The 144179-nt window shown below is 39.3% G+C and overlaps 1 protein-coding gene across 2 annotated transcripts; it reads left to right on the top strand.

Moving 5' to 3' along the window:
• Positions 1-4511: 4511 nt before the first annotated feature.
• On the top strand, positions 4512-108815 carry LOC127633151 (ras-related protein Rab-26-like). Of its 2 annotated transcripts, none has more exons than XM_052112034.1 (9): positions 4512-5136; positions 7614-7724; positions 45118-45159; positions 47726-47792; positions 68690-68742; positions 102338-102403; positions 102604-102663; positions 103083-103156; positions 107009-108815. In XM_052112034.1, exons 1-9 carry the CDS (start codon positions 4972-4974, stop codon positions 107109-107111), a joined length of 741 nt encoding a protein of 246 aa, XP_051967994.1. In that variant the 5' UTR covers positions 4512-4971; the 3' UTR covers positions 107112-108815. The 2 variants fall into 2 exon arrangements, with proteins under 2 accessions (XP_051967994.1, XP_051967993.1); XM_052112033.1 differs by having other exon boundaries at positions 102604-102659; positions 103080-103156.
• Positions 108816-144179: the final 35364 nt, after the last annotated feature.

Below are 144179 nucleotides of genomic sequence, written 5' to 3' on the forward strand. Positions count from 1 at the left end.
GGTTCATGTTCTCACTGCGAGAACATGACCATGACAACGTTGCGGTCGCGACTTGTTTTCAACCGAGAACAAGCCACTCCAGCCGGCCCTCGCATTGCTCCTTCTTCCCACGGGATTGAAGACGGTGCGAGTGGCGCTAGAGGCGATTTGGGGGCGGCAGCGGGTGCGGCTCCGTCGGGTACCAGAGACCCGCGGACCACCCGTTCCCCAGCACGATCGTTGACTCCCGTCCGTGCTCGAGGCAACAGCGGCTCGCCTCACAGCCAGCCTGCCTATCCTCTAGAGCTCGAAGCGGATGAGCTCGCTGCTGCATTGGAGAGCGCGGCGTCTGACGCGGATGACTCCCCTGGGCTTCCGCCTTCGGGCCAGCACCCCCAGGCTGAGGCTGACGCTCAGATGTCCGACATGCTTTCCCGGGCCGCCGCCAGCGTGGGCTTGGACTGGAACCCTCCATCCTCCCCACAGCCATCGCGGTTGGATGACTGGTTCCTGGGGTCTGGGCGCCGCCCACGGCCACGCCCCCCCAGTCCCGTTTTTCCCGGAAGTGCATGATGAGCTGACGTTGCTGTGGAGAGCGCCTTTCACCTCTCGCAAAGCCACTCGCTCATCCGCTCTCGCTACCCTCGACGGCGGAGCGGTCCACGGATACACGACGATTCCCCCGGTGGATAGGGCTGTTGCGCTTCACCTATGCCCCGGAAACCCTACCACCTGGCGGGGTCGCCCTGTACTCCCCTCCAAGGCCTGTAGGACAACATCCTCGTGGAAACTCCATGTCTGGTCCCTGGACGGGACGCGGAAGATCTAGCTGGTCTACCACCTACTGTCGTAGACACGATCAACCAAGCCAGAGCCCCTTCCACCAGGCAGCTCTACACCCTGAAGTGGCGCTTGTTCGCAAATTGGTGTTCTTCCCGGGCTGAAGACCCACAGAGGTGCGCAGTTAGGTCAGTGCTCCTATTCCTGCAGGAGAGGTTGGAGGGGAGGCTGTCCCCGTCCACCTTGAGGGTGTATGTTGCTGCTATCGCGGCCCACCACGACGCAGTAGATGGCAAGTCCCTTGGTAAGCACGACTTAATCTTCAGGTTCCTAAGAGGCGCCCGGAGGTTAAATCCCTCCCGGCCAAGCCTGTTCCCCTCCTGGGACCTCTCGGTAGTCCTCGCGGGTCTCCAGAGCCTCCCTTTGAGCCGCTAGAATCAGTTGGACTCAGGGCCCTTTCTCTTAAGACTGCCCTGCTGATCGCGCTCGCCTCCATCAAGAGGGTCAGGGACCTGCAAGCGTTCTCTGTCAGCGACACTTGCCTGGAGTTTGGTCCGGCAGACACTCATGTGATCCTAAGACCGCGACTGGGCTACGTGCCCAAGGTTCCTACCACGCCCTTCAGAGACCAGGTAGTGAACCTGCAAGCGCTGCCCCGGGAGGAGGCAGACCCAGCCCCGTCGTTGCTGTGTCCGGTACGTGCTTTGCGTACCTATCTGGACCGCACGCAGAGCTTTAGACACTCTGAGCAGCTATTTGTATGCTTTGGGGACAGCGGAAAGGAAAAGCTGTCTCCAAACAGAGGCTTTCCCACTGGGTAGTAGATGCCATTTCACTGGCTTATCACACTCAGGCCGTACCCCCCCCCTTTGCGGGTCCGAGCTCACTCGACAAGGAGTGTTGCGTCCTCGTGGGCGCTGGCCAGGGGTACCTCCCTGGCAGACATTTGTAGAGCAGCGGGATGGGTGACACCCAACACCTTTACGAGATACTATAATCTCAGGGTTGAGTCAGTTTCATCCCGTGTTTTCTCAGGTCCGAGCCAGTAGAACTCGGTAACACGCTGATGAGGCCCAACTAGGCTTGGCCCGTTCCCAGGTTGGCAAGCGTCACCTTGTTCCCCTGTCAGGGTAACCAAAAGGATTCCGACGACTTTTGTGGGGCATTGGGGAAGGGTACGTGTAGTCTGATACAGCTGGTCGTCTGGCACATAAAAAACACCTGCCCGCTCCTGTGTCAGACCACGTACACGGCTCAGCGCATGGCGTAATTTAAATTGGACCCCTAGTGTCGGTTTTCCGACACAACGTGGAGAGAGCGACAGAAGGGGAACGTCTAGGTTACGAATGTAACCTCCGTTCCCCGATGGAGGGAACGAGACGTTGTGTCCTTCCCGGCCACGTCGCTGAGCCGAGCCGCTGTAGTGGCCAGACCATTTCTGGCTCCTCAGAAAAATCCTGAATGAACTCTAGTATTTGCCTCGCCTTTGTACCCGTATGTCCGGGGGCGGGGTATGCAAATACTAGCTGCCAACTTCTCATTGGCCTTTTTTCATAGATCAGAGGTATATTCAGTGGCTCAAGAGAGACCCCTAGTGTCCCTTCTCCGACACAACGTCTCGTTCCCTCCATTGTGGAACGGAGGTTACATTCATAACCTAGAGGTTTTCCCCTAAGGAATAATTTAATATACAATCTTGTTAAGATTAAGACAAATAAGAGCTTTTTTAGACACTTTACTCATCATTATGAGTCACCCTTAGCTGTACATACACTGAAACTTAAAGGTCTGTTATAAAAATGAAACACTGGTCTTACTTTGTCCACACTTGGTATATGACTAATATATACCCTAGTCTTGCATAGTAAGACTAAAATAAAAATGTCTGGTTCACTTTGCAGCATATTCTGGCCAAGAACTGTCCACATAGACAGGAAAGATATGTCTGACCAATATGAAAAGCGACCAATGATAGTTGATATTGTGCTCAGCAGTGTCGGTCGAAATCTGGCTGTACAGAAAACACCAAAGACATTCCTGCAGATGTGTGTAGACTTTATAATCAGAATTTCTGTTCATCCAATGTAATTTTCACAAAGATAACTCAGGAACAAAGTGAAATGTTTAATTCTACTTGTGGATGTCTAGGTTACTTGCTGCTAAGCACCTCAGCAAGAAAAAACAAAACGAGTTTCTTTCAAAGATGTCATTAAAGTATATTATATACACACAGGCACACACACACACGCACGCACGCAGGCACGCACACACACACACACACACACACACAAATAACTTTTAAAATTGTCAGTTTTTACTGGATCCTCACTTGTTTATATTACTCAAATTATTCATGTAACAAGTGCTTTTAAATTAACTGAGTTTTTTTTAATGCTTTCAGCTTTACTTAAGGTATTTGCATTGGGACAATAATGCAATTTTTTAAACATTTTTTGTTAACTGGGCAGGGGATTTCTAATTCCTAGCACACTTTGCTTGGCACCCAATTGTGAGAACGAATGTTAAAATTAAGCGTTATATGTGTATTTTTGCAAGATTAATGTAATGTTTTTGAGTGTGTTGAGATTTAGAAGAGTTTCTGTTATGTTGGAGTATTGGGGGTTACTATCATGGTGAAGACTGGAGCTTGAGTTTAGCTTGAGGACAGGCACATGAGAATTCTGTATTTTGCTTTACTCATTGAGCAATTGCTATGCCACTCATAATATATAGTTTCTCTTCGGCATGGATTTAGCATGCTTGCATTAACTGCAGTAGCTTAATCATGGAGAGAGATTCATTTAAGTTAATTTAACATGTGTAATTTAGTTGGGTTTACTCAATTAAATTACATTCTCTCTACTGGAAGTATTTAAGTTAAGATTACATGGTAGTGTTAATTTAAGAAAAATATTTTCAAACACGTGGAACCACTGTCCATGGTTGAAACTTTCATGAAATGTACAGGCCTACTGCAGAGACTATTTAATTATATTTCTATTTAAATGAATGGGAGAGATTGGAACACCCAACCAAGTACCCAACAATGGATGTAGAAAGGAAGTCCCGCCTTTAAGATAAAAGAGCCAATCACCTTTTAGATACAGACATCACCTGTCAATGAACGTTAGAATGTGCATGCGCATTAGCATTATAAGCTGGGAAAATTGCGTGTTTTAGCGTAATATGAGGTAAAGAAGCACAATGTATGCTTCCAATATTATCAAATTGTATTGCTGATTTGAAATATGTTCTTTGCTCGTAATCTTGACCAACTGTTTTTGAGATTTCGGTGTTCCCCCATTCAAGTAGATAGGAGGTGCACTGGCATGACTGGAAATAGCCTCCTTAGAGCGTTCCAAAGATGGCCGACAGTGAACTGACTTACTAGAAAGACTTTGGTATACTGCAGTGTACTCAAAATAACATTGAATATTGTATACTGTGGAAAAAAAAATAAATGTATCCACTTTTGTGTAAATAATTTCTAAACGTTTGGCCGTACAACAAAATAATTAGTAGGCCAAGAAATAAAGTGGAGTCAGTTACAGTTGAAAAATGTGGTCTTGCTTTAGGAGGTTTGAAGAAAAAAACAAAAAACAACACCCAACATTTTTAATAAAACCGTATGTGGTTTTGACTAAAAAAACACACTAATCCTGATCGTATTCCCAGTTTAAAAATAAGACTACGTCTTTAAGAGGGCTTGTGTTGCAACAAGTGGAGCCGCCAATAAACCAACAGAAGAAGAACGAGTGGAGACTGAGCGTTCGCGCGCTGTTGGGATGCCTTGTAAAGATGCGCTCTGAGTGCGCGTGGCCAGCACTTTCACTGATTGTTGACAACGCGCCCTGCGCGCGTGCACTACTACGGTGCAAAGAGGAGTAAGCGAAACGCTGAATATTCTCTTGCATACTAACGGGGAAAGGTGTACTTAGGAGCCAGGCATTAGATAGGATCTAAAAACAACAAAAACAGCAACAACAAATTCTTGATTCAGTTAATGCATTAAACGGACCAACATCGCGAACCTCAGTTAAGCAGGTGCACCACTTGCACGCTTTATTTGACGGAGCCATAAAGTCATGCGCGCGCATATTACTGAAACACAACAACCAGGGAAAGTGATCTAAAATTGGCTTAGTGCGTATTACATGCGCTCATTATAAATTACGCTCACGCGCAGCACATTGAAACGAGGAATAAACAACAATGTCGAGGAAAAAAGCAACCAAAGGAAAATGCAGTTCAAATACACCGAACTCATCTTCTTGCAGCGAGAAAGGAAAGAAAGTCCTGACCCAATCCAACGGAGTGGTCCATCCCAGCCGACCCCCTCTCAGCAACAGCGGGGAATTCTACGACATAGCCTTCAAGGTACGCACAGCTTTCCAATAACTAAACCTGCATGCTTATGCATTAAACGTATAAAGGTTGCAATATTTTGCTGACTGAACAGCATGAGCACGTCATACATGATTAGTTATGTAATTGTACTCTTCTTTTTTAAATTAGGATGTGCAGTTTCACCATGCATATAAAGGATTAGCTGTTATTTATGTAGGAGCAATTATTTGAAACAATGAAATATTATCCCGCTGTCCCATATGGATGAGTATTACGCGCTCCATTTGACTCAAGTTAAGCGCAGCTTCTAATTGAGCATCTGGGTCAATAAAGATAAGCAAGAGCACAGCAACTGTTTTATCCAACCGGACACAATTACGCATTGTGACAAGCATTCACACAGATACACACCAATCACATACTGCCGAATAAGTTGTTTTGAGCAATGCTAATATGACATGTTAAGATAACTGATGTGGTTGACAGATATGATCTGGTGAATAATGCATTTATATAATCCACGGCCGATTATTTTGATTCACACGAAAAACCCTAGTTAACTCTAACCGTCTTGTTCTTTTGAACATAGGACATTCTATAGCTTCCATGGAAAACAAACAGAGACTTTAGGCAGAATGAGGCACCATACTCTCTAGATATCAGTAGTATCAACATAAAAAAACCTATGAGTCAACCTCTATTGGTGGAGCAGAATTGGACAGTGCAAAAAGAACAAAATAACAACTGATCATTTCAATCTACAGCAGTGCTTCCCTTTCCCAAACTGATCTTTTTTGTTCTTCAGCCTTATTAAAGAGACAGTTCACCCAAAAATGAAAATTCTCTCATCATTTACTCACCCTCAAGCCATCCCAGATGTGTATGACTTTATTTCTTCTGCATATCACAAATTGAGTTTTTTTTTTTTTTTTTAGAAGAATATCTCAGCTCTGTTGCAAGTGAATGGTGGCCAGAAAAGGCAGCATACAAGTTATCCCTAAGACCCCAGCAGTTTAATCCATGTCTTCTGAAGTGATAGGCTTGTGTGAGAAACAGATCAGTATTTATGTTCTTTTTACTATAAATCTACACTTTCACTTCCATATTCTTCTTCTGTTTTTTTGCAATTCACATTCTTCGCTTAAATCACCACCTACTGGTCGGGGCTGGTCAAAGGTGGAGATTTATTGTAAAAAAAGACTTCAAGGAATTGTTCACCCAAAATGAAAATTATCTCATTATTCACTTACCCTGATGCCATCCCAGTTGTGTATGACTGTCTTTCTTCAGAAGAACACAAATTAAGAGTTTTGGGAAAATGTTGAAGCTCTGTAGGTCCTTATAATGTAAGTAAATGGGTGCCATCAGGCTGCTGGCTTTTTGATGGTCTAAAAGGCATATTTAGGCAGCATAAAAGTAATCCACATGACTCCATTCTAAGATTGATGTCAAAGTAAATTGATAGGCTGGTGTAAGAAACAAATTGACAATTCAAACTTTATTAACAAAAAAAAATAAAAATTCTGCAGTTGATTCATCAGTGATGTAAGCGCTATAGCGTGTTCACGTGAGAAGTCAGAAGCGCGCATCTAGTACACAACAGAGGAACGAATGACACGTGAGAGTTAGGTAATTTCAAACAGCATCCCAGAGCTGACCGGAAGCAACAATGTAAAGTTAAAAACGGTTCAATTATCAATTTGTTTCTTACACCAACCTATTGATTTGCTTCAAAAGTCATTCATTGGTTCACTGTCCAATCAGTCGTGTGGAATACTTCTATGCTGCCTAAATATGGAACTTTTGGACCATCAAATTGCCAGCAGCCTGCACCCATTTACTTACATTATCAGGACCTACAGAGCTTCAACATAAATTTGTGTTCTGCTGAGGAAAGACAGTCATATGCATCTGGGATGGCATCAGGGTAAGTGAATAATGAGAGAATTTTCATTTTTGAGTGAACTATTCCTTTAAATATTGATCTGTTTCTCACCCAGACCTATCATATTCTTCAGAAGACATGGATTAAACCACTGGAGTCTTATGAATCTCTTTAATGCTGCCTTTAAGTGATCTTTGGAGATTCAAAGCCTACAGAGCTGAGATTTTCTTCTTAAAATCGTCATTTTTGTTCTGTAAAAGAAAGAAAGTCATACACATCTGATATAAATTACTCATGAAGGTGAGTAAATAATGAGAGAATTTTCATTTTTGGGTGAACTATCCCTTTAATTTTTAACATGGGAAAATAGAGTTTTGGTCTCTGCAGCTCTACAACTAAACCCCTCCTTCCCACTAAGGCAAGCATTCCTGCCTTAAATCTTTTCCATTAGTGCTTAGTCTTTCTAAGCACTAGATGAGAAGAGACATAGTTTGATTGACGCACTAATGGAAAGATGAGAGGTTGTTTGTTTCTTAATAGAGTGAATGAGAGACAGAGGAGACGAGAGATAATGGAAAAGACCATGTGCCTTGCTCCATATATAATCTCTCTCTGCTTCCAGGTAATGCTGGTTGGTGACTCTGGGGTGGGGAAAACCTGTCTTCTGGTTCGTTTTAAAGATGGAGCATTTCTGGCTGGAAGTTTCATCTCAACAGTCGGTATAGACTTCAGGGTGAGTAGAGATGCATAGATAAACACATTGTTTACATCAGTGCAATAAACTTTAGAGTAAGACGTTGTTTATCATTCTAATGTATTCCTCAGTCGAATAGAATAGGACTCATTAAAGTAAAAATCAATTGGTTCATAGAAAAAAAAAATTAATGCAGACATTGCCGCCTTTATTTTCTTTGGCCTTGAGAATACTGAATGGTTTTGCTAAGCTACTACAATCTAACAAAGCCATAAATAGTTAAATCTGGCAATAAAATACTGCATTTCTGTCTGTCTTTTTTTTTCAATGAGAAGACCCCATCAGGATGTATAGAGAGTCTTCAGGGCTTTTTATATCAGAACATTCATTTAAAGCATCAAAGATTGATGACATATATGCACTGATGAACAATTGGTGTGAGCAGAGATTAGGTATCCTAGGACAGTTGTGCATCATTTCAGCCCTTCCATTACTTTACAGCCAAGGGCTATAAAAACTCATTGTATGTCCACACAAACCCAGTACTTGGATTTATCTTTCATGTGAACTGAACTGAACTTAAGGACAGGACACAAAGTGGACAGAAATGTGAACTGAGGACTTCTTTACATGACTGCTATTCTTGTCCGAGCATGGCTTAGTGGTTATACCATTTGCTTTAGACATGTTCAGCCTTTTTGCTTAAATGGGTGACACAGGTTTGAGTCTGACCTGCGTTTTGTCCCATTCACCCCATCTCTCCCCAAATAATTTCCTATCTCCTTTGTTCTTTAGCCATCAATAAACATGGCAAAAAGTTCTGTGCCTTTAGAGACACCAAACAGAATTAGAAATGTAATGACGTTCCTAAAACAAAGTTCTCATACACTCCCGTCCCAAACTTATGCCATTGTTTGAGGCAGAAATTGACATTTCTTATACCATTCAAACAAACAGAGCAATGTTTTGAAAGCTCCACTTTTTGGGGATAGTTGTCTTTGCACATATAACTTGGATAGGAGACATGTTATCACATAACATTTACATACAATAAAATAATCTTTAATTTTATACAGTGCATTGATACTTTCAGTTAAGCCTAATTCCATTATCTTGAATTCTTCTCTTTGCACATTGAAACCTGTAACAGGTTATTCAGAAGCAGCTGTATTTATAGATGCATGTGGTGACACACTGTTGCTCCCATTCTCTGTTCACTAAGCTCTGCATATGAGAAATATCCCAAAGTTACTTTTTTTTATTTTTTATAAATTTCCATTAAAGAAACCAACATATACGTGAGGGTATGCTCTGGCAACATTCATACAGAACAGAGACTTTGTGCTGTAAGTGATCTATTTCATCTGTAATCCCTGTCATCCTTACACAGGGGTTTATATTTCCTCATGTATGCATCCTCTGTCTGACTGCAGGATGTGGTGGTGATGCATTGATCTATCTTAATGTATTTTTAAAGATCTAAATATTAGCATATGTTTGGAAATTGCGCAAAAAGGGTGCCAGTATCCTGAGTGTATCAATTCAGGAACTGATGTACTGATCAATGAGTTAATCATTCACGTGTGTGACCTTTGTTTTCAAATGCATTGGTGGCACTCTTTGAAGGTAATATTACAATTGCTGAATGATAAATGATAAGTTGAAAAAAAAAAGCTGTTCATACATCCACTTGTCTTACTGTCCTCGGAGCTAATAGTAAATAGATTTTTAGTAATGACTCAACTCATGTAATGACTATTCGCATGTACTCTAAAGCTGGTGAACTTGGTAACTTTCACTCAATAGTTGAGCGATATGGGGTGCAAAAGTCTGAGACCACATTGAAAATCTGGGATTCAGTATCTAATTTATACCTGCAATTTAATAAAGTTTTAGGATTGTGAAACTTTTAATCAAGGCAATGTTATGACATAAAAAAATATATCTGGATTCTGCACTATTTCTAGGTCACTAATAGGGCTGGGCGATAAAACGATATCGATATATATCGCGATAAAGAAAATCCACGATAAGCTTTTGAGGAATTTTCGGTATTAACTGCGTGTCGCTAAAACACAAGCAGTTCGGCTTTCTCAGGCTGTGTTTCCACTGGGGCGGATGAAATCCTCTCAAAGGCGCTCACATCGCTAGGAGAGAGCTAGCTCCGCACCACTGCCAATCCTACGATCCACCTTGCGAGCATGACACTCGGCTTTCAGAGGAATTAATTGAAAGTGCTCTCAGCTTCGCTCTCAACGCTCCAGTTGTAACGTAAGGTCAGACTGGATGAACTTGCTAATGCTAGCTGCCTTGCTAACGAATAGGCTATGTCGGACACCGGATTGAATCCATCCACACTGCAATACTTCATGACAACGGTTGCACCCTCTCATCTTCTCTAATGAAGAGGGCGACAGAACAACAATGATGTGGACAATAACTCTGATCTTTCTGTACTGTAATCTTGAATATTGTTCTCTAGCAACAAACGTGCATAATTTATGCCCTGTCCCGCACCGCACGCATTGCCTCTTTTCCCTGCATGTGTGTAGACATGAAACGCCACATGAGTTAACGTGGCTTCAAAGCATCTTTTAGACCATAAAGTCTTTCCCTTCTAAATGTATCTTTATTAATCAGCATGTTACGAGCCTTTAATAATAAACAAATTGATTTCTGTTCTAATTTTGTGAATATTAATTAGATGTCTGGAATGGATAAGGAAAGACTAAATTTACTAGTTGGTAGACTAGTCTCTCACTTTAATGAAATTATACAGGGGGTCCGTCTCTGGACCCCCTGTGCATTTTTTTAGAGACGATTTTGACTGTTTAGAATTAATTTTTTCTTCTTTTCTTCCATCAACTTTGAAATAAAAAAAAAAAGAATGTGCAATGTGTAAATGTATATCATGATAAATATCGATATCGAACAATTTGAAAAAATAAGCAATCAAATAAGCAATCAAATTAAGTAATCAAATAAGCAAATTTGTGACATTGCCCATGTTCACTTCTTTGTACAAAAGGTCAGATTTCCTTGCAAGATGCTGTTTGCAACACTCTCAATACCTGGACAACATGTCAGATTTTCACATGAGGATCATGAGGTTTTGCACAATCTTGTGGTCCCATTGGCAGCTTGATTTCATTCTGGCAATAAAGCACAATAGTGATATTCCAAATACTAATACATTCTAAAATTCACATACATTTGTTAATCCAGCTTTTCACTCAAGTTGTTATGTTTATTTATTTTTTCATGAAAATTGTATTAAAACAAAAAATACAAAATAGAAGCATTTTCACTTGTTATCTCAGACTTTTGCACTCAACTGTGTGTTTTAGGCACTGCATCTAGTTTTTTTTTCTATTGGAAGAAGTTTTGTTTAAATGTTTCATCTCACAATGTGTGCAGCTATTTTCTGGCAGTATTATAAATTCATGGTTCCTCATGTTCATAACCTTCTGTCCTGGTGGACTGATAGTCCTTTCTATTTAGTTCATACAAATATGAATCCTCATGAACTGCAGCGAGCACATGTAATCTCCAGCTGAATGTATACACATTTTAACATATAGCATAGCTAAAAGGTGTGGGATGCTTTCAAGCAGAACATCTGCTGAAATGCCAGTGCACTGCCACTTTGAGGACTGATTTGCATCTCAATCTGGTTGGGCAAAATGGGTTCACACCACTCAATGCATTCTTTTTTTCTTCAGTATTCAAGAATCCTGAGTCACAGCTTATTTCATATGGCTTGCTATACTCATCATGACAGTTGCTGAACTGATATTTTTCTTGCTTTTTGAAAGCCAACAGCACTGGCATAAAAACTGAGTCTATTTATTCCTCTCTGTCTAGCTGTACAAAGGACGCACCATTTACATACTAAACCCTTCATCCTCACTCCGATCAAAATTAACTTTGCACCAATCACTCTTAAGAATACAGAATACAAAATGGACTGATCATGCAAATGATTGTCCTACACACACCCACACATTAAATTAACTAAATGTCATTGTGCATTGGTGATATTTTTTTGTCTGTTTTATCTAGTTGTTTTTGAAGATGAAAAACAAGCCTTTGTCCGTATAGTTCGTAGTACCATATACTGAATACTGGCGGATGTACCCATAGGACTATCAGATGCATATTGCACACAATAATGACTTGATTTTTTTTTTTACACTAGATTTTTTATATAATCCACTTCTTACGTTGAACTTTTTGCAGAGCAAATACATTTTGAGATATACTGTAAACTGATTTACTAAAATTGTATGGATTATTTGTTTTGAATTTATTTTGGGGCCATTTTTATCAAACACAGATATGTGCGATTAATTAATTAATTAAGTGTCATGCAGTTAACTCGATACATTTGTTTTATTGATTGACAGCCATAGTTTTCAGCTTTATTGCCTGGCCCTAGCCATGTTGTTCAGCATGCATGGGTTTTTTATCAGATCACATTTAGCGATATTAAGAGGTTACCAAGGCTGCAACTAATGAGCACTTTTGAATTGGTCAAAGTTAATTCTTTAAATTCTTAAACAAAATATAACATTTACATTAGGCAGATGCTTTTATCCAAAGCGACTGACAGTGCAATTATTACAGGAACAATCCCCCCTGGAGCAACCTGGAGTTAAGTGTCTTGCTCAAGGACACAATGGTGGTGGCTGTGGGATTGAACTAGTGACCTTCTGATTAACAGTTATGTGCTTTAGCCCACTACACCGCCACAACTCCAAGAAGAAACATTGATGGCATAAGGAACATTGATTTCAATTAGTATATCTTAATTATGTACATTTATATATTTATTTCAGATTGAACCACCTCGAAACACCATGTAGTAAAACAAACAGTGGTTGGTTGGTTGGTCACTTTACTTTATGGTTAGATTGCCACTTCCTTATGCCATTTGAATTCTAGTTATTTTAAGCTATAGTCTTTTGGAACATGGGAGAGCCTACACATATGTCAACTGGCCACATGTGCATGGTTATCAACAGAATGTGAAATATTAGTCAATATACTGGTTGACCACTACAAAGTATATTTAAATTTTTTACATGTGCTTTCACGAGTGCCCTGCATCTCTGACCCCCCATTTTGGCAGCTTCTTCATTCTCTGACTGGCTGTTGACTGTCCTTTTCTTCCCCCGCTGGGACTGAGAATGGATGTTCTCGTCATGGCTGTATGAATACATCTCTAGACTCCTGTAAGAGCAGCTTTCACTGGCTATTGATCCAGTGCTGAAGCACACTGCCGCTGGACACATGCAATCATGCATGGACACACACACACACACACACACACACACACACACACACACACACACACACACACACACATACACACAATAACTCATTCACTGCTTCCTCACAGAAAAACCTGAGCATTGAAACACTTGCACGTGAGAGAGAATACTCATCAAAATACATATAAAAATGACCTGATGTGCTTTGTTTATTTTGCACTTTACGGATCAAGGCCTTCCACAGAATCATTTTGTACATTTAGCTCAAGTATTTTTTTTTATACAGGGTTAAGATTAGCTAGAAATTGTCCTGAGTGCAGTCTCTATAAAATTATTTTCTAAAATCTTTATCCAGTAATCATGAAAACCTGGAAAAGTCATGGAAATGTTTTGGTCAAAAGGTGTGGAAATACTGTTTATAGCAGGATCTGTCAAAATGTTTTTAAGAGTTTATTGCAAAACATGATGTAACACTATGGTCTGTATACTATAGTGCAATTATGGTCTCGATAAGAGTCTGACTGCTGCAGCAAAGCAAAAAAGGTTTGAGCTGCTGTAGTTTCTTTTGGATTCTCTAGTTCAAGGAACAACCAAAAAGCAATTTTAGCTTTTTGCAAATGAGCTGTGATAATTATTTAAAATCACAGAATGAAAATAAAAGCTCTGGAAATTGTAATGTCCCAGACTTTGTTTGCTACACATTTTCTCCTTGTAAGGTTTGGAAGATTGAGAATGTGGAAATGGTCTCACTTGTTGATGCTCACACAAACATGTCAGTGGGTATACACTTGGTCACTTCATGCATTTTTACTGATCGGATTGATATCTGATTGAAGGAGCACATTCCATTTACACTTGGCCAAATTACTGTGTCTTCACCAAAAGGATATAAATCTGATCTTCAATTCTCAAGCTAAAACCATTCACTTTTATGATTATGCTAAGGCCAGGCACATTTTCGCATTTTCCCTATATGCTGACAAATCGCTTTTTGGGCAGAATAAAGTTTACACGTGTTGCTTGAATAGCCAAGTTCAATTACATTTGACCGAGTCTCATCTGGAATGTGTCTTAAACCACCTCCAGAGTTAAAACTATCTGCTAAGTTAAAACCCATAAGGTGACCATGTGTGAAAACCCCCTCAGTTAGACTAGGTTCCAATTTTCTCATTGCAGATTGGTTTTTAAAACAAAATGCCAACCATAATTACAAAAAGCAACATAAAAAGCATCAATCATGTCCCATTTTCATGCTTTAAAATCACCAAACAGTTGGTGTTTATAAATGTGACAAGCTGTTCTCATATGTTGTTTTTGTCAACAGAGGGTCATTGATTTAGAGGGGCTTTTCATTTGATGTAAATCAATCTAGATGCCAATTACATACAAACGTGCCCTTCATTCTTCATGCTTGCCAGATTTCCGAACTGCCCTGAACTGTGATCATGCTGGAATTAATATATCAATGACATATCTATTGTTGTATAACTATATCGATATCTTAACAGGTTTTATTTATGAGTTATTATACTATATTTATGAGGGTTAACCATGATATATTTATTTAATTAAATTCAGTGGTATATGTTTTGTGGAACATTTTGTTCTTCTGTAGAAACTCAATGCATTTAGCCAGCAGCCATATCACTCTGTAGCTCAAGACTGGTTGCCTACTGAAGTTAAGCAGGGCTAAGCCTGTTATGTACCTGGATGGAGACCTCCTGGGAAAACTAAGGTTGCTGCTGGAAGAGGTATTAGGGATACCTGTGTGTGGTTCCTACTGCCCAAATATAGTAATGAGCACATTATAGTGTAAAGAAGCACTGTCCTTTGGATGAGATGTTAAACTGAGTTCCTGACTGTCTGTGGTCATTAAAAATCCCAGGACACTTTTTGAAAGGAGGCAGGGTGTAACCCTGGTGTCCTGGCCAAATTCCCCCATTGGCCCTTCTTCCTAATAATCCCCATCAATGAACTGGCTCTGTAACTCTCCTCTCTCCTCTCCACCAATAGCTGGTGTGTGGTGAGCTTACTGGGGCACTATGGCTACCGTCGCTTCATCCATGTGGATGCTGCACACTGGTGGTAGTTGAGGAGAGTCCGCTGTTCACTGTGTAAAGCTCTTTGTGTGTAGTGTCAGAAATGTGCTATATACATATTGTATTACATAGTATTACACAGAGTAAATCAATTTTTTAAAGTCAATTTTGGGACATGCATTCACAATGGAAAATACCAATGAACAGACTATTTTCTGACTTCTCAGCTAAATTTATACAGTAAATGTGTGTGAAATTACAATATGTGTAATACAAATTACAATAAAAATATAACAACTGCCCTGATCTGTTATTTTGGGGTGATTCTCAATAAATTTGTCAAGAAAATATCCTGGTCCTTTTTTACAAAAGAAACAAATATGAAAATATATTTTGAATATAGAAAATGAAAGGGAAAGTTCACCCAAAAATGAAAATTCTCATAATTTACTCGCCCTCATGCCATCCCAGCTATGTATGACTTTCTTTGTTCAGTAAACAAAGGCTTTTAGAAGAATATCTCAGCTCTGTAGGTCCATACAACGCAATTGAATGGATAGCAAAATTTTGAAGCTCCAAAAATCTCACAAAGTCATCATAAAATGAATCCCCTCCCTGCCCAGTAGTTAGCAATATGCGCAAAGTTTCTCACCCACAACTATCACATCGGTTCTGAAGACGTGGATTTAACCACTGGAGTCATATGGATTAATTTTATAGGAGAAACTGCTATCTACCATTTAAAACATTTTGTGTGAACGTTGAAGTATTATGCTAAATAAAAGTGAGTACATTTTAAGCCAATTTCTCTGTGTAATTTATATTCAATTTGGTTATTTATTGGCATTAGATAAGCCTATTGGCCACCCTTTCGGCATCGAACATTAAAGGTGCTGTATGTAACAATTTTCATGCAATTTTCACCCTTTTTTTTGCCAATGTGTGTGGCTTGTGACGGAACTTTAAAAATTTGCCTTTCCCGGACTTCCTAGGTTGCCTATTAAAGCCTGTAGTCTGATTTTCATGCAAAGGCAGCGGGTCGCTTTTGCCGGGAAAATCCAAAGGATGCGACGTTTATGTGCGCTCTCGAGAGCCTTGCCTCAGTGCTTCTCTTCCGCTATTCAACAGCATCAACCGACAGTCTGCAACACTAGCTAATGTTATCTTAGAGATAACAGCACAACACCGACTCCTACACTAAGTTTTAAATTAAAACGTATCTACTGAATCCCGTCTGGCTAAGCGGGAACGTGATCATGGCCGAGCGAAAACTAGAGTGAACTTCGACAGGGCATTTGATTCCTGGAGGGACCTTCGTTTGGTTTTGGGGATCAAAACCAACCCTGAATTGGTCTTCTTATTGGACCAGTAAGCATACATAACTGCAAAATATAGTATATAGTATATTGTGAAATATAGTGGCATAAAGATTGGTCTGTGTAATTTTAGCAAACTTGATCTTGCCTGCTAATGCTGACGAATTGCAAGCTACCTTGCTTCGTAACTTTCAAATAATATTAACAATCTTCTCTTTATTCTAAAAGTCAGGTATACAGGATAAATGTAAAAGTAATAAGCATTTATTAGATACCATTTGACATACAAAACATACAATAGTGCAACATAACAGTGCAGTGCAACAGTAAACTGTCTGGAAATTGTTCGGTAGTATGCAGCTGTATGTGTGTATCAGTACGCTATGTTAGCTGATAAGTAGTTTTAGTTTAGTCTCAAAGTTTGTAGTAAAACAATCATAACTGTGTAATTTTAATTATGCCACCTCATCCGTCAGCATGACTCCAGTGGATCACCTTCAGTCTCTTTGTACCTTATGTCATTGTTTTGGCCGGTGCTTGCTCGCGTCCCTATGGAGACTGTGCATGAGCGTGAGCACAATGGCCACAGGTGTCATTAATAACAAATCTGAATCTTACATACTGCACCTTTAAAAAACACATCAGTCAACATCTACATTTTACCCCCCAACTATCATGATCACAACACGAAAAGAAATGGTCATTATAATTTTCTAATTAACGCAATGTGAAAAAATATATATTATTTCAGTTGTAAAGTATATGTCATATTCATACTCCAGTGGCACTGCTTTTGTCATTTTCCCTGCTTTTCATTTAAAATACTTTACAAGAGCGTCTTTAAAAAAAAAAAAAAAAAAATGAAATGCTTAATTTTCTTTATGCAGAAAAGAATTCCATATTTATATAATATTGATATGGGGTATGACCAGGATGTGTTCTAGACTTATGACTCAAATCCTTATAGTTACTGAGATACAGGCTATCCCTTGTGACAACTTCCCCATGTTACAACTAGCCCCGATCTCCCCTACATCATCTCTGGCTATATCTCGCTCACTCATTCTTTAGGTGTTCTGCATGTAATTGGCATTGTTTTGTTTGGCAGTCAGTGTTGAGTAAGTTATACACTACAAATTACTAACTACTTGTCTAAAATTAGAATCATTAATTTACGGATTACTTAATTAAAAGTAATCACATTAATAATTACTTTACTTTTAAGTTACCTTTTTAAACACTTTTTTTTAGTACATTTTTTTTCACATCAAAATGTCTATTTTCTCCTAGTTCATTGTCGCAAACCCTTCAGCTGTCACAAAAATGCAAACAGATGTACATATGAATATATGAATTCACATTTTAATTTTATTAAACATAAATAATATTTTTTTAGAAATATTTGTAACCAAGTGTACTTAAAAGTAATAACTTTCATTGAAAGTCAGTCAATGTAATCAGATTACAAGAAAAATGTAATGTTACACTAATTTTGTGCCTAAAAGTAATTTGATTACAGTAACAGATTACTTTGTAATCCAATTACACCCAACACTGGTGCCCTTCTCTTTGTAAAGCAGAATGCATCAGAGTGGGCAGATGTGAACGCTTACACTGCAGCCATGTAAGATCAAACACAGTACTGGCACTTTATGTGTGTGGAAATTAGTTTAGACTACATTGTCTAACTTTTCTAACTCTGTACAACCAGACAGACTGCATTACATAATATTTTACCACTGTTATAAATGTTTTCCCTGGCCAGAATGTTTCCATCAGTGAAACATAATAGAATCTTTGAAGGTTTTCCAGCAGACACATTGAGAGTATACTTCTGCATTGTGTGATAACAGCCCAGTTGATCTTTATTGAAGCTAATGAGGGCTAGTCATAGGATCTCTCTGAGGGACTAGCCCAGATGGCGTGTGTGTGTGTGTGTGTGTGTGTGCGTGCGTGCGCTCGCGCGCAAGTCTGTTTTTATCAGCACCTATGCAGACATCTTATAAAGCTTGTGCTTTTTTTTTTCTCTGTAAACTTCATAAAAATTTCAGCTATTGAAAATGGAGTTTGGAGGCACAACTCCCTCGGACCGCCGGACTGGGCCTACACCAAAGAGAGAGACATTACTTCCTGTTTTACATTTATCAAATAAATGGCATCTTAAACTTCACTCAAGCCTGCGTGTCTTCCCGATAGAAATTACATTTCCTGTACTTTGTGTATAGGGCTTGGTATTGCCAAGCATCTCAGAATGAGATACGTGTCGCTATACACATGTCACGATTCAATATGTCACGATACATCACAATATCATACAGAAATGTTGGTCTTATTCATTGAAAAATATTGGTCTTACAGTTTGCACTTATTCAGCGAACTGTATGACGTGATATGAATACACAAACAGATCGGTAAAAATAAATAGAGGGATCTAAAGTATCAATATGATAATGTGAGAAAAAGAATCGCTTTAGCGAAAATATTGCTTTTCTTTAGTTTTGTTAACCATTTTGAAAGAATTCATTCTTGGATTTGAGAAATTTGTGTAACGTTTAAAAAAAAAATATGTATGCAATTTTGTATTAAATCGATAAAAACGTTCAAGCATTTTTTAAATTGTTTTTAGAGCATTGCCTTTAGTTTGAAGAATAAGAAATGTGTACAATCAGTTAAGAAAAAAAGGAACATATAGCAAACAGGATAAAATGTTCTATTTACAATATAGGCATACTCACAACCTTGTGCATAAGCATTGTGTAAGCGAAGCACCTGCGTAACTGCAAAAGCTGGCTTGCTAGCTTTCACAGTGATTTCTGGGTTCACTAAGTATTTCCTTAAAAGGGATATTTCACTCAAAAATTACAACTGTCTCATCATTTAATCAACCTCATGCCATCCCAGATATGTCAGCTCTGTATGTCCATAAAATGCAAGTGGATGGTGATCAGCACTTTAAAGCACAAACATTCATAATAAAAGGAATCCATTTGACTCCAGTTGTTAAATTAATGTCTTCTAAAGTGATACGATCGCTTTGGGTGAGAAACAGATCAATACTTAAGTCCCGGAAGTAAAAATCCCATTAATTTTTTTCCATAGACTAATTTCTTTTCACTGATAACTTTAAAAAATTTTAAGACAGACAGAATACTGTGAGCTCTGAAGTTGTTCATCGATGGTATGTGCTTCTTATGAAGCTATCAGTCTGTATTATTTAAACTTCATTGTTAAATTGTGTTTAATAGTGAAGTTCTTAGTGAACGACTACACTACCCATGGTCCAGCTGAAAAAGATTAGAGATGTATGCAGTATGTTTGCCCACAAGGCTGAGAGGAAGCTAACATTAAAGCTAACCTCAAGCGTTTAGAACAATGTGACAAAAATACATGCAAGTCCTACCCAAATGTTTAAATGTCACGATTGTTACCATCTATTACCATATATTTGCATTAGTTTATATCCAGATGGTCATGTTTATGCATTTTTAAGCAAGCTAAGTGGCATATTTAACGCTAGTGGTGTGAGAAAGCAAATTAATATCTTCATGCAGCCGAGAGAATTGTATAAACAGAAAAGAAACGCATCTGATTTCAATAAAACATTTTTATACTCACTGTAATACTATGACTTCAGATCACTCACATTCTTGTGCTTAAAAAACGCTAGACGCAGGTGTCTCAATATGCTTTTAATGTTATTTTTAATTAGAAATATCTAAAAAAAAAACACACTCCTGCACGAGATGCTGAATAAACAAAAACAAAGGGAAACAATAGGGCTGGGCGATATGGCCAAAATTGTTATCACGATAATCTTTGTCATATTGTTCGATATCGGTATTTATCACGATATACATTTACACATTGCACTTTCTGTTTTTTATTTCAAAGGTGACTTAAGAAAAGAAGAAAAAATATTCTAAACAGACAAAATAGTCTCTACCAAACTGCACAGGGGGTCCAGAGTTGGCCAAAGCAGTGGGGTCTGCGAGATCTTTTACCAATTTTACCGTGTTTTACCGTTTATCAATTGAAAATAAATGTTAAAAGTTCATCTGTTTGTTCAGAAGCATAGTGACAGCAGTCCAGTATTTGTTGGAATACATTTAAATGAAATATTTTTTATATTTCTTTAGATTCAGATGCCCAAGTATGTGGCATAGAAGCCCTTGTGACTGTGGAATGATGATGAATGTGGGTTCAGGGGTGTCCCGAGAGAAAACTTTGAAAATGTTTTTTTTAAGAAATGTAAAAATAACATTTGTATAATTTCATTAAAGTGAGAGACTATAGTCTACCAACTAGTAATTTTAGTCTTTCCTTATCCATTCCAGACATCTAATTAAATCGATTTGTTTATTCGATGTGTTTATTATTAAAGGCTCGTAACATGCTGATTAATAAAGATACATTTTGAAGGGAAAAACGTTATGTCTATAAGGTGCTTTGAAACCACGTTAACTCATACTGCGCTTCACGTCTACACACATGCAGGGAAAAGAGGCAATGCGTGCGGTGCGGGACAGGGCAGAAATTATGCATGTTTGTTGCTAGAGAACAATATTCAAGATTACAGTGCAGAAAGATCAGAGTTGTTGTCCACATCACTGTTGTTCTGTCACTCTCTTCACTAGAGAAGATGAGAGGGTGCAACCGTTGTCATGAAGTATTGCGGTGTGGATAGAATCAATCCGGTGTCCGACGTAACCTAATTGTTTGCAAGGCAGCTAGCATTAGCAAGTTCATCCAGTCTGACCTTATGTTACAACTGGTGCGTTGTGAGCAAAGCTGAGAGCGTTTTCAATTCATTCCTATGAAAGCTGAGCGTCATGCTCGCAAGGTGGATCGTAGGATAGGTTGCGGTGCAGAGCTAGCTCTCTTCTAGCGATGTGAGCGCCTTTGAGCAGATTTCATATGCCTCAGTGGAAACGCAGCCTGAGAAAGTTGAACTGCTTGTGTTTTAGCGACATGCAGTAAATATCGAAAATTCCACAAAAGCTTATTGTGGATTTTCTTTATCGTGATATATATCGATATCTTTTTATCGCCCAGCCCTAGGAAACAAAGACATTCATCTAGCATGTGTTTACATAGAAAAACAAATGGATGGTTGCAAAAGCATTCGGTGTGGACAGCCCCTTACTGTTCATGGTCTTTGGCCTTTGCGTCTTGCTCTCTCATAGCATTTCTCAGATTAAGCAATGCATTGTTTAAATGCTTTGTCAGGGAAGAAGTTCAACTTGGAAATGTGTGTCTCGAGATCCACGCGTTCTGTTGCAGTCTGTTGTGTTCCGTCTGTTTGAACAGCCACTGGCTTGGGCTCCTAGTCTTAGTTCACTGAGTTCAGCCGAATACCTTTGCTTTTTTTACTCTACATACAACTGTACTGAATAAAAATAATGTGGTATTTTTCTGTTGCTATGAAGCTTAAGTCTGGAGTAGTAAGAATCAGTGCAAGTGTAACACATGTGAACTGTCTGAAGCGTTTTCCCCCTCATTTTACATTTGACAACATTTGAGAACATGGACCGACTTTAAAATGGGTGTGTAAGATGGCCTCTGTAGAACCCCCATTTTGACCTACAGTCACCAAAATTGGTACATATATTGTTCACATCAAGCTGAACAACTTTCATAATTATAGTTATTAGCTCCGCCCAACAGGAAGTTGGCCATTTTGGATTTTTTGAATATTGCATTCTCTGAACTTTTAAATACTCCTCCTAGGGGATCCACGAGACTGTCACCACATTTAGACATCATTATGCCAAGACATTGAAGATGCTAAATTGTGAACAGATTTTTGATATATCGAACAGTGTTGCCATGGTGAGGCAGTAAATTAATGGTGAAAAATGGGAAATAGGAAATTGTCTTATATCTTGTGTGCAATGTGTGATTTAGGGATCACTTCAAGGAAAAATTAAATGCAAAAAAAAAGTGTATAATATGGCCCATTTAAGACAAATAGATTCAGTACAGGTATTGCAAATCAGAGCATGTAGTTTTCTAGCGGTCTATGTTCATGTCCATTATGTGATAATCTATTACCTTCTTGCAGGAATTAATGGACTTTATCAGCACAGAGCCTGATGGAAGTTTAATGTGTGCTGAAGGAACTTGCTATACTTAAATACTTTAAGATTTTAAGCAGTCGAGCGCACATGCCTTCAGGCCGGTCATGTGTGTCTGTATGCTTTCGATGGTCTGGGCATCTGTTTAAGCATATGTGTGCCTCACTGCATGCTTTACTGGCAAACCCAAATGCTTCCACTCACATATGATGTGTCATTTCTGGATCCCTGTTCTGCAGATGGAAATAATCCTATTGCAAGTTTCATTTGTCAGTGAGACAGTGTTTTCAAAACTGACATTCTCTCAGAGCCAAAGATTAAGGAGCTATCTCGTTTTAAATCCTGTGCGTTGAAGCAGACTGTGACTTACTAGTTTGGCAAATTTCACAGTAACAGCAAGGCACTACAATGGAAGAGAATGGGGCCAGTTCATAAGCATTAAAATATACACGGTTTCAAAAGTATAGCCACATGTCATAAACATTATATGTGTTAACATGATTTGAGTATGATTTAAATCTGAATTTCCAGTATTATGTCATTTACCACAGTTATGTCATCATGAGATTGAAATAGTAATATTGGTTAGAACTTTAGCCTACATAGATAAGATTAGTAAATGCTTGGGGTGTAATGGTTCTTGGTAAAAAAAACGAACCTTTCAGTTTGCCACCCATGGTTTGGTAAGCATTGGCACCGCAGTTCACCTCAAGTTTAATGACGCATCTGGTGCACAAGGTTTGGCGATGAAAACAAAGCATCAAACAGGCAGAGTTACAACCCAAATTACAACCTACAGTTGAAATGCCATTATAGAAATATCATCGATAATTAATCATTTACACTGACATCACCCAAGGAAATATATTACGCGCCACACACAGAGCTGCAGTTGAGCGAAACTGGCATTAAGTGCTAGTTCGGATAGACATGAAACAATAACTAAAGTACTTGGGGTGTTCATGTGGGATTTCCATGTATGATTATAATCACGGTCATAATCGCAAAATATATTGAGGGGGACAAGTACCCCCAATAATCAGATATGGCCAAATTGCCAATAATTCATAACCTTGTTGCTGTTCTGCTGCAGTCCATTATGTGCTGTTGTATAATTGTTATTAAGTTATTGCAGGAATAACATAATGGTTTAAAAAGTGTAATGTTTTGTGTGCAAAGTAGTCTAACACAGCTCGTAATGTCATTTGAGATCAAATCAACGAAGGCGGACTCAAGTTTAAAAAACTGATCGGGAACCTTGTGGATTATTCCAGCGCCGTGCATCAGCAAGCAGTTCAGGTTAAGAGTGTTTGTGTCATGTGAGATATGCTAAATTTGACCACTATTTTATGATTAAAATGTTGTACCAACCATAAGTATTTTGCAAGGGTGCAAACTATTCTCCATTTTGCGAAATTCTTATTTTTGTTTTTATTTTTTATTTTAAAATTTTTTTTTTTAATTGAAGTTTAACAAAACAAATAATAAGAACATACAAAAACGTCATTAATACAGAATACAGCATATTAAACAAACAAAGAGCCAGGGGGAGAATCAAATAAATACATTAAAGATAGAAAATAACAGAATGGTTTTAGCAGCCTTCTTATTATTTGAGTCATAGATGGATTTAAGGTACTGTTGTGTCTCTTTACCAAAAGCAACAAAGGAAGGTTTAGAATTACTAAATTTGGCTTTATGAATATGATATTTCCCCAAAATGATCAATAAGTTATCTTCCTGAGTTTTACCTTTGTTAGCATGGAGACCAAACAGCACATCCCTCCATAACAGAGAGAAATTAGCGAAAAGCTTACCAGCAATGTATCGGGACAAATCTTTCCAAAAAGTGCTGGTGTAGGGACATTGCCAGAACAGGTGTGCCGTTGTTTCTGGGCATACACCACATAAAGAGCAGTTAACACATATGTCAAGTTTAAACCTAAGGAGATATTGCTTAGCAGGATAATATCTATGTAAAATTATAAAGGAGATTTCTATTACTTTATTCGTAAGCAGGTATTTGTACGGTAAATTCCATATATATCCCCAATTCAAGTTGTCAAAAAAATTAGACCAATAGGGAACAACATTGGGGGGAGCTGATGACATCTCTCTGGAATAAAGAACGAATATTACGATTGTTATTCCTTGAAGTTGTTCCGAAACAAATATCACCAACCGAGGTCAATCTAGGATCCAAAATAGGTAGGCAATCTGGTTTTCCAGTCCCTTTTAAGAGAGTTAAAATACCAGATGGGATGGCATCCATGACAATTGCAAATTCTCTTGGGGTGATTGGAATGCCAAAAGTGTGAAGGAATTCAGAATAATTTAATAATGAACCGTTATCGTTCAACAGATGAGATACAAGGAGTATGTTATTATTAAACCTTGTGTTATAAAATAAGGATTTATTTTTGAATTTAATAAGCCGATTATTCCAGATGTAGCACCTATGTGGGGAGAAATTATGTTTGTAGATTAAAGACCATGCTAAGAGCATTTGTTTGTGGAATTCAGATAAAATGAACGGAATCTTTTCTATTTTATAATCACATAAAAGTAAAAATTCTAGACCACCAACCTTAGAGAAAATATACTTGGGTATAAAATTCCAAGTCGATGAGGGTTTTTTTTAGAAAATGTTTAATCCAGTTTATCTTAAAAGTGCGAAATTCTTATTTTGAATTGAAAATGTCAAGTACAGTGATGTCATTCATAATTGTCAATGTGAAAACAATAACTGAGCCATTTTCAGCATATCAGGCTTAAAATAAAATGTGAAAGTGTGTATATTGTAAAGGAATTGAATTAATGTGGTTATCTGGAAAGCATTTGGAGGAAATGTTCAGAAAATTCACATTGTCTGAGAAATTGATTGATAAAACACAAAGTATAGAGCATCATCACCCTTAGATTAGAACTAGAACATTAGACCTGTGATTTGAGGCTTCCAATTCTTGAAGAAAAGATTGTTTTAAGGTTCTATGGGGGAAAAAACAATGAGGTACAACTTGAGGACAGTAAATCATTTTGTGTATTTTCTTTTTGCAAGCCAGCTGATGTCATGCCATTTTACCGAGACTTCAGTGATTAAAAGAAATTCTAATTAAATTTGCCTTTTCTTTACAGCTGTCATGGTTTTATGTGTTTTTGTTCATGTCTTTATTTTGGTAAAATAGTTCATGCCATGTTTGTTCCAGTTTCATTGTCATGTGATCTTGTCATGTGTTTCCCATGTTCTTGTGTCTAGTCCACATTGGGTTATTGTTTCATTAGCTTGTTAGCAGTCTCATAACTTGTTTAGAGTTCTGTGTTCATTGGTTATCATTGTCATGTGTTCTCCCAAGTCTAATATTTAGCCCTCATGTTTGCCATTGTCCATTGTTGAGTATTGTGAATGTGTCATTGTTGGTGTGCAGAGCTCAATGTCAAGTTTATTGTCAAGCCAAGCCAATTCATTTCATATAATTTCAAGTCAAGTTTAGTCAAGTCATTCATGTTTATATTTTTTCTCACGTTTGGATTTATGTTTGGGATAATCATCATGTAAATAAACATGCACTTGGGTTTTTAGCTCGTCAGCGTCTCTTCGTCTACCTGTTGCCAGCCTCGCTACAACAGCACAAAACAGAACGAAAAGATGACTGAAATAGGCAAATAGCTAGCAATGCAGACATAGTGTTTGTCTTGCACTGTGAGAACTTAAAAAAAACCCCATTTATTTTAAAACCAAAAATGATAACATTTTGGTCACATTTAAAGTACTTTAACACATTAGCCTTTATTCAGACAATTATTGCATTTTCTGCATTTATTATTTTAAAGGACCAAGGACACCCATAACCATGGTAACCATGACTGCTGTTACCATAGTTTTCTTAGCAAAAATCATGGTTCTGATACAATTAACCATGGTTTATAACAGTAATACTGTAGTTTCCATATAGTAACCATGACAGTAACCATGTTGATTTTGTGGTTACTATGAGCTTACTACAAATACCATGGTAAAACTAAGGTTGCTGTTGTGAAACCATCATTTTTATTAAGGGAAATCCTTTTGAAGTGTTTACCAAATAGAGTATTCTTTGGATTTGGAAGTAATATATTTATTTTTTTCTGAAAAAAGCAAATACCGAACCGTACCGAAACGTTACGCTAAAATCGTGATACAAAGTGAACCATGAGGAATTTGAACCGTTACACCCCTAGTAAATGCTACAATCATGTTAACACATTTAATGTTAATGTGACTATACTTTTGAATCTGTGTGCATTTTAATGTGATTTGTTGTAATTCTTATTCCATTATATTTGTTTTCAAGGAATAGGCTACAATGCAGTTTGACATACTGTAAACTGTTTCTGCAGTAAGACACCATTGAAAATACAGCAGTAATACTGTGAAAACAAAAAATATAATAATAGTGTATGTTTCAGATATAAGTTTTATGGCTGTTTTATATTAAGGCCCTTTTGCTGAAAGATACTGTTGTATAATAAGTCCATTTAAAATAGTGGTCCATTCTGAGAGACCTCTTTTGTGACTTGTCTGTTATATAAAAGTTTTCCTGTCTTTGGGTAATTTTTCTGAGTTCTCAGTGCTTCAACACACAGAATATTGTGTAATACCAAGAACCCATGAGATGAACAAGCTTCAAGCTTAAAGCTAAAAGATAGTCCTGCAAAGATTTTCTATTCATATTAACTCAAAAGACATTTTGAGAAAGAATTTCTCCATGATTTTATGCCACAGTGCTCTCTGAAAACAGTAGTCACAGTGTGACAAAGGCGATTCACTTTCAGCAGCTTTGGAAGTTTTTGGCATGAAAAGAAGCTCTTTTATCTGCTATCACTGAGTGCCAAGGAGTCACACTGCTCCACCCTTGTATTGAAACGAAACCGAATGAAGAAAGTTTCAGCTTTGAAACGCTTTATGTTGGCATCTTTTGAAAATGACAGCTTGGTACACTATGTCTTTGTAGTAGATCTGGTATGGTTCACACCCTTAGGCTTCCATGTTTTGACAAGCTCATTAACTCAGCAACGTCTTGATAGTGTTACACACACTGTTCTGTCCAACTATTCCGTAACATCCTCCAACGCACGTGTAATCAATGCTATATGATATAATTGAAACTGAAAGCAGTGATGCATGGGCATGCATAAATAACAGAACAAAGTGTTTCAGCCTACTTCGGATAATTTCATTTAAACAGCTTTTAGGACAAAAGGGGGAGGGGGCGAGAGAAGGAGAGTTCCTCAGCGCCTTGCGACAGGCCCAGCAATTGGTTGATCTCATAATGATCTGATGGTGTTGATTCATTTGGCTGTGGATTGAGGTAGAACAGACTCTTCTTAAGAGAGTGTACATTTAAATCAATTACCTTCCCTGCTTTTTCTAGTGACATAAAACAGGGTGCACACACACAAATTGTGGACTTTTTCACTTCAACCATCTTGACTGATCGGATTGCTATCCGATTCCACATTTACATTTGGCTGCATAAATGTGTCCTTGCAAAATGGATACAAATTTTAACTCTTTGTGAATTCCCTTTGGTCTTTTCTTGATCGGATAGTTATGCTATCAGTAAAAATGAATGTCGCAACCAAGTGGAAGTACCTGCAAAAAAGTTTCAGCAAAAATACCATAATTATCATTGTTTTTTTATTACAATGCAACTGCCAAAGCAACCACTGTCAAAGAAATGTAACAAAATGTCAGATTCTGAAAGCCTCTTACACTGTTTGAAGTAGATCCCATGTTTATGTGTTTTATCAACATGCCGTAACAAACCGACATAGTGTGATGTATGCAGATATTACGGCAGTTGCATTGTCAGAGAGACCCTCCCCTCAACAAAATTCAGTCACAAGTCGGTCACAGGTGGTGCATCTGAAATACAGAAATAGTACCAGGTGTGAACAATTATGTGTCTTTATGACCATTTATGATCAGATCACCCCCTGGTTGCATATACCTGGTGTAAACTGTGCTGTATTTAATTCTGTTGATGTTGTCTGGTTGGAATCTTTTTCCCAGTTGTGGGAGGGAGTCTGTATAAATGGATGAATCCTTGAGCGCACTGACTCTCTGCAGATCTCTGTTTGTTTTCACAGAGTTATGAGAGTGATTGCAGAGACATATACGTGAGACACACTGTAAATGTTCATGGAGATGTAGCCTACCCCCGCTTTAATCAAGGACTCTCATTCAGCAGGCATTGAGGACAGCTGCCATGGTCTCCCATTCGAGAGAGAGAGAGAGAGAGAGAGAGAGAGAGAGAGAGAGAGAGAGAGAGAGAGAGAGAGAGAGATATGACGGATTAGTCAGCCTGTAGCCATACAAAAACAGCTAGTTTTAATGTCAAGGTCTAGATGATAACATCTTCCACTCTCCAGCGACCTCACTCACAGAGATTGGTAATTGGAAAATGGAAACTCTGAATAAAAGAAAAATACATGTTTCATTTGCTAGACTCTCTTGCTCTTCCTAATATGGATATCTATTCAATATTGACTTGTTCACTCTGTGTGCATTAGTTCAATATAAGTCCATTGTAGGCTGATGGAAGTAGGTCAGTTTGCCATTTGTGTTAGAGATGGGTGAATTGATCTTGAAGTCTTGACACTTTTAATACTCGATCCTCATAAAAATATCGATCCCAGAGTGTGATTTGATTTGACGTTATGTAGGAAAATGAATGCTTAACACTTCGAGGTAAAGAAGAAGAAAAAAATGGCGTAGCAAATAGAATGGTCTTATAATTGTGCATATACCTTTACTTGTAGAAATGCTAAAAGCAGTCACAAAATGTGTCAACAAACATGATGACTCATTCTACATTACACATATCCAATCAGATCCTTTGCAGGGCACCAGCAAGTTCCTCTATTAACACAAAAGGGCAGAGCTCTTTGAAATGTCCTGCCTGATCTCATAAAAATTATGTGACAGTGTCTACATTTTTAATAAATGATATTCTATCGGGAAGACACGCAGGCTTGAGTGAGGTTTAAGATGACATTTATTTGGTGAATGTAAAACAGAAAAGTAATGTCTCTCTTTGGCATAGGCCCCATCTGGCGGTCCAAGGGAGTTGTACTCGGAACCGTCATATCCTGCCAGAGATAGGAGAAAGGGGCGAGGAGCCTACCCCCATGCGGGACGGGGCTCAACTAGTGGTGGTGGAGTTTGCCGTGTTAGCACACTGAAACAGCAATGTGAAAAATTGTGAGCAGACTTATGAAGCAATGGCTTACATGCGATTGGCTAGGGGTTACCCAGCTAATGATGTGATGATGTACAGCTGCTAGTCTTCCCGCTAGAACTACGCTGCGCTTACAATTACACAGTTCATTATATGTAGTCTATTGCGGCAGTTCCAATGTGAAATGTCCACTATGTGGCGCTAAATGCAAGTAAATGTCCTCCGAAACAGATCAAGTTTTTAAGGGTACTGCTCTATCGAGTTTTAAATCAACATAACCTACCTCCCCACCCTAAACTTGGAATCATAAAAAGCAAATGTGAGATGGAAAAAGAAACATTGATAAACAACATTGACAGTTTGTTATATTAAGCAATACTGCCATTGAAAGTACTTGGTATTGAATAATAAAAAAAAAAAATAGTGGTATAGCCCATCGCTCATTTAATGAGTGTGCTACTTTGCAGGCTTGTTTTGCTGTTGCTAAAGCAAGATGGCTGTCTTTCCTTTCTCAGACTGGCTTCTGTGATATCCACAGTTTTCCTGAGCAACCACTGGCTGGCGCCATGATGAATCGAATTGCCTGTTTTGTATATCTGGTCTCGAGACACCAAGTAACAACCGACAAAACGAGCGATCCAGAGGAGAACAACAACTGTTTAAGTGCTGCTTGGTGTAAAAAATGATTTCAGGCTCAACTTGAGCCATTGTTGACTGTCATAAATCAGAATAATTAATGATATCAATGTAACTAACCCCAGACCACAGCTTCATGTCATCTACACACTCAGTGAATATTTACCTTGATACACATAATTACCTCTGCACTGGAAAAGGTTAATTACTCAGAGGTGTGACTAACCTAACGACCAAATCTAATGGCTATGTGAAACGCAAAGGTAATTTTCTATCCCCTTGACAAGAAATGCTTCCAGTACTATTGAGGGAAGAGCTAATGAGAAAGTGTAATTAACGGATGGTTCGGCATGGCGCTCTGTGTGCTGTAAAATCCAGCATTATATATTGGACTGAATATAGGTTTAAAATGAAAGTACAAAGATGGAGTCCTGTTTTAGTCCATGACATAGCTTTAAATTACCAGCAGTAATATTAAGCAGTCTACGCAGGCTTTAGTTGACCATTAACTTTTACGTTTTAAACTGGGAGTGGTCTGATAATTAGAGTGTAGAATGTCATATTATTGTCATATCCAAAAAGTGTGGGGGACAAATTACAAATCTCATCAGCCTCTCTTCACAATAATGCCATGGTTATAATTGTGACAAAAGCTTTAAAAAGGAAATTACCAGAAACATCAAGCATTTTTGTAACGAAAGTTTGATAATTAGGCCTAAAATATTTTTGCGACAACTATAACAAAGTATAAAAAATTTTTCCAACATAATCTCATAGAATGAACATTACTATAACTTCACTTTTACGTGCCAAATTCTACATTTCATTCCGCAATTTCCTGGTGAAATGAACACTACAGACGCTACAACAACAGAGTTTTATTCACTTTCACACAAGTCACAACTGCAGCGACTGATTATTACTTTTATAAACACTTACTTTTCACACTATTACTCAAACAGCTATGATAGGATATCAAAACACTTTTACTCTAATATATAATTTGACAACCACTTTACACAACCACCTACATATACACACCTACTCTAGCATGAATAGCTTCCAGGATAGCTCACCTGAAAGTGTTGGAATTTCGACTAGTCAGGCAGCGGTTTGAGCACAGCCTCATGAGACAAAAATGTCATAAAAGCGACACAAAATGACATGGTTCCTTCAGAAATGTTGCTTTTGATGTCGCATTTGCTTTTTCCACACTAAGAGTTAGGTTTAGATGATGATTTAGGGTAAGGATGTCTGTTTTGTTTACCTTTCATTAGCATGTACCACACTATTAATTAGATTTAGATGTTGATTTAGGGTAAGGATGTCTGTTTTGCTCACTTCTCATTTGCTTTTAAAACACGATTGCTCAGATTTAGTGTAAAGTTTTAGGTTAGGGAGGTTCATTTTACTCATTAAAACCTCCATCTAATATTCACCTTACAAGCCTTGTCTGATTCACCATTTCTCTCGCTTTTGGTGCCCCTGCTGGACATTTCACTTGGAAACTGCAGCCATGTAATGTTCATGAGGTCAGTATTTATTTATTTATTTGTTAAAGATGTCTTTTCTACTCAGGATAGTTTGCTTGATACGTTATGTAAAATTTGCCCCAACTAATTTGCTGAAAGGGGAACATTGGTGGCCATTGTGGGACTGTCGTTTCCTGCTTGCATGGCTTTTATGGTTTTATTTCTGAACAGCATCAAATGGAAATAAAATAAAACAAATAAGATATTTGTTTCTGCAGATTTAAACATTTACATGTGAATTTACAGGGTAAATTGGGACATTCTGGTCACTGTGTGATGATTTTTTTTTTTTTTTATCATATTAGATATGTACTGTATACTGGAAATTATATTTTGCTTGTTTTCTTATACTCATGGAATATGGAAATGTAAATCAATGGTTAGGCCACACACTGCATCTCTATGTCACTATGTTAGTGTTCTCCACGCTTGTTTATGGACAAAGTGTCAAAGACACGTCATCAATCATTTTAGCTGAATGATTAGCTGGTCAGCTGAAAAGGTCAATTACAACATTTTGCACATGATTAAGCAAATAGCACAAGCCACAACTATGTCCTCAGATTCACATTGCATCCTGAATACATTCAGAGACTAAATGAGTTATCAGCCCTTTTATTTGCACTTAAAGCATTTACAGGAGATCAGAATCTGGAAAATATGTGGTCTCAATAAATATTCATGAGACATTGCTTTGTCAGGTCCTGAGAGTTTGAGTGACAGCTGGCCCAGCCCAGTAGCTTTTGTTTTTTTGCATTGGCTTGTCATGAATATTACACCTGACGGTGTTATGAACACAGCAGGTCATTATGGTTGATTATGAGAGTGTCCATCCACACACCACTTAGCTACTCTATGACCTACATCACTGGCCTCAAAGAGTTCAGAAGTAGGGTGCTAAATAGGACCTGAAATGGGACATCTGTTAATCTTCTCTGGCTGGGCTTTGAAGTATCTTGGGTGATGCATAGACCAACACTGACCAATAGTCTCGTTTAGACCAGATGACCAGAATATGCAAACACTCTCAACTCACTGAAGCCCCATTTTCAGTGTTAAAGTACTTTCTGCTATCACAGCTTATTACGCAGAGACAGCTGTACACTGTGTTCCAAATGGGATAAATCTGCCTCACTTCAAAGGAAGAACGATCGTTGCCGCCATTGAAGGGTTGTTCAAAACAGAAGGGCTCATAAATAGCTACCGGAACTGGACCATACTACTTATTCATGTATTTATCTAATCAGTCAATCATGTGACAGCAGTAAGGTCCATAACATCTTGCAGAAATGGATTAGGAGCTTCAGATAATGTTCACATCAACCATCAGAATAAGGAAAAATGTGATCTCTGTGATTTCGATCATGGTATGATTGTTGGTGCCAGACGGGCTGGTTTGAGTATTTCTGTAACTGCTGATCTCCTGGGATTTTCACACACAACAGTCTCTAGAGTTTACTCAGAATGGTGCCAAAAACAAAAAACATCCAGTGAGCCTTGTTGATGAGAGAGGTCAACAGAGAATGCCCAGACTGGTTCAAGATGACAGAAAGGCTATGGTAACTCAGATAACACCTCTGTACAATTGTAGTGAGCAGAATAGCATCTCAGAATACACAACACATCAAACCTTAAGGCGGATATGGCTACAACAGCAGAAGACCATGTTGGGCACTTTATTAGGACCATAGTGTTCCTAATAAAGTGCTCGGTGAGTGTAAGTAAAACTTGCAAAACATTGCTCTGTTTGTTGGAGCTTCCTAACCAGTGCAACACAGCAACATATGCCAATAGTGTGATTTTGGAATGGGACAGTATGTTTATCTGGCCAAAGACAAACGAGGGGAGTGTTTGGAAACCCTGCTAAAAACTTTATTATTTTTTGTGATTTAATTTGGATGATGTGAGTGGAGTAGAAATTACACACTTCAGTTTTAAACGCTGAGCTAATAATGAAACAAGAAAAAACCTGTCAAGGATAAAAGAAGGGAAGAAAGAGCCAAAAACTTGGAGAGCTCAAGAAGTAATGCGATTTGTTGTGTGAAAGAAGGAAGTGAAATTGCAGCTCAGGCTTTCTGAAGTTTATGGCCCTCTCATTACCAGCTCCTTCAAAGGCCTCTCTAGGAGCTGCCTTCAAACCCACTCAATTCTTGAGAGAGAGAGACAACTAGAGCCAGAAAAAGAAAGAGGGTGGGGGGGAAAAGAGACAAGGAGGGAGGTCTTCTACTGTACACCTATATTAATATGGTCAGTGATTCTTATCTGGTTTTGCTTCAGGACTCCGATTTAGATGTGGCGACCCAACACAATGGCAAGTCCCTAATCTGTATTTAAAGGGATAGTACACCCCAAAAATAAAACTTTTGTCATGATTCACTCACCCAATTCTTTCCAAACTCTTATGACTTTCTTTCTTCTGTGGCAGACAAAATTGGATGTTGGCCAGAATGTTAGCCTCTGTCAACTTTCACTTTCATTTAATCTTTTACCTTATGATGAAACTGAATTGTCGGTTGCTGAGTCTAATCTTTCGCCTAACATCTCATTTTGTGTTCCACAGAATAAAGTAAGTCATAAAAGTTTGGAACAACATGAATGTGAGTAAATGATGACACTTTTCATTTGAAGGTGAACTTACCATTTAATAATCTTGCATAGATTTGTTTATGGTGTTCGAGGATAAGTAGCATGTAACGCAACCTGTCCAAAATGGCCTTGTTTAACTACCTAACATGAGCTATCAGAATAGAAGTTTTTTTTATACAATGCATAGATCCATAGTAAATTCTGATTGGATGAGCTGTGTTTGAAGCCGTTTTAAACAACAAACCAATATATGCAAAAAAACATACTCCTGTGACTGCACATTCTGTTAATTCTTATGTAGGCTGACATGTAATGTAGCAACTACAGCATTCTGAGCATCCTCCTTTAAACAAGCATCGTTTAAACAAGCCTCGTTCGTTGGACACATGTAACATGGTTGCTATGACAGCATGCCACTCTTTCATACCTGTCAACACTCCCGTTTTTCCCGGGTTTCTCCCGTTTTTTAGCCCTATCTCCCGGACCCCTCCCGGTTTGTTATTTCTCCCGGGAAACTCCCGTAATTTGCATGGCCCAAACTCCTTTATGAATAATCGCCGATTATTATTATTAATCGGACCAATATGTTTGTCTAATGTTGATCAGTTGCCAGATTGTATTAAATGCATTATATTCACACAATCCACACACCATTTACAATTTCAACCCATTTGTCACCTCAACCTGGCAACCTAGTATAACCCAGTTGTGCAGTCGCGGAAAGTTTAACCCAAAGCGAGCCGATAGACATGATGGCAGGTGAAGGCGGTGTCCCCACAAAGAAACTGAAGTACAATTGTAAATTTCAACAATGTTGGACGCTAACAATGTACGTGCATCTTACCCAGTCATATAGACAACCTCCACGCTTTTTGTAAGGTATGTCGCATTGATTTTAATGTAGGCCACGGCGGGAAAAATGACATTAGCCAGCACATTAAAACACAGCGGCATCATCGCGCAGAAGAGGCAAGTAAGGGCACACAGGCGATCTCATCCTTCCATCACGAAAGGACAGACAGAGAGTTACAGAAAATCGCATGAGCATGAATAACAGCACTCTTTGCTCTCTCCTATCCTGCAAAATAAACCACACCGGTTTGGTTTCAAAATACACTCCGTCCAAGAGGGCACTGAGAGCAGCAAAATCTGCCACATACAATTACAACACTTCAAAAAAAAAAGTGAGCACAATATTCATGTTTACAAAACATACTGTACTTATGTTTACAAAAGAGAGACAGTTATTGATGCTCAAGGAATGAACTGTAAATAAATGTGTTAAATTAGTTTGTACCACAGTGTTATGTGTTTGTACCAGTGTTAAAAACTGTGATGTTTTGTTGTAATAAAATGACAAATAAAAAAATTAAGAAATATTAATAAATTAAGTTATGTTTTCATTTATGGGTATTGCAATGTAAATAATACACTTAACACGTGCAGTACACTTAACAGCAGTACCCCCCCCAAAAAAAATCTCCGGATTTTGAAAACCAAATGTTGACAGGTATGCACTCTTTAACAAGCACAAGCACTTTGAGTGAGTAGGAAACAAAGTCCCTTTAGAAGGGAATGTATGAGGTAAATTTTAGGAGAGTTATAATGATGTAAAGAGAAAAGAAAATAGTGTATTTTAGTCTAATACTTTATTTTACTTATATATTAATCTAATTATACATATTATATACTCTGCACACATTTACTGAGGTACTTCAACTTGGGAATTAACAGTCCTTGCTTTTGAACATCATATTTATGGGCAAATTAGCATAATTAGTTTAGACATTTCCATTGAAGCAAAGAATTGTGGGTTGTGAGTTCCTACGAAGAATACACCTCATGCATCCTCCGAATTCCCATGAAAGATGGTTCTATGCCAAAGTGTCCTACGCGCTTTTCTGAAACAAGACAGCCTCGATGACGAACGTATGACCTCCGGAGGACACGTCCTTCCAAACGAGACACAGCCTTTGCCACCTGCAGCCATAATGTCAGTATGACGATACAGCTGTGAGGTGTTGGGTGGAGTTAATGTTTGAACTGATGAAGAGAAGATCTGATCCTGACTGTGATCTTTGCAGATTTTTTGACTCTCACTGAGCAAGGAATACTTTCTTGTTATAGGCTATAACTGCATTTCAATTTTAAAGTTATAGTGCTGTTTATGTATTTTTATACTGTGCATTTGACATATTTCATTACATTCATTTTAAGTTAACATCGCATGACAAAAGTCATTATTACAGCTGAGTGAATAAGAACCTCTGATTCAGTCAGTGAGTTGTTAGATGATTCAAACTGATACTATCTGCGTGATTAATCAGAATCTCTCTGTCTCAATCTCTCTTTAAATGAGTCCTTTAACCTTACCAGACTCATTATCCTATTATCCTATTATCATTATATGCGGTACATTCATCTTCTTCATTTAATGGATTTAAGCACCTTTCTTCAAAAGATGAAATACAGGTCCTTCTCAAAAAATTAGCATATTGTGATAAAGTTCATTATTTTCCATAATGTAATGATAAAAATTAAACTTTCATATATTTTAGATTCATTGCACACCAACTGAAATATTTCAGGTCTTTTATTGTTTTAATACTGATGATTTTGGCATACAGCTCATGAAAACCCAAAAATCTCAAAAAATTAGCATATCATGAAAAGGGTCTCTAAACGAGCTATTAACCGAATCAACTAATTAATTCTAAACACCTGCAAAAGATTCCTGAGGCTTTTAAAAACTCCCAGCCTGTTTCATTACTCAAAACCGCAATCATGGGTAAGACTGCCGACCTGACTGCTGTCCAGAAGGCCATCATTGACACCCTCAAGCAAGAGGGTAAGACACAGAAAGAAATTTCTGAACAAATAGGCTGTTCCCAGAGTGCTGTATCAAGGCACCTCAGTGGGAAGTCTGTGGGAAGGAAAAAGTGTGGCAAAAAACGCTGCACAACGAGAAGACGTGACCGGACCCTGAGGAAGATTGTGGAGAAGGACCGATTCCAGACCTTGGGGACCTAGTGGAAGCAGTGGACTGAGTCTGGAGTAGAAACATCCAGAGCCACCGTGCACAGGCGTGTGCAGGAAATGGGCTACAGAGAAGCAGCACTGGACTGTTGCTCAGCGGTCCAAAGTACTTTTTCGGATGAAAGCAAATTTTGCATGTCATTCGAAATCAAGGTGCCAGAGTCTGGAGGAAGACTGGGGAGAAGGAAATGCCAAAATGCCTGAAGTCCAGTGTCAAGTACCCACAGTCAGTGATGGTCTGGGGTGCCATGTCAGCTGCTGGTGTTGGTCCACTGTGTTTTATCAAGGGCAGGGTCAATGCAGCTAGCTATCAGGAGATTTTGGAGCACTTCATGCTTCCATCTGCTGAAAAGCTTTATGGAGATGAAGATTTAATTTTTCAGCACGACCTGGCACCTGCTCACAGTGCCAAAACCACTGGTAAATGGTTTACTGACCATGGTATTACTGTGCTCAATTGGCCTGCCAACTCTCCTGACCTGAACCCCATAGAGACTTTGTGGGATATTGTGAAGAGAAAGTTGAGAGACGCAAGACCCAACACTCTGGATGAGCTTAAGGCCGCTATCGAAGCATCCTGGGCCTCCACAACACCTCAGCAGTGCCACAGGCTGATTGCCTCCATGCCACGCCGCATTGAAGCAGTCATTTCTGCAAAAGGATTCCCGACCAAGTATTGAGTGCATAACTGAACATAATTATTTGAAGGTTGACTTTTTTTGTATTAAAAACACTTCTTTTATTGGTCGGATGAAATATGCTAATTTTTTGAGATAGGAATTTTGGGTTTTCATGAGCTGTATGCCAAAATCATCAGTATTAAAACAATAAAAGACCTGAAATATTTCAGTTGGTGTGCAATGAATCTAAAATATATGAAAGTTTAATTTGTATCATTACATTATGGAAAATAATGAACTTTATCACAATATGCTAATTTTTTGAGAAGGACCTGTATATTATACTGGCTATGGATAATAGACTATTGAATATTATTCAGTGGCATTAATCATTTATGTAAGGGTAAGTTTCACAGCCAGACTTTTGACTTGCGACCCAACATGTCCACCCTGAGGGTGGAAAATGGTCATGTAACCATTAAAAAAACACTGCTACAATTGTTTTTTTTTTTAAATAATGCCCCTTTAATCATGTAGCTAGCCCATAAATGTAGCACAACATAATTTTGTCAGTTTGGTCACAGTGTAATGTTCTGATGTATTAGTTCTCATTTCACCTGTCAATAAACTTATGTTGTGACAGTGAGAAGCACTGATACTGAAAACTTGAATTAAAATAATGAAATATTTCTTTGGCTGTTGATGGCAGTATTTATATAGAGTCACCTGCAGCAGAGCCGGAAGTTCTGACAGCATTAACAGAACACCACATTTCAACACCAAGGGATTTTCAGGCTTGTGATTGACTAAAACATCCCCTAAAGACATTGACTGACAGCATTGACTGGGGCCAAACCAACACAGAGGAACAAAACAAAGCATTCGTTTGTGATTTTAATTAGGCTCATTAAGCTAGATTTTTCTCAATGAAAAAGTGTAGTTGACATGAAAAACTTTGAAGTGAAATTTATGGACATGCATTAGCTACTTAAAAGCATTTTTTGGGTTATGATAAACATGGATTCTTGTTAAAGCCGAAGGATCATCTTATGCCTTGTGTTGTGTGTAATATTATTTACTGAGTTTATCAACAGAAGTTCATGTGCTTAATTTAAAATGAGTGGAAAATAAAACCAGTTCTTGGTTCTGTTGTAACTTTCACTCGAGACTGTTTATAATGTGGACTTGATATCGTTTCACCCAATTTATCCACTTTAGGCCTAAAAATGACTCATTTACAACTTTGTTCTCAGAAGTGTTTGTCTTTTGAAGGCTTTGGCCGCATCTCTATGCAAATTTGATGACAAAATGAGTTCAGGATTTGGTCGTTACATAAGCTGCTCCTCTAACAGTAACTAATTGGCTTGTCAGAGTCAGAGAGGAGGAAGTGTAGGTGTTTGCTCTGAGTCACTTGATGTCTCCACTGTCCTACCCATTTATGACCCAAACTAACAAGTGCCAAGGGACCTCTTCCTTAACCGGCTGTTTTAACAATATACAACTTGAGCTGAAGGTATCACCACCTTCACTGAGACAGAAGTGTGTCCTGACAACACACACCTATAATTGGTTGTACTGTACCATCATCTTTTCTGAAAAAAATATAAAGTGCCATGTCAATTTAGTATTATCTATGATTGCCATTACACTCGGTAAAATATTTTAGCCTATTATTGAAGGTGCTATATGTAAAACTGACAAGCTTTTGAAATGGGTACTGCAGTCCAAATTCAAAATATTGGAGTTGTCTGCCCCACCCCAGACTCGAAGCTCATGCGGGTTGCCAGAATGAGGACGCGCAACAAGAAACTGTATTTAAATTGCATTATATCAACTTCCTTAGTTTCAGCTACATACTTATGTATTCATACTAGGAAATACACTTCACAATGGGGGTTGAAAACTAATATTGATTCAGATATTGACCATTCTGAAAGTGTTCCACATGATAGACATCCAATACTGGACAGTGGCGGGGCCATCAAGTGATGCTTCTTCCAGTCCCTCTTTCTAGGAGTGGAGGTGCTTAGACCCTCATAGCTAAAAAATATACCTACCAATCTAACGCGAGCAACATTTCACAACATTCATTGATTCAGTCACAAAAAACAATGATCTCTTCTAAAAAGGATGTAAGGTTTACATTAGATTAGACAGATAATAACTATAGCAAGTAGCTAGGGATGGGCATTAGTAATGTTACTCGATTTGGACATTAGTTTTTATTAAACGTATAAAGTAATCGGATTTGTAAAAAAGTCAATTTTAGTCAAGCTTGTGGTTTCTGTCCTATTTTTCTGTCACGCTGGTTGTTGCCGAGGTAGTAAACAGCCGTGGCCCGTCCGCTCTGCCACATTAGTCGGGATCAATTCACCAGCTGCCTTGAAACCAGGTTGCACATGAAACGCAGAGTATGAATGCAAGTACTCAAATGTAGAATTTACGCAAAATGTCCATTCACATTAGTAGCCGAGATAAATTAGATAGCTAATTTTAGGTGACACTCAATGCTTTCCTGTTAAGGAGAAAATTAGCCTACTCAGCATCTGTTTTAAAGGATTTCTGGGCTTTAAGCTGTCTCCATCTTCCAAAGACATCTCCAATATTTATCCTTGTTTTATTATGCCTCTGGTCAAGGTGGTTTTTAAACAGATGGTGAGGATTTTTTGGTTGGGTGGAATCTGTAATCTCTGATCCAGTTAGTTTGGTGGATTCCATGGCTGCAGCATGTTCAAATCTGGCAACCCGGCGGTGTCGAAATACTATTGGTGAGTGGGCAGAGGGCGGGATCACACAGCCCTATATATATATATATATATATATATATATATATATATATATATATATATATATATATATATATAGGAAAAGTAGGAAAAAAAAACATTAAATTAACATTTACTACTGTATGAATGCGTCCTGTGTGAACGTTCCCTTTCACTACATCACACGATCTCATATGAAAGAAAAAATAGGATGGAAGTCATCCATCAATGAGGGTTGAAATAGTTATTTTAAAACCACAGTTCAGCTGTTCTCAGCAACCCCATTTTTATTTACTCTGAGGGTTTTGATTGTCCCTTTCTTGGCTTTCTTTCGTAAACCTTTTACCATGTCCTACTGTATCTCGCTCACTCTTTGTAAATCTCAATATTTGCACTGAAAACTGCAGAGGAACCTGACTCTGTAAAAGATTATATAATCTTCAAGAGTGACTCCCTTATGACTGATTATTAGAATAGAGGTTTCCAAGGTTTGCTTTAATAAATTCAATTGGTTTTGTTTATTGCAATGCCTTCTGAAAACACCTTGGAATTATCAACAAATATAACGTGGAATAATAAAAATTATTCAGTCGAACATGTAACAGGTTGATTAATAGATGTACAAACAAGTTTAACACACTTCTTAAGCCAGGGAAATGTGGCATAAAAATATCAAAAAGTACCATCAGACATGCAATATGAATATTTACTGCTTAAATTAATAGTCACACACACAGTAAATAATCATATTTTACTTATTCAATATTCAAACATAAAAGTTTTGATTGAACAAGTAACTTTTTGCATTAAAAATACATGCAAAGACATGTTTTAGAAGCATCACATAATTTTTTTATTCGCAAACAGCCAGTATGCATTGGTCATGACATGGGGTCCCATTCATACAGTTGTTGATTAATTATCATTGTTAGATCATGTTTGGCCTCAAATCTGTCATATCTGCTCTCAGGAAATGAAAGCCTAAGTGATTATTCTTGCAGAGGAGTAACAGTACGTCATTCATTCATTTACATTTACACATTTGGCAGACACTTTTATCCAAAGCAACTTACAGTGCACTTATTACAGGGACAATCCCCCCGGAGCAACCTGGAGTAAAGAGCCTTGCTCAAGGGCCCAACAGTGGCATCTTGGTGGTGCTGGGGCTTGAACCCCCAACCTTCTGGTCAGTAACCCTGAGCCTCAACCACTAAGCCACCACTGCCACGACATTCATTCATTCATTCAATTTTGGCATCTCATCCAGTCTTGATCTAGACAATGGCCACCGATAAGGGGGGACAACTGGACCTTTTTTCCAGGGCTTGAAGTTGTGCCCGGACGAACTGGAGGGGGGAGCCCTGAGAAAGACTGTTCCATATTGTAGAGCGCATCCAAACGCAGTCAATGGGAGATAAGGTTCTAAACAGTGCACAATAGCAAAAGCAAAAGCTGCTGAGGTAGTGCACATTGCGGGAATAACTGAATGGAGGGGTGTCAGCTGAATACATTTTGTACTGGGCCTAAGAATTTCTAACTGCAGCCCTGATCTAGACATCAGCCTAAACTACATACCCCATAATGTCAAAGTATTCAGACCCTTTGCTATGACACTTGAAATTTAGCTCAGGTACATCTCAATTCTATGGATCATCTTTTAGATGTTTCTACACTTTGATTGGAGTCTACCTGTGGCAAATTCAATTGACTGGACCTGATTTGGAAAGGCACACACCTGTCTATATAATTTCAGCTGTGTGTGTCTCACAGCTGAAAGTGCATATCAGAGCAAAAACCAAGCCATGAGTTCAAAGGAACTGCCTGCAGAGCTCAGAGACAGGAATGTGTCAAGGCACAGATCTGGGGAAGGCTACATTGAAGGTACCCAAAGCACAGTAGCCTCCATAATATTTAAATGGGAGAAGTTTGGAACAACCAGGACTACCAGAGCTGGGTGCCTGGCCAAACTGAGCAGTTGGGGGAGAAGGGCCTTGGTAAGAGATGTGACCAATAACCTGATGGTCACTCTGGTTTAGCTCAAGAGATCATGTGTGGAGATCACTGCAACACTTTACCAATCTGAGCTTTTTGGCAGAGTGGCCAGACAGAAGCCTCTCCTCAGTGCAAGACACCTGAAAGCCTGCTTGAATTTAGCAAAAATCACCTTAAGGACTCTCAGACAGTGAGAAACAAGATTCTCTGGTCTGATGAAACGATTATTGAAATGTTTGGCCTCAATTCCAAGCATCAAGTCTGGAGGAAACCAGGCACCTCTTAATCGCCTGCACAATACCATCCCAACGGTGAAGCATGGTGGTGGAAGAATCATGCTTTGGGATTGTTTTTCAGCTGCAGGGACTGGGGTACAGGTCAGGGTTAATGGAAAGTTGAACGCAGCAAAATACAGAGATATCCTTAATGAAAACCTGGTCCAGAGCACTCACGACCTCAGACTGGACCGAAGGTTCACCTTTCAACAGGACAGTGACCCTAAGCACACAGGCAAGACAATGTAAGTGTTACTTAGGGACAACTCTGTGAATGTCCCCTGAGTGGCCCAGCCAGAGCCCGGACTTGAACTCAATCAAACATCTCTGGAGAGACCTGAAAATAGCTGTTCACTGATGGTCCCCATCCAGCCTGATAGAGCTTGAGACGATCTGCAGAGATTAATGGCAGAAAATCCCCTAAACCAGGTGTGCAAAGCTTGTCGCATCATACTCAAACAGACTTGGTGCTGTAATCGCTGCCAAAGGTGCTTCAACAAAGTACTAAGTTAAGGGTCTGAATACTTATGTCATTGTGATATTTCAGTTTATTTCCCCTCCCCTTTTCTCCCCAATTTGGAATGCCCAATTGCCAATGCGCTCTAAGTCCTTGTCGTGGCATATCGACTCGCCTCAGTCCGGGTGGCGGAGGACGAATCTCAGTTGGCTCCGCATGTGAGACTGTCAACCCGCATATCTTATCACATGTCTTGTTGAGTGCATTAGCGCAGAGATTATAACGCGCGTGGAGGCTCTATTCTCTACGGCATCCATGCAGAACTCACCATGAGCCCCACCAAGAGTGAGAACCACATTATAGTGACCACAAGGAGGTTACCCCATGTGACTCTTCCCTCCCTAGCAATGTGTTTGATGTTGCCATTGTATTATAAAAGCATGCTTCGCTTCATGCTGAAGAACAGCCCTTACCTACCGAAAAACCTCTATAATCCACAGCATCTCACAGCATATTGATGTACTGTATCTTCTGAGATGTTGGTGTTATTGTTTAGTTGGTTCCTGAATGAAACTTTCTTGTTGTGTCAGTTTCTTGTTACTTAGACATCTCAGTTTGACGGCAGGTTTATTATGATGAATTGCCACAAGTATCGTAATATTATGATGCAATGACAGCTGTACTGACCCAAGTCCTGAGAGCTCAGCTGTCCCGCTGTTTAGCAGAGTAAGCCGAAAATATGCACTTATTTATTTATTTATTTTTAGGAAAAGTGTCAACCTTCCAATTTGGTGTGTGCTTCAGCTCTATAACAATATGGCAGCTTGATGCAAGACTTGGCATGAGTTCACACTGAAGATGACAGCACAATTGTTAGCTTTTTTATTTTTTGGACAAATAATCAAGCTGTTTTAAGAAAAACCTGTCACCTGTCCCCAACTCCAATGATGTAAAGCAAAAGAAGATGCAATAAAAAAAATTATACAAAATATATACAAAAAAATAAATGATTTTGCGATGTCTTGATAGCCTTGATCTCAACATGTCAACAAACTGCAGATGTTAAAGGAGATTTATCTGCATGCGTATGTGTTTGTAAGTTGCTTTGTGTTAAATCAGTTTTCTCACTCATCATTAGGTGTAATGGTGATAATATAATGAGAATGTACGATCTCTACACTGATTAGAAAGTGTGGAACTGGTTTTCTGGTTGGATCAAGAATTAGCCCCCAAAGTGCCTCAATTAATGCGTGACAAAAGAAAATTGTCTGCCATGGTGCTTTGAGCATTGCCATATTGCCATTCTGACCTCATAAAACCAAAACATTTGTACTGCTTTCTGGACATTTGAATTGAAACAGAACAGATCAGTGTAATATATGGGGGTAATAGTTCTGGAGATTTAATAAAGCTCAAAGTAAAAATAAATCACACACACAAACAATCTGCTGACAACCTTTAAACGCACGATGAATCTGCAATACTTGCCAAGCAAACCAAATCACCTTGGTACTCAGTGACCCAGAGTAAATGATAATGAGACATCCCAGTGAACTTAAAAAAAAAAGCCATGACTTGCTAAACTGATTTTTCGTTTCTCTTTTATTGCAGAATAAGGTGTTGAATATTGATGGCGTGAGGGTAAAACTACAGGTGAGCATAATTTATTTCATGCATCTTTTTAATCATATTTTTATTTTTGGGGTAAAATATTCCTTTAAACATGTTTAAAGGAATATTTTACCCCAAAAATAAAAACTCTTCATAATTTACTAACCCTCATGTTGTTTCAAACCCAAATGCGATTCTTCCAAATGAGACATTTTGAAGAATGTACCGTTCTGTCTTTTCCATGCATTTACAGTTAAGGGTTAAATGGGGGCAGAGCGGTCCAAAATGGCATTCCGGCACATCTGATTAAAAAAATAACAAAATATTGGCACTTTGTTTATCGCTTCATTTTAGTTTCTGTAGGCAGGCTCCAGTTCAGTTTTTTTAATGCATTCTGTCTTCATTTAGAGAGTGTGCTTACTCGAAAACACCTTTTAAAGCTATTTAATTAAATAAGTTAAGCTCTTTAATTAAATAAGCATCATGTTTACGTTTAGTCTGTGTTGAAACCTGTTCAGCTGTATTCATCTAGAGCGGCGCACACACGCTCCACCTCACTCCGCTTCCCCCTTCTGTTCCAGTTAGATGACAAATGAATATGCAACCAGTGCTCAGAGTAACATGTGCTGTAATCAATCAGCTTGCTTTGTTGAGAAGATCTGCCTAAACAAAACAAAACAATTTGTTTTTTTGTGAATTCACTACTTTTCACTGTTCAGTCTGATCCTCACAAAAAGCTCATACAACTTCAGAAAACATAATTGATCCAGAATGACCTTGATGATCCAGCTTCACCAATCCTTGAACATAATATATCACACAAACACAATATTGTACCATTTTGTACTCTTTGTGAAGAACTGGGACTATTAAGAGTGATAAACCTACAGTAGTATCAGTTACTAAAGTGGATTCTTTCAGTCCAACAGTGTTTTAGGTGAGGATCCCTTCTATAATAATTTTTTATGATCATAAAATACCCTTGATTAATTGTGTAATTGAATTACTTCTTTTCAAAGCAACTCCAATTATCATTGCTATTTTAAGTACCAAGGTAAAATATTTGGATGTTCCCATGTTGCTTTATTCCCGCTGGCTAATATTGACAAAGTAAACAATGGATGTGGTTTGCAAGGATCAGCTCTAATGAGAGTTTAAAGAGGCTGTCATTAATTTTTAATGCTCCATTAGCCACATGACTCGCACTAGTCGAGGGATAAACAGAGACGCCACCACATATTTTATTTAACCACACATGCAGCATAATAACCCTAGTCACCTGTACGTGTACTACGAATGGCTTTAAATGGTTTTAAAATGGGTGGACTTTTTCTAGAATTATTTAACAGTGTTTCCGAGAGAGCGGTCAAGGAGGGAATACATGTTAATTTGGTGTCTGTTGTTCCTGAATCTTATTCTTAAAGGAATAGTTCACCTATATATGAAGATTCTGGCATCATTTTCTCAGCCCCACTTTTTTCTAAACCCTAAGGAGTTTCTTTCCTCTGTGGAACCAAAAATGAATTGTTACACAAAATATTCGTGCAGCTCTTTTCCATACAATGAAAGTAAATGGGTACTAATGCAGTCAAACACCAAAAATGATAAATAGGCATCATATATAATGGTATATAAATCCATATATGTAATTGGTATATAAATCCATATATTCTTATATATTCCAAGTATTCTGAGCTATACGCTAGTTTTGTGTGATTTTATGCACACTTTCGCATATTTAAACTTGCCATTATAAGACTTGTCATTATCGGCCATGTTACATATGAAAACCGTTGCGTTTGGCATCTTTGAGGTTAAACCAGATGCAACACAATATATTTTAATATATGCACAAATGAGATTTGAGAGTTGGGACGGAGAGGAAGATTTTCATTGTACAGTATAACGACTTTGATATCAGTCTTTTCCACACACAAAGCTATCGTATGACTTCAGAAGACTTACAATATATATAGCACAAGTTGGATGGGCTACTTTTGTAGTGATTATTTGTCATTTTTGGAGCTTGACAGCATTAGTCCCATTCACATTTATTGTGTGGAAAAGAGTTGCATGAATGTTCTGAATAACATCTCCTTTTGTCAGGAGTTGGTCATTCATGTTTGAAATGACATGAGGGTGAGGATGATCAAATTTCATTTTTGCTGAACTACCCCTTTATTGACTGAAATCACCCCAAAACTGCTGCTTTATCTTTTGAGTGTGTGTGTGTGTGTGTGTGTGTGTGTGTGTGTGTGTGTGTGATATTTCACTGTCTTTGGAATGTCAGGCTGCCCTGTGCATCAGCATGCGTCCCTGCACGCTCACTTTCATCCGTGTGAAACATGACCCTGTCCGACAGATCTCTGTGTGTTTTGACTGGGGGCTCTTATCAGGACGTGGACTGTGTGATATGGCTTGAATTCACCATAAATCTGCATTCTTGTTTCTGGCACACACCATAATAACATAATTAAAGCCTTTACACCTCAATTCCATTTACAGTGTTATGAATATGATGAATAGTCAAAACAGATATACTATAAGAAGACTGAATGAGGCAGGTAAAAGGACGAGGCCTAGTTTATTTTCTTCTCATCCTCTGTAGATTTGGGACACGGCAGGACAGGAGCGATTCAGGAGCGTGACACATGCATACTACCGTGATGCCCATGGTGAGTTGCATTCTATTATAAGAAGACTTTTGAAGTACTGGGTTGGAATTGATGAAGGATTTTAAATCTCTAAAGCACAAAATAGTTTGCCAGTGTTTCTTAGTGCAGTACAATCAAAACCTCTGCCAAGACATATCTGATGTCTTAAAAGACAGATCTGTTATTATTAGAATTCTAAAAGTGGTACATCTAAGCCGTTTGCCACCACACTCTTTTGCTTTCTCTGTTTGTCTTTCTCTCTGTTACTCTCTGTTTAACCTTTTGCGACACTGTATACACGCGTGAAGGTTGTATTTTGACTTTGCTCTACGCAACACATAATTACAATTCATTTAAACTGACTGATCTCAGTTCAGAACACATTGCGGAGTTTGTCTTTGGAAGAAGCGGCAACAAAACTACATCCGTTACGAAACCAAATGACATTTTTACATTGAAACCTGTTTGAGTCAAAAGATATAAGTCTCTAGTTTCATCTGATAGATGCTAAACACAATGTACACTAATATGTTCTTGCTATTTTTCCTTAGAAATCCTCTATTTACTGGGCATTATCACATTGAGAATCAATGGGTTCATCTAAAAGCTAGAAAATGTTGCTTTCAGAGGCTTTATATGGAATTAGGATGAAAGTAAGAACTGTTTCGAACTGTTCTGATACCAGTGCAGACATACAGCACACTGGTGGTTATTCATTCACTAAATAAGGAGCAAACGTCAGACCAAACGTTCAGTTTCAGGCTTCAGTTCATGTTTTGCACCACTCCAAATGTTTGGCAGACATGGACCAATGGTAATCATTACTTAGATTCAGAATTTATAATGCATAATTTTATTTAAACATGGTTGGCAGTGATTGGACGATGCTGGCCTTTACTTTGAATCCAAATTTTTATGCTAACTTCTGATTGGTAAAATGCTTCAGCACTGGCTATCACTTGTTTGTTTGACAGTGCAAAGAGAGAATATTGAGATTTCGTTGCCAAAGTAGGAAAAAAAAACATTTTTAACATTAAAGTAAAATCAAGTCAAATAATTGTATATGTATCCACAATATTCCTGAGTCCCATGATGCTTTGTCCATCAAGCGCTGGAATGCCCAATTACCAATTTGCTCAAAGACCTCATGGTGGTGTAGTGACTCGCCTCAATCTGAGTGGCGGAGGACGAATCTCAGCTGCCTCCACGTCTGAGACCATCAACATCTTGTCACGTGGCTCATTGAGCACCTTACCATGGAGACATAGCGCGCGTGGAGGCCCAAGCAATCCACAGAGCCATCTACACGCGAACCACATTATAGCAATCACGAGTAGGTTAACCCGTGTGACTCTACACTCCCTAGAAACCGGGCCAATTTGGTGGCTTAGGAGACCTGGCTGGAGTCACTCAGCATGCCTTGGGATTCAAACTTGCGAACTCCAGAGGTGGTAGCCAGCGTCTTTACCACTGAGCTACTCAGGCTAACCTGAAAAGCTATGTAGACTAATAGTGCCTTCACCGCTGTAAAGTTGGACATAATTATGGTTATTTTAAAGCATATATTGAGTCTAGTTAGAACCTGAAGACCTTGTTGTACTGAGATTATGAACTTACTGCAGATACAGGGGAGGTCCAGACAGCAGAATTCTCGTGTATTACAGGGCTCAGAGATGATACTGTCATGATGCCGTTTTTCAGATAAAATACCATTATTTTGAGATGACTTTGTAGTAAACTCAATCTAGCTTTATAATTGTTAGTTTACATACATGATATCCGTATCTAAATGCTATAACCTACATTAAATATTTTAGTATTGACAGAACAACTGATCCTGTTGATAGATTGAATTTATTGTTCTTGTGTAAGAAATAACTATGTATTAGCGGCCACACAATAAACTGTACTGTACAAAAAGAACTACATGCAATACAAATAAGCATTTATTTGCACATACATTATACACATTGCACAGAAAAGTTCAATGTGCTCTGTAAAGCAACTATAAAACAGTATGTATTATTAAAAGCACAATAAATGCACAAATTCTGTAGTAACACCACAAACACACCAAACCAGGGCATGTTTTTGACTTGAATGAATCTCTCTCTCTCTTTCAACCATACAAATGTACCTTGAACACAGAGCCACTTAGTGCTGCAGTGAAATGCAATTGACTTACTTGAGAAGTACCCAACATCTAAAGCAAAAGGACAAATACTAATAACAATATCTGTGTTCTTGTAGCAGAGGAACCTTTCTGTATTCCTATAGTAGCTTGTAAACATAGTCTATTTTCTTTCGTGCTGTTCTTAGCACAGGACAGTGTTATGTTTTCAGATTTTAAGATATTTAAAGATGCTCAGTGATATTTAAGCAAACACTTTCGAAGTGCAAGTGCGCCAGACCCACCCACACACTAACACTTACAAACAAGACTGATAGGATCATAATGAGCAGCTACTGCAACTACTTTAAATGAGGTTCTCTTTCTTCTTTAGCATTCACACACTTGACACCGTTTCACTCTGCCTGAAGCGGTTCTTGAGCGATATGTACAATGCTCCGAGTGATTGATGGTTAAATTGATGCAAAGTGATTAAATAATCTAAAAATGCACACATTTTGTGGGCAGACATTTTCCACATACAAACCTGTCAAATGTCACTTTCAAACTGTTAGAACCACATGCACAGTGTTGATGCAGATCAAACTACTACATCCCTAAGAAGTCACCTTAGACTTTAGGCATGACGAAGCTCATATTGTTCTACATTAATTATGTGCATGTGGGACTGAGTAAAGCAATGTGTGAAGAGAGACTCTACTCATGACACCAACAGACTGCCTCTCCCATCTGTGCCATGCCTTTGTGCCATCCAGCTCACAGAGAGGCATGGCACTGCACCACAACATACTGTACCTCTTGTTATAAACATGCTGTTACAAGTGGAATTAATAAGAGAACTGGGTGGTGCATTTAAAATATTTGTATTTTATATAGTGGGAAAGATGCAACAGCAGGCATACAACAGCTCACAACACTATCGCCAAAACTCTGTGATATTAATCATTCAAATCATTAGATAAAACAAATACAAAGTAGAAGGGACAGGACATTTTTCTCTGCCATCTTCAGATAAGCTTTGCAAGAGTTACAAATCCTTATGCAAATGATTTGATATCAATGATTTACGAGGAGTATTTTTTTTACTGTAAGCATACTTTAATTTCAAGGTTGTGTTGGTTGAAAGCTCTGTCTTATTGACCTAATTTGATAGATTTTCAACCACCTAATAATCAAATAGAATATTGATATCTATAATTAAAAGGGATTCTGAGTTTGGGCATTAAGATCACTGTGGGGTGTAATATGTAGGTAATTTTGATTGAGTGTGTGAGCTGTTTTCTGTGGGCCATCTCACTGTCTTTCTCACTTTTCTACCTTCAACTCCCTTTTATCTACTTTCTCTCCCACCTTTCTAGGTTAGTAATAAATGTTAGTTTTTCAGGAAGGGTTTTGAGAACAACATAATAATGGGCCTCAGAAATGGTTTTGACATAATGATTGTTAATTGTAGTCATTATTGAACTGCCACTAGCATGTGTCACTCTAGCTCTGCTCTAAAAAGGCACTTTGTGATGAGTCTTTGTTCATCTGCTCCATTTTTGTTGTTTATCCAGGCCATTATGCTTGCATTTGATGCAGCATATTACTGCTTTTGCTCCATCTGGAGAAGATGCCATACTGATGTATTGGGTGACATTACTTCTTACATAGAGACATTACCGCCTACTTAATTAGTGACATTTATTAGTGACAAATACGAATGATAGAACTTTAAAACTTCTTAAGTGCAGCATTATGTCTGTGTTTCAAAACCTAGTGAGCTGCCTGCCTAGATAGCATTTCTGAGCATTATTTTGGTTTGTTCCAAAGGGCACAGTAAACATGAAATAACATGACACAAAATACAATATATACACATACAATTTACAATATACGTTGGGCCCAAAAATTATTTGGACACTTCAACCACACTTAAAAATTTATGAATTTCAATATATTAGATAAAAAATATCAAGTGGTAGGGGTGTGCTATATGACTATATGAATCAATAAAAATGGCTTTATACAGTATAGGCCAATTAAATAACTATAATTGTAATGTCTGTTTTGGGGTAATCCAGTCAAACTTAAATAAATAAATAAAAAATACAATCAACCATACTACATTTTGCATTATACCACATTTCAGTTTATGTTGTTGACCAATATTATAATTATTACAAACTTTCCACAAGAAACTCATTATATTCTCAAAGCAATGCAACAAAAGAAAATAATACACAAGTAAAAAAATATCCAATGAAAATCAACACAATGATTTAAGTAATCTCAAAAGAGAATATAAGAATATCTGATGGCAAACATAGCCATTTTGTTCCCTAATATCTAATATAATTCTAACAGAATTATAGAGATAATGCTTAGTTTAAAAACCCTATATTCTGTCAGTGGTAGTTAGACTGTTGGGCTTCCTAGCTGTTTGATTTCCTTCATAGTGTTTTAAGGTAAAAACCAAACAAAAAACAAAAACAATAGAATTAAAATGGGTAACGTAAATTTTGTGGTCTTCGCCGCAACTTAACCGCTCTGTGTTCTCCTGTGTCTGGAGCACAAATACCTAGAAGCCTGCTGCACTCGCATGCATTTGTGTGCGCCAGAGAGAGTGCACATGACACTCACATGAAACACAGATGCGTGTGTCAGATGAGAAGCAAATTTAGAGCTTATGAAATGGAGGATAATTTTCTCCCCTTATTCTCCCCAATTTGGAATGCCCAATTCCTAATGCCCTCTAAGTCCTGGTGGTGGCATAGCTACTCGCCTCATTCGGTGTGGCAGAGGATGAATCTCAGTTGCCTCTGCCTCTGAGACTATCAATCCGCACATCTTATCACGTGGCTTGTAGAGCGCGTTACCGCAGAGACATATCGCGTGTGGAAGCTTCACGCCATCCACCGCGACATCCACGCATAACTCACCACACGCCCCACCGACAGCAAACCACATTATAGCGACCACGCGGAGGTTACCCCATGGGAGTCTACCCTCCCTAGCAACCAGGCCAATTTGGTTGCTTTGGAGACCTGGCTGGAGTCAAAAGTGGACCTTTTCTCATAACTAATTTTTCTGTAAATTCTATATTTTTTTTTTACCTCGTGTGACCCGTCTCCTCTCGCGTGGTCTGTGTGTTATGTCTTCGCTATAAGCTGTGCATATTTTTTTTTTCATTTAAAGCTGCACTCAGTAATTCTAATCTAATACACTTTTTGTGAAATTCTAAAAATATCTCCTCACAGTCTGCTAGCTGTATGTCAGTACAAATCTTGCATTTGTACACAGCCCTGGCTCTGTAAATGGGACAAAAACAAAGTGGATCGGACACACAATCAACACAACACTAATCCAGCCAAACAGCAACGGGGGGTGGTTCTTGCATGTGCAAAGGTTGGGGGGTGGGGGCAGAGCGAGAAGGAAATTCATTAGTTGACCGATGGCAAATCTGGCTGATGTGAACTTTCTAAACTCCAAGGAGGATAATTGGATGAGAAACAGGCCAAGAGAAAAATGTCAGAGGAATATAAACTAAAAAAGAAGGATTATGATAAGTCGAGGGCTAGGAGCCGTTTCAACATCGGCGAGGCTTTTTAGCAGTGGAGAGACCACAGAGAGGTAAAAGGCTTGAAGACAGATGGAGAAGTTGCTCTTTTTCTTCTCGATAGGTGGGTAACGTCAATTTTGCTATGTTTCACAGAACCCATATATGCTGTTGTTGTGAAGTTAGATTTAGTAGCAGGAGAGGTGTGAGTGTCTGGAGCTGGCGTGCGTAAAAGTGTTTCATCTTCTCTGCAAGTTATCTTAGCAGCAGCAACTTACTGTAGCAACAGTTTGCTTACACACTACATAACGTTATTTACATTACTTGCTGTATTGTTGTTCGTTCTAATCATTTCCAAAGGGTTTCATAGTTTAACTCTGTTAAACACAATGACCACTGATGTGGACTATAGGGCTATTTCCCCCTTAGAAATCCTATATTTACTGTACATTGTCACATTAAGTATCAATGGGTTCATCCAAAAGCTAAAAAGTTTGCTTTCAGAGGCATTAGTTTGAGTTGGAGTTTATATGGATGAAAATAAGGTGCATTTCGTACTGTTCTGAGACCAGTGCAGACAAACAGCACACTGGAGGTGAGGCAAGATGTTGGGGCAGTGGGCACATTTTCTCAGAACCACCATTGGCCGGTCGAAAGGAAAAGAAAGAAAGCTCTATTTAAAATAAAAATAAGGTCAATGTTCGCACATCATACAGAATAACATAATGAATAAATAAAATCAACACATTTTTTCCATTTTAAATATCCTGATGATAGTGATGTAAGAAGCAACCCTGCTTACAAATGCACTGTTTGAACCAAGAAAAGTTCAGTTTAGCTACATTTCTATTGCTCGCAGACTTGACACTAAAAGGCACACGCAGCATCACGAATGGACACGGAGTGACTGTATCACACTTTTCTTTGAGCAGAATATTGCACTATTGAGCACCTTAAGGTTTTTTCTGAAGAGAGGCGGAATCTAGGAACAAGAAGTTTTCACCCAGAAGATCGGAGTGAGCGAATAGGAATATAGGGAGAAAGTATATCGGAAAAGTAAGACGGAGCTAGACCATGGAGTGACTTAAATGTAAGCAGGAGAATTTTGTATCCAATACGGGATGAGACAGGTAGCCAGTGAAGGTTAAATAGGTAATATGTGCTGATTGTTTAGTGTAAGTTAGTTCTCTCGCAGCAGAATTGTGAATATATTGCAAGCGGGAGATTGAGTGTGCCGGTAGTCCAGAAAAAAGGCAGTTACCGTATTCAAGGCGAGATGTAATAAATGCATGGACTAATGATTCGACATATTTCGGGCTAACGTAGGGATGAAGTTGGGTGATACGATGAAGTTGGAAAAATGCTGCTTAAGAGAGTTTGTTAATATAGGCATCTAGGGTCAATGAAGGGTCAAGAATGAAACCTAAGTTTAAGACTGTGGCATATGGGAAAATTAGAGTAGCATCAAGGTCACAGCTAGAGACATTAGTTAGATTTTTGTGACCAGTAATAATATATCAGTTTTGCTCCAGTCTAATCTGAGAAAGTTAGAGTTAAACCAGCCCTTCAATTCATTGAGGATAAAATGGTAATCATATATTACTTTTAACATGATTCTGAAAACATAATAAAAGGACAAAAATGACAAGTAACTCTTTATACATCTTTTCCTCTTAATATTTAGCAGAGGCCTTAAGGTCATGTAGTTTTCAAACTGACCGAAATCTAAACAAATACTGTACTGTAAATGTAGAGTGATGACATATGTTGTATAATGTCTTGTCGATACTGTCTTATTTACACATTTTCAGAACTTAAAAGGGTCTCTTATGGGATAGCATTCATGTTGTGATGACTTATTTTGTCTCAGACTCATATCACCTTGCATGTATCATTTTACAATATGTTATTACTATCTTCATACTTCATATTCATATTACCCGTCTTGTGTGTTAAATTCAATTACAACTCACTTTACAATTGTTAAAGGATACTAAGATTGATATTCAGGAGCTGATCAACATGAATGTTAAAAATAATAAATTGCCATGACTAATTGTAGAATATTTATACAAAATGTACTCTTCAAAGTAATTGTAACCTCAAGTTACTTTGTGTAATGCACACAAAGATGGCAATGACAAGACTGTCCCTGTGTACACTCAAGATGTGTTTGATTTTAAGTATTTGTTAAGAGTACCTTGTTCTCTTATTTCTAATCATAGTATGTGGACAGTACACAAACAAAGCATATGCTTTACAGACAGAAATGCATTTAGAAGTATTCAATGGGTATATTTCCCTGTAAAGGAACATCAGTGCTATTTGAAGGGGCAGTGTTACTGACCGTATTTTCTGGTAATTTAACTTTCAATGTGTACTCTGAAAAATGTTAAGTTCATGTAGTAACATCTAAATTAACTTCTTCGATGCAAGTCTAAATCAACCTGAATATATTAAGTTGCACCAACAAAACTAACTTTACAGGTTAGATCAAGTAGAAATAATACCTTGAGGTAACAATAGCAGGTTACCATTTTTACAGCATAAGTCTGAATACAGATTTGTATGGAAAGGTTGCTGACAAATGTAAAAGTAGTTCTATTTTGTACGCAATGACCAAAAAGGGCCAAGTCATACATGTCATCCTGTTTTATTGTTCATGTTTTTTTAAAGATCCTGGTTCAAATGTCACATTATAAAATACAAAAATAAATTTTATTGCAATAAATGCAACAAAACCTAATACGATATTGTTTAAATAGACAATAAAAAAACAAAACCATCAGTCTGATGACAGTCATGGATCGTAGTGAAAGATAAGTGTGGTTTGTATAGCACAACCTACCTCGCAACCACGTAAGAGTTTTACTGATATCTTTCTTCCGATCGGTTTTCATAGTATGTACGTATTCAGGGCTGGACTGGAAAGATAAATCTGTCAGGGATTGTACATGGCAACTGTCCCAAAACTTGTTGAGCGGAGCGGGTGGGGTGGGGGGGTTCGCAGTCCTTTTCTTCATATAGCGGCACCGTTTTGTTGTCCGTTATTCATAACGCAGCAGCTAATTTTATCTTATCGCGGCTCCTTCGGTACATTTTGCGGCTGACCCACCGGCCCTCTCGGTTCTCTTGATGGCCAGTCCACCCCTGATCGGCCCCAAAGTTCGACGACCCACTGGGAAAATGCCCGGTATGCCAGATTACCAATCCAGCCCTGTACGTATTGTTAATTTGTTCTAGTTACAATGGTTTATTTAGTAATATAATCATTTAATAAACTCACAGTTTTAAATTTGATTGGAATTCACATATTTACCTAAAGTTTGTCGTCTTGCAAACAAAATATCAGATGGTACTAGGCAGGGGCGAAAATTTCATCAAAATGTTGGGGGGGACAATAAACATAACAATTCTCAAGAGCAATTTTTGAAGGGGACACCAAGGGTTTTTTTTGTTGTTGCCCCGTTTGCATTTGTATTATTTTATTTCTTAAACAATTATTTTAAGAATATATCATTATATTATTTACAATACACATATTTTAATGATATTTTAGGGGGGGGGCAACCCTCAGATAGGGGGGGTCCTGACCCCCCCGACCACCCCGCGATTTCTGCCTATGGTACTAGGGGTGGAATGGGAAGAGATATCGTCTTGGGATTTGACATAGAAACTGGCCCAAAAGTTGTCGCGGCACCGTTTTGTGGCCTGTTCTGCATAATGCGGTGGCTCATTTCAGCTTATCTCGGCCCGATGGCCAGTCTGCCCCGATTGGCCCCAAAGTGCGTCAGCCCACCACGAAAATGCCCGGTATGCCAGATTACCCATCCAGCCATGGCAGGTACTATAACATGTTCTTCAAGGGTTTTTGTTAACATGGTAACCGTGCCTATCTGGAATGGCAGTCTTAATCTTTAGTATTAGATTATTGTTTTGAAAACATGTATGGGCCTGAATGTCTCAAACCTGACTGATTTGTTAACTGACTGAGAACACGATTAAAAGATATTTAAACATTTATTTAGAATCATGTTAACTGACTGAAATCAACTTACGTCACGGTAAAAGCAAGATACATCTCACCAAGGATAAAACAAAGACATAGAAGTATTCCATTGTGGTCCTTGTTAGTCTAAACATATTGGTGATGCCTGACATTGGGAGAATCTGGCTAGTTAATCATGGTTTGTGTCAGAGTATATTAGTTTTTACTAAAGCCCGGTTTTCATTTTCTTGTAGGGATGTCAAAATACACAAAAACTTTAATTGAAGTAGAACATATAGTACATTAGAAATAATACCGCTCTTACTGCAGCATTGTGTGTTTTTCAGCACACAAGTACAGTCGTGACTCACAATGTGTGTGTGTTTTGTACAATAAGCCCCTTTTTTCACCACAGAAAAGTGTCTTTCTAAGTGTGACAACAGTGACTTAAGAGAGCATATGTAGTTTTAAGTGTTATAATTTGAGTTAGAAGGCTATTTTTATAAATAACTAAAGATAAAACTTGTTTGAATTTAAACTATAGGATTTACAAAAGTTTACGTTTATGATATTTATTTCGTTGTTGTCATGTGTTACAGACTGATGGCTGCCATGTTTTCATAAATCCCTTGTGCAATGACTGTATCAGAAGGCTAAGCCTAAATTATTCAGCAGGTTGCTATGCTAGATTGAGCATTTATGACCAAATAAATAAATATTTCATGTCATTGGTTGAGTTCTACATCTACTTGTGCTCTCTAAGTGTGACTGTTACATTTACAGTGTTAAAAGAATGCTTACCTTAAAACATTATTAGATATAGCTTTATTGGAACTATTATTATTTGACAGTTTTCATAACATACTAAGTAATACATACTAGATAGACTTATGTTTGTTACTTCTACCCTAAAATGATGTCTTTATTATTTCAAATAGTACGAATAGAATAGCGATTAATTACCGATGCAATGTTTTCACGGGTGTGCTAAAATCAGATTTACTGTGATAATTGTTGTCTAAATTGACGATTTTATAGAATGAAATTAGGAAATATCTGTAATTACTTGAGATATTTAATTGTAGTGTTGGATGACTACCCTCCTGGTATGGTAACTTTGTCATTCTAATGAAATTATAATTAAAATATATGTATTTTTTGCAACCTTTGGTGAAAATTAGAAAGATTAAAAAAAGAACAAAGACCAAAAACATGTCAATACTTACTTTATTACCCTGTTAGAAGAAAACAATTATTATATATCAGTTAGTCTTTCCTACAAGTTTTAAATAAGTATTTTCTCCCGTATAAGGTTCATGTTATACTGCGTGGTGTCCAAAGTTAAACATGTGGTGGTGGTCAGCCATATCTTTAAGTTTCATGACCAGAAGACTAGTGCGGGCGTGCGTGTGTGTGCGTGCGTGTGTGCGTGCGTGCGTGTGCGTGTGTGTGGAGGAGGAGTTTATTGAGGGACATATAAACTTTAAAACATAGTTTTAGATACGTCTGTTAGTTAAATAATCAATGTAAGTACTCTTGTTTATCCATATTTGTTTAAGCTGAGTAGAATTAAAAGTATTTACATCTAATTAAACATTTGTTTAAACCTTTCTTTTGTAGAAGAGTGTATGATATGGGATGTTGTGTTTAGTAATATGGTCAAGTTTATTTACGACTGGTCAGTCTTATCAAACATAAACATCTTTCAACTACTTCCGGACACACCCCCCTCATCAATCATTTTGACATATAGTACCTTGTATGGCTACTAATGTGTCATGTGTTAAAGTATATAACCTTAACGTAAAGTGTGTAATTACATCACAACTCACCACAACAACAACATTTTTGCAAATGGATATTATGTGGATCATAACACATATGTATTATCGGTTCCGAGGTGACATATCCACCGTGTGGTGCTAAAAGCAAATTTTTTTTCTTCTATTTTTTTCCAAGCAGATGAGATTTTGAAGGTTTGTGGTCTATCGATTTTTAAATCACAAACCTACAGCCCTCTCGCCAGCACTCGTACCCTGGTCTTTTGCATCACAAGTTCAATGCTCTATCAGTTGAGCTCAATTGCTCAGTTAGATCAGCTCACCAGGAAAGTGCATTGATGTGTACAACGAGCCAAGTAAAAATTATTTAGCAAAAACGTAGGTATAGTAACGTGATTCTATGAGACCAGGTTGTACTTTTTCAAATGAAGACACACAATATACAACACAATACAATATACAATAAGATGGACAATATACACTCAATACACAGAGTGTGGATAATGTTGTGATAAAATGGTAGTTTTGAAACACAACCTGTTTAAGTGCAAGTGTTAGCTTTACAGCTGTTCTTCTTTTGACCTTGTTTACAAAAATGCAATTCATGAATAAATCTGTTTACTGCAACTTGGGGAACTTGTTTTCTGGCGTTATCTTGGTTCACACTGTGAGATAGTTTGTTTCTAGAGATTAATAAGAATGTAGTACAAATCTCTGTCTGTCATATAACTTGTCACCCTCTACAATCTCCCTCACATCACATATTGCTACTCAGTCATTCACCCACCAGCAGTCTGTTTGTGTTCCTCCTTTTTTTTTAATTCTCACTCAAATATTTTTAGCTTTTGAGATGTTCGTGAACAACCTGTCAATTATTTCAGCGTCAGCAGCTGAATTGCTGTCTGATTCAGTTCATGCACGCATGCACGCACTCTTGGGCTGTTATGATTGGATGCTTTGACGGTACAGGACCACGACACGCTGCTGTTAGGCTCCTGTCAATCAATGCAAGGCCACAAATGAACTTTAGGAAACACAGCATGAATTAGCAGTCTTTGTTTTAGTTTTAATTTCTGCACTGTCTTGCAGAAAACAAAGGTTTCATTAAAATTTGCACATCTACACAAACTCTCTAGCTGTTCGGAGGTGATAAATACAATCTCCATTCAATCCTTCACTCCTGTTTGTAGCTGAATAACAGACTGCATCGTGTCTGTGTGTGTGTTTGTGTGTAAGCACACAGCCAGACATTGTTTGCTTCCAGCGTACCAGAGATGGTAATTATCCTTTAATGTTTGCCCTTCATGGACCTGTCTCCACCCCTACCCAAAATAAAGGATTAAATCCAAAAATACTGTACAGCAGATACTGAAAGGTCTAGTCAACTGTAGTGTATTTACATGCTTCTGAGGCCAAAAAAGATGGCCTCCACTACATTTCTTAACTTTGAGTTGGAGAAAGAATGTTGTCTGTTTCAGTGGCGTAGCTAGACCCTGGCTGATAGGGCTGAAGCTCCGGATCTTTTGTTAATGGCCTTATTGTTTTTTTGTGATGATAAAAAAAAGAAGAAGAAAGGAAGGCTTAATGTTAATCACATCAGGGTACAAAAGAAAAAAGGCAAGCTGCAATTTTGGCTTCAAATGTAAATGAATTTTGATCAGTGAGCCCAACAAGCATTAATTGACTGTTCGTAATTTGACTTTTACCTGCTGTTTGTGCTCAAGTTCATCCGACACGTTACAAACGCCTCGAATGGGAGCTTTCTATTTTCTCTCAAGGGGTGCAGCTTTTTTTTTAATCAAATTAGCAACAAGTTCACTGAACGGCGAACCAACCAGACTTTATTTAGCATTAGTCGATCGGATTTGTATGATGTAGGCCTACGATTTTTATGCCAGTAGATTGCCATGTTACTGGCTAGTTGCTAACTGGTTAAGTTACACATCAGATGAACAAATATCTGGATTTATAATTATCCATTGATAATTTGTAGTAGGGATGAGCACTGTTACCGTTTTTACCATTCAGTTTCACGAACGGTTATTGGGGTTCTCTTACGAGAGGTTCTCTCGTATTGCGTAAGCTAGCTTACGCTACGGGAAAGATTCATCTTTTCTGAGATATTGAAGCCAAAAAATTATCCTTAATTTTGTATCCATTGTCAACGCAGTGCAGCAGCTGCATAGCTTGAGCGGGCTAGCTAGCGAGCTCATTGGTTGCTCTGCGGCAACTGCTGCAGCCTATAGACGAACTTGAGTGAACTCGCGTCCAATGAGAGGCGCCCGCGCCGTCACTGTATCAAAGCCCGCCAGAATGGGCGTGGCTAGAGTGCATATAAGCGTAAGTTCGTAGGCTGGAACCCTGACCTACTCGGCGAAGCTCTTCGCATCTCTGAACTGCAGAAGCCGCGTCGCCGTTCGAGGGGCATCTAGCAAGCTTGGACAGCGCTCGAAGAAGCCGGCCGTCTTCGCCACCTTCAGCCATCCTGCGAGCTACGCTATCCGGCGACGTATCCTTTTTAGAGCAAGCTAGTTCCTCAGCGAACTTCACAAAAAGAGCAACGAGCTTCTTTTTAAAGATGCCTCGCACCACCTGCGCCTCATGCCGCGCTCCTCTCAGCGCCGGAGACCGTCACCTCATCTGCGCTCTCTGCCTGGGACTGGAACATGCAGAGCTCGCCCTCGCTGACGGCGGATGCGACCTCTGCAAGGAGCTTCCGATGTCGACCCTGCGGGCTCGACTCGAAGCACTCAAGACCGAAGCCGCCGCGCCGCCTTTCGTTTCGCCGCGCAGAAAGAAGCGCCGCTCCCAAAGGCTGCCGGAACCGGTGTTAGAAGCGACTACCTCGCCGGAGCCTCTCCCTCGAGCCTCGCTTTCACCCTCCCCGCCCCCCGGGACGCGCAGTTGCCGCAGAGCGGCCGCACTGCTGCCATCTCGGATGACGAGGCGGAGGATAAGGGCTGCTGTTCCATCATTGCTTCAGACAGCGAGGAGTGGTCAGGCTCCCAAGTCTCCTCCTCGGCCCAGGAATCCAGCAGGACCCGCGCGGGAGTCGAAGAAGAACTAACGCGCCTCCTCACACAGGCCGTCGACCGCCTCGGGCTCGAGTGGTCACCGCCCTCTGAGCAGGCTCCCAACAGACTCGACGGCTGCTTTCTTCAGAGCCATCGCCGCGCAGCGCCCGCGGCCCGGGCCGCTCCCTTCCTGCCGGAACTCCACGCCGTGCTCTCTAAATCGTGGAATGCGCCTCTCTCGGCCAGGAACCGATCCCATGTCTCCACCTCTCTCGCTTCGGTGGACGGCGCCACCGAGAGGGGCTACTCTTCCATCCCCCCGGTCGAGGATTCGGTAGCAGCACTCCTTTGCCCGCCCTCCGCGAGATGGCGGTCTAAGCCAGTGCTCCCGTCTAAGGCCTGCAGAACTACTTCCGCCTGTGTTGGCCGCGCCTATGCCGCCGCCGGCCAAGCCGCATCTGCTCTGCATTCCATGGCCGTCTTACAGATCCTCCAAGCGGACCTTCTTCGAGAGTGGGATGAGAAAGGCAGGCACCCAGAGGCTGTTTCAGATCTAAGGAGCGCGACGGATCTCGCCCTTCGCGCCACCAAAGCTGCAGCTCAAGCCCTAGGGAAGTGCATGGCCGCACTGACTGTGACCGAGAGACACCTATGGCTAATGCTAGCCGACATGGGAGAAGCTGAACGCTCCACGTTCCTCAAAGCGCCGCTCTCTCCGTCCGGTCCCTTCGGTTCCGCGGTGAGTGGCATTGTTGACCGTTTCTCAGAAGTCCAGAAAGCCACCCAAGCCATGAATCTGTTCCTGCCTCGTCGCGCTAGCTCCTCTGCAGGCCGCCAACGTGACCAGCCTCCTGCACGAGCCTCTTCACAGCGCCCAGCTCAGCAAAGCCAGACTTCTCAGCGTCGACAGGGCGGCTGCCCTAGATCGCGCTCAGACCGCCGCCGCAGACCGCCGCCCCCCCCGCGGGCCTCGGCCTAAGATTGCGCTGAAACCTGAGCAACCGAAGTCCTCCTAGCTTTGTTGAGGAAACGACGGCTCAGTCCCGCCGCGGCGGACCACCGTCAAAGCTTACGCCCCTGTCAGTCCCCTTCTCTCAGGCTACTGCAGTGGTGGATTCAGCAGCCAACAAGCCGGTGATACTGCCCGCTTGCCTGCACTCAAATGCCGTTTTCACGGCGACCCAAAGAAATCTTGTAAAAAGCAAACTTGCCTTATGTGTAGAAAATGTGCCCACAATCCAGTGTTCACCCCTACACACAAGCATTACACTTCCCGTGTCCCTATCAGAGCCCACTCACATAAAGCGGGCACAGCCAGCTCGAGTGTTAGAGTCAATAAACGCGCCCACGAGTCCGTGCGCGCGCCCCTTCTCTGCCCGCTCTGTCACACGGCCAGCAAACACCTCTCTGTATGTAAGTCCCATGCCCGTGACTATGCTCGCGCATCACTTAACAGATGTGACTCTTTCCCCATTCACCTCAATCGGGAAGTCACTCACAGAACAGCCTGTCCCTGCTGTCTGCGAGCAGTCATGCATAAGCACAGTAAGCGCGCTCACACATTCTGTTCAGCTCGCTGTGTGCGGCAATCAGGGCGATTTGGCCATTCACCCTCTAGCGTTACGCTTCAAAGCGTGGGAAGCTATCCCAGGATATCCAAATGGGTGTTAAGCACAATAAAACAGGGCTATTTGCTACAGTTCGATCGCCGCCCTCCCGCTTCAGAGCTGGCTCGAAACTACTGTGAACACGGAAGCAGCCTGCATGCTTCGTTCATAAATAGCAAACCTTCTGTGCAAAAGGGCCATAGAGAGAGTGCCACCTTCTCTGAGCGAGTCGGGGTTTTACAGCCGTTATTTTCTTGTCCCCAAGAAAGACGGCGGCCTCAGACCAATATTAGATCTCAGGGTTTTGAACAAGGTGCTCGCAAAAAGACCGTTCAAAATGCTTACAATCAGGAAACTCCTCGCGCATGTGCGCCAGGGGGACTGGTTTATTTCTCTCGATCTGAAAGATGCCTACTTTCAGATTCAGATAAATCCGCGTCACAGGCCATTCTTGAGATTCGCCTTCGACGGCCAGGTTTATCAATACACCGTCCTTCCGTTCGGCCTGTCTTTAGCATCCCGTACTTTCACGAAGTGCATGGATGCGGCGCTCGCACCCCTGCGGAGTCAGGGCTTGCGAATTCTGAACTATTTGGACGATTGGCTGATTTTGGCACAGTCACATACGGAGCTTCTGTCTCACAGGACAGATCTCCTCAGTCATCTGAACAGTTTGGGTCTTGCAGTCAATTGGACCAAGAGCTCACTACAGCCCAGTCAGGCAATTTCCTTCCTTGGAATAGAACTAGATTCCATGGCGATGACGGCTCGCTTATCTACACAGTTTGCGCCCCGTGTTCAGCGACTAGCTGTGTCCTTTCAGATGAACAGCCTCATGCCTCTGAAAAAATTTCAGAGAATGCTAGGTTACATGGCCTCAGCCGCAGCAGTACTTCAGCTGGGTTTACTGTGCATGCGCCCGCTTCAGCATTGGCTAAACACCCGTGCGTCTTGCCGGGCTTGGGCCATGGGCCGCCAGCCGATCAGAGTGACTCAGACCTGTATCTCAGCTCTGCAGCCCTGGGCAGTGGCCGAATAGTATCAGCGGGGAGTGACGATGGGAGCTGTATCTCACCGAAAAGTCATCTCGACAGACGCGTCCAACACGGGTTGGGGCGCGGTCTGCGAGGGCTCTCCGGTTTTTGGCCTGTGGTCAGTTCAAGAAAAGCTCCTTCACATAAATTGTCTGGAAATGATAGCGGTCGAGTACGCACTCGTGCGCTTCCTCCCGGTCATTCAGGGTCACCACGTCCTGGTCCGTTCGGACAACAGATCTGTGGTATCCTATCTAAACCGTCAGGGCGGTGTCAGATCCAGGAACCTCTTCCATCTGACAAAACGCATACTGAGTTGGTCCCAGTGCCACCTGCGCTCGCTGAGGGCGACACACGTGCCAGGCCACCTGAACGACGGCCCAGACAGACTGTCAAGAGACAATATTTCCCCAGGGGAATGGTCCCTGCACACTCAAACAGTCCAGAAGTTATGGAGCATATTCGGCAGAGCAGAGATAGACCTCTTTGCGTCAGAAGAGAACTCTCACTGCCCAGGGCTAGCGCATCCTCGAAAAGTGAGGATGCGCTAGCCCAGGACTGGCCCAACCGCCCGCTTTACGCCTTCCCTCCCGTCTCGCTATTGCCACAGGTAATGCAGAGGATCAGGGAAACGCGTCACTCGGTGCTCCTCATAGCCCCGCGCTGGGAGAATCAGACATGGTTCCCGGAGCTTACGCAGCTGTCACTGACAGCCCCGTGGCCCATTCCAGTGAGAGCAGATCTCCTCTCTCAAGCTCGCGGCACGATCTGGCATCCCCACCCAGAGCGCTGGGCGCTGCACGCGTGGGTGATCAACGACTACCCGTCGCTTTGCCAGAAGGAGTAATAAACACTATCATACACGCTAGAGCCCCTTCCACGAGAAGACTCTATGCGTCCAAATGGTCTGTGTTTTCAAAATGGTGCACCGACAGAGACCTGGACCCACGGACATGTGGGGTGTCGTCGCTGCTCATGTTTTTACAAGAGCTGCTGGATAAGGGCAGATCCCCATCCGCGCTCAAAGTGTACGTGGCGGCCGTCGCGGCGTTCGCTGAACCCCTGCACGGCCAGTCACTGGGAAAAAACGAGCTGGTCATCCGCTTCCTCAGGGGAGCTAGAAGGATGAACCCCTCGCCCCCCATCGGTTCCTATCTGGGCTCTTTCTGTAGTTCTCGAAGCTATGAAAGCCCCCCCCCTTTCGAACCGCTTCAATCCGTGGATTTGAAATACCTTTCACTCAAAACCGTTTTTCTAACTGCCCTGTCATCAGTTAAATGTGTGGGAGACCTTCACGCGCTGTCTGTCAGCGCTGCATGTCTTGAGTTTGGACCAGTTGACTCCAAGGTCATTTTAAAGCCTAGACACGGCTATGTCCCCAAGGTGATCAGTAATCCTTTCAGAGCACAAATCATTTCCCTATCGGCGCTGCCAGCATCCGATAGCGAACGCGACGCCAATCTCCTTTGCCCAGTCAGAGCACTGAGATTGTATACTGCGCGCTCTGCCTCTTTCAGATGCTCTGAGCAGCTTTTCGTTTCGTTCGGAGGGCGCACCAAAGGTTTCGCCGCCTCGAAACAGACACTGTCTAGATGGATAGTGGACGCTATTGCTGCCGCGTACGCGTCAAAAGACCTACCCTACAATGCCGTTAGGCATTAGGGCTCACTCCACTAGAGGCATGGCCTCCTCGTGGGCATGGTCCAGCGGGATTTCCATTCACGACATATGTGTGGCAGCGGGCTGGGCTTCCCCCTCCACCTTTGTCAGATTTTACAATCTGGAAGTGCCCGCCCTGCAGGCAAAACTACTAGCGGTTTAATACGCTACAGCTCCCCTGGTGAGCTGCACTGATGGGACACATTCCACACAGACCGGCACCGCCGCTCTGTCTTTCCCTTCCCACTATGTGCTTATGTATTACACACACACTGGCCCGCACTCTTGCCGGCCAAATATTATTCCCCCACTCACAAGGGCTCCCCCAGGTCCCCCCCCCCCGGGGCTCATGCAGTGGATGCTTGGCGCGCACGGCGTTGACAATGGGTTCCCGTAGCGTAAGCTAGCTTACGTAACCTCGGTTCTCTCTAGATGAGGGAACGAGTATTGCGTAGCCGGCCGTGCTCGCGCCACGAGCGACTTTCGCTTCATTCAATGAAAACCAGGGTTCCAGCCTACGAACTTACGCTTATATGCACTCTAGCCACGCCCATTCTGGCGGGCTTTGATACAGTGACGGCGCGGGCGCCTCTCATTGGACGCGAGTTCACTCAAGTTCGTCTATAGGCTGCTGCAGTTGCCGCAGATCAACCAATGAGCTCGCTAGCTAGCCCACTCAAGGTATGCAGCTGCTGCACTGCGTTGACAATGGATACAAAATTAAGGATAATTTTTTGGCTTCAATATCTCAGAAAAGATGAATCTTTCCCGTAGCGTAAGCTAGCTTACGCAATACTCGTTCCCTCATCTAGAGAGAACCGAGGTTACATAAGGTAACCGATTCGTTTTCGTCGGGAGTCTGTACGTCGAAATAAAGAATGTTTATCGCAATGAAATTTCCTCAAACGCTACTCAGAGTAGCAGCACAGTGAGCTATGAGCCAAATAGCACAATAGGTCTTAACATGATAAAATCTCACATTAAAGTCAAACAAAAATGATCAAACTGTTACTGCCTGTATATGCGCGCTGCCCGTGCTGGTTCACATTTCCATGTCATGTGCGTGGAGTTAAATAGCCTCTTTGGGGTGCATTGATTTTTATACGGTTTAAAATCAAATGGAATTTAATTATTGTAGGCGACTTAAGCTGCACACCAGAGCAAAAAAAAAAACACTGTCTTACCGTTTATCAAGCACTGAAACTGTGCTTTGTTAAAAACACCCTGGAATCATGTTTAATGGTGTAACAGTCATGAAACCCAATGCAGGTGTTTTGAGATGCATTTATAAAAATGTACGTTATTTTTAACTATACATTTTGATCCTACAATGGCATTATATTGCCATTGTTAAATAAAAGGAAAAATTTAGATTGAGAATAAATTCGTAATATACTCGGATAAAGTTGTGCAATATGAGATTAAATTCCTATGAGAATTAATTCAAAATTATTAGAATAAAGTTGTAGAATTGTGAGAATAAAGAGAAAAAATCTCAAAATTAGGCTAAACAGAACATCATCACAACGATAGAGCTCCGAACCAGCAGCTTCATTAATGCAAGAGAGCAGATGCTCCAGTTTTATGTTTTACATCACTTTGATTTTACTTTCCTTTCGTTTTATTCTCAAAATATTACGACTTTAATCTCATAATGCGTCGACTTTATTCTTGTAATTTTAATTTATTATGATAAATGACAATTGCAAATTTAAATAGTTAAGTAACTGATTTATTTTGTTAGTGTTAGTTTCTGCACAATGAACAGTGAGCCGACAAGTTGTATTTCTCGCTTTGATCCTCTGCAGTGTCAATTAAAACATGTTTTATTAGTTTATTGTGCATCTGACGTTTGCTCATATAAAGTTCTGAACCGGCGTCAGTTTTGTGCTTAATATAACTATTATTTGACAGGTATGGTGGTCATTTTTTAAGTTATGGGCGTAAAGATTCTTCTTATTTATATATATTAAAATTTGGCCTGAGGGCTAAGCCCTGGATGTCATTGAAGTCTAGCGACACCCCTGGTCTGTTCTAATAATTAAAAATGTTGTATTCAAAAGTATTTTTAGTATATTTAGAAACTTCAAATGTCTGGATATTCGTACAGTTTTTCTGTCTTGTGTGAATATTTGTGATGACTGTCTTGTCTCCTTTTCTTCTCAGCTCTTTTGCTGCTCTACGATGTGACAAATAAATCTTCTTTCGACAACATGCAGGTAAGACTCATGTGGCATTTAGGGGTAAAGACCCTATGTGCCATCATATCCTGATTTTATGACAATTTGTTGGTATCACAACATTAGTTGTGGCTCAGTTGGTAGAGCGGGTTGGCCACTAATTGCAGGGTTGGTGGTTCGATTCCTGGCCCACACAACTCCACATGCCGAAGTGTCCTTGGGCAAGACACTGAACCCCAAGTTGCTCCCAATGGCAGGCTAGCGCCTTGCATGGCAACTCTGCCACCATTGGTGTGTGAATGTGTGTATGAAAGGGTGATTGGGACACAGTGTAAAGTGCTTTGAATGAAGTGCAGACCATTTACCATATAGTGCATTTAACATGATGCATTACTGTAGTTATCATGAACTAAAATGTACAATATATTTTTTAGACATTTATTAATCTTAGTTCATGTTCATTTATAAAAACACAATTTGTTTATTATTTCATTTTAGTTAATAATGCATTAATGTTAATTTATACAACTTTTACTTTAAAAACATATTAGTTATATGTTAAAATTAACACCAGCTTAGATTAATAAATGCTGTAGAAGTATTGTTCATTGTTAGTTACTGTAATTACACATTTTAATAAACACAACCTCATTGTAAAGTGTTACCAGTTTTCATTTAATTATAAAGGGCCCATATCTTACACTTTTGTAACATTGTAATGTTTCCCTGAGGTCTACTTAAAGGTTTCATGTATGAAAAGCATAATTTAGTTTTACCCTGACCGTTTCTCTGATCCTTAAAATAGTTTTTGTCATCGTTCCTTTAAGAAGTCTAAACAGTATGTAAATAGGTTCTGTTATGATTGGCTAACCTCTTCGCATGTGAAATGAGAAATAGTGCTTAATCACTGGTTTGGGTTTGCTGTTGGGTCTAATAGCTTGTAGTTTGCACTGTCCCATCCTTTTAATAGCAGTCTCTTTGCAAAGCCTGCATTACATTGTGACAATCTATGCTTTGTATTGTGAAAATTAGAGTATCTAACTATGTATGTCTATATAGTACTTCAAATTATCTTGCATCAAGGAATATCCTGGTTTTAAAGCCACCATTCACATTTCAGAACCTTGTTTAAGCTTAAAGTAAACATGAAATTAAATATTCCCAGATTAGTTTTATAATATACATTTCTGGTCCTATTGTGCATGATTCATCAAGGAAAAATATTTTTGTCTTTATAATCTTTTCAAAATGAAATAACTTGCTTTGCCTAAAACCACTTTCCTTTTTGGCTGACATCAGACCTTCTAACTTTTTAACCCCTCCCCTCCAACCACCTGGCTCCGTTCTGGTACGCCTGTTTTTCACAATTCCACTCAATTCCCATTAAATACAATTTTCCTCACTGAATATCCGGTTTCACCTGGAAATATGTCAATAATTACAAATGTAGAATGGTTGCAAATGGTATTCATGTGGACTTAAACTTTACACTTACTTTAAACTAGTACTATAAAGGCCACATACATGGACGCCAGCAGTCATGCAGTACATTTATGAAAGGGAGAATGGAGGGGAAAAAAGTTTAAGGCTAATGAAAGGGAAATAGAGATGCAAGTTTAATGACTAACATCAAAGAGAGGTATTGAGGCCATCTGTCCTGCAGGTTTACATCAGCTGGGCCAGTTATTAATACATCATGAAGTATTGCACCATTTATAACCATTAACAGAGGCACAGGGGGACAGATAACACCCCAGGCTTTTAAAGATCCTTATTAATATGTGAACATGTAAACACACAACCCCCTCACACTCCTACACTTACTCTCATACTCTCTCTCTCTCTCTCTCTCTCTCTCTTTGACACACACACACACAGACACACACCATAAACCAGGGTATATGTTAAGAGGTAAATACAGTTTTTGACTTTTAAAATGAGAGATTCAGCAATACCAATATTTGAAGACCAATACAAGTACCAAGTACCTAGTTTTATGTATCGGCTGATACGAGTAGTTTTGTGTTTTCATACATATGATATTCTATTTGTACTGATGTCATGATATAGCCTATATTAGTGTTTTCAGAAAGTAAAAATGACAATTCTGGGACGTTTTACCAGGGTGAAGCTTGCTTTTAAATGTAACCTTGCTAAAATGTACGAGACGTTACACATGCTTTAATTACATTATTTCTGCTTGTTGTTCTGCACATTCATGGAGTGGCCAATCCGGCCTTAGTATTGATAGATTATTTGGAGTCACGTTGAGATTGACAGAGTTTGAATTTCGTTTGATTACTTTATCCTGTGTTGTTGTTGGGCCAATTAGAAGTGACAGACAATAACTACAATCCCTTTTTCCAGCATCTTTAAACAAAACATATATGATTTATGGAGTCACATATATATTGTATATATATAATGAGTTGTGTGGATAGCAAAAATAATTGATACATATTATTGTTTTGCATTTTCCATCATTTTACAACATAAAATTAAAAATAACATGAGATGACAGACCCCCTCCCCTTTTTTCAGGCAAACTGTATAATTCACAGACACATTGAAACTCTGGCGTACATCTACAAAAATAAATAAATAAAATAAATCCTCTAATTGCGGCTGCAATCACACATTCACATGTGTGAATACAATTCCTACAACCGGCTCAGACTCACATACATTTGCATCTCAACAAGCTTTTGTCTCGGACTCATAAACATAAGGGACATTTTGAGAATGTGCGTGTGTGTGTGTGTGCGTGCGTGCGAATGCGCTAAAAAGCACCTGTTCATTTGCTCAGATGAACTCAAGCTGCACCTCTGCTGCTCAGGTTATTGAATGTAACTCCATGCTAATCACTTTGACGAACAGGAACAAAAGCCAGATATACGAAAAGCCAAAGCCTTCTCGTCAGCTATAAAGGATGTTTATGGAGAGTAGATGCACATTGTGTTCATGGACTTATTATATCAACATCAAGACTTTAGGCTAACATTTTTAATGGAAAGTTTAGATTTTTGGTCAAAATTTCTTTAAATTTGTTTTTTTTTTTTTTTGGAATTTCACACATCTTGTGGACTTCACTAATGAATTCACATTTTGTGCAATATTCCTGTATTATATCAGTTAATATGAGTGTATAAAATGCTTATTAACATAGATTTAGATTAAGTATTACATGTCACCTCGCAGAACATCCCAGTAATAATTCATGTCATCTGCTCTCACACACAAATGTATAGTTTTGCATAATCATTTTTTCTATCTCTATATTATCTTTTGTAATTCCATTAAGGCACTGTAAATGCAATCAACCTGTCTGCATCAAGCCATGTGCACCATCACATTAAGCTTATTTTTAACTATAATCTGTGATCCTACTATGGCATTTTATTGCCACATTAAATAAAAGGAAAAATGTCGATTTCGAGAATAAACTCGTAATGAAGTGAAAATTACGAGGATAATTTTGTGGCTTTATGAGATTAAATTCCTATGAGAATAAATTCAAAATGGCCTTCCCAATAAGGCCATGTGCACCATCACATTAAGCTTTCTCTTTATTGTCAAAGCATGGAGTGCACTAAATAAACTTTGGCTTCCTTTGTGCTGTAATGCAGATTCAAGGCGCTATGCTATTGCTGGCAGCAACATTTTCATTTCTCACAGAGATAATTGACATATTTAGTGCTAAAAAGGATGACATCGGATTAAAGCAGGAGAAGTGAATTTCACATGGTTGCATCAGCATCTTTTCTTGTAATGAATCAACCACATGGTCGCTAATAAGCTCAGACTAAATCGCATCTTGTGGCAAATTTTCCCATACTGGGTTTGTATGTCAGTGGGCCGATGTGAACATGTTGGGGTTTGCAGAGAATACAGAAGGAGGGTGTGCTCGTTCAGATCAGGAAAAAATCTTTTAAACCACCAAGTGATATCGATAATCAAAAGATGAAGAGAGTGCATGAATTGAGGATTTGAGGGGGTGGAGATGATTTAAAAGCACAGAGGACATACCAGATAAGATGAGGGATGCACGGTCTAGTACAGTTTTTGAGGTCAACTTGTACTGGGCCTGTGTGCAGCATATTGAGGCTGTGCACCGCAGTTATATAAACCTCAAAAGATCACTTAAAGTTTAGCTTAGTTCTTTAAGGGCATTCCACTTATACAGTAGTTCAACCAAAAATAAAACTGCTTTCATCATTCACTCACCCTCATATCATTTCAAACCTGTATGACTTTCTTTCCTCCATAGAACACAAAAGGAGATTTTGTGTTGTTGCTCTTTTCCATGCAATTAAAGCTTCACAAAGAATGATCCATATGAAAATGATCATAAAAGTAGTCCATATGACTCATGGTATATTCATACATTTCTTGGATGTGAGTACGCAGGGTTGTTTGTTGACCGTATAAAACTATTTAATGTGGCAAATGTGGCACTCAGGCCAGTATTTTGAGACCCTGCTGTAAACAATATAGTTATTCATGGAGATTTTGTTTTATTCTAGTTGCACATTTGGAAATTTTTCCCTTTTATTCCTGTCTGTCTAGGTGTTTATCCTTTATAAGGGCATAAACAAAACACCATCAATCTGCACCACTTGACCTCTTGTTTCATTGTTTTCCACTTCTGAACTGAACTACTTCCTCATTTCACAGGGACAATCTGTTTATCTTTATCGGTTCTACAGCAGCAGTTATCTCTAGCTCTCTCCTTTGCTTTTACTCTTTTCATCTTCCTCTCCTCTCAAGTTCTACCTTTTAAGTAAAGAGATTACTTTCATATAGTACTCTCTCTCTTTCTTACACACAAACACACATGCACGCACGCACGCACACACACACACATACAGGTGAAACTCGAAAAATTAGAATATCGTGCAAAAGTTCATTAATTTCAGTAATTCAACTTAAAAGGTGAAACTAATATATTATATAGACTCATTACAAGCAAAGTAAGATATTTCAAGCCTTTATTTGATATAATTTTTATGATTATGGCTTACAGCTTATGAAAACCCCAAATTCAGAATCTCAGAAAATTAGAATATTGTGAAAAGGTTCAGTATTGTAGGCTCAAAGTGTCACACTCTAATCAGCTAAACACCTGCAAAGGGTTCCTGAGCCTTTAAATGGTCTCTCAGTCTGGTTCAGTTGAATTCACAATCATGGGGAAGACTGCTGACCTGACAGTTGTGCAGAAAACCATCACTGACACCCTCCACAAGGAGGGAAAGCCTCAAAAGGTAATTGCAAAAGAAGTTGGATGTTCTCAAAGTGCTGTATCAAAGCACATTAATAGAAAGTTAAGTGGAAGGGAAAAGTGTGGACGAAAAAGGTGCACAAGCAGCAGGGATGACCGTAGCCTGGAGAGGATTGTCAGGAAAAGGCCATTCAAATGTGTGGGGAGCTTCACAAGGAGTGGACTGAGGCTGGAGTTACTGCATCAAGAGCCACCACACACAGACAGGTCCTGGACATGGGCTTCAAATGTCAAACGTCTTACCTGGGCTAAAGAAAATAAGAACTGGTCTGTTGCTCAGTGGTCCAAAGTCCTCTTTTCTGATGAGAGCAAATTTTGCATCTCATTTGGAAACCAAGGTCCCAGAGTCTGGAGGAAGAATGGAGAGGCACACAATCCAAGATGCTTGAAGTCCAGTGTGAAGTTTCCACAGTCTGTGTTGGTTTGGGGAGCCATGTCATCGGCTGGTGTTGGTCCACTGTGCTTTATTAAGTCCAGAGTCAACGCAGCCGTCTACCGGGACATTTTAGAGCACTTCATGCTTCCTTCAGCAGACAAGCTTTATGGAGATGCTGACTTCATTTTCCAGCAGGACTTGGCACCTGCCCACACTGCCAAAAGTACCAAAACCTGGTTCAATGACCATGGTATTACTGTGCTTGATTGGCCAGCAAACTCGCCTGACCTGAACCCCATAGAGAATCTATGGGGCATTGCCAAGAGAAAGATGAAAGACATGAGACCAAACAATGCAGAAGAGCTGAAGGCCGCTATTGAAGCATCTTGGTCTTCCATAACACCTCAGCAGTGCCACAGGCTGATAGCATCCATGCCACGCCGTATTGAGGCAGTAATTAATGCAAAAGGGGCCCAAACCAAGTACTGAGTACATATGCATGATTATACTTTTCAGAGGGCCGACATTTCTGTATTTAAAATCCTTTTTTTTTATTGATTTCATGTAATATTCTAATTTTCTGAGATTCTGAATTTGGGGTTTTCATAAGCTGTAAGCCATAATCATCAAAATTATATCAAATAAAGGCTTGAAATAGCTTACTTTTCTTGTAATGAGTCTATATAATATATTAGTTTCACCTTTTAAGTTGAATTACTGAAATTAATGAACTTTTGCACGATATTCTAATTTTTCGAGTTTCACCTGTAGAGGAGTAAGATGTTGTTGTGTATGCTGATGGTTCCTCTAGGTTGTGATTTCAGCTGAGAGAGATCCAGTCATGCTCTGGTTTCCATCATGTCTGAGAAAGAGTTTCTATCTGAAAAGTTTCCTATTGTTATATTTACTTACTGACTTTGTTTCTGCCCTGACTATGATCTGGTTATTATTTGTGTGTGATTAATTCTGTGGGTGTAATCATAGATGCTATTGTTTTGATCAGTCTAGTTATAAATTGTAGCTTAGCACAACCAGAATGCGAAATCAAACACTGGCTTTGATTAAAACATGCATATTGTTTTGAATAACCATTTAGCATAATCTTTTGTTACTGGTTATTTAACCTAGATAAAAACTCACTGAGATTAAATTACCTTTTTCAAGAATGACATGGCCAAGAAGGCAGCACTGACAAAAATGACAGATAACATAACATGAAAGTACAAATTACACCCTCACCCCCACCAAAAGAAAGACAAACAAACTAAACTAAATGATCAAAATACATCAACCAAAGGGGACAGAACAAAACACTGATCAATTCCAGTCAAATATAACAAAGGTGATATCCTTGCCTACACTCAATGTTGTTAACAAGTGCCATAAAAACAAGCCAGTGGAGAGAGCACAGTACATTTGAAATATTCCTGTAGGTCGTTCCATGTTTTTGGGGAATTAAACTTACCCTGCTCAGACCTAACATGGGGAGCGGCAAGTAGTACAATGTCCTTTGAATGAAGATTATAACATTCATATTTTACAGAGATAATAGATGATAAGTAAACTGGAGATTTATTAATTGATTTATAAATGAAACAGTACCAGTGTAAATCGCATTCGTGAATCCAGAGGTGGCTGTTCAGCCTTAGCATAGAGAGTACAATGGTGGGTTTGATAACCAAAACCTGTAATAAAACGTAAGGCACTATGAAAAAGGGTGTACATTTAAATAATGTACTGGGGCATGCATGCAACACGCACGCACACACACACACACACACACACACACACACACACACACATGTTGTGTTTCCATGTTTTATGGGGACTTTCCATAGACATAATGGTTTTTATACTGTACAAACTTTATATTCTATCCCCTAAACCTAACCCTACCCCTAAACCTAACCCTCACAGAAAACTGTCTGCATTTTTACATTTTCAAAAAACATAATTTAGTATGATTTATAAGCTGTTTTCCTCATGGGGACCGACAAAATGTCCCCACAAGGTCAAACATTTCGGGTTTTACTATCCTTATGGGGACATTTGGTCCCCACAAAGTGATAAATACACGCTCACACACACACACTCTCACACACACACACACACACAAACAAACAAACAAACAACCGCCATTCGCCACTAAGTGGCGGTGACGTCACCACGACGCTTGTGCCAGGCTATGTGCACGTTAAGGCCACGTGAAGTGTCGAACACCCGCTGGCAGGAGGTCACGGGACAGATCCAACCGGTGACATGGGTCGAATGACTGAGATGACTGGTTGATGCACCACCTGTGCCCCCTACTGTGCCAACTTGCTGTGCTTTAGCCACCCTGCGCTCTGCTCGTTGTTGTGAGCGTCGCTCCTCTGCCCTCCGTTGTTGTTGGAGGGCGACTGCCTCCAACTGGCCAGCAGCATCCTTCACAAGCCTCCTCCAAAGAGGCCGATCTTGACACTGCTGGTACCAGTCGTCGGCAAGTCCACTCAGCTCCAGATCCTCCTGTACCACATCACTCCATCTCTTCTCCAGCCCGTGCCGCTCCGCTTAGCCCCTCTATCCGGCCAAACAATAACTGTTTAGGCATGCGGTGGCCGGGCATGCGGGCTACATGACCCAGCCAACGCAACCTTGCCTGCCGGAGGAGCTCACCGATGGGACTTTGTCCACATCTTTCAAAGACTTGTGAGCTCCTCACACAATCCAGCCTGGTTAAACCCAGGATGGATCTTAGGCAGGCCAGCCTAAATGTTTCTAGCCGGCGATGATGTTCCATTAGGGGGGTCCACGTTTCGCAAGCATAGAGAAGGGAGGGAATGACCGTGGCCGAGAATACTTGAAGCTTTGTGCGGAGCGACAAACCGGGTAGCTTCCACACAGCATTACGCAGCCGATGAAAAGATAATGCCGCTCGACTGATTCGGAGTGAGACCTCTGCTGTCAAACCGGAGCTGGTCATAAGCACACTTCCCAGGTATGGAAAACACTCCACTCTCTCCACAACTGCCCCATCACCAATTGGGAGCTGTGGGGGTGTAGTGTCCGTTGGTACATAATACCCAGGAAGGTGCTTAGTTTTGGTTGGGCTGATGGTCAGGCCCCATCTCTTAGTGGCAAGCTCCAGATTCATCAGCAGCGCCTCCAACTCCTCCTCTGAGTGAGCAGCAATCACCAGATCATCAGCATACATAATGTGGTTGACCAATAGGGAGCCATCCCTTGACCGCACCTGGGCATCGATCAACCTCCCATTATATCTGTACCAGATGGAAATTCCTCCAGTACAGCCATCGAAGGCTTCACGAACCACATGGTCAAAATAGATATTAAATAATGTGGGGGCCAGAGGACATCCCTGTCGCACTCCAAGGTGAACAGGGAATGGCTCCGACTCCCGACCACGTAGTTTTACCGGGCCCGCTCGCCATCATGAAGGTCCTTAATGATCGCGAGCAGCGGGTCTGGGATTCCGGAAGCACGAAGAACAACCCAGAGCCCAGGCCTACTGATGGTATCATAGGCCTTGACCAGGTCAATAAAGCAGAGATGTAGGTCTTGCTGGAATTCCCTACACCTCTGCTGTAGCAGACGGACAGAGAATATGGCATCCGTGCAAGACCGCCCCTTCCTGGACACACACACACACACACACACACACACACACACACACACACACACACACACACACACACACACACACACACAAGTGTCCTAAACGTAGTCAATGCAACTTGTTGTTATATTCCAAGTCTTCTGAAGGCATATGGCCACATGTAAAATGAACAGATTGAAATGTAAGTCTTTATTCACTCTCAAATAAATGATAAAAAATCTGTCAATCAAATATGGTAACATGTCAGTAACATCAGTCCACATTGGACCTTCTGTCATGACGTCATGCACTTTGGTCACAAGACGTACCCGAACCAATAACTGTAATGGGAGCCAGCTGGTAGATGGCTGTGCAGTGTGTAAACTTCACTATCCTGACCTCAAGAGGTGCACTAGCGATTGACGCTAGAGGCTGTAGCCTTTATCCTACTTGTTAGCACACCCGCCTCTCACACCGCAGATGCCAGTTTGAGTCCCGCACATAGCAGGGCGACAGGGACGGTTACATAAGCATACCATTTAGAAAGGAATACAGTCTTAATGCAATTTAATTGGAATGCAAACAAAATACTAAATAAGTGTAGATTTAAAAATTTGAGGAAATTTAGCAAATTTTAAAACTTCTCCAATCTGTTTAGAGGCTCTGGGAACTCTTCTGTCAGACTGGTTATATTATCAAAATCATTGCACAAATTCAAAATTCTCAATGCAGAAATACAAATGTAGGCTAAGATGCTTATGATGCTAAGATGCTTGTGTAGGCACAAAGCTACATTAAAATTGTAAATGAGACCTCAAATGTTGCAATAACTGAACATTTATTCATCATTTAACGATTTGGAAAAAATATGAATAGATACTATAGACTATGTTTTCAAACTTTAGAAACATTCCCACAGTAAAGGAAGCAATTATTAGCAATTAAAAGTGAAGAAAAGGGCAGTAAGTTAAGTGCCTCTGTGAAAAGTGAGAGACAGAGAGAGAGAGAGAGATATGTGTGAGGATTTCAGAGAAAAAGTGTAATTCAAAGTGTAGTTCAGTGGGAAAATGTAGATATTGTTAGCTAAATCCAGCCGATCTAAAGTGGACACTCCACTGAGACTGCCCTGCTGTCTGTCACAGAGTCGCTGAGATGGGCGAAAGCTGAATCCAGATCATCCGTTCTGATCCTGCTGGACCTTTCTGCTGCCTTTGACACAGTCAACCATCAGATTCTACTCTCCATCCACTCTAAACTGGGCATCACTGGAACTGTGCTTGGCTGGTTCAACTCCTATCTCTCAGAAAGGTCCTTTGAGGTAGCCTGGAGAGGGGAGGTATCCAAGCCACATCAGTTACTTACTGGGGTACCTCAGGGATCAATACTTGGGCCACTTCTCTTCTCCATATACACAACATCACTGGGATCCATCATCCAGTCACATGGTTTCTCTTACCACTGCTACGCTGATGACACGCAACTGTACTTTCACGCAACTTGTCTTTCCAGCCCAACGACACCACAGTGACCGCTCGAATCGCTGCCTATCTGGCAGACATCTCAGCCTGGATGAAGGAACACCACCTTCAACTCAACCCAGCCAAGACCGAACTCGTATTTCCAGCCAACCCTGCTGTTGAATACAACATCACTGGGATCCATCATCCAGTCACATGGTTTCTCTTACCACTCCTACGCTGATGACATGCAACTCTACTTGTCTTTCCAGCCCAACGACACCAAAGTGACCGCTCAAATCGCTGCCTGTTTGGCAGACATCTCAGCCTGGATGAAGGAACACCAGAATGCAGCAGCATGTCTGGTCTTTAATGAACCTAAGAGAGCACATGTTACACCACTCTTTGTCTCTCTCCACTGGCTGCCGGTTCATGCACGTACTAAATTCAAGGCCCTGATGCTGGCATACAAAACAGTCACTGGGTCTGATCCAGCATACCTAAAAACATTTATGCAGAGCTACGTTCCCACCAGAAGCCTGCGGTTGGCTAAGGAACGTCGCCTTGTCATACCAAAAAAAGAGGCACCAAAACACTTTCCCGGACTTTCAGTTTCATCATACCACGTTGGTGAAATGACTTTCCCAACTCAATCCGTGAAGCTGACTCACTCTCTATCTTCAAAAACCGGCTAAAAACACATCTTTTCCAAAAGCACTTAACCGGTCACAAAAAAATATATATATATATATATATATATATATATATATATATATATATATATATTTATAATTCTTGTTGCACTTAAATCTGTTTTGTATACTATTCTGATGATAGTGAAACTTTGTAGTATGGCACTTTTGGTACCACTGTCTCCTTAAGATGATTTGCTTATGTTTTCCTCTTTTGTAAGTCACTTTGGATAAAAGCGTCTTCCAAATGAATAAATGTAAATGTAAATTGGGTGACCAGATTGCAGTAAAAAAAGCTAAAAATGCATTTGTATTTTCACCTTCATCGAATTTGGTCAGAATCCGTTCCTGACCACCTCCGAATGTGGTTTCAGTGGTCCTATCACAATGCGTCTTGGCTGCATATACACCAGGCTTTTAATGTGGTTAAGTGTGATCCAATAACCAAAAATGCATATTAATAGGTGTAAATGAGGCCAATAATTTGGACATTTTGTACATGTTGGTTTGTTGAGTTGAGCCATCAGAGATTTTCTTTGAGCATTTTTTTAAAATAATCTTGTTAATATAATTTATATATCTCTATAATTTTGTTTTTAAAGTCCTCTAAAGTGATACGACTTGAAGACAGAGCCACTGCTCAAGTGAAAATGCAGAATGATGTGCAGAAATAGATGAGAATAAAAAAATGAGAAGTTTCTGCTGTCTTGACCCTTTTATGACAAGAGTTAATTAAAAATAATCTTTGGTGTTCTTCTAAAGAGGCCATGAAGAGTGATGTCTCTGTCTCCAGAGACAGCTACAGCAATGCATCAGTGCTCTTCTGAGGTCCACTTCAAACCACCTAATTGACCAGCTTTACCCTTTCTTCATGGCCAGTACGTCAAACAGACTCTGTTTGGCACAATGCCAGTTTTGCTTCAACTGTTCACAGTCTTCATGTCACTGGGAAATCTACTAATGGAGGCTATTTGTCTATTTTTAGATTTCAGTCTGCACATCAGGTAACTTGGGTTCTGTTTACACAAGGATCAACATTAATCTCGGGTAATCCAATTGCCAAAGTGTTCAGCCAAGAAACATTAAACTGTTATATTCATGCGTCACAAATGCATCTCTTGTGGCCTTGTGCCATTTCTTTGGAGGGAAACTTCTCTGATTTCATGATTTAATTGATAAATTACTACATCAGAGTATCACTGTTTTCCTACTTTAATCTTACCACAAATGTGGACATTTTGAGCCGAATGCTCAATGGTATTTTATTTGAGCCGAAACAGACTATGACAACCCATTCTGATTTGAATGAGATGGCAAAATCGTAAGATATTGGCTTGTACTAAAAGGTATGACTTTTATTGCTATTGCAAATATGTAATCAAATTATATAGTATTACATATTTTACTAGTTCCAATCAGCATAGCCAGAATGTCATATGTCCTGTGGCTTTCATTTTATGTTTCTAGTTTCTGAGTGCCCAATAGCAAAGATGCAGCATGCAGTTTGTGTACTTCCAAGGCTGAATGCAACAACTGTTCTTGAGATGTATAGGAATGCTAAGAATAGCTCTCTCCTGGTATTATGTACCTTGGGTAGAATTATTACTAGACTCAAAATCTAAATAAAAACCTGACTTCAAGCATTAAGTGTTCTGTGTAGAACCCTCATGTGATGGGATAATGTGAACAGTCTTGTGAAGGGTCCTTGTTAGACCCTCATTTGACAGTTCCACCTTCAGATCTTAATAAGAGGATTCTGTGTATAGTTGGAAAAGGCAGCCATTTACACTCCAACCAGGAGTCATCCAGTTCTGTAAGTGATGAGTCTGATTCATGGCATTTCTCAGAGGATATAATATGTCTGGAGTATGTCCATTTCAAATCATTACCAAGCCTGAAAATCTATTTGACATTCAAATTCACACATTCAGTACACATACACTCACCCTTGAGCCAGACACCACATGGCAAATTTTGTAATTTTTGTCTATGGATACCATTTCAGTGGGGAGAAATGAGAGATAATGCACAATTCCCACCCACATTTTTTTTTTTTTATCTAATTTCTCCTGCAGCAGGGCACAGATCTTTTACAGACCTCTGTATACTTATGCTGTACATACCCTACAACAACTTCAGAATGTGTGAAGGGCATGCTTCACTGATCACAACAATATCACCAACTTAGTGCTTGACCCTTTTAACAGCAGTAGTTTCTACACTTTATTCGTTAAAGGAATTATTCAAATCAGGTAATGGTGCAAATATGACCAATAAACTTGTTGCTGAACACAATTTACATGCCAATATTGTGGGTCAGTTCTGAGTATTAGTGGGGATTTTGATTCATCCCTGTGTCTCAAGTCTTTTGAATCCGTTCACCAAAAAGATTCATTCAGGTTCGTCCATTGATTCGTTCAGTAACCATTTCTTCAAATGATACCACTACATCAGTTGGTGGAGACAAATGAGTGTCTTTTATGTGTTTTGAGTGTCATTAAACCATTGTTAGAAATCAAAGGGAAAGACTTCAGTGAATGAGAAACATAAGTAAATGGAAGTGAATGAGAATGATTTGTATAAAAACTTTGATTTGTTCACAAACTACTAGTTCTGAGGAGGTTTGGAGGATGTAGCAGAATACAGCGATCCAGGATGCTTTACTTGGTATGTAAAGCTCTTTAAAATGCAGATGCATTATGGTTTAACTGGATTGTAGGAGGCAAGTGAATAAGACAGGTATTGGCATTGATCTATGACAACATTATCACATGGAAAGTCGGAATGTTGCTTCCGAATATTCCTGCATATTTCTTTACAGCTAAAAAAAAACTTGCTTTACAGTTCACTTTTGGCGACCTTCTGTCATCATTTAGCCTAGAAACTGGAGCACACATGTGCCCTTACATTTAAATACACTTCCTGCTTCTGCCACTAGTGGCGTTGCTTTTAAATTCTGTAAGCAAATGTCAACCTACTCTTTCTGAATATGGAGCAGACAAATGACACAACTGTTTAGTGAATTCACCACTGAGGTTCATTCATAGCAATATAATATTAGACACATACTGCAAGATCTTATCTCTTATCTTATTTTATGTGTCTAGGTCAATAACAATGGTGGGCCAGTGGCACAGACTACCTTTTAAATGCATTGAATATTGGTTGTTTTTTGCTGCTAGTGAAAACATTGGATTTTATTCCTTCACATTCAGTGAAAAGCTATTCCATTGCATAATACAACACTGAGGGAAATATATATAATACAAACAATGCCAACAGTGATGGTAATGTTTGTTATGTAGGTCCCATTACTCTGTTGATGATTTGAACTCTCGTATAGCTTTTTCATGGTGGGAAAACATACTTACCTGAAAATGCCTGAAAGCTGTTGAGTCAAAGCTCAGTCTTGGTTAGTCTTAATGCATTTTACATGAGTGGCTCAGAAAGGAACCATAGAGAACTAAATAAATAGATATTTGCATTGTTTCATTGTCTTCTTCTGGGGAGGTTTTCCACCTTTATTAAACACTAACTCTTACAGTTCACCATCTTTAACTGCCCATAGAGTCTTTGCTGAATCCAAACAATTAATACAAATAATTACTGAAACCAAAAGCAGTATCACAGTGTTTTGCAAATACTGTACTATTTTGAGGTGAACATCCAATCACAATGATTCACACTAAAGTGCTCTTCTATTTCCTTCTCTCTGGGGAAACCATCACTACTTGATTTTTTTTCTTGTGCCTTATCTAGTATGGAATAGCAGCAACAGATGTTACATTCTGATTCCACGCTCTATTGTACCAGAGTAAGAAATTATATTAACATTCAGATCTCAGCATTTTTGACTGTGACCAATAGGAGTTCTCCGATTTTCCCCCGAAGGTCCCTAATTGCAAGACATTTTTGTGTAATGTTTCTACAGTATCGCAGTAAGTGGAAAGCGCATGGGTGTTTCAATTACTTGAAAATTCACTGTGAAGATGAAAATGTGGAAGAGTTTATTTATTTATTTTGAATAAATATGCTTCCTTCTGTGATGTGGAATTGACCCTCTGGTAAGCCTCACACCCTTTTAACTGTTGCTAAAAATGTTTAGCTGTTTACAAGTGCTTGTGCTGCTGTCAAACACCAGCTTCATGTCAGGGTCTTTATTGCCATGTCAGGGATTATTTGGCAATAATGACCAGCTGACTGTGCATTATACCATACATAATTATTATTTGCTAAATGTTGTTTGAATGCAATGTAATGTACAAGAATCACCAATCACAAGTGACCAATCTCACCACTTCTCAGCATTATACACTAGGGCAGTGTTTCCCAAACTGGGGGTATGTGAGGTGACAATTGGGGTATGCGAATGACATTCTGAGATTTACCATTCTTTCAAATTCATCACAGTCTAAAATAACATTCAAACCCAGTTTGTGTGTTTCTCACTGGCAAAAATTCATTTGTGTGCCCTCTAGTGTAGAAACACCAAAATGGTTGTGTCATAAAGGTCAGAAAAATATGCAATTAATTAACCCTATATTTTGCTGTAAAAAAATGCATTTACTCATGCGTCATGCGTTGTTTTACAAAGATAATTGTGTTAAACAGACATATTTTCAAATGACCTTGTGGGAATTTTATCTACGCGTTAGAGAGGGGGTACGTGAAAGGATGTTGAATGTTTGAAGGGGTACGCCACTGTAAAAAGTTTGGTTACCACTGCACTAGGGGTTGCACAGACTAGTCGACTACAACTAACATAGTCAACACTGTCAGCCTGAAGTTGACTAGTCACTCACTATGTGATTTATAAAACTACATCTGTAGGAAATACAGTACCGGTAGGTGTGAACTAAGTGCCACTAAGTAGCTCTGTACAAAAAAGGCAAAGTTCCACAAATGATTTCAGGAATGACGTCATGACTAGATGGTCTAGTGGAAGTGGCGTAGTGGGCCAAAACACATAACTGGTTATCAGAATCAGAACCAGGTTTCTGGTTCGATCCCCACATCCACCACCATTGTGTCCTTGAGCAAGGCACTTAACTCCAGGTTGCTCTGGGGAAATTGTCCCTGTGATAAGAGCACTGTAATTTGCTTTGTATAAAAGCGTCTGCCAAATGCATAAATGTTAGTGGGTTTGACTTTTCGACTATTAAACATCAGTAGGTGAACAACCCATAGTATACTGAAGGAAATGCAGGATTTGGGGATTTTGAGGACAGAGACAGCATGAGGGATTGTGACATCCTTTGAAGTGCTTTGCCGATTGAAAAGCACAAGTCCTTTGACTGACAGCAGTGGAAAGATATTTCAAAATAATACATTATTTATAAGAATTTTATGTTGAAATGCACAACAATATATACAGACATTCTGTTGATGTTACATATTTTGACTGGTCTTATGTGTGAAGGTATTTTTTTTTTAATTATTTGGAATACACTTGAAGATCAACATCTTAATATGCCATTTATGTTATATACTATAAGTGAACACAAATAACTGTTTACTTTACAATGGGAGTTCTTTCTTTTCCTTTTGTAAAATTAAAGGGATAGTTCACCGAAAGATGAAACATCTGTCACCATTTATGCACCCTGATATTGTACCAAACCCCCAGGACTTTCTGTCTTCCATGGAACACAATAGTAGATGTTAAGCAAACTTTTAGCCTCAGTCAACTTTTACATTCATTGTATAGAAAAAGATGCAGTGGAGTGAAAGTTATTGTACCTTAGGCTATCATTTTGCTTAACATTCCCTTTCATTTTATGAAGAAGAAAGAAAGCCATACAGCTTTGGAACAAAATGAGCATGAGTAAATGAGACAATTTTTTTATTTTTGGCTTAACTATTCCATAAGAATAATCTCAATCATATGAACATAATCATGTGAAAATGTGTTCTTGATTATAGGCATATTACTTGTTTATCCTGGAGATATTTACCACATGCATGCATGAGTGAGGCATACAAAAATGCTGTGATCTGTACAACACAAGCTTCAAACATAACTAGAGATGGAAGAGCTCAACTTATGAGTATTGAAGTCTTCCATTCTTCAGTTCTGCTTCTTGTACGGAATTGGTTACCAAAAGCAAGAATTCCCATTTCCATATCTAATGATTGCACATTCCACGGTTACGCCCCAACCTTCTCTGTTAACCTCTGTGATTTCAAAGAAACTGGTATACAGTAGAGTTCCAGATATAGAAAATAACAAACAATTCACTGTGAATGGAAAGATCTTTGTTTAGATGGGTACTGAATTTGTGTTGAAACTGTCAGACTGTCAGCCATTATCAAATTTGTAGTGAAATATCTATTTTCCTGCTGGTCCAGTTGGGACAGTAGTTCACATTTGTACCTGATCTCCCCATATTTAAATTGAACCCATATATAATACATGTATACATGTTTTTATATGTAAAAAAAGTTTTCTTTACCTAAAACTAGCTACAACAAATCATTTATTAGGTTTTTATCATGGATTTACTACAGTAACCATAGTTTAACCATGATATTTTACAATAGTAATATTGTAAACTGTATTAACCATAGTTACCATTCGTAGAAACACCACGGTGTGTGATGATGAAATGGAGAGCACGTCAGTGATCACGTGGTCTGAAGCCCTTATACAATCAAGCCAATTCATTGGCTGATGGTGCCTATGCGATGCCCCTAAAGAGCTACGTCATAGGCTCCTTATAAGCATCAGCCCACAGTGCCATCCCTCTCTTTCTTACTTCAGTGCATTAATTTGTCTAAGCCGTGTTATATCTAGCAACTCACATTGAAGCGAGGAAGATTATTTCTCCCTTTTTGAGTGGCAACCCGAGGATGTCTTTCAAGAAGTGCTTGCCTCCATGTACGCAGTTAATCCTTGGTGGAGAAACTCACGACATGTGTGTGAGCTGTCTGTGTTTTCACAACACAGAGGCCACATTAGAGGGATTCGATTTCCCACAGTGTGATTTGATGAACGTCCGGAAACTCCGCATGAGGCTTGATTTCGGGTTTGCTCTAACTGCGTTTCTGCTAGCACTACGCAGCAACTCAACATGTAGGAAGCTGGCACGGAGGCCGAGGAGATGAGTGGTGAACAGCTGGTCGACCTTCGGTTCTCTCTGTCTCTCTTACTGGATTCAGCCTGATATTCACCTGTGGAATTTACACACAGGCATTTGGGTCCCAGCCCTGAGCCCTGCCCAATGGTTTCTTTTGACGCTGCAGATGAGGACGCCACGTCGATGGGCACTTCGGAATCCGAAGACCAGACAGACGTCTTGCCTTCCAGCAGAGAGGTTTTCAGGCCCTCAGTATCCTAATTAAGTTCACTGTTATTTACATCTTGAATGCCCAACAACCAGAATATAGCTCAGTTTTCCCCTGCAGTTTGCACTTGGGAACGAGCATTCTCAAGAACTCTCAATTCAAATTTGGCCTCTGTCCCCATGACCAAAGGTTTCTGGGCATGCATATCACAATTCGATGTACAACAAGCACAAATGTACACAAATCACACTGTCGTAAATACCCCACACAACCCCCCCATAATAAATGCCAGCCGGCCCCAATCTTCACAATCTTCCCTCTTCAAAATACCAGGGAAGAAGTTTTATCAATGAGCATCCCTGCTGCAAATACACCTCAGGGTGACTTTCATACATGCCTGGGTATAATAAAGGCAAAAACATTATTAACTCCCATTCAATCAGCTGTAGTAGCAGAGGCACAAGTGTTCCCCTCCGCTGTTACACTGAGTGCATGGCAGCCACCAAAAATAAGCCAAGGGCACCACATAGTGGCTACACGTTGACACTGCTGGCTTGGCGGTTTAACAGCAGTTACAGACTATATCGAATTTGGTAATTCAGATGATAAAGCATGGCAATTATGTCATTCAATTCAGATGGGCTCCAGTGAAGTTCAACGGGGTTATTCCTTCAGGGATTCAGGAATTTTACACTCTCTTGCAGAAAAGGAAATAGAAGAGATGGCCCTGCATACCAGCAGGCTTTTCCCCGCTGGTATGCAGGGCGAGAGAGAAAAAACTTGCTCGCCAGTTCCCAGACACGCCGTCACCTGGTCCTCGATCACACCTCCACCCTCTGGCAAATGACAGCCACTCCTCCCTGGGCAGACAAGAGCAACTCCTCTGACCCCTAGCAGATGGAACACCCCTCCACTGCTCCAGGCGGCTGGCAGCGACTCCTCCGTCCCCCGGCAGCTGCGTTTCTCTCTCAAACTGCCGCATCCCACTGCACTTATCCCTCTCCTTGGGTGATTTGCCCGATTGGGGGCCGGGCGTGCATAGTGACATCCCGGCCCTGCACTCCTCCTCATCACAGCATGTTGGATGCAAGTCCTTACCAGTGCTGGATGAGATACATAAAGGGATTCAACCACTTCAATCACGTCTCTTCAAAGTGTGGATGTTGCCAAGCTCGGTCACAATGGAATCGGACACACTTTTGGATTTCGGTGTGGTGGTGTCTTTCATGAACCATCAGGGAGGGGCCACTCTTCCGTGGGTGCATGACAATGTACTTTATCTACGAGCCGTACATATTCCAGACCATTTTATTTTGGGGGTGGATCTCCAGTTCAGACAGGAGAATGGTGGAACTGATCTGCAGGAGGTTTGCCTTGAGCAAGACGTCACACTGTCCCCTGTGGTTCTTTCTCTCAACCCGGCACCACTGGGAATCAATACACTAGCTCATCAGTGGCCGACAGCGTGTCTCTGTGTTTTCCGACGATCAACCTGCTGTACACAGTTCTGCAGAGGGTTTGTGAGGGTCAAGTTCATATCTAATTAGTGGCACTGCATTGTCCAGCTCAAATATGTTTTTTACTCTGGTCTCTCTCCTGGAAGAGATGCTTTTTGAGATCTCCGTCAGAATGGACATGTTGTCTCAGACATGGGTCATCATCTGGCACCCCCGGCTGGACTTATGGAGGTTATGGGTTTGGCCCCTCAATGGGGCACTCTGATGAATGATGGTTTATCCCCCTCTGTGGATGATACCATTCTGAATACTAGAGCCTCATCAACAAGAGGGCTATATACAGTTTAGTGGCATGTTTTCACCTCCTGGTGTTCAGTGTGAAATGAAGATCCTGTTCACTGCCTTATTTGTTCAGTGCTGGAATATTTACAGTAGCGTTTTGAAACCGGGGTTGCTACAGCAATGCCTCAAGTCTATGTTGCTGCTATAGTGACTGAATTCGTGCTTGTGAATGGGGTTTCTATTGGTAGACATTCTCTTGTCTCTTGTTTTATGCAGGTTCAGACTCTGTCCTTGTCCCTTTATATCTTTATAGCTGTTGTGTTATAGGTGCTCTTGGGTGTTTCATTGGAGCCCTTAGCATTAGGTTCTGATACGTTTTTGAGTCTTAAAACTGCACGGCTTTTGGCATTGGCTTCATTTAAGAAGGGTGGTGATTTGCGTGCCCTGTCGATCAATCCTCTGTGTATGGATTTTACGGCAGGGTTACCAAAGATTGTGTTGAGACCTCTTTTGAGGTATTTACCTAAAGTTATCTCTACATCATTTAGCTAATTTGCAGTCTTTCTCTTCTCCTCCATTTGAGTCAGATGAGAGTGAAAGGTTGCATAAGCTGTGACCTGTTAGGGCTCTACAGGTTTATGGAGACCGCACAAGCCAGCGGCGCAAGTCAGAGCAGCTGTTTATATGCTTTGGTGGCCGCAACAGATGTGTTTCAGTCTCTAAGCAGAGGCTGTCTGAGGTTGGTCCACTCTGCATAATTTTGTCAGATTTATAATATACAGCAGATCCTCCTACTTCCCAGGTTCACATAGGGTTTGACAGTTGGCAGCTACTGTTCACATGGCATTATGGTATAACGTTCCCCATTGAATCATCACGCAGTGTAAAGTTCCCACAAAAGGGAGTGTCTTCGTTTCATTTGTAACCTTGGTTCCCTGAATGGGAAAGGGACACTGTATAGCTGGCTATACTCTCTAGTAGCTGAATAGGCTCGTGCCTCTTGCAAAAAATTAGAGGGATGCCACTGTGAGCTGACACATATAAGGAGCCCATGAGTTTGCTCCTTAGGGGCGTCGCTTAAGCGCCATTAGCCTTTGAATTGGCGTGATTATATCAGGGCTTCAGTCCACGTGATCACTTACGTGCTCCCCATTGCATCATCATGCAGCGTCTCATTCCCACTCAGGGAACCAAGGATACATAAGTAGCCAAGACGTTTTTGGTGGAAACCATAATTTTACTATAGTAATGTTGTAGTAACTATGAAAAGTAACCATGTTGAGATTACCTTATCTGTGAAAGCTTCATGTGATGTAACCTTCTGATGTAAATTTAGCCAAACGATGATATATTTTAAGGCGGCATAATTATATTTTGCAACTACAGCATAATTTAGTTAAAAATTTTGGAACAGCCTTAAAGTTGGAAGTGCACCAATGATGCCTTAAAATGCTGCCTACATATGCACATTATGGAACAGAACCAATATGAAACATAATGGATGTTTTTGGAGGCCCTTTACATCACAGAGAGTCCCTATAAATGTATGCAAATCTTTCTGACTTTTTGAAGCATAAACATACTGTCTAGTATATATGCTGTGTTTATTAATGTTTTATTTTTTATGAAAGATTTCTGTTAAGTGATTTTCCTCAAAGACAACAACATCTGATCAACTGAATATCATTTGTGTCCCTTTTCAGCCAATTTTTGCCAACAAACTATTCCAGTTTTTAAATGAGACTTCTGGTTATCCAAGGCTATTTTACAGCTCCAACATGTCTGTTCGAGCTCCTCTTTCAATCTGTAAACATAACCACATTTTTCTCCCTCAGCCTCCCCACAGGCAGACCAACATTTTTTAATTTGTTAATGTTTTTGTTTTGTCCTTTGTTTGCAATTTAAAGAATGAAAATCAATGGTTTATTACATCTCCTTTATTGCAGAGCTGAGTGGATTGGCTTGTAAGAGTCACAGTCCATCACATTAATAAGGATAGGAGAATGGCAGAAGGATTGAGGGATGGGGCTATTGGCCTTGGAATGTAGAGAGGAAATTTGTTTTCTGTGTTCTGATTCCTCATGTTGCTTGTAATTAACCTTGAATACAGGGTCAATATGAACAGTGTAACTGACTGTGTTAGTGTTAACATTAGAGTGGCTGATGGACAGTTTTTTGTTGGATTAGTTTGAGGATATTTGCTAGGTCATATTGACTGGATAAATGGAGGATTATCATAACTAAGGTTGTGTCAGTTGCAAGTTTTACAAAATATATTATTCCAAAGCTACTTTACACAAATTAGAAGACATAGAAGAGTGCATTTTCAGTGTGCAAGCCAAAGGCAATAGTGGCAAGGAAAAAATACCTAAGATGCTTATATGGCAATATATGTTAGGGCTGCACTATTATGACAAAAATCATAATTGTTGATTATTACCCTTGATATTGTAATGCGATTATTCATTATAATAGAATTGTGATATAATATGGAGCACCTACATGCCTTATTCTTTCTTTACTGTACACATCCAAAACAAGCTGAAAACCGTGTTCCTTAATTGCTTTGTTATTTTAATTTCATGAATTACTTAAATTTTAAATAAATTACTGATATGCCTTATGATTAATCTACTCACCTTTGACTTGTCATTCATATACACAGTGGACCAAAACATTTTGATGTAATGGGAGTAGATGTAAATGGTGTGCTGTAATTGACACATTTCATGATTAGTAAATTGTGGCAGCTGTAATTGTATTCTTGATTATTTTTCGATTAATTGTGCATCCCTAATAAAAGAACCTATGTTAGCATACATTTAATAATTCCTTAATTTGTGAATTGTATTGGTCCAGACCCATGTTGGGGCCATAATGATTTGTAACTGCAGTCGTAGCTTTAGCAATCAATTCAGTATGGTCTCTCAGATGTCATGCAATCAGCCACAATTGTGGTTGAACGTCACTGCTGATTACAGTAGGCTTTGATAGGGTAGTCAGACCAACCCATTAAACACAATTACCATTAGAGCCCACATAATTTTTTTCTTTCTCTCATTGTGTCTCACTTGAAGTTTACATCATACTATGTATTACTTACATGCTGGTTTATCCAAAAATAGGGAATAGGATTGTGTGGGTTTGGGAGAATATGTTATATATGTAGCCAGTGGTTGTACAGAAACAACACAGGATACAAATTATCTTTCTGGGGTTTTATCCTGACGGCTATTGGAAAAATAGGAAAAACAGTGGTCGATCAAGCCATATAGTATTAAAAAAAGAAAGAATGAGATAATGAAAAAAGGTACAATGAAATACGGTAGAGAAGAAAGTACAAAAACCGTGTCTTTGTGCATATGAGGTAATGAAATAAGGTACAATGAAATACGGTAGAGGCTAATGTCAAAAGAAAACACAAATAGAGCATTAACCTACTCATATGCTTCAGCTTACATCACCTTAATACATTCTTATATCATTGTAGACTCAAATATACATTAATATACATTCTCTTCTATGTATTCATGAACCTTCACCAGTTTCTTCAAAAGATTGCCATTTTCCCTCAGTAATAGTTCCCAACATTTAGTGAAACATCTATCTTTAAAGAATAGATTGTACAAATTCAACCAAATAAATGAGCAAGTCACTCTTACGTGTTATATAGACACACAACTCAATTATCTAAGCAAACACAGTGAATTTAGTTAGTCATCAATCATTTACTCTAATTACTAATTCTGTTATCATTGCTACCTTAACTGTGTAATATAGACCATAACTTTATGGTACTTCAGCACTATAAACAAACACAGCAATTGTAAGGGGGTTTAAGTGTTCATGAGCTTACCATAATAACTTGAATATAAGTTTATAAGTTACCTCATCACGACTAATCATGGCTGTCAACAATGTAATGCCTCAGTGAAACAAATTTGGGAAATTAACTCCATTCATAATGTTTAAGTATAAAATAATTCACTTTGACAGTTTATACACTTAAGTGATTATGATCTTATATCACTAAGCCTTTGTTTTATAACAAGGTTTAACAACCTAAAACACAGGAATAAGGAGTCGGAAAGAGTTGTGCTGCTTTCATTAGCATGACCGCTCTGGTAATGGCTGCCATTTGCAGCCGAACACAATAGAACCAACATCTCGGTTACATACAGTACGTAACCTCGGTTCCCTGAGATGAAGGGAAAGAGACATTGCTCTCTTCTAACACTTATGGGAGTGTCCTTCCACTCTACCAAATTGAAACCTCTCTACAATAATGCCAATATTCTAATATTTACTATGGTGTTTGAGGTTCCATCTTTTTAGGCATGAAGCTGTCCGCTATAAAAGCAGGCGCTCGCACCTCAAAGAACTCTTGCGTCTTGTAGTGCGGCTAGTATTCACAATGTTTCATTCCCTTCGTCTCAGGGAACCAGTGTTTTGTACGGAACAAAGCCATTCCCTTACGACTCAGTACACTTAACATTGCATTCTGCTAATGCATATGAGGAACAGAATCCCATCACGCCGTACTACATGACATAACCTTCCAGAGAGGAAACATGACGCTGCAGTCTTGCGGGACACCGACCGACATGAGTATTCCGCAAGTGAGTGACCCTCATGTTGGGCCAGGAGGGGAGCATTCAGAATGGATATATGAACTATAGTCATATAGTACGAATGAACCCCTTTATTAAACCCAGTCAGGAAGGAAGTTTATTAAGTGCTTGTGACTTTATGGTAATTTAAAATGGCCCGAATGCATGGGGAACCCATACTTAAAAGGAGGGGCATAAGTATATGTTTGGTAAATTAAATAGCAACGCTCTAAACAGAGGACTTGTGAAGAGAGAGACATTACGTCTAGGTTGTAAAATCTTGCAAATGTGTTTTGAGAAGACCATCCTGCTGCAAAACATATATTTTGTTAAGGCACACCATTCACCATGCCCATGAGGAGGCCATGCCTCTAGTTGAGTGTGCTTCAACACCAATTGGGCAAATCTTACCCTGTGACTCATAAGCCAGGGCAAACACATCAAAGATCCAAGTGAGGATGTCTTTGCATGTAGATGGACATTTCTTTTGTGTGTCCTCCATAGCACACAAAAAGCTGATCAGACAGTCTGAACTGGCGGGTGCACTCAACATATGCATGTAGTGCCCACACAGGTCATAACAAATGCAAGGATTGTACCTCATCCAAATTAAATGGAAGAGGGAAGAAGTCTTGAAGGTGAACCACCAGCGCTTTGAAGGATGTTGTTAGAACCTTAGGCATATAGCATTTTCTGGGTTTGACATTGGCTTTTGAAAGACTGGGACATGAATTGTCAATTAACAGTGCTTGTAAGTCACCGACCCATTTTACTGAGGACAGAGCCAGCAGTTGTGCGGTCTTAATAGAGAGCGTGTGCAAAACAACAGATTCTAAAGGTTCAAAGAGGGGCTCTGCGAGTGCTTTTAGGACCAAAGTTAGATCCCAAGTTGGGACTGTAGCCGGCCGAGGTGTATTTAATCGTCATGCTCCTCTATAGAAACTCTATGAATATACCATGGAAGACAGAGCGCCGTTCGATCATTTTTAGCACCCAATCTGAAATACCCGTAAGGGCTCACCACACGTCCGCGTAATGGGACAGAGGGCAATTTGGTTCGTTCATTGTGTGATAAAGTGGGAAGTGGTTGTGCACAATGTGTTGGCTTTGAAGAGGAAAAGAGCTCTTAATTGAGAATGTGTGAGCGTCTCGTGCATGTGCAAAAGAAAAAAGACGTGAACATGTAAGCAACTCTTTTATATGTATGTATGTGTGTATATATATATATATATATATATATATATATATATATATATATATATATATATATATATATATATAAACGCACACACACACACAATATCACAGTATACTATTGGTATAACAGTATAAGTGTGTATAAGAATATACAGTTCCTGCCGAAGCGCTGCGGGAATCAGTATGCCGAAGCGGCCCGTTCACCAGTGAAGCGTCAAGCGGTGAGGCAGATTGATGTTCGTCTGAGCAGTGCAGGAGAGCGTGAAGATCCTGCCCCCTGACTCGTGTAGTGTCGAAGAAGTAAAGGGCTTCTAGACGAGAGATGAATCGCTGTCTTGATGGAAGAAAATTCTGAGGAATAGTGTTTGTGCGCCTGCTTTTAGAGCTGACAGCTTCCCGCCTAAAAGGGCGGGCTCCGAACACCACAGCCAATATTAGAATATGTGTTAGCAGAACGTAATGTCATGTGTACTATGTCGTAAGGGAACTCCAAAGTCACTAAACAGCACACCGCCCCTCTGCTGTCCACTCAGGGAATTGCATGTTATCAATAATTAAGAAATTATAAAGTATATCACCACATAAATAAAAAAAACAATCATCATATTCACTCAATACATAAATATTTGTGACCAAACTTTTAGGTTGTAACACCACCGTGCCACCGTTTGTGAATTTGCTTTTCAAATATATTCAAATTGGTTACAAAAATTAGACAACCAGAAGTCCTGTTGCTACCAATGGCTTGTCCATCCCTTCCTTGATTAAGGCATTTAACTACATGATGCTCCTGTGGATTGTGCCTATAATAAATTCCACCAGCCCTGGTTGTATGGTGATAAAGATTCTTTATTCAATTACTGAGATATGATGCACTAGACAGACGCCTTTAACCATTGCAACAAAAAGATCACACAGGAAGTTGACATTTTACTAACAATTGTTCCAGAACACTGGATCAGAGACACTGGTTCTGGTCCCATGGAAACCAGGAAGTTATTGAGTTCACATTACAATGATGAACATGATTCAGACTATGCAATGTCACTTTAATATTACAGTTTTTTACTTCACTGATGGTGATGGCACCGCATTTTTCAAAAATGGTGTAAAATTAGATGTTATACTTAATCGTAAATACATCTTGAGACCCCTCTGTTCTTTTGCATTCTGTCGTGCTGTATCTTGCAGTTTTTGAAAACAAGAATACATACAGTGCCCTAACACTGTTACTCTCTCTCTCTCTCTCTCTCTTTTCTTTACAAACTGCCGAAGTGACCTAAATGAATTAGCTGGTTCCTTTGCCAACATCTGTAACCTTGCCCATATCTTTGGATGCCTGGCCTGAGTATCCATGATGTTCCCTCATTATTTTTATCAAATTATTTTCTGTCATTCTATTACTCCTGGTTTAACAGCTGAATTTTAGTCATGCCAAACCAATTACTTCTGCATAATTGTTTCCTCTTCTCCTAATCTCATTTGTCTTTATCTCCATTCGCATTATTCTCTCTCTAATCTTCTGTTGAACAGCTTAATCTCTCCATTAAACCTTTCTCTGTTCTATTTCCACAGCATTTTCTTATCCCATCTTCTTTTTCCTCCATTGATATTCTAGCCATGTTATATTGCGTTTTTGGTAAATAAGTCTTATTTATCACTCATGATTAGTCTGACACAAACCAGCAACTGCCTCCATTACAATAACATTCTTGATATGCACATCCTAATCCGTCACACCTCAGAAACCCAAGTGAAACATTTCAGTTAAATTGTTTTAAGAGGAGCCTCTCGTTCACAGTCATTTTGTTGTGCTCTCTGTATGTAATACAACAGAATATGTTAGCTCAAATTGCACACTTTTGTAGAATTTACTTTATACAACCTGTCCGTTTTATAAATATTTGTTATAGATGCAGGAAGATGACTTAAGAAAGGACCCCCTCCACCCCCCACCCCATTTACAATTTCCTATTTTATTTGATATTTTAACATAATATGAAGGACATAAATGATCATTATTTCTTTAAATTATTGTTTAAAATGTGTTAAACAATATGTCCTTACTGCAAACACAAAGATGGATGAGTTTTCTGTTGAATTGAAATAGAAATGTTGAAGGGAAAGTTTCTGTCTGCTGTTACTCCTGTGGAACTGTCCCTCTTGGTTACTGTTGCTAGGTATTGCAAGCTTTTTACTGGCACTTGTTCTATCAAACATGGAGAGATAAGCATTCAGATTGAGTGAATTACATCTGGAATGTTTAAATAATCTTGTTTAACCATGTGTTTATTTCCATCCATCCATCTTCAACCGCTTATACGAAGTCAGGTCGTGGGGGCAGCAGCTCCTGCAGGGGGCGCCAGACTTTCCTATCACGAGGCGTTCCCAGGCCAGTGTGGAGATGTTAACTCTCCACCTAGTCCTGGGTCTTCCCCGAGGCCTCCTCCCAGCTGGACGTGCCTGAAACACCTCCCAAGGGAGGTGCCCTGGGGGCATCCTTACCAGATGCCCAAACCCTTCTGAGGAAACCCATTTCGGCCGCTTGTACTCGCGGACCTATTTCTTTCGGTCATAAACCAGCCTTCGTGACAAATAGGTGAGGATAGGAACAAAAATTTTACGGTAGATCGAGAGCTTTGCCTTCTGGCTCAACTGTCTTTTCATGACAACGGTGCGTTAAAATACCGCCCCCACAGCGCCGATTCTTCGGCCAACCTCCCACTCCATTGTCCCCTCACTCGTGAACAAGACCCTGAGGTACTTGAACTCCTTCACTTGGGGCAATACCTCCTTCCCTACCTTCAGATTTAGAGATGCTAATCCTCATCCCAGCCGCTTCACACTCGATCGCTTTGCAGTCGAGCGTTTTTATTCAAATAATCATAAACACAGGGTAGTGTCCCAAAACGTTTTCAGTCTGTCTGAAGGCTGCATTCAAAACGTGTAAATGGGCAAAGAAATGCACAATACAGTACTCCAGGGCTATTTTCACCACCCTGTGACCTGATTCAATTCAAAATTATCAATTAGTTATTTTAACAATGAAGTTTACCTCAAAGACCCAACAGGAAGGCCAGAACATGTTCTGCTTGAATATATGTCAATGGAGAAGATAGCTCAGTACAGATTATTAATAAATTGACTGCCTAGACACTATTCAACATGCTTGCCATGACATATTCATTTTGGAGAGCGTAATATTCTGAGTTTGCAATGGAAAAGTAGTTGTTAATAGCAATTTTATAAAGGAAATCACATACATTTTGCAATAGGTAGGCAGTCGCAGATTTAGGCATAGGCGACATGGGCATCTTGCTGGTGGCGGCACGGGGTGCCTACCGGAGTTTGCCTAGGGCGCCATTCAAGCTAGAACCGCCACTGCGGGTAAGATTCATTTAAGGCACTACACATACATTTCTCTAGCATAAACAGTAATTGCCTGTTGCAAACATTGAAAGTATTTCAATGAGTGGGTTCACACGCACACCAATATGTTGATAACTACCAATATTTAGTTTTGTAAAAATTTGACATTGCAAGAAAACCATGTTGACATGAGACTTGAAATCATTGAATTAATTTCTGCTTTAAAGACAAACCATACATTTTACAAAATAATATGCATGCAACACTTTGGATAAGCCGGCAAGAACACTGGTTAAGGTGTTTACATGCAACACTAAATCAGGGTAATGGGCGAAAATCTACATGTGGCGATCGGTTTTGGCTTAAACATTTTTTACCTTACCCTCATAAAGGAAAGCCATTTAAAGTATTTAACACACACGTTGTCAGCATATTAACCCTCTGGGGTCTGAGGGTGTTTTGGGCCCTGGAGATGTTTTGACATGCCTTGACATTTGTGCTTTTTTCAGTTGTTTAAAAACATATTAGTGGCTAAAGTCTGATAACACTGTATTCAGCACAAACTGGGCTACAATAATATGTGAGCAACATGTATACAGGTTTGTATTTTTGAGAAAATAATGTTTATGCATGGTTTTTGAAAAAACAAAAATGTTAATTTATTGAAATAAGGCCATATAACACATACTAATCATTTTTCCACAAGACCTTTGAGAACTGGATCTTGTAGCCTAGAGTTTTTGCTACAAAATGATGTGAAAACCATCCTGATCACTCATTCATACAAAACAATATACTAATTTAACTTTTGTAAGACAATTTTAGTGTTGAAAGGTCATATGCGAGGAGGCGTGAACTATCATGAATATTGAGGTGATTTACACCTGAGGAGACAAAGACCCCTCCCCTGGGCCTATCAATGAGGAATATGACAGAAAGAGAATTAATGTGAGGAGACTTAATGATCAAAATCAAGTTTTAAGTTAAAAGAAGTAATCTGACTGTACATTTTCTTTAAATAAAGACTTTACTTCATTTTAGACCTACACTACCGTTTAAAAGTTTTAGAAAATGTCTCTTCTGCTCACCAAGACTGCATTTATTTGATCCAAAATAAATAAAACAGTGATATTTTTTAACTAATTTTACAATTTAAAAGAACAGTTTTCTATTTGAATATATTGTAAAATGCAATTTGTGATCAAAGCTGAATTTTCAGTATCATTACTGCAGTCTTCAGTGTCACATGATTCTTCAGAAATCATAATAATATGCAGATTTTCTAATACGAGCATATTTAAAGTGCATTTTACTCATTTAACCTGAACACATATTTGCAAGCACAAGCTTTGTTGATGATAATGAGGCAGCATAAACAGTAGTTAAAATATAATCTAAACATTCATATGATTTTATATCATATTTATATCATACAGCATACAATTTAAATACCTGCTTTAGCCGAAACAGCATTTAAATGTAACTAAAACTTGCTTATTGGGACATATTTCAAATGTCAATACTCTGAATCCTGGCTGGCATGTCTGGAAACAGTCCCACTAGTAAAATATGTACATGTTTATATAAAATAGCATGTCAGCTAATGAAAACTAAATGACTTACTCGTCCGAAACTGTATCCTCGGCTGGATCAAGACTCTCTTCAAAATACAAACGTTCATCAGAGCCCCGCTCTTCTTCTGAGGAAAATGTTAACTCTTCCTTACTATCCTGGAGTTTCCTCGCATATGTATCATTACAAATGTGCAGTAAAGTGATTGAATTGTTTACATCAAACCTCTGAACACTGTCGGGGGCGTTTACCATTTGCATTGATTGTCTCAGCACATTAGCGTATGAATGGCGTGCTCTGCTGGTGGGTGTGATCACATCATGTATAATTAGATGAACTGTACATCGCTTTGTTATATACAGATTACATTGCAATATTTGTTTTAAATGTGAATTGTTTTATTTAAAAGTAGAAATCTTAAGCTTTCTTTAGACATATGTTTCATGTTTGTGTGATGAGTATTCGCTGAGTTTCAGTTAATTTTTGTGACGTGTTTCAGAAATATGCTTCTGAACACAGAGACTGCTGAAAGCTCACCCTTTTTATTTTCTTTATTTTACAAAAGCACAAGATTTTTTTGTTATTGTGAGTGTACACAAATAAAAGTAGACACTTTATAGTCTCTAATGATGTCTTACACATATCTGTATGCCCCAAAATGACGGAGTATTTTAAGTTGTTTCTGCTGTAATGACAAAAATATCCAGCAGGCGCGTCCGTCGATCCCAGAGGGTTAAGTATAATCAATGCAACATCCTGCATGTAAATGTGCTTTTTTACGTCAGGACCAATGTATAATTGGCTTACAAGGCACAAGTAATCCAAGTTGAGAGATATTGATTGTTAAGATTTTTCCAGCGATGCAGACACAGAGGTTGCACAATCTCCATTTTAGCGGTTCAGCTTCTATCGTTAGACAAACCAGGTCCATTTCATTAGCACTCATTTCATTGCGAGTGAGTTGTTTGTGTTAGCTTGTGAAATGACATTCAGCCGCTTCGCAGTTCAACCTGCAGGGAATTTCAGTGAGGTTCGGTGTGGTATATCCTAAGTCCAAGGTTCAGGCTGTGGCATATGACAGTTGGAGTTGGCATCAGTTCATCCTCTGAAGTCAAAAACTGAAGTAATGTCTGGCTAGCACCGGCTTTAATTATAAGTCATCTCTCAGAAACATAGCACTGGAGTCCGACACCAAGCAGAAACAGAGCTGGATCTGGCAGGCTCTGGAAACCTCTGGATATGAATCCCAAGGTAGAGACATGGAAACAAATAGAATAATATTATCATAGATGCCATTCAATTTTATGCAGAGTTATAGATCACGATCGATGTTTCTGGTTCCGGCAGACCCAACTAAAGCAGCCTAATTGTGAGTTGATGGATAATTTAGGTGTATACCTGGCTAAATAGATGAGGCTTTAGTCTAGACTTAAACTGAGTGAACGTGTCTGCTTCCTGAACAGTGTTAGGCAGACTATTCCATAGTTTAGGAGCCAAATATGAAAAGGATCTGCCTCCTTTTGTGGATGTTGATATTCTTGGAATTATTAACAAGCCAGAATTTTGTGATCGTAATAAATGTGATGGAATATAGCGTGTCAGAAGGTCACTTAAGTACTGCGGAGCTAGACCATTCAAAGCTTTTTATGTAGTTAACACAATTTTAAAATTACTGCAAAATTTAACAGGTAGCCAATGTAACGACAATAAAATTGGGCTAATATGATCATATTTCTTGGTTCTAGTCAGCACTCTGGCAGCTGTATTTTGAACCAATTGAAATTTATTTATTGAACTTGCTGGACATCCTCCCACTAATGCTTTACAATAATCTAGTCTTGAGGTCATGAATGCATTAATAAATATTTTGGAGAGCATGTGTCGGAATTCAGCAATATTTCTCAGGTGGAGGAATGCTGTTCTACAAACATTGGACATTTGATTTTCAAAGGACAGTTTGCTATCAAAAATAACACCTAAGTTCTTTGCAGAAGAAGACGACTTAACAGTACATCCATTGAGAGTCAAATTATATTTTAGAGACTTATTTTTAGAGGTTTTTGGTCCAATCATTGGTACCTCTGTTTTGTCAGTATCGAGTAGAAGGACATTTCTGGCCATCCAATCTTTGATTTCATTGATACACTCTGCTAATTTGGAGAATTGTGACTTGTCATTGGGTTAAGAAGAAATGTAAAGTTCATTGGAAACTTGAATGCCATTTTTCCCTGGTTTTCCCTAGTAGCTCATTTCTTGGCTGGTGCAAATTCACCATATCAAAATATCAGTGGTTTATTGGTTAAATATTTACCTCCTTTGAAAGACTTTGACTCTAATACCAGGTCATAAATATGGCCTTTTTCTTCAAGGAATAATTTCTAAACTTTAGAAATTTTTCATTTTAGATTATTGTTATTTCCCTTAAATTTACAATGCAATTGCTGTCAGTTGTTCTCTCTCCACAGGCCTGGCTCACAGAGATTCACGAGTTTGCTCAGCAGAATGTAGTCATCATGCTCCTGGGTAACAAGGTGAGTAAAGCATTATCTCAATTAACATGGGCCTTTGAATAGGTCAAGCAGAGAATAACAGTAAGAAGTATTTGAACATGCTATGTATGACAGCCAAACATTTAATTCATAAATAATTTATATAGCAAACATGGTATGTTTAACTGATTTCGAAATTCTAGATAATGCATTTGTATAGATTGATTGATTGATTTTTTCAGGCTGATGCAACACATGAAAGGGTTGTGAAGAGAGAGGAAGGGAAAAACTGGCCATGGTTAGTAGTCCAATCATACTCACAAATACACTGCCTCATCTTAATTTTAAATCAGGATCTGTCATATATAAAAAAAAACATACATCAAACCCCCCCACAAACCCTACCATTTATTGCACAAATTATAATGCTAATATAATTCTAATTAATTTATGAAATAAAGACATTTTTATTGTGCTGCAAATGATGTAGGATGAAGTTACCAGCAGACACTGTTCAAAAGTCAGCTTTACAGTTAATTTTTGGTTGTGGGTACAAAAAATCGTCCCACTTTATACTAGGTGTCATTAACTGCTATGCTCTAACTTTAAAATACATCAAATATGTATTTATTGTGTAACTACATGTTAAAAGCAGCCCTTTAGATGTCTCTAATGCCTTGAGATACTGTGTCATGCTTGTCTTTCCCTTTTTCTACAGGAGTTTGGAGTTCCTTTTATGGAAACCAGCGCTAAATCTGGTCTGAATGTGGAGTTGGCCTTCACTGCTGTAGCCAAGTGAGTCTCTCATAATAATCTCTCCTGATGGAATATACAGAATTTTTCCACATTTCCAGCACTGATTTTAGGGGGAATATATAGCAAGAAAAAAAGGTAGAATATAATAATTTCCCATCTTTTCTTTTTCCCAAAAAACTTTGTTGTTTGAGATAGTAACTAGGGCTGTCAATCGATTACAATTTTTAATCGAATTAATTACATGGTGTCCCGATTAATTAATCGTGATTACTTACATATACAAATATTTGCTGAGAAAGCCCCTCATATAACAATAACTCAATATATAATGATTATACATATTTATATCAATATATAATTATACATAGTTATCTTTAAAATTATATATATATATATATATATATATATATATATATATCACACACACACACGTATACATATATATACACACACGTATATATACATATTCAGATCATTAAAATGCATTACATTCTTGAGGCAGAAGAGTTAATCATTGATAAGGCCTTACAAAAAGTGGCTTTAGAATACAATGTATTGTTTACTACCATATTATTGATCATAAGTCAATCATTGGCACACAGTTCACAGCAATCCATTTCACAAGTGAATTTGTCAATCAGATGGAGATTTATTATGAGGGCTTGTCCATTTACAGGGCCCGTAAATGTACACCTACGTTAGACGTCTCGGGTGTGTTGTGTCATAAACATAAAATGTTTAGGTGACTGTGTCAAGTTAAATACAGTTTAATACTCAATCTTTAAACACATCTTGAGATCCCTTAGATCGCATTTGCGCTCCTTTGAGTGTTTTGAACGCAAGAACATAACGCATGTTTGTGGATCAAGTAGTGACACTGCTTACTGAAGTTTTTTGTTCACTGTATAAACTGCACGTTGCTCATACAGCTGAAATTTCACTTACTGCCCACTGCAGTAAACAGGTGGTACTGCAAGCTTGCATTTCTCAGGAATCTTCCTTATTATGGTCCGTGGGCATGCAATAAATTGCGTACATTTTTTTAACGCGTTATTTTTTGTACAATTAATCGCACTGAATTAACATGTTAAATCGACAGCCCTAATAGTTACACATTTGTCCATTGTAGTGGACATCATGCATTAAGGATTGTAATGTAAGCCAGTGTAAGCCAATGGCAAAAGGTGAGCAAAAATATTCCCTTTTTAAACCATTAACCTACAACAGTTGTGGCAAATGACCCATGGTGTTTTTGATTTAACATCCCAAAAATGGCTTTTAAAGAGCAACATGCAGGTTGGACACCCCTATATAGCATAGTGTATGTTGATGATAAAACAACTAGATTTTCTGAACTGGAGTAATATATATTTAGCCATTAACGATATTTTGAGATAAATTGTGATAAAATAACTTCCGCGTCTATAAAGCACTAACCGGAAGTGACGATGGCCGAGGGAGTCTGGTCAAGCTCAAGCTCAGGTTACAATGGATGCGAATGAAGAAACCGAGTTCTCCGGTGTGGACGAACATGCCTATGATGGCCCACAGGCCTATAATTATGAGTAATACATTTGGACCTTGCAATTTACTGGAGAGTATAACGTTAGCCTACGGGGATACAAAATCAGACGGGAGGGCGGCGGAGAACAGTTTGAATTGAAATGTGGGGAAACGGGAGAGTTGGGCTAGCTTCCTGCCAATAGCTATAGCATTGTGCAAACTACTAAATTCATTTCAGAAGGCAGACAATTACGTTACGACAACCTGTCCTAAAGCTCAGTCTCTCTCCTCTCTCTGTATTATTATACTAAATAAATATTAAATATTTAATATTATAAAAAATATATTATATAAAAATATTATACTATTATTATTACGAAATTACACAAATTAAGAGTTAAAATAATTAAAAGTAAGACTTACTCTGCTAAGTCCTCGTTTTCGTTGCACAGAATGTCTGCTAACGTTAGCACTTGGTCCTCCAGTCCTGCCCGCGCCAAAATCCGGTGTAAACTTTGACGGTGGACTTGATTCCATCGAGTGCACCGAGGGAACAGCATCAGTAATCAGCCTCACGTGGTCCTTACTCCGAAATCCCATCCGAGACTCCAACAAATCTCCAGGTCGATAATTCTCCGGAGTGAAATGTGCGCCACAAACGACCGAGTGTGTGGTAACAGACGCGGCAGTGAAGTCTGCTCTATTCACCTGCACAAAACGCACCCAAGACCGAAAAGCCTTGTTTTTCCTAGAAGGAAAATGATGGACACGATGTCCTGACAGGCTGGAATTTGTGTAACCAGCACAAACACAATAATTTACCATTATGGCTTCTCTAAAACTCGATCTAAAACTTTCTGTCTCTCACTACTGCTCTAACTACATCAACACCCACAATGAGAGCTGACCGCGAGCTCTTTTATTTGCCTCGCCCTACGTCATATGACGCGTTGCTATAGCGGGAAAGGCGTATTCCAGAGCCTAGCACATTTTCATCAAAATCTCTACATCAAATGAGATTTCATTAGTAATTTCTACATATGTGTTTTTAAAAGACCTCTGCAGACAATATAAAGTATTAATTCAGTTATAAATTCAACCTGCATGTTACTCTTTAAAGATCTTTTCACTGAAATATGGTAAACTGTGTTAAATAGAGCCAAATGAAAACACTCTTATTGGTATCTGAAAGCTTAATAATATTAGCAGAAATGTTTACAAACATGCTAGTATTGAGGGATGTGAAAAACAGTGAATGGTATGCGTTCTAGATAGAAAGACGGATGGATGGGCGGACAGATGTAGAAAGAGATAGATAGATAGATAGACAGACAGAAAGAAAGACAGAGAGAAAGCAAGCAAGAAAGAAAGAAAAGACAGATAGGCAGACTGACTGACATATGGATTCCAAGAAAGAAAGAAAAAGAATCCTCCAAAGAGAAATGGGTAGGGTTGCACCAGCTGTGCGTAAATTCTCACATTAGCTGGGACGTAAAGTTCACACTAAGGGATTAGTAACTACTTGTTAGATTTTAACAAAGTCAGTGCTTAATTTGGTGGCACCACCTGTTCTTAATGCAAGACTTAACTGATAGTCGTCGTCGGAAGCTCTCCGTAAAGTAATGCGTAGTCGCATAATATGACATTTACCAGTATTTACCCAATAAGCAGCCTTCAAATTTGCACACATAAGTGATAAAAAGCCATCAGCTTCAATTTGATCGTGTTATGGTTGATGTTCAAATCTTGTTTCTTTCTGTAACTGTCACCTGTAATAAATTCTATCCCCATTAAAATACGATGCATAAGAAAATATACATTTGATAAATAGCATATTTCCCTGTGTAAATAACAATATGTAGGAACTGTATCTAAAAAAAAAAACTAATACAACAGGCTGGAAAAATAGACATTTATTCATTTTAATATCTTATATATTTTGTGGTTGAAACTTGACACCTGGCGATGCATCCTGAAAACGGCCGTAAGATCGGTTTCATGCTGAAGAGCTGCTTAAAAGTAAATTTTTTCTCTCTCTCTCTTGTAAATGTAAATGAGTGTAAATGCCAACATCATCATATATGTTGAAAGGATTGATGCCTGTCAACCAAAACATGAGCTCATTGATGTCAGTAAATGAGTCTGCTTTTTTATTTCATCCGTTACTCCTGGTCGGAGTCTGCCGTATGTATTGAGTTTATATGAGGGTTACGTCCTACCTAAGTTTACTGGTGCAACGCTCTGGACCGCCCCTGGAGTTCTAGGCACATATGATCATATGTGCTAATGTACTGTACAATAAATAAAATTTATCAGGGTAAACACAAATATGTCAGTATGTTTGCAAAGTTATTAAAGGAAAACTCAAGTCTCCCTCCTGTCTCTCAGGGAACTGAAGCACAGGGAGATGAAGGAACCCAACGAGCCAAAGTTTCAGCTGCATGAGTATGTTAACAAGGAGATGAAGGGAGCTGGATGCTGTCACTCCTAAACCTGTGTGCTTGTGTGTGCATCAATCTGTTAGTGTGTTTTTCCATTTTCATCCTCTTCTCTCACATAAATTGGATATCTGTCATAAACCCTATGGCTCCGGAGACTTTCATTTTCAAACGCTCTATTCTTTTTTAGACCTCCCTGCACAGCTTGCAAACAACACTAAACAGCACAAAGCAAACAGAATGTAAAAAGAAGCACTCGTCAGAATGTAATTGGCACACGATCATATTATAAATATTTACTCACCAGACAGTCAGTAAATACAGATGTGCGCTTTGAATGAATGATGTTTCATCACACTCTTGCATTGTTCTCCTGACTCACCTTTCCGAGCAGCTGTGAATGTATCTTTAATACTCATGACTCTATCTTGAATTAATTCTTCAATTGGGGAACTTTTGTGTCCCATCGTTAGATTTGGATTGATTGATTTATTTTCTAAGTTTTAATGGATAGACTATAAGTAAGTAATTTAATTACTTTTTACTAAGTTGACAACTTTTTGTTCTTTTTACAGTGCTGTCATTACCATTACACATTACGCATTTTACACAACAATTGAGTTTTGAGTTGCTGAAAAAGCATGCATTTGGACATCATTAAAATGAGAAGTGACAGGGGAGCACAGCTCTGCCAGTGTGACAGTTTGAAGATCAGAAATGTCATTCATTTTAAGATCTTTACACCGTGATCTGATCTGAGAGAATATTTATTTGATGTCATTATGGAAGCAATCCTACACGTCATTACCATACCACATATTACACAGAGATCCTCATGAAAGATCTTTATTCCAGCACATTTGATACATGTAATAATAGAGATAAAACATAGTTTGGAGAAGTTTAATTTTTCACAATATCACTCCAATATACTGTAGATCAGAATACACTTTTTGTTTCTTTTTGTCACACGCACATACACACTTTCTTTCCCAGATACACACGTTCCAGAATAACATCCTCTCTCCTCGTATTTGTTCAATTTTAAGTTATATGTTATTTTTTCATGCCTTTTCATAAAATTATAAAGCATTATGAAAGATGAATGTATGTACTTTGTATATATTAAAAATATTAATATAGCACTTAGGTTGCATTATGTTTAATTGATGTTTTGTTAAATGACTTTAAATTTAGTAATGTAAACTGTACGCTAAAATTATAAACAGCTTTATCTAGAAATTAGTTTTAGCATTATATAAAGTTGAAAATGTGCCAGAACTGATAAAAATGATGTTCTGTCAAGATACTGTGTGTACTGTGGCTCGTTAAATGTGTGATGTTGTACAGATATTTTCATTTGAAAGTGTCGCATTCATAATTACATTTCCAGCTCTATGCCTTTTGCACTTTTGTTCTTGTTGTTTTTCCATTGTTGGTGTTGTTCTTTATTTTTGTGTTATCTAAAGCAGATCTAATAAAAGTTCAGGATATAGTTTAAAATTAATATTTTGTTGATCAGAAAATATTTATTGATGTGCCATTTTTAGCTGCTTAGACAATTTTGACAATATATCACCTAATGTATATAAATTGACACCTATGAATAAATTACATGAATTGATGATGAGGTTGGTATATGTATATCTTGGTATAGGTCAATTCAAAGTGTTGACCTAAGTGAATGGCAACCTCATTCATGTTGTTTTTATGTAATGTGTATTGTATTCCCAACAATAAACTGGACAATGTAGTCAAGGGAATTTTGCTTTCGTATTCTCAATACAGTAATATGATCTAACAGTGCCTCCTCCTGGACACAACATTGTGTTGCATCTCCTTCCTTAAAAAAATTACCTTACCTTAGTTACCACAGATATTGTAATACTACACATTACACATAAACTATGTGTAAAACTATGCAACTCTGAATCCACTGCCACTTTCATTGGAAAAAAAAAAATATATATATATATATTGAAAATTCATTGAAAAAATAATATATATATATACAGTGAGGAAAATAAGTATTTGAACACCCTGCTATTTTGCAAGTTCTCCCACTTAGAAATCATGGAGGGGTCTGAAATTGTCATCGTGAGGTGCATGTCCACTGTGAGAGACATAATCTAAAAAAAAAAATCCAGAAATCACAATGTATGATTTTTTAACTATTTATTTGTATGATACAGCTGCAAATAAGTATTTGAACACCTGAGAAAATCAATGTTAATATTTGGTACAGTAGCCTTTGTTTGCAATTACAGAGGTCAAACGTTTCCTGTAGTTTTTCACCAGGTTTGCACACACTGCAGGAGGGATTTTGGCCCACTCCTCCACACAGATCTTCTCTAGATCAGTCAGGTTTCTGGGCTGTCGCTGAGAAACACGGAGTTTGAGCTCCCTCCAAAGATTCTCTATTGGGTTTAGGTCTGGAGACTGGCTAGGCCACACCAGAACCTTGATATGCTTCTTACAGAGCCATTCCTTGGTTATCCTGGCTGTGTGCTTTGGGTCATTGTCATGTTGGAAGACCCAGCCTCGACCCATCTTCAATGCTCTAACTGAGGGAAGGAGGTTGTTCCCCAAAATCTCGCAATACATGGCCCCGGTCATCCTCTCCTTAATACAGTGCAGTCGCCCTGTCCCATGTGCAGAAAAACACCCCCAAAGCATGACGCTACCACCCCCATGCTTCACAGTAGGGATGGTGTTCTTGGGATGGTACTCATCATTCTTCTTCCTCCAAACACGGTTAGTGGAATTATGACCAAAATGTTATATTTTGGTCTCATCTGACCACATGACTTTCTCCCATGACTCCTCTGGATCATCCAAATGGTCATTGGCAAACTTAAGACGGGCCTTGACATGTGCTGGTTTAAGCAGGGGAACCTTCCGTGCCATGCATGATTTCAAACCATGACGCCTTAGTGTATTACCAACAGTAACCTTGGAAACGGTGGTCCCAGCTCTTTTCAGGTCATTGACCAGCTCCTCCCCTGTAGTTCTGGGCTGATTTCTCACCTTTCTTAGGATCATTGAGACCCCACGAGGTGAGATCTTGCATGGAGCCCCAGTCCGAGGGAGATTGACAGTCATGTTTAGCTTCTTCCATTTTCTAATGATTGCTCCAACAGTGGACCTTTTTTCACCAAGCTGCTTGGCAATTTCCCAGTAGCCCTTTCCAGCCTTGTGGAGGTGTACAATTTTGTCTCTAGTGTCTTTGGACAGCTCTTTGGTCTTGGCCATGTTAGTAGTTGGATTCTTACTGATTGTATGGGGTGGACAGGTGTCTTTATGCAGCTAACGACCTCAAACAGGTGCATCTAATTTAGGATAATAAATGAAGTGGAGGTGGACATTTTAAAGGCAGACTAACAGGTCTTTGAGGGTCAGAATTCTAGCTGATAGACAGGTGTTCAAATACTTATTTGCAGCTGTATCATACAAATAAATAGTTAAAAAATCATACATTGTGATTTCTGGATTTTTTTTTTGATTATGTCTCTCACAGTGGACATGCACCTACGATGACAATTTCAGACCCTCCATGATTTCCAAGTGGGAGAACTTGCAAAATAGCAGGGTGTTCAAATACTTATTTTCCTCACTGTATATATATATATATATATATATATATATATATATATATATATATTCGACAAAAATTGGTGTTAAAGTTAGTACACTTACAATGGAAGTGAAAAGAGTCAATGGCAACAAAGTTGTAAAATTGTATATAACTTTACACTGAAAAGGTGTCACACTAAAATCATGTTAACAAACGCTGCTTATGTCGCTATACTTTTGAAACAGTGAGTATTTTAACATTTACTGATTGCCGCCATTCACTTCTATTATATGTGCCTCACTGCAACCTAATTTATTTATTTTAAGAAAAGGCAGGTTAAAATTAACGTTTGTGGAAATCAACATTACTGTATGCCACAAATGCTGTCGATTGAGCTTAACTTGTATTGAACCCGGAATATTATTATGTAGATGCATATTATTTATTATATGAACAGCAGTTAAATTTCATATCAGCTGTCTTCTTTCTGTCACTTCTTTTCGATTAAAAAATATTAAAGTTGTTGCATCTTAACAATAAAATAATATTTTATATTTGATTATCTACACTGGTGGCCAAATGTTTGGAATAATTTTGCTCTTATGGAAAGAAATTGGTACTTTTATTCACCTAGTGGCTTTCAACTGATCACAAAGTATAGTCAGGACATTAATAACATGAAAAATTACTATTACAATTTGAAATAAAAAAAATCTGAATTCTTAAACTACTTCAAAGAGTTCTAATCAAAGAAAATCCTCCACATGACAGCTTTGCAGATCCTTGGTATTCTAGCTGTCATTTTATCCAGATACTCAAGTGACATTTCACCCCACACTTCCTGTAGCACTTGCCATAGATGTGGCTGACTTGTCGGGCACTTCTCACACACCTTACAGTCTAGCTGATCCCACAAAAGCTCAATGGGTTTAAGATCCATAACACTCTTTTCCAATTATCTGTTGTCCAATTTCTGTGTTTCTTTGCCCACTCTAACATTTTCTTTTTGTTTTTCTGTGTTCAAAAGTGGCTTTTTCTTTGCAGTTCTTCCCATAAGACCTGCACCCCTGAGTCTTCTCTTTACTGTTGTACATGTGAGGCGTCTATTTCTCAAACTAGAGACTCTGATGTACTTATTCTCTTGTTTAGTTGTACATCTGATCTTCCACATCTCTTTCAGTCCTTGTTAGAGCCAGTTGTCCTTTGACTTTTAAGACTGTAGTGTACACCTTTGTATGAAATCTTCAGTTCCCTTTACAAAAGGCTTCACTACGATGTTGCGCTGCTAAGCACTACGGGGAACAGCTTTCACTGTGAGCCCAGCTGAAATATTGTGTGAAACACGTCAATGAACATTGACCGGAATTTATAGCCTCAGCTGATGTAATCATTAGATGCACCTGAGGCCAGGCTATAAATGGATACGTCACCAGGTGTCGTCAGAAACTCTTTTTTCAGAGCGATTCTGTTTCTGTGTGTTTCACACACCCTGTCAAAACTTTCTTTCCCCTGTTAGGAGTTAGAATCAGTTAGACAGTGTGCAGTGAACTTTGTTCTTTGTTCTCTTTTCTCTTCTGTTTAGAAAATATTATATATATATATATTTCTAAAAAAGAGAGAATGACTGAAAGTCATAAACGGTGCGTGTTCCCTCTTCTCGCTCTATAGCTGAAGACGACACACATCAGTTTTTGCTGTTTGTTTGGGAGCACACTGCTCGTTTGTTTGGGAGCACGCTGCTAAACCTCCATTAAGAGCTTTTTAGCTCATGGAGAACCCCTAAAAAAAAAATATATATATATATATATATATATATATATATATATATATATATATATATATATATATATATATATTATTTATTTATTTTTTCTTCCCGTGTTCACATACCCTCGACGTCATTATATTCGACTGTCGTGGGTGCTGAGGCACGGCGGTATTCAGTGATGCCGCCGGTCGAAGAGACGCTTGCTGGCTATCTCTCGCCGGGCTCAGCATCGTCACTTAAAGCCCTCTCTCCCCTCAAAGCCTTGTAGGACAACCTCCACTTTAGTGGGAAGGGCTTATCAAGCAGCAGGTCAGGCTGGTGCTGCTCTGCACACTATGCTGCTCTGCACACTATGCTGTTCCTCCCAGTTGGGTGTTTTCGCTGTTCCTGCATTTTATTCAGGACTCGAAACACTCGACAACCCCTCAACAGGAAGTGTTAAAATATAATACCCATCTCAGAGATCCTGGCAGCGTGGGAACTTCTGCCGGATATATTATTTTCTGTGGGTCTTATAAGGGCGTCAGGATTTAATTCACTCGCTGCTTTTCCGTGTTTCAACGGCATGTTCTCACTACTGTGAACCGGATTTCTTTTTATGTAAAAAATATATAACTCAATCTCCTGGTTAAAGGGGCCATGGTATGTGTTCCCCTTCCAGAGAAAGAGTTAGGTTATTACAGTAAATACTTTTAGGGGTTGCGTCTGGCTTAGATCTTAAAGCTTGAACTACCCGTGGGTGTTCAAGTCCAACATGATGCCTGTCAAGACGGTCGTGTCTCAAGCCCTACAACTCGTTTGGCTGGTCACCATCGTTCTTATGATGCACCTCTATACTTCATTTAGAAGTTCTGCCACAACATGGAAAGTTCCTGAGGTTCACTTCCGGGGGCAACGTCTTCCAGGGTCAGGTTCTTTCTCTCAGCCTAGCCCTTTTTACCCACACATTCACAATGCATGATGTAGCGCTGGCTCCTTGCGACTCTGGGGCATCTGCATTCTGAATTATGTAGACGACTGGCTGATCCTAGCGCAGTTCCAGGAACTGGCAGTTCAGCACAGGGACATCGTCTCAGCTCCTCTGTTTCTCTGGGTTTGAGGCTCAACGCCAAGAAAAGCGTCCTCTCTCCCACTCAGAACACTGTCTATCGGGGCATCGTATGGAGTTCAATCTCAATGCGGGCACAACTGTCTCCTGCTAGTATTGAGTCCATTTAGATCACCCTGAGCAAAGTCAGGCTAGGTCAAGGTTGCACTGTTATCATTATCAATGATTTCCAGGTCTCAGGGTGAAGGCGTCCACAGTGATCCCTCTGGACCTTCTGCTCATGAGACCGTTTTTGTTGTGGCCAAAAGCCAGGGGATTTCTTCCAAGGGCCAAAACCCCTAGGCTAAATAGGGTTACGCCTCAGGCTTCGCTCCCTTTCTATGTGGTTCAGACCCCGGTTCTCTGCCTTGGGTCCCACTCTACGTGCGTCTTGTTGTCGCAGGCTGCTAACGACAGACGCCTCCCTGATGGGCGGGTAGCGGCCTTAAGTGGTCAGTCCAGCTTAAGGGGATAGGAGGGTCGCCAGCTCGGTTGTCACAGTCACTGTCTCGGGTTGATGGCTGTATTTCTGGCCCTGAAATACCTCCTCCTGAGGCTGCCATGTCTTGGTGCGGGTGGACAATGCAGCGGTAGCCTCTTACATAAATAATCAAGGAGACCCACGTTCTTGTCAGCTGTATTTCTGACACGCTGGGTTCTCCTTAGGGCCCAGGGCAAGCTCCTGTCACTCAGGTCAGTTATATCCCTGGATGCCCGTGATATGGGAGCAGATTTACGGTCCAGACAGAAAATACCAACGGGGAGTTAAGAACTCCACCCTAAGGTAGTAGTTGCCCAGAGTTCGCCAGCAAGGGTTTTTGCCTCTTACTGATAGCACCGCGCTGGCCGAACAGGGCTTGGTTCTCGAGCTAATCGCTTCCTCGACGGCTCGCCTTTGGCGGTGCCGAACAGGAAGGATCTTCTGTCTCAGGCACAGGGCAATATTTCATCCCTGCCCCAAATTGTGGAATCTTTCATGTTTGGCCCCTAAGGGTACCAACTGAGGGACACAGGGCTCTCTCCTGAGGTTATCGAGACCTTTTTAAATGCCGGGCTTTTTCCACTTGAAATAAGTTTGGGTGAGATCTTAGGGCAGAAGAGGACCTCTTCGCCTCTATGAATAGCTTAATGTCTCCTCTACTTCTCCCTGAAATCACCCAGCCCCTTGGGTCTGGATGTTAAAACACATACATGACCCAGAATGCATCTGTATGCGTTTCTTTCCCGGTTTCTCTGCTCCCGGAGTCTTGGCAATGTTCACCAGCAAGGGTCTTGCCTCCTATTAATGGCTGCGCTGGCTAAACAGGATATGGTTCTCGGAGTTATTATCTCTCCTCGACGGCTCGCCTTGGGCTGATCTCGAACAGGTAGGACCTTCTTTCTCAGGCTCAGGGGCATATTCATCCCCGGCCGAATTGTGAAACCTTTCATGCTTGGCCCCTGTAGGGTACCAACTGAGGTTCACAGGGCTTTCTCCTGAAGTTATCGAGACCATTGCAAGCACTAGGGCTCCCTCCCTTGGAACTGATCTGGGTAGATTTTATAGGGCAGAAGAGGACCTCTTCGCCTCTGTTGATAGCGCAATGTCTCCTCTGCTTCTCCCCAAGTCACCCAGTCCCCCCCCCTCGGGGGTGCTGATCGTGGTGGCGCATACATGGCACAAATGCGCCTGCATGCGTTTCCTTCTAATAAGTTCAAATTACAGAACCAGCTAACTGCCAGTTTGCATCAGTTCTGGATTTTCTGTGGAAAGAACTGTCAGCGGGCACTTGCCTTGCCACTGCCGGGTTCTATGTGGCTTCCACTTCGGTTTGCCACGCCTTGGTGGGCGGGGTGCCCTCTAAGAGGCATCCTTGCTAGGACCTCTTCATAGGGTAAGACCCCCCTTTTTAAAACTTCTAGAGTCAGCGTTTGGTAGACTTCTGACTCTCAAGATGGTTTTTCATATGGCAATTACGTCTCTAAGGAGACTTGGGTACCTACAGGCTCTGTCTCTTTTGCCGGCCTGTTTTGAGTTGCCCCAGGTAGGACCAAGAGCATTCTTTGCACCCTCACCCTGACTACCTGCCCAAGGTGCCTTTCTCGACCCTTGGCCAGTCATTCTCTAAGCCTTCTGCTCCCTGCCGTTTGTAATGCTGGAGCAGCTAAAGACTACTCAGACTTTGTCCAGTCTGTGCCCTTCAGAATTATGTCCACCGCATTTGCTAGTGGCGTAAAGTCAGGGCAGCAGTTCTTCACTTTGAAGCCGTGACCGGGTTGTCACTTTGGGTGAGGGATCTTACTGCCCGGGCCTACGAGGCGCGCGTTCAAGCTTCTGCCAGTAGGTTTTAGGGCGCACTCTTCCAGAGGGCTCTCCTCCTCTAAAGCCTTGGCTAGAGGTCTCCCTCTGCAGCAAGTTTGTGGTGCGGCAGGTTGGTCCTCTCCGCGCACATTCATTAAACTTTTATAGTTTGGATGTTCTTGCCACTCTTGGCTCTTACGCCTTTGAGTTGACACCGAACAAGTTTGTGGTGCGGCAGGTTGGCACTCTCCGCACACACTAATCACATTTTATGGTTTAGATGCTTTGCTACTCCAGACTCTTATGTCCTTGAGTCGACATCTCAGCCCATGCCTAAACAAGTTTGTGATGCGGCAGGCTGGTCCTCTCCGCTCACATTCATCAGTTTTTATGACAAGTTTGTGTTGCGATAGGGTTCTCTTCGCACACATTCATCGAACTGTATGGGTTAGATGCTTTGCTACTCTGGGCTCTTATACCCTTGAGTCGACATCTCAGCTCATGCCTGAACAAGTTTGTGATGCGGCAGGCTGGTCCTCTCCGCTCACATTCATCAGTTTTTATGACGAGTTTGTGTTGCGATAGGGTTCTCTTTGCACACATTCATCGAACTTTGTGGGTTAGATGCTTTGCTACTCTGGGCTCTTATGCCCTTGAGTCGACATCTCAGCTCATGCCTGAACAAGTTTGTGATGTGGCAGACTGGTCCTCTCCGCACACATTCATCAAAAAATTAATGTTTTAGATGTTTTTGCTACTCCGGGCTCTTATGCCCTTGAGTCGACATCTCAAGCTCATGTCTGAGACCTCTCGCGTTTTTGTGAGTACACTGCACAACCGTAGGGGTCCGGACAGCCCCAAGTGCGGCGGCGTGGGTATTGCGTTCCCCGTAGCGCTTAGCAGCGCAACATCGTAGTGAAGCCTTTTGTAAAGGGAACGTCTCGGGGTACATGTGTAACCCTTGTTCCCTGAAAAAGGCGGAACGAGATGTTGCGCTGCTTTGCCGCACTGGGACGTCCCAGGACTGCTCTTCAAAAGAAGTATCTGACGACACCTGGTGACGTATCCATTTATAGCCTGGCCTCAGGTGCATCTAATGATTACATCAGCCGAGGCTATAAATTCCGGTCAATGTTCATTGACGTGTTTCACACAATATTTCAGCTCGGCTCACAGCGAAAGCTGTTCCCCGTAGCGCTTAGCAGCGCAACATCTCGTTCCGTCTTTTTCAGGGAACAAGGGTTACACATGTAACCCGAGACGTTTTTTGGCAATTTCATGCATTGAATAGCCTTCATTCCTCAAAACAGTGATTGACTGATGAGTTTCTAGAGAAAGCTGTATCTTTTTTGCCATTTTGTGCCTAATATTGACCTTAAGACATGCCAATATATTGCATACTGTGGCAACTCAAAAACAATGTTAAGCTTCATTTAATGAACCAAATAGCTTTCAACTGTGTTTGATACAATTTAGCATGATTACTCAACGATAAGGTGTTGGAGTGATGGCTGCTGGAAATGAGGCCTTTCTAGATTTGATAAAATATTACTTTTTACAAATAGTGATGATGCTGTTTTTACATCAGTAATGTCCTGACTAAAGTAATGTCCTGACTATAATTTGTGATCAGTTGAATGCCACTTTGGCGAATTAAAGTACCAATTTCCTTCCAAAACAGCAAAATCTGTACAATATTCCAAACTTTTGCTTACCAGTGAACCTCTTATGTGTTTGATTAAAAGGCATATTATTAATTGTATTTATTCAAGGCATATTATTTTTCAAGCTAACCATACTGCAGTAACTTGCAAGTGCAACTGCGGTGTTTTGCCTGCAAATGTAATGTGGGAATCTAACCTTGTTCTCTGTTTTCAGATTGCAAAGGAAACCCATTTATTAGCAGTGACCTTGACAGTAATCTTTCTCTATTGTTTCCCTACAATTGCAAAAAATAAAATACAAAAATGGGTCTGGTGACATGTAATAGAGATGGTATTAACTGACTATTGTAGGTCAGGGTCAAGCCCACCTCTAACTTGAAAACTTCCATACATGGTCAAGTGTCCTTGTTCTCTTACGCTCATGTTGCCATGACTTTTCTCTGTGTCGTTGTTCTCAAATGATGAATCGGAGAATGTTTAATCAGTCCAGACAGTCGAGACGTTTTCCTGGTGTTCTGTACTGGTCCATCATAACATCATAAGAACAAACACAGAGGGTTTCATGACCTCATGTCATGCAAGATCTATTGAGATGACAGGTACAGAACAGGTCATCAAAAATATTAATCAGTGTCACTTTGCGGTCACATTTCATTTGTGGAGGGATGTTAGTTCTTAACCTTAGACTGAAATGTTCCATTTGAAATGAAATGCTAAATATTTACAGTTTTTAAATATCTTATTACTGCAATAAATGTTTGTGATTGTGTTTTTGCCAAATGGGATATGTTCCTAGATTAAAGTCTTTTGTTTGTCCTAGAACAACATTCCTGTCAAACACTCATAGCCCTATGTCGTATCGCTACTTATATCCAGGGCCATCGTCGGGTACAACTGGACAACATTGTCTTGGGCATGAGTGGGGCCCAATAAGGTCCTCTAGAGCCTACTAATAAGGCCTACATCTTTCTTTAAATTTCAGGATACATTTTGTTCCACATGGAGTGGTGTTCAACATTTGGGTTAGTGACCAAAAGGTTATAGCTTCAACCCTCTTTAATAGACTGCAGTTTAGCTCACCTGCGGTAGTTATCTGGCTATAAAGGCTAATTTAATAAAGGCTAATTTATTTCCTTTTTTATATTCAGTTTTATTTCCATTAGGGTTAATTAACCAAACAGTTTTACTCATGATGATCAGTTTTAAGATAATTATGAGGCAGTGCTTGTAGCAAGTAACCCTCTGTCTTTATTTTGGTGGTTTTCAAGAAATAGTTCACCCAAAAATGTTAATTATCTCAGCCTCAAGCCATCTGTATGACTTCAGTGGTTTATTCCATGACCTCTGAAGCGATATTATCTGTTTAGGGTGAGAACTGTCCAAAATATAACTCCCTTTTCTCCTAGTAGAAATTGTAATCAAGCTTGAGCGACTGCAATGGCAAGATGTACAGTGAAAATGAGTTATTTTGGTCTGTTCTCACCCAAAACCAATTGGTCGCTTCTGAAGACATGTATTAAATCACTGAAGTCATATGGATTACTGTTATCCTGCCTTTCTTTGCTTTTTGGAGCTTCAAAAATCTGGCAACCATTCACTTGCATGGTATGGACCTTAAGAGTTCTTCTAAAAATCTCCATTTGTGTTCTGCAGAAGTAAGGGGGTCATGAGAGTGAGTAAATGATGAGACAATTTTCATTTTTGAGTGAACTATCCCTTTAACATAGAGATGATGTAATATTAAAGTTAAACAGAGGAGGGCAGAGTTGCTCAATAATCCCCAGTTTTAAACTACTGCCTCTAGTAGAACAGGCCAAGAGAGAAGCACCTACAGCCAAAGCCATGAAAGCTCTTGAAAGACAAGTCTTCCTTTGCTTTAGGGATTTTTTTCCCTGGCCACCATTGCCTTTGGTTTGATCACTAGTTTCTGAGTTTCTGAGGCTCTTTTCTCCTTGTAAAGCTGTTATATGCATTGTGAGAAGTGCAATTGTATTGATTTGAATTGATAAAAGAGTACAATTAATTGCAAGTTACAAGAGGCCAGGCATGTTCCTGCATCACTGTCATGCGTGTGCCATTAGTATCAACAGAATCATCATTCATATCAGCAGACTCTGTGCCGACAGTATGTCTGTAAGTGGAGGGAAGGGACACTTCATAATGCACTTCACTGTAATAAGGGTCGTGGACTTTCCATTCTGCCTCTTTGTGTTAACTTTAACCCTTGTGGTGTGTTCATTTTGTGCTAACACATTTTGTTTTTTTATCAACTTTTTAAAAAAATAATATTTGCATTAATAGAAGGATTAATTTAACTGAGCTTATACCAGGCCAGTAAGGGGGCATTCCTTGAGGAAATTTTTTAATAAAACTAAGTAATTTACATAATAAATTAACCACTTGCTTGATCTGAACTAAATATTTATAATTTTAAAGTGTAGAATCTGGACCTTACAATGCATATAGCTGATCCTAACAATTATTCAATAATGCTTTTAATTTGCTGACAAATAAGAACTGTTTCGTTCTCATCATTTGCAAATTTGTTATCACAACAATTTTATTAAGAGTTGGTAAACCATAAAAAAGATGCGATAGCCATGTGTTATATATCGTTGAAAAGGTCTCAATAAATAGAATGCAATGAGCAAAGTTGTTTAACTCAGACACTAAACTGCAGTGAGTATTTGTTAATAAAATTCCCACTGACACAAATAAATACAATAAACAGAAGTTACTTTTTGTCATGTTTTTCGTTTACTCCCTGAAACATATATATAACGTCGAGACATATTGTTACTTACAGAAGACTATGCCGATTCAAACGAGCCCAAACGCAACAATAAGATAAGTAGATCTTAAAATATTCCTCATAGAGTGTACATGTAAAGGCAATGCTCAAATGGGCACTCAACATTGTGCTTGTGTGTGAGTGTTGTGTGTGTGCGCACGTGTCTGAGGATTAAGGTATGTGAGTGCTGCTACACCTGCTTGGTTACGTGTATTTGGTGTTTCTGTGGTGAAAAGAAGGGCTTATTGTCCAAAACACACACACACACACACACACACATGTTGTGTTTCCATGTTTTATGGGGACTTTCCATAGACATAATGGTTTTTATACTGTACAAACTTTATATTCTATCCCCTAAACCTAACCCTACCCCTAAACCTAACCCTCACAGAAAACTTTCTGCATTTTTACATTTTCAAAAAACATAATTTAGTATGATTTATAAGCTGTTTTCCTCATGGGGACCGACAAAATGTCCCCACAAGGTCAAAAATTTCGGGTTTTACTATCCTTATGGGGACATTTGGTCCCCACAAAGTGATAAATACACGCTCACTCACACACACACACACACACACACACACACACACACACACACACACACACACACACACACACACACACACACACACACACACACACACACACACAGTATACCAGCTTGGCTCAGCATTGCTCATTCCTGTTAGATACCATAATTTTACATGGGTTGGATTAGTATTATTTAAAAAATTATAGCTACTGCAATAGTTCACAAATGCAGCCAGTACATGGCTTACTAGCACCATTTTCTCTTTGCAGCATCTGAACTCACCTAGAAAAGAGCTCACCCTCAAGTCTCTATGATTAACCATTGCTTAAATACAGAGGCGGCACTAGGGAGGGGCTAGAGTGTGCTCCAGCCTCCCCAAGAAATCCATAAAACCACCAGCAAATGTTTGTAACAGCCAGCAGATTTTCCTGACAATATTTTAGCAATCATGTCGTGTGTCCTGCATTTCTGTCATCTGTTTAGAATCAGAACTAGTGATGCCCGATTTATGAATGAATTTCTCATTTGAGTTGATTCCTTCAAAGAATATGTCAAATGGTCTGAATCGCTCAGACAGCTCAAGCACTCTGTTGTTTGGAGGGTTTCTCACTCCGTTAAAAACAGAAATGAAATAAATATAACATAAAACAATCAAGTGGAATATTTACTGTCATGATACACAGAGGAGATGAGGAGGTAAACTTAACTGTTGAAACCTTTTTAAGTGCACTCACTCCACCTGCATGTCTCACTACAACTCTCTCTCAGTAATGGTGAAGCAGCCCTGTAACCTCACAACCCTGGACCCTGCTTTGTAACAACCAGAGCCCTTCTACCAAGTGAGGCTGGAAAGTTAGCAATAAAAGCATAATGCAGATGTCCCATAGACATTATTATGGCGGTTAATTGACGAGGAGACAAGATTAATAAACTGCTTTTGTGAGGAAACAGCACATAACTTAATGAATTAGCTGCCTGTCCACAAATCTTAAGCATGTTTTACACTCAAAAATCCTATTGGAGTGAACAAATTGTGGAGTTTACTACTATAAAAAATGTTTTTTAAGAAAACTCACAGACGATTTTGCGACATATAGTAGTGATGTCCCATTCGTGACCTAACCATTAATTTGAACTAATTCTTTTTAGTGAACGAGTTTGATCAGTTCACTAAATCAGACTGAATCACTTGAAACAGTTTGTGTCCCAAGTCAACATTGATCCATAAGTTAGTCTATCTTAACTTCTCTCTCGGATGTGCCTGACACTCTTGAAACGAGCCGATAATCAGGAGTAATATGATCCTAGAACTGGTGATATCTGCTTTTTCTAACTCTTCTTTGCAACGAACCATTCAAACTAGTTCACAAATCTGACTGAATGCTCTGGTCATAACAGTCCTCGAATCAACAGCACGAGTCGCTCCTAACAGTTCTCGAGTCAACAGTACAGTGAGTCGCTCGTAACAGTCCTCGAGTCAACAGTACGAGTCGCTCGTTACAATCCTCAAGTCAACAGCACGAGTCGCTCCTAACAGTCCTCGAGTCAACAGTACAATGAGTCGCTCGTAACAGTCCTCGAGTCAACAGTACATCGAGTCGCTTATAACAGTCCTCAAGTCAACAATACAATGAGTGAGGCCAACAGTACAATGAGTCGCTCATAACAGTTCTCGAGTCAACGGTACAATGAGTCACTCATAACAGTCCTCGAGTCAAAGGTACAATGTGTGGCTCATAATAGTCCTCGAGTAAAGATTACAATGAGTCAAGAGTAACGGTCCTTGATTCAACAGTACATAGTCACTAGTAACTATTCTTGAGTCAACAGTACAATGAGTCACACGTAACCGTTCTAGAGTCAACAGTACAATGAGTCGCTCGTAACCATTTTCGAGTCAACGGTACAATGTGTCGCTAGTAACAATTCTCGAGTCAAGAGTACAATGTGTTGCTTATAACAGTCCTCGAGTCAACAGTACAACATGTCGCTCGTAACAGTTTTCGAGTCAATTGTGCAATGAGCAGCTCATAACAGTTCTCGATTCAACATTACAACGTGTCGCTCGTAACATTCCTCGAGTCGACAGTACATTGAGTCGCTTATAACAGTCCTCAAGTCAACAATACAATGAGTGAGGCCAACAGTACAATGAGTCGCTCATAACAGTTCTCGAGTCAACGGTACGAGTTGCTTGTAACAGTTCTCAAGTCAACAATACAATGAGTGAGGCCAACAGTACAATGAGTCGCTCATAACAGTTCTCGAGTCAACGGTACGAGTTGCTCGTAACAGTTCTTGAGTCAACGGTACAATGAGTCACTCATAACAGTCCTCGGTAGAATGTGTGGCTCATAATAGTCCTCGAGTAAAGATTACAACGGTCCTTGATTCAACAGTACATAGTCACTCATAACTATTCTTGAGTCAACAGTACAATGAGTCACTCATAACCGTTCTAGAGTCAACAGTACAATGAGTCGCTCGGAAACCATTTTCGAGTCAACAGTACAATGAGTCGCTCGGAACCATTTTCGAGTCAACGGTACAATGTGTCGCTAGTAACAATTTTCGGGTCAAGAGTACAATGTGTTGCTTATAACAGTCCTCGAGTCAACAGTACAATGTGTCGCTCGTAACAGTTTTTGAGTCAATGGTGCAATGAGCAGCTCATAACAGTTCTCTATTCAACATTACAACGTGTCGCTCATAACAGTCCTCGAGTCAACAGTTCAATGAGTCGCTCGTAACAGTCCTCGATTCAACAGTACAGAGTCACTCATAACCGTTTTCAAGTTAGAGTTACAATAAGTTGCTCATAACAGATCTCGTGTCAACGGTACAATGAGTTACTCATAACTGTTCTCGAGTCAACAGTACAACGTGTCGCTCATAACCGTTCTCGAATCAACAGTACAATGCGTCACTCGTAACAGTTCTCGTGTCAACAGTACACTCATTGAGCTGAGAGTCGCCTCTTTAGGAGTTGTCTGACATACTGAGAACAGATGAGATGCTGACATTGAGCATGCATGTGATTAAGGGTTGAAATGTATGTATCTGTTGTTTTTAGCTGAATAGCAGAGTATAACAAATAAAATATACTGGAAATATGTTTATGACTGTTTATGACTTGATTGTATTACCATTTTATCAAAGTATGAAGATGATCCAGTCTACAGTTCTCGAGTCAACAGTACATTAAGTCGTTCACAGTAGTTCTCGAGTCAACAGCACACTGATCCGGGAACATTAGCTCTCGTGTCAACAGTACATTGAGTCAATCACAGTAGTTTTCAAGTCAACAGTATACTGATCCGGGGACAGCCGTTCTTGCATCAACAGTACATTGAGTCGATCACAGCAGTTCTCATGTCAACACAGTACACTGAACTGAGAATCAGCTCTTTCTTACATAATACTGAGAACTGCTGATTATTGAGCTGTTGATGAGAATGCGTGAACTGAGGACTTGAATGTGGGGGCAAAACTTTGTAAATTCATTTTACTATTGAGTATCGAGCACGCAGATTATATTTGAAGTTTTTTATGGGCTGGATCATGGTTTCTTTTAAATAAGACCAGTTATTCACTTTATATACTTTAGACATGTGTAGAACATCCACGTTTGTATATCAGTGTCAGTATTGTATGCATTAGGTACAAAACTTTAATGTAGGATGTATTGTAAGATGACTAAATGAAACACTGACGACAATAAACACCATTATTATTATAAATTAATAAAATAAATAAATAAAATGTAATAATCTGCGATATGCGCTTACATACGGCTTTATTGAACGTGTTTTAGCATGTATTCTATGATGCCGGCGTATTGATTATGTGCAGTGTCTTCATTATATGATGGCGTAAATGAACTGGTGAATCGTTTTTTTGAACCAGTTCACTGAAACAAACCGTCCCTCTCCCTGTCTGTAGTCCCCACATGCTTCAAAACATCAACCATTGTGCCTGTTCTGAAGCAAGCTATAATCACTTGCTTAAATGACTGGCGTCCTGTTGCTCTGACCCCCATCATCAGCAAATGCTTCGAGAGGTTAATCAGAGATTACATCTGCTCTGTTCTGCCCCCCTCTTTGGACCCATTGCAGTTTGCCTACCGCAACATCCGCTCCACCGATGATGCCATTGCATCTACAATACACACTGCTCTCTCCCACCAGGAAAGAATTAACACATATGTGAGAATGCTGTTTGTAGACTACAGCCCAGAATTCAACACCATAGTGCCCTCCAAGCTTGATATGAAACTCCGGGCTCTGGGCTTAAACAGCTCACTGTGCAGCTGGATCCTGGATTTCCTGTCAGGCAGATGTCAGGTGGTTAGAATGGGCAGCAACACCTCCTCATCACTGACCCTCAACACTGGAGCCCCGCAGGGCTGTGTTCTCAGCCCACTCCTGTATTCCCTATACACACATGACTATGTGGCAACACATAGCTCCAATGCCATCATTAAGTTTGCTGCCGATACGACGGTGGTAGGTCTGATCACTGACAATGATGAAAGAGCCTACAGAGAGGAGGTGCACACTCTGACACGCTGGTGTCAAGAGCACAACCTCTCCCTCAACGTCAGTAAAACCAAGGAGCTTGTTGTGGACTTCAGGAAGAAAGACGGAGAACACAGCCCCATCACCATCAATGGAGCACCGGTGGAGAGAGTCAGCGGTTTCAAGTTCCTCGGTGTCCACATTACTGAGGAACTCACATGGTCCGTCCACACTGAGGCCGTTGTGAAGAAGGCTCACCAGCGCCTCTTCTTCCTGAGACGGCTGAGGAAGTTTGGAATGAACCACCACATCCTCACACGGTTCAACACCAGCATTGTAGAGAGCATCCTGACTGGCTGCATCACCGCCTGGTACGGCAATAGCACCGCGCACAACTGCAAAGCCATGCAAAGGGTGGTGCGAACTGCCAGGAACATCATCGGAGGTGAGCTTCCCTCCCTCCAGGACATATATACCAGGCGGTGTGTGAAAAAAGCTTGGAGGATAATCAGAGACTCCAGCCACCCGAGTCATGGTCTGTTCTCGCTGCTACCATCAGGCAGGCGGTATCGCAGCATCAGGACCCGCACCAGCCGACTACATGATAGCTTTTTCCCCCAAGCAATCAGACTGTTGAACACTTGATCTATCAGGATCAATAATTAGCACTGCACTTTATTCAGCTATAATCTCACACTGGACTGTCAACATATTCTCCTCAATATACTACTTCATATACATATATATATATATATATATATATATATATATTTCATATACTCCTTACTTATTGTATTGTATATTGTGTATTCTATATTGTGTGTATTGTATATAATTATCATGTTGTGTAAGTATGTGTACATCTGATATGTAAATTGTTTTGTGTAAGTATGTTGTTTTTTGTAATTGGTATATGTCTCGTCACTGTCATGACTGCTATGTTGCTCGGAACTGCACACAAGAATTTCACCTACTGTTGCACTTGTGTACATGGTAGTGTGACAATAAAGTGATTTGATTTGATTTGATTTGATTTGAAAGAGCCAGTTTGCAGAAAATAATCAGACTTCCCATCAATAAAATATAGGTGTCAGTTTACGGCTGGTTCATATAGTGACTGAGTATCACTGCATGTTTTTTACATGTACATTGGAGAGCTTTGTAAATACCATAGTGTGCATCATTGCACCACAGTATTAATATTTGATACCATCACAATACCATCACAGTAGCTGATTTTGAGAAACTTTAACTAGTGCTGGATGTGCTGTGGGAATAAATATTTGATCAGTGCTTTGTAATCCATAGTTACATGAATTGCTACACAAGATATACAGTATATTTGTGAAGATGCTTTAGTGCCATTTTTGCAAAACATTTCTCCTGGGGAAGCATGTCTCCAGACCCCAATAAGGATTGTTTTGCCGTACCTGTGCTTCGGACAGTACTCTAAAAAGCTGAAAACACCCCTGAATGTGTGTTGCCTGTTTTATTGAGGCTGCAGTGTAGAGATTTCACTTCTGTTGTGTCAACATTGTTTACCCATTTTAGGAGAATCAACTTACTTTTTAGTTGTCTCTGCAAAATTAGTAAACTGGGATAGGAGAAAGAACTGAAGCATTGACAATATTACACACACTTTTTGATGGTGCATAAGTGTAGACATGCTCAAATAGTAGAGCATGGAACTAGCAACAGTAAGGTCATGTACTGTAAATGTATTGTAAGCCACTTGGGATAAAAGCATCTGCCAAATGCAATAAATGTCCAACTCTGTGCAATGTATGTGTTACATTTAAAAGGTTTGGGGTGAGTATGTGTGCTCATAATGCTCTGGTGCTGGTATGTTTGTTTGCTCAGGTTGACAAGAAGGAGGCCTTATCTCCACAACACTGCATGACTGCAGAGAATTAAGTCTCCATAACACACATAGTGTTTGCTTTTCCTCTGACCACGTGCTCTTTGTTTTTATACCTCACGCACACATGCTCTGAAACATTTGTGTTCAAGACAATGGTCAGAAATACAGAAACAAACATACACATACAGTAGTTGCTGCTTTGCCATTCATATTAAATTACAACATGAAATATTAAAACTAGAAAACACATATATATCAAAGTACAGTTTTAAACAACAGCAATATAACTAAATATTTCACTTAAAAAACAAGATAAAATCCCTTTAAGTCTGCGGAAGGGCTCAAGTAAATTATTGAGTAATTTTAAAGTTAATTTACATGAACCCTTCAAACGAACTGACTCATTAAAATGAATCATTCCTAATGATAAATGCAAGTAAATAATTTTATTTAACTGGTACATTTACAATGAATGAAAGAATCAATTTACAAAAATTTTTTTTTTTAATGAATTTAATATATTCCTTGAAGTTCAATTATAACATTAGTAAACTTGTTTTGCACAAAAAAATAATTTAAAAAATTCCACCCTCTGTCAGAAACACTCGGTTTTGGTGCTGCTTCTCCTTTAAGACTTGACAGTTATTGTTCCAATTCTGATTGGCTCTCTACTCCTGACTGACCTGCTCTCCTCTTGCCATCTCACTGCACACTGCCACTGGCATTAGCTTTAGTACGTTAGCCAACCTCAGTTCAACATAACATACATATTCACACATTTGTAATAGACCTTTTTCACCCTAGCGCCATCCTTGATTTTTAATGGGAATGACTTCAAGGCTGTAATGCATAGACTTACAGTCTCTCCAATGGGCTGTACTGAAAATTAAAGTGCTTTTGGATCTTTGACAAAACGTTATTAAAAAATCTGTCCAAGAACATTCAGTAAACAAAGAATTCTATACAACATGAGTTGTGGAAAATCAGATGTGATCTAGGAGCTTTATAACATTTGGTGCCACTGAAGAGATGGTAAATCTATCCCTCACCGCCTCGTTGTTATTCCCATAAAAAAATCAAAGATGGTGAAAGTGTGAATAAGGTCTATGTGCTGTAATTCTTCATTATTTACAATTGTTTTGTTGTCAGACCAGCAAACAGCCAGGTAACTCCACCCATTCCACAACGTACAGCAAGCCATGTGCACTGAGTGCATGAAGTGTCCAACATTCCACACTCTGTTTTCACGTTTGAAGTAGTGCATCATACGGGCACTCATCATCTTTATATAGTGCAAAGTTGAATACTTCTGTTGATATCCATAGTTCCAAGCACGAGGAATAGAAATATGCTTACATTAACAAACACCACTAACATAAGATAACGTAAAGTAAGATGTGTACACCAAAAGTCTCTCGACTCGAAAAATAAAATTAGATATAGAAACAGGATAGAGATATTTATATTCTTCTACCAATCACTCTTTCCATCATTTACCTCCTCCTGCCTCAGCTTTTCTAGCTTATCAAGCTGTATTTTTCACTTCCGGTCAGCACTCAGGTTTTTACCTGCACACACAGAGCATCCACATCAGTCATTTCCTCTCCATCTTTCAGTTTGGGTAAAGGTCATCGTTCTCAATGGAAATTGAGAGACAGTCAGCCGACAAGAATATTTGTTTTTCCACAGAAACCAAACAGTAATACTCTCAATGGAAATACATGATTCATCTAGAGGACTTATAATGCAAATAAAGCCAGACACAGACATACACAAAACGTACATAGTCATATGATGATTATTTGGACACTTATGCTTCCCTTAGTCAATTCTCAGGGTCAAAGGTTAAGTGATCCAGGCTCAATTTCCTCCTGTCTGTAGCCAGTAAAAACACAAGCAGGGAAACAGTTGCCTACCTCCAGCACACTGATTGAATCCATATTGCACACATATAGAAATACTGTATCCATTAATGACATTAAGGATGGTGTTCCAATTTAAAGATGAAATAAAGGAGGAATCTATTTATTTCCCCAAGCCACTCAACGAATCAGACGACAGTCCACACAAAGTTAATGAAAAATGAAAAACCTGTTTAAACAATGGCACACCCTGTTTGATAATAAATTACAGCCATATATGACTGTATTAGGGTAGTTTCAGTGTCTGTGTATTTAATGTCTGTGAATATATGTGTGATAATTAGTCTATGTCTAAGTACACAAAACTTACATTGGTTCAACCTGCTTATACAATGTGATCGCATTAGTGTTCGTAAGCACTGGTGCGTAAAGGTGCCACTGTAGCTCATAAAATATCATATTTTACATTTGGACAGACACTGATGATAATGTCTAAATAGTCCTGGTTTGACCTTTGAACTAGTTTGCATACATTTTATTACATTTGGGAAGACACTTATATGTACAATTTAGAGGCTAAAAGATGTTTATGTTCATGGAAAATTCAAAAACTGATTTTATTTCATTTCTAATCAATTAAATGAAATGACCAACGCCATCACATGGCAGCATTTTAACACACATATAACACATTCACCTTTAATTCGGTACAATTAAGTAATTCACTCCAATTCAAAACACAATTACAGTTATTTATAATTAATTTATTCCTATTGAAATTCACTTATCATCACTTGTAAAAATTATTATTTCCAATATCAATAATTACATTGTTCCTAGTGAAAATGTCAATTTATCTTTTAAACAACTGAATTACAACCAGTTAAATGTAATATTTTTGATTAAATTTGGTTTTCACTTGTGGTAATGTTAATTTTAGATATCTGTAATGTTTTTGTTGTTCAACCATATACATTTAGTATAGTACACAGAGAAACAAGACAACATTCCTCCAGGACCATGGTGCTACATAAAACAACATAAGACAAACACAGAACCACATGACTAAATGAGACCTATACATTCCTACATAAAGAGCACGTGCACCATAAACCCTAACCCTAAATTACAGGACAGTACAATAATTATTAAAAAGGAACAGGACAATAGGCACCGTAAGAGACAGTAAGACACAGTGCAGAGCCGACCAGTACACATTTCTAATCTGAGTAGTGCAAAAAGATGACACTTTCTAAAAATGCCGAATGTAAACACAACATACTATGAAAAAGTGTTCTATGGACATGGCAGTCCATGACTACAAGTAAGAAATCATTTTAAAGGAATGGTTTCCAAAAAGAAAAATGTTGTTAGCATTTATTCACCCTCATGCCATCCCAGATAAGAATGACTTTCTTTCTTCTGAAGAACACAAGTTATGAGTTTTAGAATAATTTTTCAACTCTGTTGGTCCTCATACTGCAACTGAACGGTGGCCAGAACTCTGAAGGTACAAAAAGAACATAAAGGCATAAAAAAAATCCATACAACTCCAGTGGTTTAATGTATATCTTCTTAAACGATCCAATTGTGTGGGAAAAGACCAAAATATAACTTATTTTTACTGTAAATCTGGCAATTTCAGTCTCCAGGTACGATCATGATTTCAAGTTCGATTACACTTCCTATAGCTTGACGCATGTGCAGAGCGCTAGGAAGTGTAATTGAGCCTGAAATCATGATCGCCAAGGAGAATGCTGTCAAGATTTATAGTGAAAAATTATTTAAAAGAATTATAAAGACAAACATGTCACTACTCGCATAAATACACATTCTTAATATCTAATTGTAAAAGCCATTGTATACTGCATATGTAAAGGGATTAAGTTTTGCTGTCAAGATGTTGATATTGTACAGTTATTGTCTAATTATACAAAAATGTACAGTTACATACGCATAAATATAATTGTTGGTTTAAATCAATCCGAGATATGAATACAATGAGATCAAGTTGGCTAAAACCACTTAACCTGAGACGTGCATTTCATGGTGACAGTTATGTAGGTGAGGCAGATATACACGAGGACAGACCTGCTGGGTCAGGGAGGACACTATGAATAAAAATACTTAATTTTAAATATTGCAATATAAGTGCTACATTCATCACAGCATATTATGTTCCTGCCCTCAGCCACTCTCAAACCCACTGACCCTGAGGTGAGGCTAGAGAATAGGAAAACGTGTAAACTGAGGATCACTGGCCAGGTGGTGCTGAGGGGAAATAGAGGCAGACAGACCAATGCCTAGCATAATTGCCTGTTGCTATGTGTTTACTGTGTGCGCAATAGGAAGACCTGAAAGGGGAGGAGTCTGTTTGGTGTTTCCAGGAACATCTAAGTCAGCTCATCTCCATTAGGAGACACTGAGAGAACATTTAAGCTGAAAAAGCAGTCTAGATAAACAAAGGAACAAAGTACCATACTGATGGGCAGTTTAGTTCCTGACACCCAAATCACATGGCCGACAACTTTACACTGTGTTAAAGCCAGACTGTTCAGCAGACATAGCGATTAAGCTAACCACAGGTTCACAATGTTGACTGAAAAGCTACTATTGCCCTTTGCTCCTGTAGTCAGTACACATTAAGCCATGTCGTAGTTGTGAAACTCTCTTATAATGTCTGCAAATGGCTCCAAAAGTTAATGAGATTTTTTAACTGACTCACCAAACAACCACCCCAGAGGACATCAAAATGCAATCTAAATGGATTTGACAACAGTACTGTAGGTTAAAATTTTTCAGCTGAACTCAGTCTGTGCTTAGTGAAATTTGAACTTCTGCCCCAGTGACCAAAGCGGGAAGTGTTTCTGAATTTAAAGGCATGCATGATCTCCAGTTTCCAGGTGAAATATCCACAGAGGGGCACCAAAAGGGAGTAGGTTTTAGTTGTACTGTAAATTATATAATATAGTGAAGCGGAATGCCTCATTTATTAACCCTATCTCCAAACCCCAACCCTTTCATCAGTGGAGGAAAAATGCAATCTTAGAGAGAAAATTAAACTCATAATCGTGCTCATCATTGGTAATGTGAAGGCTATGAACCCAGGTCTGTGTCACTGATGACACTTTGCGCAATCCGTCATGCCACAGGAGAAGGTAAACATAGGAAACTTGAACTGATTTAAAAGTTAAGTCCCAATTGTTCAGCAATTATAGGAATGCAGGCTGTTTCAGGATATTTCCATAAAAAGCCATTCATAATACATGCCATCGATGTTTTGCTGTTGTGACCTACGGGTTGACATACATTTTTGCGTATGGAGATCTTATGGTTAAGATCTAGGCTAAAAAGTGTTGGATGCGAGTGGTAGTGAAACACAGCAGTCCATCTTTCTTTTTCATATTTGTACCAACCAGTATCAGCTCACAATTAAGATGCAGCGCTGGCTCAGCGGTTGAGGCTCTGAGTCACTGACCAGAAGGTTGGGGGTTCAAGTCCTAGCACTGCCAAGATGCCACTGTGGCCCATGACCTTATCTGTTCCAGGAGTGCCGTATCATAGCTGATCCTGCACCATGACCCCAGCTTAACTGGGATATGTGAAAATATATATATATATATATATATATATATATATATGCAAATAAAATCTATGTATGTGTGACCATAATAAAGGCTTCTATTCAATAGCAATTTAGGATCACAAAGCTAATCGGTGTGTCTGTAACATAATACAAAAACTGATTTTTTTTAAACGGTTACTAGGTTTCAACACGCTATTGTATATTGGATGTTGGATGAACTCCCATGTTACATAATAATCTTCATTAACAGTTATCAAAACCTCTCTAAATCAACATGTTCTCAGTGATGACATTGTAATGAGTAAGTTCTAATATAGTTTCATTGTTGGTTCAAAAGTTCAGAGACTTGGGAAGAAGCGGATGACACTGTATGTGTCACAGTCAGACAGTTGGCCGACCTACTTGTTTACTAATTAAAATTTAGTGGCTATGTTTTGTATTATAATATATAACTGTAATAAATTGCAATATATGTGGATTCATCTATCACAGTTCCTCTTTATTAGCAAACAAAACTACATGAAGGTGTAATTTATGAGTTACCAGGGACCACCTGATCTTTTCCTAGACTCTGCTCTCCCTGTCTGTCCCATTTCTGTCCCCTCACATCTACAGTTAATATGGTCATCCTCAGAGACCCTGTGTTGACCGTCTAAAGTCTTCAGAGCTGCTGCTGTGCCATGACTGACAAAGGCTCGTTGCCAGGCATGCATGAGTGTGTGCAGCGCATCACTGTGTAATCAATATAGCTGGTCATATGTAGGCCATATATGTTGACACAGTAAAGCCAGATGGGACCTGACAGTAGGTAATTCAGTCTATAGATCAAGCTGAGAAGTGTGGAAACCTATAATAGAAGTTCAATAGGTGTTGCACACACACACACAGCCAACTAAGCAGACAAGGATTTGTCATGTGTAATAATATTATTTAGTGATATAATAAGGAAAAGAGCATGAATTAACTAAATCATTTATAAGATAATAAATAATCAATAAATCAGAGCATGAGCAAATAATAAATATATTAATTAATATATACATTTATTAAATATTTATATAATTTAAAAAAATCTTTATTTTATAATTACTGTAAATATATAGGCTATAAATAAACCACACGGGATACAAAAATATCTTTTGGGAGTTTTATTCTAATTAATGTTTAATAAAAAAAAAAAAAAAAAACAGCAGTCGGTATATTGTATTTATTTGTTTAAAAAAAAGGGCAAATACAAAAACTGAAATACAAAAATGAAATACGGTATATTTAAATACAGTAATGACAGTAGAGTTGTCCAATCAAAGGGAAAACAGGGAAAACAGGGCATTAGAAAACTGTATGTCCATGTACCTTCGGATAATTAGTTTTTTGTTTTGTCTTCAAAACAGAATAACCAATAAACTGACTGTTTACTGGTTTTTCATCTAGAGAGAAATGAGCAAAACTGAGAAAACACTTTATTTTACTTTTTTTAGTTTCATATAAGAACTACAAAAACAGGAATTCAACTTGATTTCAAATGTTTTCATTCAAGCGTTTAAAATAAATGTACAATTGTATTATTTGATTTGCACAAGTGGATGGACATGACACGCCCATTTCTACTGATTGGTTAAACCTGCAATGTCATCTGTACTTCCTCACTACTTTTCTTCAGATAAAATCCTTTTCAGGCACTAAATCAAATGTATACACACTACTACATTGAGGACAGCTTTTTTTTTCTTTATAGTAAATTCGGTGTGCGCTATGTGGCTTCAAGTGCGCACGTTGTTTTGCGGGACAAGGGTGGAGGGGAGAACAATTACTTTAAGATTGTAAGACTGTGGTTTTTGTAGTCCTAACGGAGTGATTGATGGGTAGTGAAGTCCGGGGAAAAGCATAGTCATAGTGTGGCTTGGTAAAAATATGGGAGAGCCATAGAGTTGTTTTTGTTACATTCTCTTGAATCACCCGGGAATTTATGTTCACTGCAATACAGAAGATTTATTTTATGGATATGTGCTGAGGAAATAAAGTGGCATGTTTGGGATAATCCTGTCCAACTCATCATTTACACGAACATGAACTAAACAAACTGTTACACACGCACAGCTGCTGAGATCGCCGCTGGTGTAAAAGGTAACAGTTGCCATGGCTACAGTCAGAAAGTACTTTATTTTGCCCAACATGTCTATATGTATACCTTTTTAAATCTGAAATATCAGTGGGGGTGTACATTTGTGTCCATACAGTATGCTATGTGTTAAACAGAACAGAATGAACCTTACATTTTGAATGGCTACAAATAGTTTTCATTTTATGTTAAGGATACAACAACTAACCATGAACCGATTGAATAAAATTACTATTAACTCTTTATCTCGAAAGCATAAAATGCTTGAGAAAAATATGCATCTGTCCAAATGCAACAGCCAACGTTATCTGCAATTCATCTGACAATTTTTGGTGTCTTCTCTTGGCCAATATCTACTTCAGACATTTGAAGAACTTGAGAATCAACGGACGTTAAAGGGTTCACAGGTTGGACAGTGCAGATTTACTGTCTTTTTTACCAGCATGTCAATTTGCACGGGAACCCAACAAGGGGTTCTTTTTACTGGGCGTTTTAGAGAATGTAAAATAGACTATGTGATAATCTTTATTGCCATGTGAATGTTCAGTCCATAAAAAATATTTGTATGACCAATTCACACAGGATTAAAATCAGGGAGAAACTCTTGAAATTATTACCTTTTCCCACGTCCCTATATAAAACTAAATTCCAGTATCTATGATCCTCACAAGAACAGCAGAATATAGAAAAAGTAGGTTAAAAGTGTCAACCCTCATTAGCCTTTATGCATACTTCCATGGAAATTTTGGGAAATAACAGCCTACAGATGAGTTACAGATAATTGGAAAATCTAATTTATGAATCAGTATTACGGTCATTTCTCAAACTTAATTTTCCAAATATATAATGCATTTTTAAAAAAGGGAAAACCCTGTTTTAGTGAGTAATGTACCAAGGCATATCATTGCTAAATAAAAAGACAAGTTGTTTTTTCATTTTCCATTTTTTATTTATTTCAAAACGGATATGGAATGAACAGAAGATACATTCATTAGCTTACTCATATACTTCAAGATTCATTAGCTTACCCATATACTTCAAGATTCATTAGCTTACTCATATACTTCAAGATTCATTAGCTTACCCATACATTTCAAGATTCCTTAGCTTACTCATATACTTCAAGATTCATTAGCTTAGCCATATACTTTAAGATTCATTAGCTTACTCACATACTTCAAGATTCATTAGCTTACCCATACATTTCAAGATTCCTTAGCTTACTCATATACTTCAAGATTCATTAGCTTACCCATATATTTCAAGATTCATTAGCTTACTCACATACTTCAAGATTCATTAGCTTACCCATACATTTCAAGATTCATTAGCTTACTCACATACTTCAAGATTCATTAGCTTACCCATACATTTCAAGATTCATTAGCTTACTCACATACTTCAAGATTCATTAGCTTACCCATACATTTCAAGATTCCTTAGCTTACTCATATACTTCAAGATTCATTAGCTTACCCATATATTTCAAGATTCATTAGCTTACCCATATACTTCAAGATTCATTAGCTTACCCATATATTTCAAGATTCATTATCTTACCCATATATTTCAAGATTCATTAGCTTACCCATATACTTCAAGATTCATTAGCTTACCCATATACTTCAAGATTCATTATCTTACCCATACATTTCAAGATTCCTTAGCTTACTCATATACTTCAAGATTCCTTAGTTTACTCATATACTTCAAGATTCATTAGCTTACCCATATACTTCAAGATTCATTAGCTTACCCATATATTTCAAGATTCATTAGCTTACTCATATATTTCAAGATTCATTAGCTTACTCATATATTTCAAGATTCATTAGCTTACCCATATACTTCAAGATTCATTAGCTTACCCATATACTTCAAGATTCATTAGCTTACCCATATATTTCAAGATTCATTAGCTTACCCATATACTTCAAGATTCATTAGCTTACCCATATACTTCAAGATTCATTAGCTTACCCATATATTTCAAGATTCATTAGCTTACTCATATATTTCAAGATTCATTAGCTTACTCATATATTTCAAGATTCATTAGCTTACCCATATACTTCAAGATTCATTAGCTTACCCATATATTTCAAGATTCCTTAGATTACTCATATACTTCAAGATTCATTAGCTTACCCATATACTTCAAGATTCATTAGCTTACCCATACATTTCAAGATTCCTTAGCTTACCCATATACTTCAAGATTCATTAGTTTACTCATATACTTCAAGATTCATTATCTTACCCATATACTTCAAGATTCATTAGCTTACCCATATATTTCAAGATTCATTAGCTTACTCATATATTTCAAGATTCATTAGCTTACTCATATACTTCAAGATTCATTAGCTTACCCATATATTTCAAGATTCATTAGCTTACCCATATATTTCAAGATTCATTAGCTTACCCATATACTTCAAGATTCATTAGCTTACCCATATATTTCAAGATTCCTTAGCTTACTCATATACTTCAAGATTCATTAGCTTACCCACATATTTCAAGATTCATTATCTTACCCATATACTTCAAGATTCATTAGCTTACCCATATATTTCAAGATTCATTAGCTTACTCATACATTTCAAGATTCATTAGCTTACCCATATATTTCAAGATTCATTAGCTTACCCATATACTTCAAGATTCCTTAGCTTACTCATATACTTCAAGATTCATTAGCTTACCCATATACTTCAAGATTCATTAGCTTACCCATATATTTCAAGATTCATTAGCTTACTCATATACTTCAAGATTCATTAGCTTACTCATATACTTCAAGATTCCTTAGTTTACTCATATACTTCAAGATTCCTTAGTATACTCAAATACTTCAAGATTCATTAGCTTACCCATATACTTCAAGATTCCTTAGCTTACTCATATACTTCAAGATTCCTTAGCTTACTCATATACTTCAAGATTCATTAGCTTACCCATATATTTCAAGATTCATTATCTTACCCATATACTTCAAGATTCATTATCTTACCCATATATTTCAAGATTCATTAGCTTACCCATATATATCAAGATTCATTAGCTTACTCATATATTTCAAGATTCATTAGCTTACTCATATATTTCAAGATTCATTAGCTTACCCATATATTTCAAGATTAATTAGCTTACCCATATACTTCAAGATTCACAGATTTCAGAACAGATTTCTACAAAATAATCAGTTCACACAGAGGACACAGTCTTCTATGTTATTCACTAGGTTTATCACAAGAGCAGGCAACAGCAAAGGAAACTATGCCACAATGTGCATGTTTTCTATGCTACTAGTTTCAAGTATACAGTATATTTAGAATAAATGACTGCACCAAGGAGCGGGACATAGTTTCACTAATAATTTGTTTATTTTGCACAAGGCAATAAATTGTTTTAATTCTTTTGGTGTTATTGGAATATATAACAATTCAATGTATGCAGATTAGTGCATTTTAATTAGTTAATGCCTAATCTGCATATCAATGTGGTGATTGTGATGACGTTGTCTGTATTCACTTGTTGTGTCTCCATTAAATACAGTACATAAGCCTGTATGGCCATGATATATTGACTTAGCCAAACTTTAGCTAACATATTACATTAGCTAGTAGCTCATGAGTCATGCATGTTAGGAAGACACAAGTTAACTATAATTGTCTTTTGGCTAATTAGCTGTAAAGTCAAGGCACTGGTAGCTTAGTCTTTTATTCATCACCGCTCACCTCCACACAAGCCAAGAAAACCACAACTTGAATAGGAGCTGGGAGAGGCTGCTGCCTGCCTGTCTGTGTGTCTGATGTGCCGATGTGTGCTGCACTGCTGCGCGGAGACATGGAGGGAGAGAGAAAGGGAGAGAGAGAAAGGTAGAGAGGGAGGGAGGACATCGGAACTTGACAAAGTCTCATCTCCCGACCTGATAGTTAGATTTTTTAATGATTAGTTAGATGTCTGAATGATTAAATATGTGTGTCCCTTTTTGTTCACAGTCATTGTCAATCTCACAGTCTCTTTGCGTGTGAACATCACTTTGACTTTGTACTATGATTCAAGTCATGACCATACTTAATATCACATGTTCATCCCATGATAACTGAAGTCAGGCTGATCGGGATCCTCAGATAAACAGAGCAATGTATTGATAGTGAGACACAGCCACAGTGTTTGCATCAACCTACATATGGCTTACTTAAAGTTGTCTCTACATTAAGTATTTTAACATTAAAAAAATTCACACTTCACCATAAAACATTTGTCTTTGCTGCAGTTTTTCACTTTTCATACTGCATCCATTCCACATTAAATATATCTGGGATATTAGTGTAACTTTTAGTGGCATTTTTGCCCATTTTGTCCAAGCCTATTTAATTTCTGACATTGATTTATATAGGTTAAGTTATGGCTACATGATCTTTTGATCTCCCTGTTGCATTTTTTTTTGATGAGACTTTATAACAAAATTTCATGGTTGAGGAGTCAGATGTAGAACTGACAGTAGAAACTTGTACAAGATCCAGTCAGCCAGCTTTCATCTGACTCAACAGACTCCATGCCCTCAACTATTGCCCTCTGCCTGAGGGATCTTCAGAACACCAGTAGTATTGTGAGATTCTGTTATGTGTTGATAAAGATGCTAATGGTTGCATTATCTTCATGACTGAAGCACAAAAGAGCAGTTGTATTGCTTAGAATTGCATCAAATGGTTCATATGAATAAACAACGTAGCGAACTGTAAAATGCCAGTGTTCTGTCACAGATTGGCAGAACAACATTACAAGTCAACAAGTCTTTTTTTTATCCTTGCAAAGAGAAAAAGTATTTGGTGTCCCCTTGTACAGTACAGTACATTTCTGGGAGTGAACAAAATGAAAGAAACACCACATGAAAACTTTGAAACAAATGATTCTAAGTTCAGTAATGAAACTCTACATTGCACAAGTTCATTTGGAAGCGGACCGAGACCCACTTTTCAGGCGGTCTCGGTTCGCTTGTTAAGTGCGCACCAAAATTTGGGTGACAGCGTTCACACTTGTTCAAATGAACTGCACTAACAGAGCAATCGCACTAGAGTTCGTTTTAATCGAAGCAAACTGCCATGTGTGAACACACCCTGAATCGCAGGTGCATTGTTACAGCAACAGCAAAATGATTAAATGTGTCAAGGGTATTGCATATGCCACAAGTGGCAAACTGTACCAGTGAAGAAGAACATTGGTTGTAAGCTGAAGTTCATAAGGATGCAAAACGGACACCTCAATTTTTTTAGCAAGTACTACAAAGTAGAGGCCACAAAATTGAAGCAGCATCTCTTGTGTAAGGAGCACCAAATGTGAAAAAGATTTCCATTGCAAAGTGTGGGTCCAAAAAAATTAAGGCTGTTCTGTCAAATGGTGTCTCCATGCACACCTTATTCTGTGAATGTATATGTTTCTTTGTGTTTACTAGTACATGGGGTTTAAATATCTGAGACCACACTGAAATCTGGGATTCCAAATCTATTTTAAACCTTGAAATAAACAATGTTTTAGAAAAAAAAAATAATGACTTGTATTGAAGAAAAAATATTTAATATTAATTTCAGCTTTTAAATTTGTTTATGCTGATAATATAACTTGTAATTAAGCATTTTGTATTAAGCAAACTAAACAAATACAAAATACAAGCATCCACAGTAAGCAAGCCAAAGACAATGGTAAGAAAAACTCCCCCAATATGTCTTGGTAGGATGAGAAAGAAACATTGGGATGAGCCAAGAGTTACAAACATATACCGTATTATAATAATAATGTTTTTATTCAGTTACACATAATGAGTTGTAAGAAAGGAGTCCATGCTGGAGCAATAGCGGGGATACAAGATGTGCATGGTTCCACTTCTGTAACTCACTCTACATTGTGTCGATGTAGTGACACTAGGGGTCTCTCTTGAGAGCCTCGGTTACCTCTTATCTTTGAGAAAAGGCCAATGAGAATTGGTGAACAGAATTTGCATGCCCCTCCCCGGACATACGGGTATAAAAGGAGGGAAGCGTGCCTCTGTTCAGACAGGTTTTGAGCTGAGGAGCCGAGAGTAAATCCCGGACATTTCAGAGGCTAGTACAGTGTTGTGGCAAGAGGGACACAACGTCTCGATCCCTCCATCAGGGAACGGAGCTTACGACAGTAACCGAGACATTCCCCTTTTGTCACTCACTCGACGTGCTGTCTATGTAGTGAAAATAGGGGTCCCTATCTAAAAATGCCACAATACTGAACCGTGTTACGTGGACTGCTTATGCAGGTGCAATCAAGCTGCTGCGTCAGCAGGTGCATCAGACTGCATGTAACCTTCCCCAATGCCCCAAAAGACGTCATATACTTTCCCCACATCCCTAAGGGGGGGAAGCGACGTAACTAGCATGGGAAAAATAAGTTAAGTCCCATGCTAGCTATTTTTGCAGGCCGCACCAGCCGTTTTCTCTCTCTATGTTTTCTCTCCATAGAGTGTTAGATGCAGCTGGGGCCGTCTAATGCTATAACATGCATCAGGGAAGGCATTAGGTGTAGTGTCACTACATCAACTCAACGTCTCGTTCCCTCCATCAGGGAACGGAGGTTACGACAGTAACCGAGATGTTATGTATATTATTATTTTTAAATGAGTTTTGCATGGCTTGTCTGCCTTACTGTCCTTTGGTTGAATAAACCTCAATAAAGACTACAATACATGCTACTAGTAAGGTGAAAACATTTTAGACATACTGTCCTAAAATTATGAAAAAAATAAAGAACAAGCACACAATCATTATGTAATGTATTTACAAATGTACTGTAATTTGGTTTGATTTAAAAAGGCTTAATAGCCTATTTTCATATTATTATTTCTTGAAAACAATAAAAATGCAAAATACACAATAGTTCCCAAAGGAAAAATTAGACTCTGCTCATTGAATAACTGTTTATAATTGGTGTACTCAGCCAAATAAACATGAAGTAAAAGCTTTGGTTCCTTACTAAAATTAATTAAAAACAAATATGTAAATGGAGTGTTAATACATAGTAAAGCAACCATTGCCAAAAAAAAAATCTCCACTATATTCTGTAATAGTATTGTCAGAGGTGGGAGTAAGTCACTCATGTGCAAGTCACAAGCAAGTCTCAAGTCTTAACCTCCAAGTCTCAAGCAAGTCCCAAGTCACTGTGGTGAGAATCAAGCAAGTCAAGTCGAGTACCTGCCATAAGTCAAGCAAGTCAAGTCAAGTCATTGCTTAGGTCAAGCAAGTCACAAGTCATATGAAATTTTGATGATTTACTGCAGTTTCCACATTCCACATCATTTTAAAGACAGTACATGTAATGTAAAGCTGAGTTTTATTTTCAACATTAAAGAACATTGCATTTCTCCTTGGCCTATTAAGGAATCTGTCTAAAGTGCGTCTCATATGACACTGTGTCATTGTTTTCCTGTGCACTGTTATAGTGCCCAAATAGTACTACATCAACGCCAAATACAAACAGAATGGAGTAAAAAATAAAATCAAGTGTATAAAAACAAATAAAAAATGAATTAACATTTTTGACATTACATCAAACCATGAAAACATTCAAACAATTCAAGTGTAATTGTTTTAGTATGCCACTAAATGGCATTCTTCAAGCATGCCTGACTTTGACATGAATATCCCCTTTAACTTTGAGATACTAGCTAGTGTGGAAATGTCCAAACCAAACGCACCATATATCTATATAAACAAGACTGCTTAGTTTAGGTAATTCTCTTATTAACAAGCAAAGAAGATTTTATTTTTATTCAAAATTGATGGACTTTGAAGGCATCCTTGTGTAACTTAGTGCATGGAGGTGAGAGAGAGAGAAATAGGTGGAAGAGTGTGAGACAGTGTGTGTGTCCCTATGTGTGAGTGTGGTGGAAAGAATATTACATGTTCTAATGTTAGTAGTATGTACAAAGATATTTGTGAGAGTGTATGCATGTGTGGGGTGGATGCAGGGTGGGGGTAGTGTGTGCATGTGCCTCCGTTTGCAAATGTATATTTTTTAATTGATTGTGCGTGTGCCTGTGTGTGAGCTAGTGAGTGTGTGTGTGTATTTTTCATTCAAAGACGGACCTTAAAGGACCATTTCTAGATACTGCATCACATGCACATGGTAAGTGGAATTACACAAGTAGCAAGCTGGTAGCACTTACAATGCGTTGCATTTGCAAAGAATTGAATTAGATAGCACTTTGTCGCTCAATTTTGAGCAATGTGGTTGCATTATCACCCCGCCATGACTGAACACATGTTCAACAGGTGCACTTGAGGCAGGGACTGCCATAACACTTACCGCCACCTGGAACAAAGACGGGAGTGTGTGCCTGTTCATGGACCAAAACTGAAGGCAGCTCTGTCCATCACAAATGTCCAAATAGTGGTTCAGTTGAATTTGTTGACTGGAACATGAGTCTCTCTTCTGTTTTTTGCGGTATGCTGAGAACAGCCCAGACTGACTCTCTGGCTCTGCCACTGTCATTTGGTCCTGCTCACTGGTGGTTGGGGTGGTCTTGCACACCTCTTTGAGAATCAAGTCTGACAAAAGATAAGCAAAAACTGTAGTCACAACATGCACTCATACTGCAAACTAACAGTTATAACACAAAACTGGGTTATCATAAGCAACCATGTCATGACAATTTATATCAACATACTGAAAACAATTTGTGTAGCCTATTTCTTCTATGGTCTGACTTAAATTGGACTACAACCAAAAACACAACATATTTTTATCATCACAGACACAGCCTCCTTGACGTTTTTGGGGGCCAAAACATCATAGGTCGACCACATGTTGCCAAATGAAGGATCCAGCAGAGCAGCTATTAGGTATAGAGGGTCAGAGAAGGGTAAGGTTGCTCTATCACTCTGTTCATCTGCCATACTCACATTGACAAAGATCCCTCTGAATCTTCTATGCAGTGATCCTTGCAGGCTACAGATCAAACCACCCAAGTAGCGCACTTTTTGTTTTTGATTTTCCAGGTGGTGATTAAGAGAAAGGATACAGGGTACCACAGCACTTATGGTCACAATTTTTTCTCCTTCTGTAAGGTCTGTGGCTTCTCCAAAAGTTTGAAGGACATCCACTAGTTCCCTAATCTGACTCCACTCTCCAGCTGTGAATACTGTCTCTTTGTGTACCCCATCTTCAAGAACTGTAGACAGTTTCAGGTGGTCACAGATGAGCACTGATTTCAGTTGCCTCAGTGTAGAATTCCAGCATGTGGTAACAGAGGCAGGGATTCCACGCTGTCCAAACTCCTTTTCAAATTTTTCCTTGAAAGAAGTGCTTTTGTGGAGCAAGGAGCTCAACCTGGAAGCTTTGGCGAGAGCTGCACTAGACTAATCTAGTGTCTTTAAGGCCATCTCCTATAACCAATTGAAGAGTGTGTGCAAAACATTGAAGTCTTGTCTGGGAAGCTA

This window comes from Xyrauchen texanus, chromosome 40 (genome assembly GCF_025860055.1).
Source record: "Xyrauchen texanus isolate HMW12.3.18 chromosome 40, RBS_HiC_50CHRs, whole genome shotgun sequence".
Classification (NCBI taxonomy): domain Eukaryota; kingdom Metazoa; phylum Chordata; class Actinopteri; order Cypriniformes; family Catostomidae; genus Xyrauchen; species Xyrauchen texanus.

Excerpts from the sequence above, each read along its gene's own strand:
- LOC127633151 (XM_052112034.1), top strand. The coding sequence starts at position 4,972 with ATGTCGAGGAAAAAAGCAACCAAAGGAAAATGCAGTTCAAATACACCG. Across the intron at positions 5,137-7,613 it reads TCTACGACATAGCCTTCAAG|GTAATGCTGGTTGGTGACTC; the intron begins GTACGCACAGCT and ends CTCTGCTTCCAG. Across the intron at positions 7,725-45,117 it reads CAGTCGGTATAGACTTCAGG|AATAAGGTGTTGAATATTGA; the intron begins GTGAGTAGAGAT and ends CTTTTATTGCAG.